Below are 139,406 nucleotides of genomic sequence, written 5' to 3'. Positions count from 1 at the left end.
TATTTTTATATTCACATTTTATTTTCATTTCTCACAAATTTCCCAGCCATAACGTTGTATATTTACATGTACATGTATCGTGATTCATACGTGTATTTTTCACAACTGCTGCAGTATACTCATGAGGGAATGGACATCATTCAGTTTCGCAAAACTTAATGCATTTGTACACACAAGAAACTGGGTGTCATGATTCTTGTTTTTATGTGAAGATGGTTTTCAACCTTTAATGCCATAGGCCTTCAAAGTTCATTACAACAGACATTAGCCTATATACTTGTGGTTTACTACAAAGTTTGTCCTAATATGCAGCAATCGCATTAAATATGACCATATTTCTGTCGTTAATCCACAATGTATTGTATTAACCAATTCAGACTTATTCCCATAATGTTGGAAATCGTTTCTTGCTGACACTGTGGGTTTTTTTATAGAGACGAAAGAAAACCAATGGATTTTCGATTTTTTTCAATTAAGGGAATAAAATGGTATTTTACTACATCGCTGATTTCATCTATTTTGGCATTAAATGTTACAACTGTAATCAAGAAAGAATAACGTTGTTTCACGTCATGAAACATTTAACAATGAAGACAATACCTGTTCTTTCAGTGCATATCGCCTTAATTGTTTGATTAATTACAGGATATCATCATTAAGTCATCTATAAGATGCGGAAAAAAAACCCTCCACAAAATGACGTTATGACAGGCTCCTTATGAATTACTGAGGCCAAAATAATTTTCACTTAACCTATCCTCTCAATCTATTTATTCAGCAATATCTTACAGATTTATCCATAAGATCTATACGTGATCAGCCCTCAAGAAATTTGCTGTCAGAGCTTCGCATTGCATACAATTAGTTTGGTAGGTAACTGCGTCAAATCGCTGAAAGTAATTTGATGGAAGAACTTACTGGTTAAACAATTCAAGTTTGTTTCACTTCAACAAGTTTGCATTTTATATGTTGAATAATAAACCTTCTCACTTTAACTGTTTTACAGAATTATTACAGGTCTTTTTTTTTCATGTTATACCAAATGAAGAACATACATAAGCGGAATCAGGTTTTGTTTGCTTGTTTTTTTTTTGGGGGGGGGGGGGTTGTTCTTAAAACTTTTTTTTTAATTTGACAATATTTTATTATCACACAACAGCAACAATATGAAAGAATAAACATATACGTACAATAATAGCAAACTGATTGTTCTGACATATCATTTGATACATGCAAGGTGAAGATAACGAACAGTGATCAATCTTATAACTCCTACAAACAATACAAAATAGATAGTTGGGCAAACACGGACCCCTGGACACACCAGAGGTGGGATCAGGTGCCTAGGAGGAGTAAGCATCCCCTGTTGACCGGTCACACCCGCCGTGAGCCCCATATCCTGATCAGGTAAACGGAGTTATCCGCAGTCAAATCAGTGTGCCAAGAACGGCTTAACAATCGGTATGAAACACGTCAGATAGCATTTGACCCAATGCGAGGTTGTATTGACGAACTAGATCGTTATAACGACCATAGAATTTGCGAAATGCTGACTTCAATCGAGACTGTTGAAATCCCTGTACCATCAACTTGTTTGTCAGTAGCTTACCTCGATTTAAAAACTGACTATACCCAGAACAAGCTGTTGCATATCGAATCAGTTGAGATATATAAACACCATATGCAGGTGATAATGGAATATTGCTACATAAATGTGGGAAGTTGACGATGGAGAAGCTGAAATCATCCCGTTTGTCATACAGTTGAGTTGTCAGTTTGCCGTTGATGTCTACTTTCAATAAAATATCTAAGTATGAAGCAGAAGTGGACGACTCTGTGGTGTCCTTTATTTCCAGCTCACAGGGATATATCAAATCGACATATGAATGAAAGCTATCATTGTTAATAGACAAAACGTCATCGATATATCTAAAAGTCGAATTGAAGGTCACAGCGAGAGATTTTTTCTTCTCACGTAGAAGTTTTTGAATAAATTCTGCTTTATATGAATATAAAAACAGGTCAGCTAACAAAGGAGCACAATTTGTGCCCATGGGAATTCCAACAGACTGTTGGAAGACCTGATCACCAAAGACCACGAAGATATTGTCAATGAGGAACTCTAGCATGATTTTTATTTCAACTTCAGAGTACTTCTGCGTGGAATCAGAGTGGTGTTTAACAAAGTAAGTTTTTGAATGACTGATCACTAGATATGAATATTTCCGTTTTCAGTTTTTGTTGAAGAAGCAACTGTCTATGATGTCAAAAAGTCTAGTCTTTAATTTATCGTGAGGAATGGTCGTGTATAGTGTTGAAAAGTCATAGGTTTTAATGCTATTGATTTGGGGAAAATTCTGTGATTTCATGTTTACTAAAAGTTCTTTAGAATTTTTTAGAATCCACATTTGATTAACACCACTTCTGGCATATGTAGTCGCACAGTAAGTTTGAAGTGTCTCCTTCACAGCTGTTAACATTTTCGTGAGGAGCAAAGATAGGGGCTTGGTAGAGCACTTACTGGATCCAGCAATGTATTTTTGTTTGTAAGGGCTTTTATGTAGTTTAGGAATCCAGTATAGGTACGGCAACTCATTGTTGCGAATCCGCAATTATATTAACATTTTAAATTATTTCCTTCATTACTAGTTATTCTGGTTTATTATCAGTTTCATTTTATTTGTTATATAGAGAATTTTGATTATTCCGTTTTTGTCTTAGTATGACTTGTCATTAGGTTTTAGTCCGTGTCCGTTTTTATCCGATTGTTTACATTTTAACATTATTAAGATAGGAAGTAAATATAGCAGAAGACAGCTGGACCGACTTGAACGAGTAGAATAGGTAGAGAAGTGAAATAGATTATCTAGCAGGGAGTTTATAGTAAAGTAGAATACAAGTTGAATAGTAAATTACGAATAGAAACAGGTTTGTGTTTGGATCTTGTCTGTTTATATCAATAGATCTAGCATTTATTCATAGTTCATTAATAGTTGAAGATTATTATTCTGTATCCAATGTGGCGATTTTAGATTTGTCTGATTTAGATATATATTGATCTATATTATTTAATTACCTACTCATTTACATATTTCATAATCATTGAATGTGTTATATTTGTTTTATAATGTATCTGTAGACGTGTATCGCAGTATTGTGTTTTAATGTTTATTAAATGTGTGAACTGTGAATTTGTGATCCGTGTGTGAATTCAAGGAACAAAGCAGCCTTCGCCACACTCATATTCACTCGACCCATTGACTGGAATATTAAATGTGTCTAAAACTGAAGCATGGTTTTGAAGAATTTCGTCTTTTGAAAGGGCAGTTGGAGTATAAGTATGATTACCAAAAGTGGAATTAATGCCAAGTTCGTTTAAAATACAGTTGTAATAATGAGCCTTACAAACAAAGACAATGTTGTTACTAGCTTTGTCAGCTGGAACCAAAACATATTCCTCATGTAACCTATCTAATTCTTTTATCATATATTCATAAGAAAATTCGAACTATCATGCATATTATAGATTATCAGTCTTCAAGTTCTTTGGGGGTTGTTTTTCTTTTTTTTTTTTTGGGGGGGGGGGGGTCAACGAAAAGGTTATATATTGATGGACATATACATTATAATATCGATAGGCAAAGCACATACATGTATACAGAATGGAAAATAGATATACACGTATATTTCTTAATGCTGCCATTAGGAGGTAACGCCTCACGTAGAATACAGTCCATTCACAACCCCCATGGCAGTACTGCAAGTGGAATAAGTTAATTATGTCGAGATATTTGTTTAATGGACGAGTTCTCTTCGCTGCCGCTAATGAATTTCCTACACGGCGAGAATGAAAGTTACTTTACGACACTTTTCCTCAGATCAGGCCACTTAAGGAAATTATCCGTTCATCTTGCGCCATAATCATGATAATCAGGATATTATCCAACATTAGAATGGTGAAATGAAAAACAAATACATAAACCTTTAGAACAAAGGCAGTCCCACTTACGTATTGTGACGTCATCAGCAGATGTAGCGTATCCGTGAAAATTCACAGAGAATGTTTCACGCACGATTTCTTTTTAAAATATAGTTGTCTGATCTTTTTTTCCCTTCTAAATAACGTCTTGCTTCTTTAGGATTTTAGTAGTAGAATTTAAACAAAAATAACAAATAACATTTCTAATTATCATAAATATTTTTTATTTAAAAGATTAGAATGTCCGAGTCTCTAAGACATTTTTATTAGGTATTCATATCCATCCATTCACAGCGAAATTTGAATGTTCGAAATGAAAACATTATTCCAGAAAAATATAAAAATGTCAAATACAATAATTGGGAGATTGTGTCACTTTCGATGGCGGAAATGATACCCAGTATTTCATATGAGGTGCTAGCTTTAACGAGCCATTAAATAAAATGTTGTCACAAAGAGCCACCTTAAATTAAATTCAGGAGCACACTGGTATAATGATCTTGCAAATCGTCATCAGGGAGGTGCGTGCTATCATGGTATTTTCAAGTGTCCTCTAGTGATACACGTCACAGGTTGGTGCAATTTACATGTATACTATCCAGTTCATCTAACTCCAAGGTTTTGTACATTTAGCGTCACCTTTCGGGTAGTGGTCTTGAAAACCTACATTTTTGGGAGTGGTCAGATTTCTCACAATGCTGTTGTAGCTGTTGATTGACGGAACCATTTCAGTTATTTCATGATCAAAACAGCCACTTGTCCAGTCATCCAATCATCACAAATGTTTCTCAGTATGTCTTTACAAGCTACACATGGAATCTTTGATTGTGAAGAATTCGAAATGGTGGCTACATGTATTACTTTTGATTGGCTAAAATATACTATGACTGCTTGTACATATGTCACAATTCTGGTAGAAATGTTGTTCTTCGAGACATAAAGTACATATCTAGTAAATATGTGGCTCTTCACCTACATGTACATATGTAGCTGATGACGTTGCAATATGGGTGAATTAGCGTTGCGGAATCACTATACAATAGACAACTTAGAGTCCCAATATGAATCATTCATGATAATTTTGCATAATGGGTATCAATATTGTACTAATTATCGAAGAAATTTATTCATGTATACATTGTAGCCTGTTTGAAAATATTAAGAATATTTCATGGTAGATATGTTAATGTATTAATGCACATTTACGGCGGCATGTAGGAATGCATGATGAGGCAGAAGTCTGTCATTTGCACAAAAATATAATAGTATACATTTAATAAGACCAGCTTTCTTTCGTAAGCATACGAGTATTTTTCCCAAAGGAAAATCGCCATCCTAGAGATAATCATCAATCATATTCACATTGTTATGTAAGTTTACGGTGGCTATGAGAAATGACAACTGAGTGCTCTAGAAAAATAGCCTTTTTAGTCAGATTTTGTTATCAGCTGAATAAAATTACGTTTTTAAAGCTGGCTTATTTGTAGTTTTACTTTCGTTTTCATATTACTGAAAGACCGCCACCTATGAGCAAACTTTGAAAACAAGTATTCTGTCTGTGATCTCCAGATGTGACATCAGTTAGGGAACCAGTCTAGCTTGATAAGAATACCTTAGGACCGTCAATAGACGCTTGCCAGTTTGTGGTCAATGTATCCTTTTTTGTATAGTAAGTACTGATGAGGTCATCGGTATCCAATGGGCTGTAAAGGCGTGCTTCTATTCGGTTTTTAGTGCTTACCTAACTTGATTTAAAAGTTTTTCACTGTATTTGATGAAATTGTATCCCTTTGGTTGGCTATTCCAGCTGTCTATAATCCTGTTGTTGTTTTCTCCTAGCCGTGGGACGTGAACCATGCCTCCTTAACTTTACAAAAGTACTGTTCAATTTTCTAATCTTCATCTCCGACGATTCAACTATTTTCTATTGGAATTTTCCGACTCTGAGTCATTCCTGCTTTTGTCAGTCATCGCCTGTACTAACTCAACGTCTGGATTTTTAAACATTAGACGCGCAATTTGATCAAGCCTCTTTTAGAAACCTGTTGAAATATTCCTCTAGTTACCCATCTACGGCAATGTTTCTCTCTACTTTTCCATGCATGGTACGCAAAACCACATACTGTCACTTTTATCCATCATAATATTCTTCTACTGATTTATTGAGACGATTAACACAGAAATGATCCTTGCACCCTTGGCACTCCAGTAATCTATCATTAGCATCGGCCATACTTTGTTTACAAATAGCACAATACAATATTTCCTCTGATTCTTATTTCTATTTCTAAAGTTACATGAAAGGTGAAGATAACGAACAGTGATCAATCTCATAACTCCTATAAGCAATACAAAATAGAGAGTTGGGCAAACACGGACCCCTGGACATACCAAAGGTGGGATCAGGTGCCTAGGAGGAGTAAGCATCCACTGTCGACCGGTCACACCCGCCGTGAGCCCTATATCTTGATCAGGTAAATGGAGTTATCCGTAGTCATAATTAGTGTTCCAAGAACGGCCTAACAATCGGTATTAAACACATCAGACAGCATTTGACCCAATGATAGGTTGTGCTAGCAAACTAGATTGTTATAACGACCATAGAATTTGCAAAATGTTGACTTTAAACGAGACTGTTGAAACCCCTGCATCATCAATGTGTTGGTCAGTAGCTTGCCTCGATTTAAAAACTGATCATACGCAGAACAAGCTCTTGTGTATCGAATCAGTTGAGAGATATAAACACCATATGCAGATGATAATGGAATATTGCTACATAAATATGCGAAGTTGACGATGGAGAAGCTAAAATCATCCCGTTTATCATAGAGTTGAGTTGTTAGTTTGCTGTTAATATCTATTTTCAATAAAATATCTAAGCATGAAGCAGAATTTGACGCCTCTGTGGTGTCTTTTATTTCGAGCTCACAGGGATATATCGAATCGACATTTGAATGAGAATTAGCATTGTTAATAGATAAAACGTCTTCGATAAATCTAAATGTCAAATTGAAGGCCACAGCAAGACATTTTTTCTTCTCACGTAAAAATTTTGAATACAGTCTGCTTCATAGGAATATAAAAACAGGTCAGTTAACAAAGGAGCACAATTCGTGCACATGGGGATTTCACTAGATAGGAATATTTCCGTTTTCCATTTTTGTTGAAGAAGCAACTGTCTATGATGTCAAAAAGTCTAGTCTTTAATTTATCGTGAGGAATGGTCGTGTATAGTGTTGAAAAGTCATACGTTTTGATGTTGTTGATTTGAGAAAAGTTCTTTTAGAATTCACATTTGATTCACACCACTTCTGGCGTATGTACATGTAGTAGCACAGTACGTACATGTATCTAGTGTTTCTTGAGTTTTTCTGGAGTCTGGATTTGTTTGGAGTGTTTCTCGCTGGTCTTTTCTGCTTGATTTTCCCGCTTCCTTCATCACCGCCATTTTCTTTATTGGCAGTTGCAATTATACCGATAGACGACATTCCCCGGTGAATAGGGGGAAATGTACTCAACAATGACAGGGTTAGAATTCGGTATTTAGTAGACGATATATATATCTTTTTCAATACAGATACTCAAGTTTTCTTTCCTACTAACTTCAGTTCCATCGATATCACCAGAAGTCACCAAACTAATTTGCGTATTTCACAGGTTAAATGTCAATTTAGTCTTGCAGCCATTTCTGTTCGATATTTATATCTATAGAAACCCAACCTTACCGAAAATTGACTCAAAGAAAACTCTTTGTCCGCATAAACGTACACGATCTCGTATCGATTTCTTGTGTTGATGAAGTTTGTGATAGATTGCACATTCAGAATTGCTTGTAAAAATACTAGTATGACATCTTGTTAATGTTGCCAAAGTAAAACCATAGTTCATGTATACGTCAGAATCCACACGCTTAGCGCTATATAGTGCTCTCAGTACTTTCGAGTTTTTAGAGGAGTACACATCGTGAAACCACGGCCTCGTTACGCTATTTCAACAAAGCCTCGTTATACAAAGTCTTTCCTTCGATTTCAATTAATCTTGAAGAATAGAAGACGAAACCTAGTGAAACAAAATATGACAATCAAACTGGATGATGAATTACAACACTTTACGGTTTCTTTCTCTGTGCGATCGGAATACCAAAATGGTTTTCTTGGATTAGACCTTCTTATGATATATCGATTATATATTTATGATGAATTGACTTGTTGTGGAAGTTGATGTTAATTAATCATATGATTTATTACGTAGAGAGTGAGCCTGTAAAATGATTAAGCACAGAAGGACTTCCATGGATGCGTCAGAATTGAACAATGTAACATATGTGATTTGCATTGGCCCACGTAAAGACAATTGAATGAAAGCTTGTGATCAGTAGTTTTTCCTTGTGTGGCTCACCTAATACAGATTGACAATTAAAATGTGCTGATTTTGACAAGTATTTGTATTGCTAAACAATACAAAAGAACAATGAAAACCAGTACATTAGTTTTAGAATACAACTTATCATCGATTCTTTTTTAATTTGACACAAAGAAGTCCCAACTTTTCCTATGAACTGTACCGTACACACACCATCCGATGATCCATGATTTTTTTTCGGGTATAGTCGAACGTTAGGAAAGAAAAAAAGACCCCGCATCTGAGTAGTGTGGACCAATGATCATTAAAATAGTACAAAGGGAGTAGGGGCTGAAATACAAGACATATTGCAATTTAATCTAATTTTTCGACTATGTCTGGGAGACAAAAGACACCTAATGTATAATTGTTATACATGTAACTTTTCATCATTTGCTGACGTTTTCTGGTACAGGGTGTTAGATTTAATTGCAATAATCCCCACTTTCCCTAGCTGCCTTATAAATGATCGTAGTTTCTTTTCAGTCAATTTCTAATGATAAACAACATAGTTTGTGAAAAGTCTAAACTGCTCCAAAGTCCTTGACTTAATGGCAATTAATTCTATATTTCACATGATACAGTTTAGAAGGATATCAGACAAATCATTCCAAAATATATTCGCTCAAGAACACATACACATAATTTTGTCCTCATTAATTTACTTAACGCACAAAGGTGTTTATAACAGAAGTTTTTCCCCCATAAATCATGATGGTATATACACTGCCAATTCCAGACCCCCTTTTAGATCCGAACATGAAGTAAACTTGCAGTTAATCTTAGAAAACATAAATCTTTTGATTATTACATAAACACTTTACTATATAATGTACAATGTACATGTAAGTTTCAGACATGCTGCAGCGGACCACACGCCCACCGAATGTGGGTACGTGTAACCGTGATGTGTATAATAGATATATGTATGTATACTATAGAAAGGCATGAAACTCCTATTTCAAGGTACCCAACTTCGGTGCTTAATTACCGCCGACGTGGTATAGAGGTAGAGCGTTCGCCCCGAATGCCGAAGGTCGGGGTTCGAATCCCGGCTGCGACTGACCTAAGTCGTTAAAATATGTAGTGACAGTTCCATCGCCAAACGCTCGGCATCAGGCGTGAATATCACGGGTCCTCATTGCTCATTGGCCGTTAGAGCCGAGCATAGGCTTAAATTTGAAGCCCTTCACCTGTCTTGGTGACGTCTCCATATGAGTGAAAAATTCTCGACGGGAGGTTAAAAATACAATCAATCGTTGCTTAATTGTGAAATAAATTTCAGTTTTGGAAATACATGAGAGAGTAAATTGCGACTCTTCATATTGACATACTTCATGAAGCGCATGAAATTTAGGGCATCGTGACAAGTTTGCCGGCGTGAAGCGTCGCAGTTCCTATCCTCATGTATTTTCAATGCGAAAATGAGGTTTACTTCTTGTACATTGTAATGGATTCCTGTAGAATTGTCCACAATAAATATTACCGACAGTTAGAAACTGCAGATTTAAACTTCTATATACATGTATGTACACGTAGTGTACCTGTATGTGAAAGGCGAAGATAACGAACAGTGATCAATCTCATAATTTATATGTACTAATTATATCATGTTAATGCAACTTTAACAAGATGTGTTTGTGAAACATAAATGCCCCCGATAATGACCAATTCCAAAGATGGCCAAGGTCAAAAGGACAAATATCTTGGTACCAGTAGAAAGATCTTGTCACAAGAAATGCTCATGTACAATATGGAAGCTCTAATATTTACCATTTAGAAGTTATGACCTACGTAAAAAAAAAAAATAAATAAAAGTAGGTCAAATGTCAAGGTCTAAAGGTTTAGTACCAACAGAAAGGTCTTGCCACAAGGTATACTCATGTGAAATATCAAAGCTCTATCACTTACTGTTAAAAAGTTATAAGCAAGGTTAAAATTTTCAAAAAGTAGATTAAACTCAAATGTCAAGGTCACAGGGTCAATAATGTTGGTACCCACGGAAAGGTCTTGTCACAAGGAATACTCGTGTGAAATATCAAAGCTCTATCACTTATTGTTCAAAAGTTATTAGGAAGGTTAAAGTTTTCAAAAAGTAAGTCAAACTCCAAGGTCAAGGTCACAGGGTCAATAATGTTGGTACCCACGGAAAGTTCTTGTCACAAGGAATACTCATGTGAAATATCAAAGCTCTATCACTTAATGTTCAAAAGTTATTAGCAAGGTTAAAGTTTCAGACAGAATGACAGACAGGACAAAAACAATATGCCCCACGATCTTCGATCTCGGGGGCATAAAAAAGTGATTGCTAGGATTCCCATGTACCTTCGAGAATAATTCACTCATCTAGAGAAGTCACCAGTTTCAAGTAAATTGCAACAAATTTTAATCTATGTTCGGCGATCTTGACCATTTAGCATTGAGTTTTTCCCCTTTATCGTGCCAAAGAAATGTTATACATATAGCAATCTGATTAAAATAAGATCTTTGATCCGCTCCGTTATTGTTATGTCGCTTTGTGTAGCGACATAAAAATAAGATCTTTGATCCGCTCCGTTATTGTTTTGTCGCTTTGTGTAGCGACATAAAAATAAGATCTTTGATCCGCTCCGTTATTGTTTGTCGCTTTGTGTAGCGACATAACAATAAGATCTTTGATCCGCTCCGTTATTGTTTTGTCGCTTTGTGTAGCGACATAAAAATAAGATCTTTGATCCGCTCCGTTATTGTTATGTCGCTTTGTGTAGCGACATAAAAATAAGATCTTTGATCCGCTCCGTTATTGTTATGTCGCTTTGTGTAGCGACATAAAAATAAGATCTTTGATCCGCTCCGTTATTGTTATGTCGCTTTGTGTAGCGACATAAAAATAAGATCTTTGATCCGCTCCGTTGTTGTTTGTCGCTTTGTGTAGCGACATAACAATAACAGAGCGGATCAAAGATCTTATTTTAATCAGATTGTACATATAGTAAAAACCGAGGCGAAGTTGATGTGCCGATATTTGCATTTCTTGATTTCAGCTAATAAATTTGATTATCCTCAGGAGACTATAAAATTCTGGAACTTCGCAATTGTATCACATCGATATCACTTGGCCAATATAATATTAATTACGTGAACATCACAACGGACAATACAACGTCAGAGTGTAAGTCAGACGATCCAGACAGCAGTCATAAAATGGAGAGTGGACATTGGTTATCGCATAGTTTGATGCAGATTGCGCAAATAATGAGCTTAATCTGCTTTTAATTACGTTTTAAGATGAAACGTCGAGCATAAGAAATTATTGTACTATTAACTTTAAATGTTCTTGAAAATAAAGTATATATATATATGTTTTTCAGTCAATCAAACTTGTTAATAACGTTATTGATATATTTAGAGAATGGATTCAATTCAGAAAAAGAGATATCATTTTTTAATGTTGTTGGGATATGACATGAATTTGGTCACGTGATCAAATCCTATAACGCCCAAAAGGCGTCATAGTACATTGTAGATTTGATCACGTACCAACTTCATGTCATATCCCAATAACATTCAAAAATGATATTTTCTTTCTTATATTTATATTTTCTATTTTGATTTGTGTTCTTATCGAGCTTCCATGATTATGTAGCAGATGACCAAAATAACGATCGTAGAACACAAAATATAGTTCGTTAGAGTTTTATTGAATAAAAAATTAGGAACAATATCAAAGAGAATATAAGATATAGGATATTTAATTGAAAATGTTTTTTTAAAAAGACGAAACGTGTAAAATAAAGGTAATTTAGAGCGTAAAGTTAACTAAAATGACGACAAGAAGAGCGGAGTAAACTACATCCGTGATGTGTTTTGGTCGCGATCAGCGATGGAGAAATTGGCGTCGGTATAGCTTACTAAGTTGAAAACGCAATTATTGAACACAGATTTCGACAGGAATTCAAAGGATCTGAGAGAATTGATGGTGGATATGATGGGTCAAGTTAACGTTAAGCTCTTAGTCAGGTTTTTGGAAAGAAACAACGGTATGTTCATCGTTAGGACTCGCAGTTGTAGCCATGCAGGAGACGATTCGAGACTGTAGGGCAGATTTAGACAAAGTGCAGGTAGGTTGCGTCTTTTATTTACCTTCAGTGTGTGTAAAAGAAAATAAAACGAACTGACGGTGTTTGTTCACTTGAGAGATTCTGTTGTAGGATTTTAATGAAGACTCGCACCGGTACCCTGACATGAACATCTAAATTTTTAGAGCCTCGAAACCAGCCTCGCTTATGATCATGCCGAGTCATAGCCGTGATGGAAGTTGCCAGGAAACATGCAACAGGTTAACTTATCATCATAAAGTAAATAGGCTTATAACTCTGCCCATATTTTTTCGCTCCCAGTATCATAGAACTTTATTTTATAAATTCCCCATGCAGAAGTTGCAGACGGTATTTAAAACTGTATAAAATGAAACAACAGAACGGTATGTTTAATGTTTCTTTTTTATAAATTGATGAAATTTTTGTTTGTTTACAAAATAAACTCTGTATAAATATCCTGCTGCGTTTGTTTCTGTTACGATGTCATTGCAGTGACGGATCCAGGGTTTACGAAAGAGTGTGTGTGAAAGTCAAGTATTAGCCAAAATACTCAGCCATTTTGGGTCCCAATCTGGAATTTTACTCACACTATTTCTATTATTTAAATTTGTGGCGAGAGGAGGGGGGTCTAAATCCCCCACTGCATAGCATAAGCAAGAAGCCAGGTGAAAGTACAGGAACTGACTTTTGAAGCGGTGATTGTATTCATACGCAAGAACAAACTGATCACGTGACCAAATTCATGTCACACAAAATTGAACATCGATTTCATTAGTGCTGTCATATAATGAAGTACATTGGCAAATGTAAATATTAGCAATTAAGAATGATGGACCCAATTCGAAATTTTGCGTTATAGCAATAACATAATCGAGTAACGAAGTTATGATGTAATCCAATAACATACTCTGCAATATAAACAAATCCTTATACATGCAATTATAATTATGTTTAAGTTTAGGCTGAATACTATACAAAAATATTAAACGCTAAATGACATCACAATGGAAAATAAAGTTTGTTGCTCAGTCATAATATTGCGTGTTACAAACGCAATCGAAAAATAAACGTATTACACATGTACATGTAAACAAAGATCTGAGATGCTCGCATGCGATCAAGAATTAATTCCATTAAAATGCTCAGGATACAACCCATGAAATTGCAACTGTTCGTGTAATACATCCATTACATAATATCAATGTTTTATAAATTCATTGGGATGTGAAATGCATCGGTACGTCATTATATTTAATAATACGCCCTTGGGCTTAGATCGGATAATCAACTGCATTCATACCCTATTCAGAATCCAACATATGATCATTAATGAAAAAGTGAAGGTAACGAGCGTTAATCAATCTCATAAATCCTATAAAGAATACAAAACTGAAAGTAGGGCAAACACGGATCCCTATCTATGATTGAATGGTTGATAGGAGAGATTGAATATAGTCCTCTTTAATATAGACTGCTGTAATCACATTTTAAAAACTTAGCATTACTTTAGCTTATCAAGATGTAATGAATAAAAATGAATATACTCTCTAATGAGATTGCAAAATCTGCTTCATGGATTTACTACTTCTTACCAATGCGAGAATGTCCGTTTTGCGTATTCATACAATATATAGATTACTGTACATGCATTACTTGTATCTATGGTAAGTGTTTGACATTGAATGGTTTATAAAACTCTTATTATTGGGGCAAAGGGTGACAGTACCATTCCGTTCTGTTCTTTTAGCGTGTACAAAGGAATTAGAGTATCAAACCCCCGGATGCGTAACCCGGACGCAATTTACCCAACATATAAATGTCTAGGTGTTGCGTGATTCGTAACCCGGACGCAATTTACCCAAGATGTAAATGTCTAGGTGTTGCGTGATTCGTAACCCGGACGCAATTTACCCAAGATGTAAATGTCTAGGTGTTGCGTGATTGGCTAATATCAAGAATGAAATTGAAAGAAATATTATAGAAGTTTAAATTAATTGTCAGGATGAAAAATTATCGCACACAATCGGGAAATGACTGAGGAAATTACCATGGTAGGGGTGTGTTTGAAATGAAGGGTGTAATTTACTGCGAATTGCGATGCGTTGTATAAGAGTACAAATATGACCTATAAAAAGAACAGGGCCTATGTAATTTTTGTCGTTTTTTATTGGCACTTGGAATGAACTTTGAAATGTTGGTGGTTATCTATTTGAAATTAATAGAGTTAATTAGTGAGAGGCTCAGAGGTTAGTATTGAGGTCTATGGGAAATGAATTGGTACTCTAGTCAGCTTGCACATGAACATGAACAAGTCTACGTTTTTCTGAATCAAGATCGTGATTCACTAGCTGTTATGAGGAAATCTTTACATATATTTATAATTTGAAACCTAACAGGGTATCACATGACTATACACGTGGGGGAGGGGGATGAGCTGGTGCATGCACAAGAAAGTACATGTTGATCGGGATGGACAATGTTTCATAAGAGAATTTTAAAAAAAAAAGTTTGTGAAAATCTTAATAAAAAACTTAATTTATTCATGTTTTTAGTTAAAGGTCGAAATTACAAATATTCCATTGAATATCTAATGAAACATTAGCATATTTCAAGATTTAAAAAACATCTTTTAAAACACATTGATTTTTTTAAACCTACAATATTAAGTTTCTAAGACACAAGCCTATTGTCCACGTATTGCATTACTTTTTGAAAGGACAGCAAATGCATGTAGGTTTCTAAATAGATCATATATTTGAATTTTGTTCGTGTACAGAGAAGATTCTGTATGACTTGGTCAAACATACGATTGTTTTCAGAACCAATTGCATCGAAAACAATATGATTTGATTGCCTTGAAAGAGAGAGACCAAATTAATGGGGAAATTGATACCAGTGACCTTAAACCCGCAAATGTCACTGTATGGGGCGTATTTATGAACCAGATAATATGAACATTAACGATGATTACTTCTGTCTGGTGACTTTTATACATCTTGGAAATCCTCCAGGGTCTAATTGGAGACCAGAAGAAATCTATCTTAGTTACTGCATATGAAGTACCGTAGAGACCTACTTCCTCCTCATCATTTAACATCTCAATAATTTATAAGAGTCAACGTCAAAATTGATTTGTTGTCTCGAATATGATTAACTTTGTTTATGCCAGTTTACGTGTACGTAATGAATTTAACCTTTTGTGTACCCTTTGAGAGATGAAGTGTTACATCAATCCTGATCGCCTACATTCTTCAATAAAACGTTTGATTTAATACAGGAAAATGGTTAAAATAATTACAGCAAGTTCATCTGTTTTATGTATTACATGAAAGGCATATAAATGTGTCTTTGAAGAACACCTCATTAGTGTTCTTCTATAACCATTATAGTTTCCATGATCACATGAATTAAAAACTCTCCAGAACTTTTCAAAAGTTCCCCCCAGATTTCTGGAACAAAATAATATCCACTGGACAGGGGGCTGTTATAACGTGATACACGTTAATTACTTTACAGTTTCTATTACGAGAGTGAAGATGATAAGGTGCTGCCCCGTGTAAGTTTATTCTATATGTAGAAATGCGGTCTTCATTAGGATATTCGATACGTAATTGGTCAAGCAAATTATCAAAGGAATATTAAAAACGGTGGGTCTACATTTAATTTGTATGATCCGAGATTTTTTATTCCAAATCATTTAATGCAGCTGAATTCGTTTCAAAAGTTACTAGCTTTCCTATTATCATATGCCTTTGCATTTAAAGGAAAGGGCATAATGGAAAGATTATTCATGAAATAAATGTAATGAGAGCTGAATATAACAAACAGTGCATGATCAATCTCATAACCCCTATAAGCGATACAAAATAGAGAGTTGGGCAAACACGGACCCCTGAGAGTGAGGTAATACCCCAAATACGTTTGTTGAAGTTTAGGACTCATGGACATGCGCACCAAAGAGACGTACATGGAGTCAACAATCAAAGGCAATTATCCCTCCTTCTGGGCAACTGTTCCCACCTCTGGTGTGTCCAGGAAGGACTTTAAATCTATATAGGGTACCCAAGTTCACCGATGACAAAACTAACAACTACAACTCTGTATTATATTAATTCATGCATCATCAACCTACATTACTAGCAATGTTCATCCCGAAAATCCGTATACAATACACACACTTCCCAAAATATGCAGAAATACATGTAAATTAGGAAAGATGTATATTGCTTTACTCGACCTGGTTCTTGGTACTGTACCACTAAACAGAATATGTGCGAATTGCAACAGGCCATTATATAGAATGTGTAACATTACAAGTCATTTTTATGTTGAATTTCTTACCCAAATTCATAAGCCGAAGTCCGTAATAGCTCCAAGTGACTGAGAATTGTAAAACCGTCTGCGCTTTTACTTATCACAGTCATTTTGACCGGTACCACGCACTGATTACTCAAAAGAATTTTATTATAAAAGAGATTTATGGGCCACATCGTTCACATGGGTGACTTTGGTCCTGCTGTTGTTCAGTTATTATGATTTTTAAAAGATTTTGCAATCTCTATTTCCATAAAAAATGTTGGCCCCACATTGTGGCCCTAACCTAGCCCAATATGACCACGATAAAACAATGACACAATGCCACAAGATGAAATGTAAAGTCTTACTATAAGTAATCTATATGTATATGCTAAATATGAAAGCCCAACCATAAACAGTTTAGATGATATTGCCAAGGTAAACTTTTCAAAATTAGGTCAAAAGTCAAGATCAAAAACTTTTGTTACCAAAAAGAAAGGTCTTGTCACAAGGAATGCATACATGAAATATGTATGACTCACCATTCAACAGATAGAAATATATACCCCCGAGGGATCGGGGTTAGAATAGGTCCCCAATACCCCTTGCTTGTCGTAAGAGGCGACAAAATGGGACGGTCCTTCGGATGAGACCGCAAAATCCGAGGTCCCGTGTCACAGCAGGTGTGGCACGATAAAGACCCCTCCCTGCTCAAAGCCCGTAAGCGCCGAACATAGGCCTAACTTTTGCAGCCCTTCGCCGGCAATGGTGACGTCTCCATATGAATGAAAAAATTCTCGATTCCGACGTTAAACAATATACAATCAATCAATCGACGCGTACGACGACATTGACAGACAACAGACAATTTTTAATGCCCACTTGGGATTTCGGCTCAGGTAAACTAAAATAATGCACCAGGAATATTTGAAAAGTAACCATGAACTTTAAATGATATTACCCAATTAATTCAGCATTGAATTTTATGGGAAATCCATGTTTTTATCATTGATAAGTATGAAATAAACATCAGAAAAATCATTATAAAAACGGTATAAATAAAAAAGAATTGTTTGGGGGATAATGATGCCGAGGTGAAAGAATTTGATTTGTGAAAAAATCGTTTAATCCAGGAGATATTGCATGTCTGAAAAATGTCAGTTTGTATATAGGTACATGAATTGGTTCCCATGGAAATTGAAATCATGATAGTCTGAATTTCCTCTGTCTTTGCACTTTGAACGTAAATTGCCAAGATAAACGCCGAATATGATTGTACTTAAAAAAAAGAAAGCAATATATACATAGGTTAATATAAATTTGAGATTTAACCAAACTTCGTTAAAAACTCGCATCCTATGCACAATAATGAAATATTTGACTCGAATCTTTTTAATCACAACCTTATTTTATTTTATTTTTAATTGAAATAATAATTTGTGATATTGATACAGCTGCACCTGTATATTAAAGAAAGGGGGCTAATATCCTTTTTCTAAGACAGCTTTGTAGTGTAAATGTAAAATATGATACTAATTAAATTGACATGAAGCAACGTATGATGGACACGTTCTGATTCGGTTAATTAATGAGTTAAATAGATACTCCCGCAAGGAAAATGTAATGCAAATCAACTCCTCTAGACTGCAAATTTGGCTTTAGTTGTGTCAATTATTTGATTGCTATTGATTCCAACTATTCAACTTACCGCTGTATATTTCAAATACGGAAGGGGGTGTAACAAGATGGTACATTTACCGTCCAAAAAAAAAAGACGCAGATTCAACATTTTCATAAGATATTTTCAGTAAAGGGGGGCATTGTCTCTAGATCCGCCATTTATATATATGTAATGTATATCACTATTCTAAAACATTACACATAAACTACATTTTGTACCATAAAATATTGGATTTTTTTTACCCAATCTAGAAGGGGAGTCGGGTCTATTTGAATATGGAATATGGGTAGCAGATGTTAAGGAGAAGGTACTGTAGATTTCAACACTAATTAAGTACCGTCCCTTTGATCAACACTTCTTGTTTTGCAAATGAAAATTAACCGATCTATGCTGGATTGTGCAATATTAGAGTTATCATTTGACGTGAGCTGCTACAGGATGATGAAGTATAAGTTTTAATTTCACATGGCAACCTGTTAATTGTGTTCAGTGGTATCATAAATCAAATAGTATATTTTATCTATTCTGCATTTCCTTCGCTTATGACAAATATGTAAATATGTTTTGACACATATCAGATTACCCAATGTCAAATCCAAACAATTAGCAATATAGAATTATGACTCAAAAAAGCAATTAAACTTACATGTATATTTGATATATCTTGGCGAAAAATACACGCACCAGGGATCGAAAATAACCTTTTTTTTTACTGCTAGCAAAATTTAACTAGTGGGTTCTTTCCCAATTAGCAAAATTGAGGTTTTACTATTATTTTTCTATCGATTGCGTTCTACAGGAATCTTAGAAAATAAACATGCCTCTATATAAAAAAAAAATGAAGATAAAGTCCAATAATAAAAATGATATTGATTGTTATTTTATCTAATATTTAATGTATTATCAGGCAACATATCATAACTATAGGTGAGAATCATAGAGAGCATTTGTGCGACGTTCTCGTTGTCCAGCTGAGATCCACAAACTATTTTCATCATCACGTGGCTTGAAACCCTGGAAGACTGTCAAATGGTATCAAGGCCGTTCTTGGCACACTGATTTTGTCTAAAGATAACTTCGTTTACCTGATCAAGATACAGTGTATAGGGCTCATGGCGGGTGTGACCGCTCGACAGGGGATACCTATTCCTCCTAGGCACCTGATCCCACCTCTGGTATATCCAGGGGTCCGTGTTTGCCCACCTCTCTATTTTATATTGCTTATAGGGGTTATGAGATTGATCACTGTTCGTTATCTTCACCTTTCATACATCCAAACCATATTTCGAGATTTCATTTCAAAAATTCTTGTTGAGAAACGCACTACAAATAACTCATTTCACTATACCTGACAGCAGAACACCGATTGAAGCGGTGATACTAACATATTCTGGTGTTGAGTAAACATGGGCGAGATCATAATGATTGTTATTTAAATCACACGTCTCTAAGACGCCTGAAGTACTTTGTTAGTGCGAGGTATATGTAACGAATCAATAACCCTTGACTTGTGAAGATGAGTATCATTCTTTACCCAGAATTCCGTGCACTACAACCACTACACCTCGGTCAACGACTTTTTACATATCCTGTAAAATATTTTAATACCCAACATTTATGTTTCGGACTACATATCTAGTCGTATTATGAAATGTTTTTGGTGCAATTAAATTGATGCTTACTGTAAATTGTTTAAAATCGATGTTTTCTTATCCAAAACTTGGGTCTACTTCGTAATATGCGTATGAATATAGGACGTTCATGTGGTGGAGATTTAAATGTAATCATGGAATCAAAAGTAAGAAAGGCTGTAAAAAATACGATAAACCTTGTAAAATAAGAGACAAACAGCCGCATCTTGTAAAATAAGAGACAAACAGCTTTAAATGGTAAAAAATGTACTTATCAAAGTGCCAATGGTATATGAAAAGAGCCTGATGTATCACCTGTTGCCAAAACTTTTAAAGGGAGAGAAAAAGAGAATGATTGTTTATATCAAATGTCATGTGATTGCAAGCGTTGACAGAGGTGTAAAAGAAGCTTGCGTAACCCGCCCTCTGGTGAGAGAATGGATGAGTATTTCTATGCACAAGGCGAAATCATATACACATAAAATAATACTGCGAGTACAGTGGTGTACACAACACACATTATACCATACCTATACTAACATAAATACATATATATTGCAGTGGCGTAGCTACACAGTAGCACTGTATGCACGTGCTTACAAATATTTTCGTTAAAGTTTTATTACATGCAAGGTGAAGATAACGAACAGTGATCAACCTCATAACTCCTACAAGCAATACAAAATAGATAGTTGGGCAAACACGGACCCCTGGACACACCAGAGGTGGGATCAGGTGCCTAGGAGGAGTAAGCACCCCCTGTTGACCGGTCATACATATTACGAAAAGTGTCCTCAGCTTCTGGGGGGCGGCACCCCCTGCTGACAAATATTTCAAACCTAGCCACGCCGCTGTATTGAACACTTGATATAATCATGATTTGCAGTTGATTAAATGCGCTATGAACATACATTTTTTTTCTATGGGCAATGGCTTTTTAAAGAAAAATACAAAAATTGTGAATTTGTTTTCTTTTCCCATACATATGCAGAAATATTTTCAGTGTAAAAGTGAAGTTAATTTGTAGCCTGCCACTGTTTTTTCCCAGCTTTTATGATACTTTAAGTTACTTGTATTGTATTCTCATAGAACCAATGTATTGCAATAAATAACTCACAAGACGCAGACAGTATAGGTCTAACATACGTGGGTGGAGCTAAGTACATGTCGACAAAACATTAACCTACATATAATGACCACGGGAACATTTTTGAATTCTTTTCATTTGTATTTTGTAATATTATATTTTCCATCATCTTGGGAATATAATCTGCGTCATACACAATTTATTGATATTCTGGCATTGTGAAATTGTGCAAGAAAATTTTCAATTAGCCCTCAGTTAGTAGTCGTTCAGTTTGGCTTTAAAACAAACGGCACCGCTTTATCTAGAAGAACTCATCAAAGTGTGTATACCACTACGTTCTGAAAACTCGACATGTCTCGTCCAGCCACACGTACGGACCAAAACATTTGGAAGTAGACAGTTTGATGTGTCTGGCACTCATTGCCGGAAACAATAAGATCCAAAAGGGATCTAACTCGATTCAAAAACTTTTCTTTTTAAAAAGCATATCAAGACCGCATTGTACTTTTAGATCTTTTTTAATCTCTATTGACTTATAAAATGTATTTGTTTTTCATGCAAATCTTTAAAAATAAAAATATGCTCACATTTCTTAACTTATTGATAATTCTAATTGTTGTTTTTAATTCATAGGTATTGATTGATATGTTTCATACATTTTTTGAATTTAAGGTATTCCATGTATAATGAAGGGATAACGAACAATTTTGAAAAGGATTTTGATCAACGTAAAAGTTTATTGTTAAATAATGATGAAAGTGAAGCAGATGAAATTCACATGACTGGTAAATGATTAGAAGCTGACCTTTTTGCACTTAAGACTTTTTGGAAGAGTTGTCTGCCCTTTGTAAAAATAAGAAAAATCTAATTTTCTAAAAATGTGTGTGGTCAATGATTGATTTTATTTCATATTTTCATAAAAAGAAAGTGTATGTAACTTTCTACCAAGAGATTAGTATGAAAATATAATTTGTTTTTAAAATATTGTAATAAAACATGCTTTTCACATATACTTCAATGTTAAATTCTAGGTGAAATAAATCAAGCAGTAAATAAAATTTTGAAAATTCCTATGGTGGATTATTTTTATTTGATGAACCCTTCAAAATGATACCATGATTACAAATATTCCACCATCCATTTATTAGATATGAAATATGGTCATTATACATTGAATACCTTAAGTTATTTATCACGTGCTTATGTCTTGCTAAAAACACGTCATAACGGCATTCACACAAAATAAAATCATAAGGCTCCAACCGTTGAGACTTATGGTTCAGTATTTCAAAAATATAACTTTAGTCAAAAATCATAATGTATGCCACGACAACCGTGACCTACGTTAGTTTGAGTTGCGCAGTAACAGTGTTTTCCCTAAGAACCGGCCGCCGGCCAAATTGACCGTTTCAAACGATTTTCTGGCCGGTTCAAATATAAAAAAAATCAAAAAATAATATGTTGTCAATTTCAGTGATGTTGATTTACACGATCGATCTTTGCAAAGAAAGTATGCGGAAGCAATTGGTTGACTATAAATATCTTTCATATTTCTTCCTTGTTTATGTTTTTATCGAGAGCTTTTTGAAACGGCGATTTTGATTGGACGATATTTTAAACTCTCACCTTGCGCGTGAGAAGCACATGGCAGTGAAAAATAACGAAGTGTCGAACGAATACATTAGGGCTGTTCCAGAAATGATCAAATGGGGGGGGGGAGGGGTCGGGCGGCAGGCAAATGAATTTTTTTTTGTGTGGTGGTCATATTTTTTCATATTTTATTTGGTCCGTGGTTGGACTGTTAAAAAAATATTTATTATGGGTAGTGGGTAGTTTCTATTGTTTTATTTTGTGCCACGTGGGTGTTGAGTTTTCAGAATATTTTTATTGTCGCTCTTGTCGTGCTGGTTACAAAACGTCGGAGGGAAAATTGAAAACGTGCTTTCGAAATGCTGCTTTCGAAATCTGAAATCGGAAGTAACAAAGAACTATTAGAGTTGTCGCTCTTTGCAGCGCATAACTTTCCATTACGACACTCTTCAAATTAGAGGCGCGTTTAGTAGGGTCCCTTTGGACGTGATGGCGGCGAACTCTGTTCTGTAGATTATTACAGTTTACAGTGCATCGATTTTGGGAATATTTTGAAACCAATAGGTATTCCGTTTTCTAATAAAAATAGGCAAACCTTAGTTGATTTATACGAGGGTACCGATGCGTTATATTTATCAGTCAGTGTGATGGTGATACAGAGGCCTCCGGGCGCGGGCTCCATTAGAAGACGAACGATTCGTGGATCGTTTGGACTCCCGATCTTTCCAACATTCCCGCCATAGATGCCTTTGATTGTTGATGTGACATCGTTTCTTCAGAACTACTGTGATACAATGTCGCACAGGCATTACCGCGTCATTGACTAGAATGTTTGTCCCGAAAACCTCGCGAGATTTGTACCGTTTTCATTTTTAAAAATATTTTTGTAGTGGGTCTGGTTAGTTTTTTTTTTTTTTAGATGGGTCATTGTAAAATGAGTTTATCAATTTGATGGGTCATGGGGTAATTTTTTATTTTTTTTATGGGTGCTTGGTATATACAAAAGGTGCCTCCCGACCCCCCCCCCCTCCCATGTATTTATTTCTGGAATAGCCCTTACATGATTTCTTCCAGTCAAAACATCGGAAAGGTGTGTATTTAACACCACTGTGACTAACTTGTCCGAGGTAAAAATGTTCAACCCTTTGGTATATATTTAAAAATGTAGGTTAAAAAGTGGCATATGAACAAGGGTCATTTTGCCCCCTGAAATGCCTCAGAATGCAGGACTTTGCGTCTAATTTTCCAAAATTTCATGGGGGGAATCCCCATACCCCCCCCCCCCCCGGCCGGTTACAATTCTAAATGGGCCTGTTCAAATGAAATGAATGGAAAACACTGAGTAACTTCAAAAACGTCACAATCATATCCCTTTAAATAATCATGTTAAAGTTCAGAGTTCAGAGGTGACGTCGTGCGTCACAAGCTTTGACCCTTGTTATGGCGCTCTGCGCCAGTCTCATCTGGGGAATCATCAGTGTTAACACCTACCGTGAGAGTGGACCTCAGTTGTTTTAGAAAAAAAGAGTTTATCCGAAAGAACTGCTACATTCACTTCCAATATTGAGTGCTAGTAAGACTATTTCAATCACTCAGAACTGTCGCGTTTAGGACACGCACCCATGTATCTCTTCATAAACAAAAACTGCTGTTTAGGGTAAGAGAGGTAACTCAATATACATTTCTTGGTAAGATCAGAGTTAAAGTTGCTTATGAAAATGTAATCATGCAGAATACACTCATATGGGTCAAGCAAACAAATGAACAAAATGGGAACAATGAACATTCAGACAGACAGACAGACGGACGGATGGATAGATAGATAGATAGATAGATAGATAGATAGATAGATGGATGGATGGATAGATATACACGTGTATATATATTATGCTAACACACATACACATATATAGATATACATACAAATATACTCGCATATAATTTGCAATAGATGTAAGCAATTTACTCATTTATTACACCGACACGGAACTTTTATTTCTTAATTCTAGTGACTGTTTTATAAAAGTGTGATAGGGTGATATTTTTCTAAAGTAAATATATTATTTCATTATTTAGATTATGAAGATAAGTATATGACAAAAGTTGTCTTTACTATTGATTTATTTTATGTACAGTTGTACAACTTAACAGTATATGCAAATATCTCTTAAGTTATTTATAGATTATGAGATCATAATGGTCAGTAATAGCACCGTGTAAATATTTATAGAATATAGAACTCTCCAATTCCATTGGTTGTCTAAGTTCCCTCTCTTTGCTATTGTTCATATTTTGAATTGAGTTTTTAACATAAGTAAACTCAGGTGACATATTGCAATTGGTTAGCGTCTGCCGTCGTCCGTCGTGCTTTAACAATTGAAAATTTTCAACTTCTTCTTGATAACTCTTATTCCAATTCTTTTCAAATTTGGCATGAAGCATCTTTGGGACAATGGAGACATAAATTGTAAATTTCAAGGCATCCCCGGGGCTTTAGGGGCGGGACAAAAACTGCCAAAAATCGATTAATTTTAAAAAAAAAATCAGCTCTATAACCGAACAATAGTGATGTAGAGCAGGAAGGCATCTACCGAAATTGTAAATTTCATGATCCCGGGGTAGAGGTTCTGACTCCAGGTCAAGGTCAAACTTATATATAGTGTTTATTTGTAAAACATAATCATTTTAGAACATCTTCTTTAATGCTATTGATACTAAATTGAAACTAAATGAATATTCAAGATGAGCAGGTAATCATCCTTTATCAAAATTGAAAAGTTCATGGACCCAAAGTTAAAGGTTTTGGTATCAGGGTGGGGCCAAAGTGGTCAGTGATTAAATGTGTTAATTGAACGTTTCTAACCTCTTGATAACTACCATTCCATTTTGTTTTCAAATTTGGTATAAAGCATCTTTTAGACACGGGTGACATAAGTTGTACATTTCAAGGCTTCTGCCTTCCTGAGGCATTAGGGGCGGGGTAAAAACTACCATACATTGTACATTGATCGATATTTTTAAAAAATCCTCTCCTCTAAAACTACACATCTGTAAGAAAAACTAATTGCATAGTGATGTAGAGCAGGAAAACCACCACCAACATTGTAAATGTTCACTATCCTCGGGGTTGAGGTTCTGAATTCAGGGCGGTACCAAACTAAACTTGGTATATATAGTGTATATGTGTAAAACATTTGAATATTATTTTGTTAATGGTATTGATACTAAATTGAAACTAGATATATATTTAGAAGGACTAGGTAGTCCTTTACCAAAATTGCAAATTCCATAACCCTAGGGATAAGGGTTTTGGTTCGGGGGTGGGGCCAAAATTATTTTAAGGATTATAAATGTCTTTATCTTTAGTTTGCTAATACGGTATAAAAACTAAATGCATATTTAGAAAATATTGTATTAATGTTACATATATCATATTATGGCACACTGATTCATACAGATTGTTAGGCCGTTCTTGGCACACTGATTTGACTACAGAAAACTCCGTTACCTGATCAAGATATAAGGATTACGGCGGGTGTGACCGGTTGACAGGGGATGCTTACTCCTCCTAGGCACCTGATCCCACCTCTGATATATCCGTGGAGTTATGAGATTGATCAATGTACGTTAACGACACCTTTTTCTTTATGTAAAGTGTTTCATCAGTATTTATAGGCACTTCTGGGGGCATTTTTAAAAGTTGTAATTATAGCAAATCTTGTTTTATACTGTTGTTGAAAATTAGAAGTAAGCTAAGATATAAATACTCAGGTGACTGATAAGGCCTGTGGGCCTCTTCATTCTTTTATATTTGTAAACGAGTATCCCAAACTCGGTACCATATGGACAAGTTCATCGCTGATTAGAGGGGTTTGAAGGTTACGACATATTCCATAACATGCCTGTGTCGCTGTATATAGTAAATAAATGAATATACACACATGTACATGTATACGATTTTTTTTAAATCAGAGTTCCTGCATGTAGTTAATAAATGAATATATAAATTCATTAATCCAATGTTAACTGCGACAATTTAGTAAAAATAAATCAATATTCGATTTTCACAACAACAACAAAAAAAAAAGCGGAATTACTTTGTCATAAATTGTACAGCGCATAGAAACTATAGGTAATTTTGCGCTTTATCAATGAATAAAATAATAATAAAGATTTTTTTTAATGTTTTAAAAAGTTCAACTCCCAGGAGTACATGTACATTCGGTACTTTGATTTTCTAACTCAATTGCGGGAAATAAGGAATTAAATGATAAAAAAAATTACTCTAGCATATTTTCAGTGGATTGGGAAATCAACCGAGAAATTGGACGGAAAACTTATGCATCAACGCGCAACTCGACTTGATGCAGTTTTCCGTCCATTTTCTTTTTTATTATCTTGGTTGATACATCGATAGATAGTCGCTAAACAATAATACTGAGGCAAATTTTAACAAAAACGTATTTGTTTTGTTTTGAACATATTTTATTGATGAAATCAAAAGGATTGGGAACAAGTTCTGACAACTTACAAGTCCCTCTCCTAAAATATTACAATATGTCATGCAAGGTAATAATTAACAGGTAAAATGTACAATGATTAAACGAATCTACAAGTTTCTTCTATAAATTTATGAACAACTGAAAAAATAGTTACATTAGTTTGCAGAGGTAAATTGACATCACCGCATAATAACAATTTTGTATCACTATTAACCAAGTCAAGCATGAAAAGGCGATTAAAAAGATTATTTCTAGCCCTGGAGTAATTTTTACAAGCAAAAAAGAGATGGTATACATCTTCATTAATATGTCCACATGTACGAAACGGAGAATTTGTAATATTTCGTTTATAAAGATAATAATTAAGTATACAGTTGTATCTTAGCTTTGTATGAATAATGTTGATATATCGTTTTCCAAAGGAGTAATATGATGGTGGTCTTGTAATGTCTGTTATATTTGCGGAATGAATTGATTGAGATGGCTTCTCTGGCTTCTACATTTAATAAATTCCACTGTTTTACAGAGTCAGGTACAAATAATTTTTTTAATAACTCTAATCTACATTTTGGAATGTAAAACTTATCATTGCTTCTAGTATTATACAGGTAATGATCATTTTAATCTTAAAATCACAATGGCTCATCAACTACATGAAGTCATGAAAAATCTAATTGTGAATTTTGATGACCATTGGACAAAGGGTTTACTATTTATCGACCAGGGCACAGGCAATTGCATCGCTTGGGGTCGAATTTACTATATAAAGAGTAAAGGTAAAGAACTCTAAATATAGGGTATCCAAGTTAGCCGATGTAAAAACAATAAATTAATTGATATAAAATTCTACTTTGTATTTTAATTTATTCATACATAATCAATCTACATTACTACCAAAGTTCATCCCGAAATTCCGTATACTTCCCAAGATATGCAGAAATGAACTCGGAAAAATTTTCATTTAACACAGTCAATTTCATCGGTGCCACTAACTACTCACATTGACATCATTATTATCAATCGTCAAACACCTGTGATAATGTGATTTAGATAAAAATAGACATAAGACATTTGTATATTTATAAGACTTGTTATTAGCATAATTTATGTACTATAATGAATCAATATTGATAAATATTAATATTTGAGTCTCTAAATCGTTATGGGTCCTTCCATCTCTTTTGGGTAATTAGTCATAACTACCGTTCATGGTGGGGATTGTGATAGTACAGACGGTTTAAAAATGTTCAGTCACTTGGAGCTATTACGGACTTCATTTTATGAATTGGGGTAAGAAATTCATTTTAGAAATGATATTTTATGCTGCACATTTTATTTGATAGCTTGTTGCAATGCTCAAACACTCTGCTTAGTCGTATAGTGTCAGAGCCCAGCTAAAAGTCAACCAAAAAATAATAGGCATTTTTCCGAGTTCATTTCTGCATATCTTGGAAAGTATACGGAATTTCGGGATGAACTTTGGTAGTAATGTAGATTGATTATGTATGAATAAATTAAAATACAAAGTAGAACTTTATATCAATTAATTTATTGTTTTTACATCGGCTAACTTGGATACCCTATATTTAGAGTTCTATACCTTTACTCTTTATATAGTAAATTCGACCCCAAGCGATGCAATTGCCTGTGGACCAGGGCCAGCCATCGGTATATACATGTTAGACAAACCCTTCATTAGGGTTCATCTACTAGTCGTGTACAACCTGGCTATGTTTGATTACTATCATAATCACGGCTCTTCACATGTAAGTCGTACAACAACTACCGTATTCGTAATATAAAGCCTGTGACATCTGCTCTTTTTAAAATAAACAAGCATGGTGGAAGTGTTGCATCGATCATGTACTTAAGAAATATGTCTTTATCATCGCATCAAATAACACGTCATTCGCATCCTCAAGTTCTATTGCCGTGGTAGGAACAAACTCATCTCCAGTATTCTGCACATTGAAGCATATAAAGATCTGTATTTTCGATTCAACTTAGCGTCGTCAACATTCACAACGTTTTACCCACGTGATGCCTAGATCTCTTGTGTTTGAATAGACAAATCGAAAAACCTATAATCGGATATTTTTTGGACGATCGGGCGGATATTATCATTTAATACCTGGCAACATCATAATTTCGATCTCTTGTAAATATATGCGGCGGAGCAGACAAACTCGAATACAAACTTAAGTTTGATTTGCCTTAAAGTATAAAGATTTCACATATTGAAAACTAAACAAAGTGCGATAACTGATTTAGTTAACCATGTGACAAAGTTTTACAATTCTTGTTAGAACATTTCAATTGTAACGAAAGTAAAACCTAATGTATATCTACTCATTCCATAACCTTCTGATATCAAAGTTAAGGGAGTACATTCGGCGCAAAGTCCCATAAATCTTAGTGAAAATCACACGACTGTGACGGAAGTTAAACGTGATCTGTAAACATAGAGTCGTAATGCCTGGTTCCCACTGTCATGCGATCCGTTACCAACGCCACCATTAACCACTCGTAGCTGATCGCGGAAGTGTTCTTGAATTTCTAATACATTCTTGTACGAATTATTGCACTTTGATACGGGAAGGTCAAGCAATTTGCATGTTTGATCCCAGATTAGAAAACTACACTGTTAACCATGATCCGACAAGAAAGACAGAACTGCCCATGTATAGATCTCTTCGACATGTTATCTAATATTTTCTAAACTTTAGTTTCAAATTAATTTCTATGAAAAAAAAAATGTTGATACGGATAAATTTTTCAACTTCTGATTGCCGATCACTAAATTCCAGCACATGAAATCCTTGATCATCACTGACACTAGGAAACCTAAATCGCACTGTATCGATCTCTGATGCAAATCATATCTTACATTGTCGATTATACGGATATATTCGTTCTGAAATACTGCAAAAATTTTAATTAAAAAAATAAAAAAACCTGTACTTTTCAATTGATTCTATCCATTGGAAGTAACTGTCACTGGAAGCAAGATACAGTATTCAGACCTGCTATCAATTGGAAAAATTCAAGTAGTTTACTCCGCCGCGGTATAAACGTGGTCTCGCAAAGCCCCGCTATGAAAAACCGCGACGGTGTAATGCGGATAGGATTAATTTTCCGTCGCGGGGACGCGGTAAATAAGGGATCCGCGTTGGCTGTACTGTAGGTATATATAAATACAGGTAAAACGCCAAGAAATCAAAAACTTTGGAAACAAATGAAAGGTTTTGTCACAATAAATGATCATGTAACTCACCCTATCGCTCACCATTTCAAAGTTTTGAGCAAGGTTAAAGTTTTGGACAGTCAGAAAGACAAACACATATGATACCTCGACTTCATCACGGGGGCATTAAATGATTGATTGATTTTATATTGTTTAACGTCCCTCTCGAGAATCTTTCACTCATATGGAGACGTCACCATTGCCGGTGAAGGGCTGCAAATTTAAACCTATGCTCGGCGCTTATGACCATTGAGCAGGGAAGGGTCTTTATCGTGCCACACCTATTGTGACCTCGGTTTTTTGCGGTATCATCCAAAGGACCGCCCCATTACGACAAGCAAGATGCACAGTAACTGAGGACCTATTTTAACCCGGATCCACATGGGATAGCATTAAAAGAAATGTGTACAGTATGTTTGTATAGTTTTATACTAACTTGGTTATGAATGAGACATGAAGGGGCTTCCATTTTGTCGTTAGGAACTCGACTTTCCGTATTGGTCATGCAGCAATGTTCCCTGATTTGTGTACTGGGTGATTTTTTTTGACAGGACAATGCTGCGATTCGGATGCTCCGACACTCTACGTTAATTGACTTTCAATCTCTGCTGCTTTCAGGCGGAAATAACCGCATTTATGGGACACATTTGTATATTTCAAAATTTTAGAGTCCATCTATAACCGGAAATATATAATTATAACTCTATTAAAAGAACCGACTTTGGATAAGTTTATGTACTGATATAATCCCAGTTACTACTGATCGTGGAATTGTTTGATACGAAAACAGTTACAGGAATAATAACTTCGTGGTAATTAATAAAATCATGTGTAGGCAAATACCTTTTTGACTGAATAGTAGCTACAGCATTGTATCACCTGTACGACTTATGAAAGAAAACCTTTCCGTCCAAATCCATATAGTGGCCCTTGGATATGAAAATGAATTAATCTTTAAAACTTGATGACTATTTATACTGTGTTAATCTGAAAACATCATGGGTCATCTCCTATCCATGACTACACATGCCTATGAAGAAGTACTGTCGGACAAATGGTTCTCGAGTTATTGGTCGGAAAAAAAATCTGTCGTATGCATGCTAGAATAAACTTTCATCAGAAATTTACCAAAGGGCATCAATCCGCCTATGAATTTTGATGACCGTTAATGGTGCAATGAATGCAACTTTCAAAGCTGTCGGATATTTTGTGATTGATCATTGCGCATCATTTGGTTATAAGTCACCTCTGTGCCAAGTTTGAGCTTGTAGTTCTCATTACAGCGTTTTTATATACATGTAGATGCAAAATGAGAGGGATGGATAAAACCTGGACATGAAGACAGACATGACGATTCCATTTTCTCTGCAACATCTCAACATTGATATTGCTTACAGGGCTATTGCTATGAACTGAATTTCTTTTTATATATATTCAGGAATAAATGAAAGAAGATACTTCACAATATGATCCATATGGCACTATCCCGGAGCCTGAATTCTCGACTAGCGGACAAAAACGGATGCCTTCCATGCATTAAACCAAAATGTATGCAGTTTATTTCTATGCTAGATGTTCATTTATATGTAGTTGTTTGATGTCCAGGACTTAAGATGAATTTTAAAGAAAAAAGTGCATTTTAGATTGTTTACTTCGTGAACCATACAGCGTTTAACACCAAAATGTCTGACCCTCATTGCTACTAAGTGTGATTGTTTGATGTCCAAGAGTCAATATGATTTTAAAAATAACTAACCAATGCAATTTCACAATATGAACCATTATAAGAGCCCCACCCTACCACCAGAATCCCCTATCCGAAGGAGCCACGAATTTCACAAAGTACGTAAGCACTTCTTCCTTACATTATTCCTATACTCAGTTTCGTATTTTGATGTCCAGGAGATAGGACGATTCATAAAGAAATAACACATCTTTACTATATGTATATGGGCCATAAGGCTAACAATCGTATACGAATCCCTGACCCAGAGACCACATTCACAATTTTAATACAGGCTTTGTTCCATATTTACATTATCATATAATAATTTTTGTTGTTCGATCCACCCTAGTCCTAAGGAGCCATGGATGTCACAAGTTTGGTTTGTTCGTGGCGTCTTTTCATTATCACTACTATGTATTGTGGTTGTCTGGTGTCCAGGAGATGAGAATTTTCTTTATAGAAATAACATTTTCACCATGAGTTATAAATCCCTACCTTGAGCTGAGAACCTCTAAACATGACTATCATAATTTTTGTAAAGGCTTCTTTTTTGCAATGTACCCCGTTTGATTTATTGATGCCTAGAAGTTAGATTTTTAAAGAAACAATCCATTTCCATTATAAAGCTCACTCTCGCACCAAAACCCTGACCCAGCTGCCATGATTTTCACATTTTAGTCGAGACGTCATCATAACTGCACACTCGGCCAGTCTGTCATACTATACGTGTCCCCGTGTAAAGACGACTTTTGTTAAAGACTGTATACTGTTTAAAGGTTTTAACCCCACTTAGGACCCAGGGTTCTGTAACCATGGTTTCGAAATCCACAGGTTTTGTTCCACTTCTCTCATAGATGCTCTAAATCTGATGAAAATTAGCGTACATTTAGAGAACTTGGTTTTGTTCACAAACGTTAACGACGACATACAGCCACTAACACCAATAGATCACTTGAATGGCGGACATAAGAACAATACAATGAAATCAATATTATTTCGGTGCGTACGCTGCGTATATTTTCAAACTGACGGTTTTTACTGTCCCCTGGATATTCTGTTACTGTGCCCGGTATCATTTTATTTTAACTAACTACAAATGAATTTAGATCTGTAAACCAAGAACACGAAAACCTCTCGCGATATCCTAGATCTATCATAGTACCTTCTACACTCACAAAGGTGGAAATCGGAAAAAGAATCAAGACAATTTAAAAAGAAAAAACTACTTAGATTCATTGGCTGTGATGAGAAAGTCACCAAAACTGTCGGGAATTTAACCAAGGACAACGAATCTGAAATTCGAAACCGAATGAAAAAGAGTAAACGTAAAATGATTTCTCCACTGCTCTTGGAAATCAAATGGATGAAAATGTGTTAAAGCGCCTCGTGTAAACAGATTTCAACATACATTTCCTTGCCAATTTTCGTTAACAAGTTTAATTTTCGTCTAGGATGGGTCATTATTCCATCTCTTAGAATAACTTTAATTTCGTTTTCAGAATTTTCTTATAATTTTTAAAGCTTCAATTGGAAGGAGGCTTCATCCATTCATGTTTGAATTAAAAAATACCAATGCTTGAAGTACATATGTAAAAGTTTTTCCATGTCGGCAATTTGAATCATAATGTTTTAAATGTTGTAAGAAAGCAAGAAATGAAATTTACATATACGTACAGTTCAAATGATGATGAATATTTAAAATAAAAAATCTTAATTAATCTTATATTATACAAATCTTTGTTTTCATTTTGTAAATATGTCTAATCTAGAACTTGCGCAGGAGAGAGAGAGAGAGAGAGAGAGAGAGAGAGAGAGAGAGAGAGAGAGAGAAAAGAGTCTATGATGTTACGTCAAAAAATAAATACTCGATAAAGTTTTTGAATATACACGTATAATAGTTTAATAACAATAAAAAAAATAAAAAAAAAATAAAAATAAAAAAAACCACATTAACGATTAAAAAAGGAAAGCCTTCTAAAACAAGTTTCATTCATAGGTATGAATGGAAATGTGTGTAAGTATATATTTATCGCACTTCTTTTTTTTTCCATGGCGTAGGAACACGAACACGCACAGCTGTCGGTAATGACGCTTCGGGAATGAATTAGATCATCTCAAAACTACAGTGATAGAAAGAGCGACAGAAATAAATAGAACAACTATAGTTGTGTAATTTGATATTTTCTCTATCAAACTCGTTAAAATGGTGATTTATTCGCTCGGCATGCCTCGCGTAAAAAAGCACCATTTCAGATCGTTAGATAGAGCCAATGTCGGAGAGAGAGAGAGAGAGAGAGAGAGAGAGAGAGAGAGAGAATCTTTAACCCCATCTAGTCGGGAGTTTTCATTACTGTTGAGAAATTGAGGCTTTTAAAGCATATATTGATTGTCCACCATTGTTGCATATAAAATTTTAAAACATAAATCGATTTGCGTTTTATGTAGCATTATACAATTTTATTTTATTGTATACCATAAAATACTGTGTGAAAAGGACTCGCTATAAACCGATTATTATTTAATATCTTCACACGCCTTCACGGTGCGGGCCAGATATTCTATAACAGATTCTGTTATTTATCAGCGCTCGCTTTTTAGTCCTCTGAAGGTCTCTCGTTCCAAAGAATATTATTTGATGATATTTATTGTTAGAATTCCTCTGGAAAAAGAAATCAATTTCTTGACATCCAAAATCTCATTGCCAACCTTTTGTTCAGACAGAGCCCGATGAAAAAATGGCGCATAGAATTCGAAAAGATGTAGAGTAGACTTAGAATGATTTTCCTTTGAAGAATAGAGAAAATATATGGTTCTAGAGCCCCATCTACACTGGGTGTAAATTCGTTTTGTGCAATCGATGTTCGCAAGGATCCATATACATATATCAACCGTCTGAAGAGCGCCAGATGTTCTTCATGTTTTCCAAATTTCGGCGTTTTTCTCATACATGTACATGTATCTAGAATATGTTTGAATATGACACATCGGAATAAATATTTCAATATTTTATTAGACATAAGTGATACGTTTTTAAAAATAAAAACATGGTAAGTTTGATTTGACAAATGAACTAACGGCACACTTTGACACTATGTCAAACGAGTACTTAATACTAGTACATGTACATTTTAAAACAAGTTACAAGGCATAATAAAGAGAACCAAACACAACACACATTTCCAAATGTTCAGCAGCTAAATCGCAGGAGACGACTCATTTCTACAATTATGTAGAAGGGAGTAAAGAAAACGATTCCCGGACTCATGTGATTATCCCACAACAGATGTCATCATCCACAATCACCTCATCGTTTTCCAAACGTCGTGTAGTCACGCAAATACCCGCCAAATGTTCATAGTTCAGTAAACCACACATGCTATGGACATACACGTGGTTCTCACGAGACCGAGTTGTTGGCAGGAGCTGTACTTGATTTGATTAAACTATCCAAGACGAACTTGATTGTTATTCTATATATTGTATCCATATTGTCACTATAACGATCTCCTAGAGTGATTTTCACGGATTCCAAGAATGGCTTCTCCATCTCCTACAACGATTCAGACAATTAAAGAACTATGTGATGTACCAACAATCCATTTCAGTGAATCTCGGTTCTCCCGCTTCTCAACTTATTTGATTTGTGCTTTTAAAAGAGGAAACATTTTACGAATACTCTTCTTGGAAAAGTTTGATGACTACTACATGCAACATTCAGATATTATTAATTTGTTGTATTAGGTGAATTGCTGACCTTGAACTTTAGGTCTCAAAATGATATTGCGATCCTTTAGTGGTAAACGCCACTTTGACATTTCATTGGTAAAATCATGTGCAATAGCATTTTAGATATCATTCGCAAATTATTTCTTACCATATCAAGTCATGACCTTAACCTGTAGACTTAAAAACATGCTTCTCAGTCAAGATACCCTTCATGTCAATTTCCATTGCTAAAGTTGAATTATTACCTGATATATCACTGAGAAACAATATGAACCACAAAACGAAAAAAAGGGCATCCTTATATACATGTATGTGAACCCTTTATGTAAAGTTTCATGCATTAATCGATTCAAATACTTCTATAACATACTATTAATAGATTTATAGAATTCACAGAATATCATGTAATTCTTGACGTAGTGTTAAGTGGATTCCATAACAATAAACGAGCATATTACATGGTGTAAATGATCAGACAATGACCGTGAGATATTACATATGTACATGTACAAGCTTCAGACAAACCGAGCCCCAAGGCTAAAATTAAAATATCTTTTGTTTCCCCTCACACGACTAACCCAATGAAATTTCGCCGACTGGACTATTGTTGAGACTAAACTAATTTGATGGTTTTTTTAATATTTTTCTGTAAGTTTCAATTTTATCCGATTCCGTTTCCATCAGATTATCCAGTGTTTGTTAGAAACAAAATGGCGGATCTATCAGGTGGAGGATTTGGCTCGATCAAAGTTTGGGATTTAATTTGGACTTTTGTGTTTAACGAGAAATTTTTGCAACTTTGCGCTACCATCTGTGTGTTTCTGTCATAGCAAAATTTGTATTTTACCACATGGGAAGACGTCTTGATGCAGAATGTTAAATAATTGAAGGACACTGGCACTGTATAAGTTCAAATAACCCTAAAGGAAACAAGAAGTCCATGGGCCACATCATTTATTTGAGTCACCTTGACTCCGCTGTTCTTCACACGATAGTTTTGGGGCTCCTGAATTTAGCCCTTCCTAATCCTAGGGTCCATGAACAAGAGGCCCATGGGCCACATCGCTCACCTGAGCAGCAGTTCCTAGCAATAAACAAGCATGAGCAAAACTATCATTATACAAGCAGCTTGGTTCAGAAAAAAAAACTTTTCGAAGATAACGACAAAAACTTCATTTATTATTAAACTTAATTATTAAACTTGGCTACAAATTCATCAATTATCATATGCCCTTGTAGACGGATATGGCTTTTTATATTAACAAATTTCATCTAAGGATGTTTTGTGCTAAGTCTGGTTCCCTATACATTTGCATGTAATTTTTTTTTATCCCTATTAAGGTCCCTTCCTAACCCCAGGGGTCATGGTTTCTACAAACTTGAATCTTCACTTTGTCAGGAAGCTTTCATGTAAATTTCAACTCTTCTGGTCCAGTGGTTCTTGAGAAGGTTTTTAAATGACCCCACCCTATTTTTGCGATTATCTATCCTTCATTTGAACAAACTTGAATCCCCTTCACCTAAGGATGATTTGTTCAAAGTTTGATTGAAATTGGCACAGTGTTTCTGAGGAAGAAGATTTTCTTTTATATCAGCATGAAAGGTGAAGATAACGAACAGTGATCAATCTCATAACTCCTATAAGCAATACAAAATAGATAGTTGGGCAAACACGGACCCCTGGACACACCAGAGGTGGGATCAGGTGCCTAAGAGGAGTAAGCATCCCCAGTCAACCGGTCACACCCGCCGTGAGCCTGAGCATGTAAAACATTGACCCCATATGTGGCCCCATCATACCCTCGGGAACCATGATCTGAACAAATTTGAATCTGCTATAAATTAGGAAGCTTTCACTTAAATCTTTACTCATATGGCCTGGTGGTTCTTGAGAGGATTTTTAAAGATTTTCCATATATATTCGCATGTAAAATTTGATCCCCTATTGTGGTCCCATCCTATTCCTAGGGGTGATGATTTTAACAAACTTGAATCTCCATTATGTAAATATGCTTTCATGTAAATTTCAGCTTTTCTGGCCCAGAGGTTCTTGAGAAGATTTTTAAATGGCCTCACCCTAATTTTGCATTTTTGTGATTATCTCCCCTTTAAAAGGAGCACGGCCCTTCATTTCAATAAACTTGAATCCCCTTCACCCAAGGATGATTTGTTCCAAGTTTGATTGAAATTTGCCCAGTGGTTCTGAAGATTGAAGATGAAAATGTGAAAAGTCTACGACGACAACGATGCCAAAACCAGACAACGGAAAGTTTTGATTTGAAAAGTTTACTTGAGCCTTCTGCTCAGGTGAGCTAAAACCCCTTGTAGTTTCTATTCAGCCAGTGCTTCAAACACGTGACAGATTTTCACATCTATAAATTAAGAGACCGCAAAAAAGCGCTGTTCATATCGATTTTGAATAACCAAAAGATTGTTGGATGTATTGTGTGAAAATGTGCGTATTGATTTATTAGTAGTGCTCCCGAACAACCAATTCGGAAATAAAATATATGAAATTCAGTGATGATTATTTTCATCGAACAATTTGTAAAGCTCTTTGATAGAGTTTTAAGGTTATCAGTAAAATCAAGTGGCGACATTTCTTTTAAACAGGCAATTCGATTGACAGTAAAACTACTTCCGTTGATATGAAAACCTAAATATATGTGACATGCATGTCCAGTCAGAGACTTACCCATATAAGTTCTGCTCGAAATCCAGGAAATTTTTGGTGACTTTGACCCGTGGCTTTGAGAACATCTAACACATAGTCCACATTGTCAATGTTGGATATAAGTTCATCTAGAGTTCCCATCACAGAGATAGCATGTTTCTCCACAAGTTCACTAACACGGATATCATCCTCTGATTTAAGATGTCGAAAGCGTTCAAACATGTTCCGTATATCTGTATTAGCCCTGAACATCCTGCAAAAACAAACGAAAATATTACCGTCAAATTCCACTTATGTTATTCTGATCATTCTACAGGACAAGAGATATAAGGAACTTGTCGACAGGTGCTTCCGGGTAAAAATACATGTATGACTCCACTCAGGTGTTCAGACAGACACGGTAAAACTGATCCCTCAAAGTCCAGTATGCTATATGCAGGCGTCACAATAATCCGTGCATGTACAAAAATGGCAATCAAGTACGGGAATTGTTGCCCCCCCCCCCCCCCCCCCCCCCCCCATGTTGTATCACAGTTTTGTAATTACATGCCGTACACTTGTTTCATCGCATCCTCGTGCCTTGATCAGATGTTTTCCTGGACTATATATACATGTATATGCAGGATTGTACTAGATCTATTAATAATATATAAAATTTGGATTTTAGATTCATATATCATTAAGAATTAAATTTCATGAAGCACAAATGCGCTTCGGTAAAGTATGCTGGTGTGAAACGCCGCAGTTCATACCCCGGTTTATTTTCAAACCTGAATTTTAATTCTTATATTTACAATCAACTTTCATTCCTGTCAGAATTCCCAGCCGTTAAATGAGACGGACTATATACATGTTATATGTATTCATACGCGCATTGTTTAGAATTGCAACGTATCCATGGGGAAGTGGATATCATTACAGTAGGCAGAAACATCAAAGGCAAAATCTTTGGAAATGTAAATATTTACAAATAAGTCTGCTTCATAGTTGATACTTGATAAAGGGCAAAGTAAGATAATTGATAGCATCTATAAATATTTAAAGTAAGGTGTTCCAAGTTTTGTGTTTATTTCAACGTCTTTGATCTCTACTCTAATAGAATTATATGTTTGTTCAAATAAAATATTGTCTACTGGTGTCGTTAGTCAGGGGTATACCCATAAAAAGAGTACCGCAAACGGTACATAATACGCCCGTGAAATGCTTACATAGGGTGTTTTTCTTGTGCTATAATTTGTATAACGTTGCTTCAAGTAGTATCAACCATCATGAGGCTGTGACAAACTTTCATATGAACAAAGGGTCTTAGATTAAAAATCGAGATTTCCTCAAAATGGACCAACTTCAACAACCTGTAATTTTTTCCAAAATGGAAGAAAATCAAAATCCTTCCCCAGATGCACATCTTCAATACCCATGAAAACACTCCACAAAATAAGATGGTCCTCACTTGAAAACTGTGGGAGGATTTGGGTGGACAAATTATGTACCCTCCATAGAATATTAATTTCCAAATAGACTAGGTTCAACAACCTGTAATTTTCTCAAAAATTGTAGAAAATAAAAATCCATCCCGCATGCACATTTTCAGTACCTATACAAACACTCCACAAAATAAGAAGGTCCTCACTTGAAAACTGTGGAAGGAGTAGGGCGGACAAATTATGTACCCTCCATAGAATATTGATTTCCAAATAGACTAAGTTCAACAACCTGTAATTTTCTCAAAAATTGTAGAAAATCACAATCCATCCCACATCCACATCTTCAATACCCATACAAACACTCCACAAAATAAGAAGGCTCTCACTTGAAAACTGTGGGAGGAGTAGGGCGGACAAATTATGTACCCTCCATATAATAATTATTTCCAAATAAAGGGGTAAAACTCCTGGAAAAAAGGTTGAAATGGATCAAAATTGCAGTATGATCTAGTGTGATCCACAAAGAAGCTACACAGCAAGTTTCAGCATGATATGTGAAAGGGAAATGAAATTATAAAGAGAAAACCCCGAACGGACGGACGGATGGACGGACGTACAGACATCGCTGTACCACAAGTCTAAAGACGGGCGTATAAAATTGAATGGGGGATCGAGGATCCGAATACATATACTTCTTCCATTGACACAAACTTTTTCAACCAAAAGAAGGGGGCGTAACCTAGTAATCCAAAGATACACTGCTTTGCGGAGTTTCTGAGAAATGCGCTGGAGTTTTATAATTTCTAAACCATAATGACTAATATCAGGCTTTAAGCAGGGAGGGATCTTTATCGTGCCACACCTGCTGTGACACGGGGCCTCGGTTTTTGCGGTCTCATTCGAAGGACCGCCCCATTTAGTCGCCTTTTACAAGTAAGGAATACTGAGGACCTATTCTGACCCGGATCCCGGGAGTGGGTGGGGGTGGGGGGGGGGGGGGTATTGAGGACCTATCCTAACCCGGATCTTCACGGGAATGTTAAACCGGTTACGGTGACTCAGTGGTGCAAATGTTCGTTTTGATGACCGAGTGACGAGCCCCGCTCGAACACTTAATATGTACCTGGGCCACGTCAAACCTATGATGTAAAAATAGAATGAACAAGTATTGACTGCTTCATCACTAAACGCTCGGCATTTTAAAAGTGAAAGACCCGAGTCTTTCGGATTATAACATAAAAACCGAGGTCCCTTGTTGCAGCAGATGTTGGCACGATAAAGAAATCTCACTGCTACAGTCCCGGGCTTCATGTATACAATGTAGGTATTGCTTTGTGGCGTCTCACTCACAGTTGCTGACGTCTCAATATAACTGAAAAATTCCGGGAATGACAAACGAAATAAACACATACAACTTTTTAAAAAAACCAAACCCACACAATTCAGTGCTCTATTGCACATGTAACTAGAATCGACTAAATTACGAATAGAAACCACAACACAGAAATATATTTTATTCATCGATTTCGAGTTTTTAGAATGTGAAACTTTCCATCCTGTACCTAAATAACCAAACAAAACACCGAGTGGAGCCCCGATAACATACAGATTATATTGCATGTCCTGGACTTAATCCATACAAAATGCTGAATACGGAAATTCATTTCAATGCAAATATTGATTGGTAATCTCTGGTGTGTAATTGATAAATCTGGGTCCTTTTCCTTGTGTGAATTACGGGATCCGCTGTGTTTGGATAATGGAATTCATTTATAGGGTGTTGATTTTTTTGTCCCGAGCAAGATGCTGAAGCGTTTGAATTAAACTAATTATAATTAGATTCGATTAGATATGCCAATTGAAAGGCATTCGTAATCTCGTGTCTCTTAGCTATTCATGGTGATTAGCTTATTGACTTTTCATATGTATGAACCGTATATTGGTCCCTTAAATTACGCCATCTGTCAAAAACGCAATTTGTGATAAACTGTTAGATTACTGTCACCAGAAGTGCGGATCAATATTTCATAAGCATGTCACAAAGCAATGTGAAAAAGTGAATATCCCGCCTGTCAAGAACTTGACTCAGTTAAGTCCCTTCGATTTCTTAAAAACCAGCGTTTTATTGATTGGATTCTACATTCCTAACGGATGTCCTACTTAGTGAATACATAATTTCGATTGGTCCGCGACATGTTACAAGAGAAAGAGCGACAAATTACCAGCCTTGATGATCGTTTTGCATATATGTGTTAAAATTCCCAATTAAAGTCTTGGCAATACATCCCAGTATATTGATGTGTACCTGTCGGGGGGGTGGGGGGGGGGGGGGGGTAAGACAAACCAAAGAGCTACGGATCCAACCCCCCCCCCTTTTTTTTTTTTACGGTTGTGGTCTTACTGCATCGCCGTCTCAATAACTTAATATCAAAACATTCTTAACATATTTTTCCACTACATTTGTGTTCAACCTTCATTAAAGCCCCGTGCAAACCGAAAACTCACAGCTTCTAATAATTTCGTTTATTGACTTCTAGATTTTGGTTGCCAGTGAAAACGAACCCCGTCAATTTCCACACGCGTATTCCTGAAACAATACTGTTTATGCGAACTTATATCCCCACAAATAATTTAATATTTTGGATAAAATCAAAACAGAATTGTGCAAATAGGTTTGAATATTGAATTCACGGCTTTCATTAGTCTGGGCTCCGTCCTTGCTAATCCGTTTTTACACTTCACTATCGAAAACGTAGTGGCGAGAACCACACTAGGCTTTCCTAACATATCAGGATTGATTTTTCAATACTCAATAATTTACGTCTAAAGGAATTATAATGTTTTTCTTTATTTTATAGGAAGCATTCGTATGTCTGATGACTTAAGACCAAATACATACATATTTTTGGAATTATCAATATGTAAATATTCAACGGGATTCGATTTTACTGGTAAACTAATACTGTAAAAGTGATTATTTACGGGGGGGGGGGGGGTGTTGGGGGGGGGGGGGGTTTACACAAATTACGCGGTCACGTAATAAGCGCGTAAATCCCTCCCCCCCCCCCCACGTGTATAGTTATAAATATTTGATATATTATTTTCAGTTACCGCTTATTTTCCCCACGCGTAATGTTGGACAAGGAAAAATGTGTACTTCACCCCCAAAGTAAATAACCACTCTTACAGTATGGCTATGTCAACAAACAAAATTGAGGCTGTGGGTTTTCGGATCGCATGCGGATTTACTGAGTGTTTGAAGGTGTGTTTGAACACAAGTGTAGTGGGAAAATATGCTACGATTTTTTTTTATATCAAGATCTCTACCATACGCAAAAAAAAAAAAAAAAAAAAAAAAAAAAAAAATGCACCGTAAATATGGACGGTTTTTATAATGGGTATATCTGTAGCTCCCTGGTACGCTCAATTCCCCGGAAGAGCTACGGTCCTGCAGCTAATTGATGTGTTAAACTGTGGGTAGTGGTAGTGACCCTAACTTGGTCATACAAGGTTAACCCTTTAACAAAAGTTAACACCTGTAGAAACAATAAAATGTATATAATCTAATGGATACATGTAGTTATATGATATAAAGTTTTTTTATTTATCTATTTCCTGTGTTTGTTCAATTATAGATTCCAAACATAACATATATTATGAAACACCCTGTATATATATAAAATAAATAAATAAACTGGTAAACTACAAATTTGTTTCTAAAACAATATTTTAAAGCATTTTTCTGACATGTGTATATTTCAAAGTATGAGGTAAGTTCGTAACATGAATCTGCACTGTGTATATATAATGATACTTTCGCAGAAATGTTTCGGTGATTCTCTTTGTCACCTTATGGCATGTAACTGATTTCATAATCTTACCCCCAATTTTCATTATTTCTTATCATTTACTTTGGGTGAAAATTAACAAAACGTACACTTCACTAATTCACTTAAGAAGAAAAAAAGTTAATTAACACCAAATCTTGGGTGAAGCTATTGTTCTAGTTGTGAAAAAGCTTTCTTCCAAAGAGATGTTTGATGGTTAGCTTGCTAGCCATACAGCTGCTGCCAAGAAGTGGTTCTAACAGACAATCAAACACCACACCATCCATTCTGATTTTGTGTGTTCTTAGAATATATGTGCCTTTTCTTTTCAATCAGTCACGTGCAATGAGTCCATTCACTGGCTGGTGAAGATGTCAGATAGTTTAAATTTGTATGCATATAGAAATAGGAAACTGTCTTGGAGAGATGTTGAACTGAGCCTTGAGTGTACATCAGGTAAACTCACAATCCATGTCCAAAGTTTTCTACTCGTTATTTTAGCAATATATTGATTACAAGCATTGGCCAAAAATACAGTAGTTCCATTCTCTAAAACATTAAAGTTTCGCAAAAAAGAAAAATCCTACTACATGAGCCATTCCATAATTATTTTTCATTTCAGATAAAAATGAAGATGATCCACATGGCGGGCCAACAGCCACTCAATAATTAAAATGATAACGATTTTCGTTCATCAACGTTTCTCTCATAAGAGATAATGTAACTGGACATTTTACGAATAATATGAGGCTATTTATTGCCGGAGTACTACGAATTTAACAATCAAATTAGCTGCAAACGTATTCTTTTTTGTCAGTATGATGTAACATCAACATTTTAGTATTATTTCACTGGATGCAATAGGAAATAGTCACGCATGGGCCCAGTTCCTCGGTGTGAGTAAGCTGCTCATCTGTTTTCTATCTCACAGTGTCTTTCAAAATCTGTTTATTTTCTTATCAAAAATACTATTATTTACCTTGACTTGTTTTCACTGCCATGCTGTAAATAAAATTTACTGAGTCATGATATAAATTTTATTTTTAAGTTGTAAAATTTTGTATTTACAACTACCCAAACATTAAAATTTACAATATGTCATTACCGCCGATTGTGTTAAGATATGGGGATTATTTCGTTGCATAATTTATTAATGTCGGTTTTGTGTCAATAATAATAAGCCTCCCAACACGCTACCACATCTCTCAATGTTGAAAAATAGAATCTATGTACATGTAGCTATTATGAGCGTCTCTTATCTACCAAAAAAGGCCCAGTTTTCCTCTTGAATATAATCATCAAATATGCATTAAACCTCGCCAATCAATCAAATCTTCAAATTGAATAAAACGGTTTCCTTGTCACCCCACTAAATTTTCTGCCGCCATATCGATATTCACGTTGTGTAATATAAGCGAAACAATCTCTTCCTCACGGAGAGGAAAGCTGTCTGCCAACAACATTACATGGAAACATCTTTAAATTATCATTTGTTCTTATCCGAAGAGGCATTTTTATTCAAACTGCCTCCTCATAGTTGAAATCACTCTACTGCACTTTACCCCCAAAAAAATCTTCTACAACGAAATTTCCATGATTTCAAAAATACGTCGTTCAAGAGATCAAAACTTCGATCAACACCAAATTGGGTGGTTTTTCATCGATAATCGAGCTTCAGTATATGGCATCATATTTATATATATAATGAGAACCACAATGTATTCATAGTTACTACACTCTACAGTACAACAGTCCATTTCAACTAATCACACCGCGCATGTGCAACTCATGACACAGTGTACAGCAGTGCATTTATACTCATCCCACAGTGTACAAGAGTGCATTTATACTTATCACACAGTGTACAACAGTCCATTTCAACTAATCACACCGTGCATGTACAACAGTGCATTTATATTCATCACAGTGTACAACAGTGCATTTATACTTATCACACAATGTACAGCAGTGCATTTATACTCATCACACAGTGTACAACAGTGCATTTATACTCATCACACAGTGTACAACAGTGCATTTATACCAGCGATTTTTTTCCTTATATAACTGGTACCGATAAACGGTACCATTCCCAATGCCAAAAACCATTGATTTTTCCCAATTTTGAGACTAAAAATTCCCAATTTACATGCCGAAAAATAGACCGGCCGCTGGCATCGTAATATTTACTTAGTCTGAAACGTTGTACAAGTTAACTAAAACTTCCGGTATTAAATCGAAAGTACAGATCATGACAGTGAGCGCGTTTTGTAGAGCTACATGTACGACAATTCTAAAACGAGCCTACGACAATTCCTTATGTCTCACAACAGCAAATATTAGCGTAAAAAAGTTTGTAAAGAGATGACTTTTTTCTTTTCTTTTAGTTGAAATCATATGCCGATACTTTGGTAGAAAATTCCCAATTTGTTCGATTTTGATGCTATTTTTCCCAATTGAATGGGTACCGGTACCAGTACCAGTGGGTAGAAAAAAATCGCTGTATACTCATCACACAGTGTACAACAGTGCATTTATACTCATCACACAGTGTACAACAGTGCATTTATACTCATCACACAGTGTACAACAGTGCAATTATACTCATCACACAGTGTACAACAGTGCATTTATATTCATCACAGTGTACAACAGTGCATTTATACTTATCACACAATGTACAGCAGTGCATTTATACTCATCACACAGTGTACAACAGTGCATTTATACACATCACACAGTGTACAACAGTGCATTTATACTCATCACACAGTGTACAACAGTGCATTTATACTCATCACACAGTGTACAACAGTGCATTTATACTCATCACACAGTGTACAACAGTGCATTTATACTCATCACACAGTGTACAACAGTGCAATTATACTCATCACACAGTGTACAACAGTGCATTTATATTCATCACAGTGTACAACAGTGCATTTATACTCATCACACAGTGTATGTACAACAGTACATTTATACTTATCAGTTATCACAGTGTACAACAGTGCATTTATACTCATCACACAGTGTACAACAGTGCATTTATACTCATCACACAGTGTACAACAGTGCATTTATACTCATCACACAGTGTAGAACAGTGCATTTATATTCATCACACAGTGTACAACAGTGCATTTATACTCATCACACAGTGTAAAACTGTGCATTTATATTCATCACAGTGTACAACAGTGCATTTATATTCATCACACAGTGTACAACAGTGCATTTATGTTCATCACAGTGTACAACAGTACATTTATACTTATCAGTTATCACACAGTGTACAACAGTGCATTTATACTCATCACACAAAGTACAACAGTGTAGTCATACTATCCGCACCGTTCATGTACACTAATACCTAAATACTAATCACACCGTATATGTACTACATTGCAGACGCACTCTCCACACCATATATGTATAACACTTAAACAGTGCATTCACACTAATCACGCCGTACACGTATAGTAATGTATTCATACATAATGTATACATACTCTCCATACGGTATAGGTACAATAATGCATTCAAACACTACAATAATGCATTCATACACATCTTACACATGTGCAATTTAATCAACCACGACTCAGTTTCCTTTGAATACCAAATGACATATAGCACAATGGATGTGAATGATAATCATTATTCTGTGCGTACATGTAAGAGTATTCGAATAGGTATTTAGGGTACACTGCAGGTCACGTGATTATTTGGTCTAAATAATGAGACCAGGCTCCGCGCTAAGTTATAGAAGGGGCATTAGTGAAAAAGTGAAGCTTAGATAAAGAGTGAGCTCGTGTAAAGTTTATGGCCCCGGAGTCTGAAGTCACCGCTGACCTCACTATGTGGTAGGTATGCTGTATAGTGTGTGCAAGTGCAATTTTATGGCTGAAGCCATTATTGGTGTTTCTATTTTTTACACGTTGGTAATCAAAATGTATGTTTGTTGTAAAAGTTTATGTGTGTTATATTAGTGTGAACGAAATAAGGAAGCATCTAACTGCATTGAATATCCGGTAACTTTTAAGACTAACATAGTTCACGATCGTTGACTACATTTGTTTGTTTTCCGTCCCTTTGAGAATTTTTTACACACACTGAGACGTCACCAGCTGTAGGTGAAATACCACAAATTTAGACCTATGCTTAGCGCCCATGGCCGTACTAAGCAGTGAGTGTTTTTGTTTTACGTTACAACGCCGGTCGCAGCATGGGACCTCTGTTTTCAAGGTCATATCCGAAAGACCCGTGACTCTCACTTCTGAATGCCGATCATTTGGCGAAGAAGGAATCACTACCTCTGTTTATGTCTTACGCGGCTATGACACGAGCAGGATTCATGACCTCCCGGTTACAAAGCGAACACTCTTCCAATGAGCTACCGGTTCGTTAAATACATGCACGTTTGATATGTATTTAAGATTGTGCACATTTTGTCGTTATATGAGGTTCGGGGGGCACTCTACTGCTCCTCTTCAGCGGGTTAAAGGCATGCGCATCTGTTATAAAACTGACCCACCAGTCCGACACTGAAACCTTCCGATAACGACAACGTACTAGATATGCCGAAATCAGCTACTAAATAAAACAATATTCAGTAACTGTCCATTCACAAGGACTTCTCTCACGCGTAACAATAGATGAATTATATATTAAACTGCAATGCAATTAAGAATATTTTACAACAGGTAATCATTTGCCTGTGTCTGTATGCGAGTCTAACGTTAAAATTTCAGAATGGTATGAACTTGGAATTTTGCCCGCGAGATACATGTAATACTCAAAACGATTAGCTTCGTTTATCTTGATTTTACAGGGTTGGGCAGTGCCTCAGAACCCTCCTAACTTTTGGCACTCAATTTAGGAATGATATCCTGCATGTATAGACTGAGAGATGTTCACCCAAAGCTGAAAGAGGTGCTACATGATTGGATGAATTCAAGAATGAAATAACTTTTAATTGAAATACTGGAAGTGCTTAAATCAATTGTCGAAATGAGAAAGTATTGCACAAAATTATCATAGTTGGGATCATGTGTTGAAAATGAGAGGTGTAATCCACTGCAAATTACTGCATGCTGTTAAGAACCACAAACATAGCCTATAAATACAATGGAACCCTGTATATGTGTGTGGTTTTTAATATCAACGCTTGGAATGCACTTTCAAATAACAGTGGATATTTGTCTAAAACTATTATAGTGAATTAGTGAAAGGCCCAAAGGATGGTATTGAATTCTATGGGAAACGAATTGGTACTCTTTTCCCATTATGCATCCTTTCAAAATCCTTGGACCCGCCACCGGTACACTTACATTAAGGTACATGTACATGCATTAACTTACACAACGATACGCTCAAAACTTCTATATATGTGCATGTGAACTAGATGAATTCATCGATCATTAGTTATTGATACATATGACCTCATTTGATTCAAACGTCTAGAGTATCCATGTGTGTTATGCCCTATTTTGGAAAAGTGTATGATTTTCATATTGCTTGGGAGCATTTAATAGTAACTTTTTATTTACAATTTCTAGAACAGAGCTGGTTAGAATTGTGTTTTAGGATATATAAACTGTGAATTTTGTAGTCAAAACACTTTGCAGAATTACATTGGATATTACATTACTGGGGACTGAACTTAACTGAGTTGTGTATTTCATTCTTCGAAGGCGCTATAAAATGGGGTATCCTTGCATGTAAATTCCACTCAGCAGTGAACAAATAACACACACTATTCTATAAATATTGATTACAGTAAGTTTAAATTGAAGTTTTTCATTGATATATTTTATTGTAATTAAAATGTTAAATTTCTGAATTGTGTTATTGATATCAGCAGGCATTTTGGGTACATGTAATTCTGATGCTTCAAATATAACATGTATGCTATAGTACAGAGTGTATATTTAGCGTGTTTTGTGGGTTTTAATCAAAATCTGACTCTGAGAGTTTGCATAAACGTGTTGCATGTCAGCAAAAACTAAAAAAAAAAAAAAAAAAAAAAAAAAAAAAAATAAACATTAAAAAATTGAAAATTAAAAACAAAAAACTTCGCGCCAGTATGAACCTTTCTTTTTTTTTTTTTTTTTGTTTTTTTTTTTGCTGCACATAGAATACATGTACATGTATATGTATACTAACAAAATTAGAATGGTATATCTGTAATTTCATTCTACCTGTACGTTGGTTAGAGATACAAATTATCGTGAACTTAGGGATGGCAGTCCCTTCCTAAACCCTAGTCATAGCAGGCTTATTCCTTGTCAATCGATTAATTGTAGCCAACTGCCAAAGGAACAACTTCTAATAGAGAAGGTGCCTACTCCCCCGTTTAGCGATTTTCTGCTGCTGTGCAGGTTTCTCGAGAGACCAGAGAATCTGTCACTCGATGGTAACTAAGGAGTAGTCACATATTAAAAGTGCACAATATACGAGGAAATTACATGCATCTGCATACACCGAATAATTCGGTATATTGGCCATTTGTTTGGGGGTGGGGTGTGGGATAGTCGAAATTTTACTTTAAAGGGTTATTAGTTGATTTACATGAAAATCTGAACAGGGAATAAAAAGAGCCTCTAATTATTTATGTGTAACTAAACAACGTACCAAATTTATTTTAGCAGACAGTACCTATTTACTATTCATTATTTATCTCCTTTTTTATTTGCTCTCTACAGGAAATTATTGATTTAATAGTAAGCGACAGGTTTTACACCAGTAAAAAGGTTACTTTCATTTCTACAATCTCTACAAAATGGAACAGTTAATAGAAGAGAGCGTTTAAAACAGGAATCTGTCAAATGAACACGCCCAGGTGTTGGAACGGCATTTTCTACACCTTTAAGACAGCATTGAATATGCTATTTACTATCCGTGCATGCTTCAAAGATCGGCATCTTTATATATTCATCATACAAAACACCCGTTTATCGTACATTCTACTTTGTCAAAATGTCTGCAATTTTTTTTTTAAGAAGACATGAACTACAATTACGCGCATTAGACGCTAATGGGTTTCTGCCAGTGTTCTGCGAGTGTCTGATGACCTTGTTTATACATGTTGTTCAAGGTCTCCCCAGGGAAACAACTAGCCAATGTCTAGCGTTAAGCGAGGGAAAACTCGCTAATGTTCCTATAGGTATATCAGGTTTGAATAGGATCATCAAATGTAATTCTAAATCCCTTTCCGCTATATAAACTATAAAAACAATTGCGATTTCACAAATCTACAATGTACTTTCAGTTTCCTGAGCATTACCAATCTGTACATGTAAGTATATACGTGTGATGGTTTCTCAGGTTTTTACATGTATAATCTGTACATGTAAGTATATACGTGTGATGGTTTCTCGGGTTTTTACGTGTACAATCTGTATACATGTAAGTATATACGTGTGATGGTTTCTCGGGTTTTTACGTGTATAATCTGTACATGTAAGTATATACGTGTGATGGTTTCTCGGGTTTTTACGTGTATTGCATGTTAGAATATGTTGTGCACATACTACAAACGCGAAAATGGTCCTCACCCCCCCCCCCCCCCCTCCCCCTTCTCCCCACATATTTCGTGCAACCCGTATGGAAGTCCTTTGATAATATTCAGTTTGCGTTGAAATTAACACAGTGTGGGTAAACATAAGGAAGCCCCCCCCCCCCCCCCCCCCAATTAAAAGTCTTCAATTCATGATGAAATGTATTGCGTTTAAAAATCTTTTAAAAGTTGATGTCTTAATTCTGCATTATTAAGATTTATTTTCACACACAAATGATACATGATTATATATATATATATATATATATATATATATATATATATATATATATATATACACATGTATATAACTTTTGAATTGAGGCACACAGCTCGATCCATGACGTCAGTACTAGGACTGCACGGAATATGTACTACTCTGATTAAAATCATGTTACAATCAATGATTTTTTTTCTAAGAATTAAATATTAAGTGTAATGACTGATATATGACATGCTTGTCACTGATTTTATTCCAGTCTTCCTTGTGTGATTTTTGTTTTTTGCATGCAATAAAGAGTCACGATATACACATGTAACTCATTACGTTAAAATCTTATTAAAATCACAACCATTCCTCGTCCTTGACTTCTCTATAGTAATATCAGGTTGTCTTTAAAATACCATACCTGATTCAATTATATATTTCTTAATTATCTTTTTTTATCAATATTTTCGATAACATGCAAAGTGTAATAGTTTGATTTTTTTCCCTCTACCCTGAAATTACATGTGTAAATCAACGCCAGCACATTATTTCACGCTGTAGACAAAAATATTTAAAACGGTCAAAATTATAACGGCCATGTATTCAAAGTAGGTGTGGCGATGTAGTCGATCAAGCTACATGTAAGTAAGGTTCCAATGAACCGAACTCTTACTTATACCGAATCAGTATTTCTGACGTCATCTAAAATGTATTTTCTTTTGTGTATCATATTGATAGATTCATGTAGATGGATTCGATACTTGAAAATCAAATTTCGTGTGGATCAACCTACATCATACAGCTCGACATGAATACTGCATGTACGGAGTGGGATATCTCAACATGTAATAGGTTCTTTTAAACCACATTTAGACTTAGGTGCAACATGTGTTTCCTGATGGGATGTGGTATATTCCAAATCATGCCATAAAAAGTGTTAATATGAGAATACATTGATTTGACCATTAGGAATACCCACTACATAGAGTTATTCATTTCTGTAAATTTCGATTAATCTCCGAACATCCTCAATGTAGGTTCAGATGGAAATGAATTTCCGTCGCCTTCACAACCAAATTACAGTAATTACTGCATGTATAGTACTGGGGGTCGACGAATGGTTAATGAACACTGGACCTCACGAACTGAGAATTGATGTCCACATGCAACAGAGGACTTCATAAATATGTATTGGTGACATTAATTAATTAAGAAACATCATTAACAACAGTTGAAGGTGTTCTCAGATAATTCAGCTTTGAAGTGCAAATCAACACGCATTACCTTTCCACGACTTGAGCACATGAGCAATAAAATCAAGTGTGTGCGTGAATATATATATACAAAGGATCTTTCTTTAATATTTAATTGAAATCATTTGTGGTACTAGATCTACACATTTCCCCCCTTTTGTTTTCTGTTTCATAAGCCGCTGTTAACAGGTGCGCACTGCCTTTACCCAACACACAGTACAGTACGTCGTCAGCACATGAATGGAGGAAATACCGCCATCATTCTAGGCTTACCTGATAAACATTTCCACTCCTGTATCTGCCATGCATCTTTTAATTCCTTTCCATGATTTTTTTAGTTTGAACACCTGTCTTGCATCGAGCGGAAGTCGTGAATCTGTTGGTGCGGGGGGCGCTGGGTCGGGAAGCGCATCCGCCATGATTTCATCGATGTTCGTCAGCGATCCAGCCTTCGTGGTTTCATCGCCCTCTGTCGACGATAGTCTACATCCCATAATTATATTTCTCTCAATTCAGTGACGTAGTACACGGGATGATCAATAATCTCCGTACAGAAACTGCTAGGCAATGAAGACTGTTGACATAATCATTTATTCTGCTTTGTCTCTGGAAATAGTTATGTAAAATTTCTTATCATGCAATTTATTTAATAGAAACATCTATGTGCATTCTGAAAATGGAAGATACAAGCATATATTCTCAAAATTATTTATGTACGCAGTGGCGATGTAAACAAATGGGGTCGGAAACAGTAAGATACATGTACGACAATTAAGTACTTGTTGATACAATACGACGGAAGACACAATGAATGCAAACAATGTCGGAGTTCTAAGGAAATAAGCTCACGCCATGCACTGAATCATACACAGATAAATAGCCTATAATCTTGTATAAGTTTCAATTGCGTTTTCTTCTAGATAAAGAAATCGTCTCCGTGGTGGTTCTCGTTGAAAATATTCTTTCCAAAAACAAACGAACAAACAAAAACACCAGCCGTTACACTAGTATTTTCTAACACAATTAAGACTTCAAAATCCACCAGAGATTTATGTAGCAAGCAGTTAATTTTTGTTTGTTTGTATGACAAGTTTTTAACATAAACAGGATTATCGATACATCTATTGTAGATGTGTAACTTTTTGTTTCTGAACGAGTGTTCACTGTAATATTACAATCTATACCAGAAAATCATCAACTTTACTATCTAAGGATCAAGAGGACTATATATATTGCCCTGTCTACTAATACTGCGAGATTTATTCCTCTTTAGCCGTGTACACTTAGAGCGCAGCGCTGTCTTAATGGTTCGTCATACAGGAGTCGTTAAATGGTGACTATTTTCTGCAGCACCCCACACATTTCTCACTCGAATGTACATGTAAACTGTACATCTCCTACATTTTTGTAACTTTCTCACAGAACCAATTTTCACGAAGCGCGTGTGATATTTCCCTACAGTTAAAGATAACGTTGTCACGTAATCGCTGGCTTACTCGCAGAACTACATAAAGTGTAAGTTTGCAGATATCATGCTATTCAAGAAATTACGCAAAGTTTACTGCAATTCTGTTCGTTTCTGGTCCCCTTGAAATAACATGACCAGCGGATTTCACATTAATCATAATACGTACCTGTCTTTGACTTGAAAAAAAAATCCCAAATACTAGTAACTAAGAATACACAATTTTTACACTTACAAATCCTTTTGGAGACGTGCAAATAAAATAGCCTAGGTATGTGAAATATTCAGGCCACTGACTTCCAATTAAACTGACTCTCGTTCAGTTCGACCCATCCTATATTCAACAAAACTTCCTTCTTGAAAGATGTTAACTACCTTTCTGATTTTTTGAGATGATCCAGATAAAATTCATGACTAGGCTGTCACTTCTTTATTGGCATTCAGAAGCAATGTGCCTTAACACTATATAACTGCACAACGAAGAACGAGAAATTAAAGTTTTCCTTTTCATAACAAGTTGACACTATGGATAGTGTCCTTGTCTGAACTGTACTTTGCTAAATACAGGAAATAAAAAAAAAAATACGGACAAATTTCAACTAGAGTATCATCAAAATATTCCCATTGTACAGAAGCTGAATATGGTAATCTGTAAGTAATGGACAATATCCGACACAGAAGTACATATAATTAGTACGCTCAAAGACCATCATTCGGCATCCAAATGAGCTAGATAATGCATTCACCATTACCATATAGACAATTCCGGTGTGTGTAATTTTGCTCGGTTTTGTAACTATCACTGTATGAGAAGACAGTACAGACCACGGCTGTGCCCTGGAGGCTATTTGAATGTTGTGGCACAGGTGCAGCAACTGACAGTGCACAGTATTGAAAATAATGACCTCTGTAACAGACGTAGTGGTATTCTGCACAGATTTCGTTTGAGTGATACGCTACCTGAATACATTGGCGGGTTTATCAGGGGCGTGAAAGTATAATTCCCCATCCTAAAATATGAATAAATGAAACTTAGAACTGCTTCTTTGCCTTTAAGACTCCCACCAGAGTTCCATGGGCTGTTTGCATTTCACCCCCACCCCCACCCCCCGCAAATCTGTGACGATAACACCTAACTTGCATATCGTTCACATTGGCTGAACATTTCCCTATACCCAAGGCATGAGGTATTCTGCATTCCCACTACTATGGTGGCATATTCTGCCACCCCCCCCCCCCCCTTACATGCAGATGAAATTTGTCAACACTCAAGAAAAGTATGCTAACACATCTACATGCGAAATAATCAGTTGGTATAGACTTAGAGAATTTTATTTTAATGCCAGTATCTGACATCATACATGAAAGATGCAACATATATATATCGACAGGCGATCATTAAGCCGACACGCAACAAAATTATGTCGTCATGCGAGTTAATTATGTCGACATGCGATTTAATTATGTCGACATGCGATTTAATTAAGTCAACATACGAATTAATTAAGTCGACATGCGACATAATGATGTCGAAATGCGAGTTATTTATTGTGTGTTATATCAAAATCAGATCAGTATATTAACTATCATCTTGCATGTACACATATTTATCTTGTTTATCTTGCATGTTAGCATACACTTCTTGGATGTTGACATAATTTATCTTGCATGTGGGGTGGGGGGGGGGGGGGGGGGGGGGGGGGGGGGGGGAGAAATGTGCTACCATAGCCCCCTAAAACAAGTTATTTTCTATAGATGAACTTAATTATGCTGACATACAGTTTATTTGTGTTATAACATGCAATCTAATTATGTTGACAATTTGACATGCAATATTTTGTTTATAGGAAGACATTTTTTAAATACAGATATTTAAAGTGTGGAGTGCCTGTGTGTCAACACAAATACTAGTAAGTTGAATGTCACACATTGGCAATACTATTTTTTTCTTTCTTTTCTAATTCATATCCAACCATATTTTTCCTGGATGTCAACAGTCTATAGAAAATAACTTGTTTAAGGGACAGAAGTATGGCATGATAGTAAGCAGTCCATATCCACACATGCCGTACAATTACACTCTCACTACCATATTCAGTAACGTTCCGATCTGGACGAATTTCAAAACATTGAATACATAAAAATTTGTCAATATGCTACTTCTAAAACTATTTTAAAGCAGTATACACTGTATTATTGAACACCATCCTCTCAAATTCATTTAAACCCAATCATTTTATTGTTGATTTTTTTGTTGTTGTTGTTGGGTTTTTTGTGGGGGGTTTTTGTCAAAGATTTATAGATTACATAATTTTTAAAAATACGCTCTTGGTGTATTTGGGGGGTCGATAGCATGCGATAAGACAACAGTATCATACCCCTTTACAAATTCAACTCCTGTCTGTAAAAATCTATTTTGGGGGGTATATCGATTCCTGAAAGATCTGGAGAAGCCTCATTTTTGTGAATGCCAACTGCAGAGAAACCATGATGAAATCTATTCGTTGCTTCTTTTCTGTAGTAACTAATACGCTAGATCAATTCCGTTAAGTCTTCACAATTAATAACAAATGCTAAAATCATTGATGTTCCTCTTCTAAGATTTGCAATCGAGCAAGTGATTTCCTGAATCTACTTTTCTGTGAATATTTCGTGAAAACTGGGTAATTGCAATTGATATTTTATATGCAAGCTATATGTGATGAATTTCCCTCACCACCACATCCAGTACAAATAGCATCATCAGTGACGAGTCTTAATAAACATAGGGAGAATTACTGCAGTATAGTCGCGCAGTGCACGTGATTACGTACGCCTGTTGGGTGGATTTTTAAACAGGAAGACTTCAAATTTCTTCACATTTCTTAGAATTTGAAGCTGGTAGATATATACCGAAATATTCTCGATATTATGCCTTTTGCAAATCTGTAGTAGAATATCTAGGACTGTACTACAAAGTGTATATAAAGATATAATAGACAAAAGCATTATTCAATAATTTGCTGCACATTTACCAGCTTTAACGTAGTTAAAGAAAATCATTGCAAAGCATTTTGCAACCCTAATAATGTTGTTCAAGCTAGGAAACAATGTGAATATCTACACGAGCAATTTGAAATATGTTCTAAAAGTAGAGTAAGAAGTTATACATTACATACCTGTAGCTCAATATTGCAGTGCACCAATGCAGCACCTTAGTGGTATGCTGGAAATTGTTATAACTTTAGTAAACTTGTAAATCTGATTACGCATTTCCTTTTAGTAATATTGTGGTTTATGTGATTTTATGTCAACATGTTTGATGAAATCAAATAAAGAAAAAAGAAAAAGAAATTCATATGAAGTCACTCCCGATGAAATCACATGATGTAGATCAGGCTGTTCACTACATCCATTATGTGTTGTTCTTTTTAAACTTTGAGGCGTCTCCCCCTCATTTATTACACATTGACAATGTAATCTCTGTATGTATTGAACGAGAGGTAAACTTACACGGGCACGAGACAAGACAGGTCACAGTTGTATGCTTTTGAATGACAAAAAATATTAAAAAGAGATACAAAAAATGTAACACGTCACACGAATTCTAATTGAATACTGTAAATGTATTTCTGTTACAACAATCGAATCCTTTGAAATATTTTTTTTTATCAAATACCAACTATTTATTAAAGAACAATTCCTTTGATGGACAGTTAATAGGATCCCCAATCTTTGTACAATACTCAGTAGCGGATCCAGATGGGGTTCCAGGGGTTGGACCCCCTCCCCCCGTCTGAAAATTTTGCCTTAAAAATCTGCTAGGTAGAAGTAACGCTTTTTGAGGGTGGACCTCCCTTTGAAAAACCAAAACTAACGGTAGACCCCCCCCCCCTTTAAAAATATTCCTGGATCCACCCCTGATAATGCATACCTGCATGTGTCCGAATACTACACTGTAATGCACACAAAGGATCACGTCCATAACAGAGTAAGCCTTCCTCCAAGTTTGATAAAAATCATTCTGAGATGTTTAAATGTAGTTTGAATCGGGTCATCCAACCAAAATACAATGGAACGACATTCGAGTTTAAGGTCATCAACAAAACGTAACAGTTTACAGGTGCATATATATGTTTAAAACAGCATAGTCGATGCGTACTAATTAGGGCAATCTCAAAGTACTGGAGTACAGATTCCATGACCTAGTTTTAACCCAATGATTTCTTTAAAAGGAATACAAAGACTCCTCACACCTTCCGTTACACTACCATGTGAGAGAATATATAAACTTAGATCATATCTGTGGTACCAATATTCCCTTAAGATCCCTACCAATGCTTTCAAGTGCTAGATACCATCTTGCCTACACAGCATACACGAAAACGATGCTAGTAATGACCCTTTGCCGGTCTCCAAGGGACAGAACTCGGTTTGCTTAATTCAATTTCTTATCGCTGTCATCGTCACTCCTGTATGATTAATGGGGATGCAAGGTTGTTTAGAATGAATACGAAGAATTGATTTAGGAATACTTTTTTCATTATCTATAAATCATATCATGCCAGATGTGGAAGTCTTTGCTCGTTTGATGTCTCATCGTGCAAAATCAATTCAGGAAGATAACAGATACGAAACTAATCATTATTGTCCGGAAAATGATCTAAATGAATAAACTAAGCATGTCATTTAGTTTAATTAGTGCAAAACACAAACCACTTTTCCAAAAATACCATTGTGACTGTGTCATTTGATATAGAATAGTTTTAGCAAGTTCTTATCTTAATTAAATCCATTTGAAAAGACATGACACACTCTCTTGAAACATGGATGAAGATATATTGAATGTGTACGAAAAACTTAATAATACTTGAAAACTACTCACTGTGCACCCTCACCTGGCTGTTGAATATAGGTAACCTCCCCTTGAGGGCACAAACTTACACCAATCAAGATACATACATGTAATAAATCAAGATACATACATGTAAATACTGATGATCTTGATAAAAGGATTAAAAATACGGAAGGGTTATGATAAATTAAATACAGACCCACAAGATTTTTCATTTCTCGTGTGAACATGTATTAGGTATGTTGTTAAACTTTTCTCTCGCCACTCGATTTGGTCCCTCGCACCAAATCTCTTGGTACTCGAGAAAAGTTTACCAACAGACATATACTACCTGTATTATTTTAACAGGTGCTTGGATATTTGAGCGCCCTGCCTTGGATCTATCGGGGCTAAAAGGTGGCCCCCAGATCCTCTGCCTCTTACACCCCCCCCCCCCCCCCAAACACCGATACTGAAATCATGGATCCGGCTAAGATACCAAAGTTGGCGAGGTGTATTGTTATGCCATCCGACTTCTTATTTTAAAATAATGATTGCGAATCACTATAATGCAATGAAATCTACACGTAATACTTATCATTACATGCGCATAAGGTACAAAATATTTAAGTCGCGTCAGATGTCACTAGTGAATTAGGCCTATTCAAGGCAGATATTTTAATATCACACAGTTAAGATATTGCCATGAAAATGAAATCTACTCGCAATCTAAGCAGCGAAATGGTGATATTTATAATTACAAAGATACTGTCTTCTCCGTAATTTTACTATTAGCTAAATTTTGTAGAGCTATTTCAAAAACTTGGTTATATTTCTCTTCCAAGCCCCCCCCCCCCCCCCCCCCCCCCCCCCCCCCCCCCCCCTGCAATGTACATTAACTACAGCAGTGGAAATGTATTAGGGCCTAATGGAACAGCGTTCATTCTGATCTAGCCTACACTGCATGGATATCAACATTATCAATCCGACCGCCGACAGGATAATCCTCAACATTAATTCATTAAATCCAAAATAAAATCTTTTAACTAGATTTTCCTGTTTACCTCCACAATGCTTCTTACGACCTGTTGTTGTTAGTGTTGTGATGACGTCAGTATTCAAATGACATAAAAGAAGGTCAATGGTTCACCAAAGATAAATTAACCATGACCATATGCGAAACATAAATTAATAAAATCTTATCTTAGATATTTCACATGATTCTTAAAAGACACGTGCGAAAAGTATTGCCTTTGCCTTTGAATATTGTGGTAAGGGGGCCGGGTTCACGTGGAAGTAAAGAATCGTATCTTGTAGGGCTGTAAACATCATTATCCCGGAATGCTTAGAGTCATAATGGCGACCAATATATCGATGCAACAAGTGCCAACCGCGGTGTAAAAAGGTTATTTGAAAAGCCTAATCCATTAATCACGGTAAATTTTGTATGTTATTTATGCACATGTGCGCAGGGCGGATTAAAGGAGGGCGTAGCCGGTGCACGCCCCCCACCCCCCTAATTTTTTAAAATTTAAGATAAATCGTGGTCTCTTGAGAAGAAAAATGTACTAAACAATAAAAGAAGCAATAATTTCTTCCACTCCTGGAGAAATAAATGACAAAATCTTTTGATTTCTTGAATCACTTTATTGGGAGAACTTAATTTGATTATTTTATTAATTTCACCTTATTAAAAATGATAGAAAATAGTACAAATGACTAAATAGGAGACATATTTCAAGCCCTATAAAATCTGTAAAATCCAGGAGCTTCTAAGGGCTTTGCCCTGGGCCCACTGGGGGACTCAAGGCGGCCCCAGACCCCTCTAGCTGCCTCATAAAGTTGCCCCCCCCCCCCGCACCCGAATTTCCTGGATCTGCCCCTAGTGTGCCCCCAAAACACAATATGTTAACTTTTATCAAATTGATCAGAGACTAGGCAGGGGTGGCTCCAGGAATTAAAGTTAGGGGGAAGCTCCTGGATTTTATAGGGCTTGAAATATGTCTCCTATGTATATAGTCATTTTTAATGAAATGACACATTTTTTTTGTTTTTGGAATAAAATACAATATATGAGTTCCCCCATTAAAAGCAACAATAAATCAAAAGATCTTGTCATTTATTTCTATCAGTTATTCCTTTCTAAACAAGAGACCTTTTTACCATTTAAGGGGAGGGGGGGCACCCTTAGATCCGGTACTGCTAGAGGAAATTCATTGTAGAGGTGCTGTTTCATGCATCAGAGAGAGAGAGAGAGAGAGAGTTGATTGATAGGGTTGAACAACCAATACATTTGCTTATTTGCAAAACATTATGCTAGGGGACAAACTTGTCATCATCAACAATTAAGTTATGTATTGAATGCAATTGTTGTGAAATTTATTTCCAAAACTTTTACCCAAATTAACAATCAAAATGATTCTTTAATATTTTGATTTAAACTTAATTTTTTAGGTGACAACAATCTTGATACTCAGGCTGTCCAGGCTATTTTATCATATTTTCCAATGCAAGGTTTAGGCCTGAGAAGTCGAGCAAATCAGTTAGCGTCTCAGCAATTTTAAAAAAATAGAATGTCTACATTGCTGCATGCAATGAATTGCCCAATCAAGTGATTCCCAGCTGACTATTGATCAGGTGAAAATTTTGATTCAGATATTTTATTTTTTTTTAAAAATACAAGTGGAAAAATATCTACACAAAGTTTCACATTTCTTTCACAATATTAAATATTTAAAAGAGCAATTTGAAAATAGTTATATAGTTGCATTTAGTAATATTATTTTTTGAATAAATTTTCAGTATGCTTCTCGGCTTCATTTTCAACTTTTTATATTCAATAAATTGATTGATGAAACTGGGCAGTAGGCTTAGCCTACACGAGCACTTTTACCCTCCCTGCTTCTCAGATTCATAACACCCTCTCTGCTTCTCAGATTCATAACACCCTCCCTGCTTCTCCGATTCATAACTTGATGGTTACTTGCTTGCACAATCTGTCAGTACAGGGGCTTGAACAGGGAGGACATACATGTAACTGCACCAGCTTTTGTATTTGTAAGCCTCTCAAGAACTTAACGATATTTAAATTGAAACAATTAATTGAGGATAAATTGTAATGGTTTTTTCCATTAAACTAAAGATAAATACAAATGTAGCTGAAGAAAATACAACAGAGCAAATTGAGATTTCAATCGGAGACCCATAAATCTATTTTGATGCTCTTCATATACTAACTGTGATCACCTGTGATCTGCCACAGGTGTATATATACAGCTACTTGATCAATACGAATGTTAAAATCATGCAGTACGTACATGTATCATAGTTTAAAGTGGTTTTCAATTCTCTCGACTTTGATATCTCCTATGTTCAGGGATGGATCACCATTACTGCGCCTAATTGTTTGTTTATTTTGTTTTTTTACAATTTGTTTTTCCATTTCGTTATTTAGAAGTGCATGTATTACAATAAGGAAAACATAGTTAAACTACAAAGGTGTTCAATTAGCCATTTTGTGAGTTGGTCATGGTTTATATCAGAGAAATCTTACCTGCACAGGTGAACCATTTTGTAAGAATTGTTCTACATCCAATCTGACTAAAGTACATATACCTATATCTTATCAAAATATTATATATAATAGAGTTTTGTGCTTTAGTCAGATTGGTTCTACATCAACCTCATGAATATAACTTCATCAAAATTGTTTTGTGACATTGCCCTTAATGAACATAATTATTTCCATCATCATCAGAGAAAAATATAATACAATATTTATTTTCATATTCAATATTGAACTTGAAATTCCTATTCGCAGAATAATTGTACACCATCAAGAACCTAGCACTTAAGAAAACTTTTGTTTGAATCATCTCCGATGCTTAGAAGTCCCCATACATGTAGCAATTTAAAAGTGATCCAACTGAATCTGAAGGTAAGCAGCTCTTAAATTAGGTTAGAACCACTAAAATACTTATCTAATTTCAATTTTAGTGACATGACATTATTAAAAAAAGGTGCCTTGAATCATTTATGTACAATATACATGTGTATGTTATGCATATTGAACCTCCACTCTTTAATTATGTTTTTAGTTTAAATCTAGTTACTGCAGCTGATTTTTAGCTACTATATTTTACAGCTATATGTATGCAATTCCTGTTTGTTTTCCTGAAGGAGCTAGGTTCTATACTCGTCATGAAAGAGGTGTACATTAGTTTACAAAATCTCATTTCTCTAAATATGTCTGTCCTGTGGTCTCTCTGTTGTAACAGTTTGATATAAGGAACCAGACCCACCTCAGGGAGAAAGTTAGAAAATAGTAAAAACAGGATATGGTCACTTAATAATGGCAAGCCGTTTGACTATTTATTCGAAAAAGAGATGTCTCTTTAACTTTGAGATATTATACTCTTAATGTTATGGTGATATTTCTTTAAGTTGAATAGATATCTCTCTACCCGTGTAAAAGAGATATATCTTATATTTAAAAGTTAAAGACATAACCTTAATAAATTGACTACAATGGTTACTTCTCATCTATGATCTTCACCTTTTGTATATGAGGTAATAAATGCACAAGATCGAAATGGCTGAACATGTAGAGTGTGTTGTCTCTACCGTGTTGAACAGTAGATCTAGTACATTTGTTTGACAAGGTAAATAAAAAATAGTCTATATGTGTAAAGATGTGTGTATTTTTCATTCATACAATGTGTGCACATCGCGAAAGCAGAAAATGCCTGCATCTCTTCAATTCCAACTTCTGCCATGTAACACAATTTTGTCGCGCTTCAGCTTTGGGTCACTGCAATCCGTGTGTATTTAAGAATAATTTTTAAAAATCAAGAGAGATATCTCTTTCAGTCAGAGAGATATCAATTTTGAACTTGGAAAGAGATTATCTTTTCTGTTTTAAGATATCTTTTATTCAAAATCTTATAAAGATATTTCTTAAAGTGAAAGAGATATCTCTATCTTAAAGCTTTTTTCGTAAATCGAGTTCCATATACACATACAGCATTTTCTTGAAATGTTAACTGTATAAATATGCTTTAATGAGTATACGGGTCACATGCGTGGTTGCATTAAATTTTACATAAATATTTTTTCGGCCTATTACCTGCTCATTGTTCTGTGATCAGCTAGATGGATTATAAAAATTTAACTAATAATGATGTTCCTCTTCATTCATTCAATACTTTATTCCTCCTTGCAGAGAGTACATTAGAAATACATATACTACACTGATGAATCATATAACATATATGAAGATGAGAGAACAAAGAAGAAAGGAAAGAACATTACATAAGTACATGTAAATAAATAAAAAAGAAAGAAAATATGATGTACAAGGGACTCGGTGTAGTACTAACTTTCACTTTAGATTGCAAATGCTTCTTTTGTATTTGGTAAATACTTTTACTAAATAATTCCCACCCAAGTAGTAGCTGTTTTTCCTCCTGCTCTGATAGTGGATAGATTGGGGCTTTACCTAACATATAAGTGGATTAAAAATCAACTTAGAAATTGGAATTTCAATCCAATGTTTTCTAGGGAGTCTGTGCTGAAAATGTTCCCACTCGTGCGCTTTGATAAGGTTAGATCTTTTCCATCAATATCATGTGTGGTTGAATTAGATTTTAAAAAGTTGATCTTGCATAAATATTTTGCACCTAAAGTGGAAGCTAAATGTTGAATGAAATCACAAGAACTGCAGTTTTCGCGGGCTAATTACCCGCTCATTGTTTTATGATCAGCTAGACGGATTAAAGAGATCTCTTTAGATTAGAGAGATATCTCTGAAAGTTAAAGAGATATCTCTTTTTTGAATAAATAGTAAAACAGCTTGCTACAGGTCCCATTTTTGGGGGTCATTTTAACACAGTGCCCAGGGTTTGAACAAACTTTAGTCTTCTATTCATGAGAATGCTTGCATTACAATTTGACTGTATAGTCTTGTTGTCTGGAGAAGAGGATTTACCGAGATATTTTTACAAATTCCAAACTACCTTCATCTTAACTTTTTATTTCTTTTGACCTCATGCACATTCACCCAGGGTCATGGTTTGAAAAATCTGAAATTCGCACAGCAAGAGAAAGCTTGATTATATGCAGCAAATTTTGCCTAACTGATTGAATTTAACTTATATGTTATACTGGTTAACATAAGGCACAACCATTAATATTGGCTACAGTGTATCATTTTGACAGCCTTTGGAAAAGTTTTACATATTGTCTTGTATTTGAACAAACTAGTACTGCGTTTTGTAGTTGCTACATGAACACAACCTGCACAAGCATGTACATGTATATAAGGAAGCCCAATTTTTCTGGATTTCAAGATTTTAAAAGTCCCTTATTTAAATTCCTTCGTTTTGTAGGTGAAATTTAAAGGAAACTTGCTTGTAAAAGTTTTTGTCAACTCAGATCATGGCAGTTAGTCCAGATTGACCATTTTGCACTCATCTTCAGTGACTGGTTGAGGATATTATTTAGTTTTTTCCTAGCTTATCACAAATGATATATCAACAAAGCTTGACCATAGGTATATAAATACATGTACTACCTCATTGCAGTTGGTTAGGTCAATTACCAACTTAGCAATTACCAACAAAATTAGCACAAAGGAGTCTCCATAGAGAGTTTGTCAAAAACAAGGAAAGGGGACTGATATATTATATTTCGGTTTAAGTAACAATTTTGGAATGTGTGATTCTTAGATTTACAATGCAGGATCACATGTTTTGGAAGATGGTTTTCAAATATCACTTTTTTTTTTTAGATGTACCCAGTTTTGGATGTACTCCGAGAGTCCCATTTATAAAACAACTAATTTTTTAAAAATAGAATCGTTTCAAATTCTTAAATTACATATGGTTAATATATAAATGTAATTGATTACCGTAATTCTCAACATAAAAATAATTTACCATGAAACTCCCAATTCTTTATAACAATTCAGCTACCTTAGTTTTACCACAGGGCTTTCATTCTTTGATAACTTACCTAAAATAAGTGGTACATGTAATAAATTTTCTAAAAACTAGTATGTAAAAATAAAACTACAATAAACAGATACCTATAACTAATCGTAAACATGTCATATATCCCATGAATTGGTTCAAATACATGTATTTGAAAAAATGATTACTACTTTCAGGGAGACAGAGGTGGATGTGGGGGCTGTGAATTGTTTCAGTTTTCTTAGAGAAAAAGCAAAGAAACCTAACATTTCCTATCCAATAAACAATGACTTAAGTGTATGAATATTAATATTATTGTATACACGTTGTTTTATCTTCCTCGTTAATTTACAGAGCACAATGATAATTATCAAATAATTCACAATCATTTCATGATATCATGAATTATTCATATTTTTTCTTTATAACTTTAAATGACACCAGAATACATATTTTAATTATCTACTTTTTCGCTAGTGCTCAAATAAATTATTAAGAAATGTGCGGACTTGTACTAATGGAAGAGAATTACAATGAACATCAAAGCGCTATATATTTTGCTAACATTACTATTCACTATACATGAATATAGGATGAAAATGAAAATTTTAAAAACACGTGATGTATCTTTTATAAGCCTAGCTATATTCTGGAAAATCAGATTCAGTTTTCTTGAAAGCATTCAGCTGGGAAGCCCTCAACACCCTGCCTTAATGTGCATGCACATGAATTATCTCCTTGCCTATGCCCCTTGTTTCATGCTAATTCAACTTATTGAATAAGAAAACTTAAATTCAGATACAAATATGTAGATGTAATGGTTATGTCATACTATTAATAGCATATATATGGTCTTCCCAGAAAACATTTTGTCATAAGAATCTTTATACCTCATAGATGAAAGGTGTGACACTTATCTCTTTTTGACTGACAGTGTTTCTTTGTTTGCAACTTTAACCTTTATCAACATATTAAAGAGTTCAAATTCATTGAATTGAAAGGTCAAAGTTAAAGCTTTGTGACCAAAAAGGTTAAGGTATTTCATAAGGTGAACCAAAATTCAGCTTGGAAACTTTCAGTCATTCATAAATAAGGGAACTATAAGGATTAGTACATAGTCACTCATACACACAGCTATACAGATTAGTACCTAGTCACTCATACACAAAGCTACACAGATTAGTACCTAGTCACTCATACACACAGCTATACAGATTAGTACCTAGTCACTCATACACACAGCTCTACAGATTAGTACCTAGTCACTCATACACACAGCTATACAGATTAGTACCTAGTCACTCATACACAAAGCTACACAGATTAGTACCTCGTCACTCATACATACAGCTATACAGATTAGTATCTAGTCACTCATACACACAGCTATACAGATTAGTACCCAGTCACTCATACACACAGCTATACAGATTAGTACCCAGTCACTCATACACACAGCTATACAGATTAGTACCTAGTCACTCATACACACAGCTATACAGATTAGTACCCAGTCACTCATACACACAGCTATACAGATTAGTACCCAGTCACTCATACACACAGCTATACAGATTAGTAGCTAGTCACTCATACACACAGCTATACAGATTAGTACCTAGTCACTCATACACACAGCTCTACAGATTAGTACCTAGTCACTCATACACAAAGCTACACAGATTAGTACCTAGTCACTCATACACACAGCTATTCAGATTAGTACCTAGTCACTCATACACACACAGCTATACAGATTAGTACCTAGTCACTCATACACACAGCTATACAGATTAGTATCTAGTCACTCATACACACAGCTATACATATTAGTACCTAGTCACTCATACACATACAGCTATACAGATTAGTACCTAGTCACTCATACACACAGCTATACTGATTAGTACCTAGTCACTCATACACATATATATACTGATTAGTACCTAGTCACTCACACACACAGCTATACAGATTAGTACCTAGTCACTCATACACAAAGCTACACAGATTAGTACCTAGTCACTCATACACACAGCTATTCAGATTAGTACCTAGTCACTCATACACAGAGCTATACAGATTAGTACCTAGTCACTCATACACACAGCTATACAGATTAGTACCTAGTCACTCATACACAGAGCTATACAGATTAGTACCTAGTCACTCATACACAAAGCTACACAGATTAGTACCTAGTCACTCATACACACAGCTATACAGATTAGTACCTAGTCACTCATACACAGAGCTATAAAGATTAGTACCTAGTCACTCATACACACACAGCTATACAGATTAGTACATAGTAACTCATACACACAGAACTGCCCTGAATTTAAAACTTAAATAAACTTTCAATCAAACTTGGTACAAATTATTCTTGGGTGAAGGGGATTCAAGTTTCTTCAAATGAAGGGTCATGCTTCTTCAAAGGGAGATAATCACAAAAATGTAAAATTAGGGTGGGGTAATCTAGAAACCCTCTGATTGGGCCATAAAAGTTAAAATTTGCCTGAAAGCTTCTTGACATAGTGCATATTAAAGTTTGATAAAATCATGACCCCCCACCCCCCCCCCTTCCTCCCGGGAAGGGTGGGTTACAATAGGGGATGGAATTTTTAAATGCAAATATAAAGGGAAAATCTTTTTCTCAAGAACCCACTGGTGGGCCAGAAAAGTTTGAATTTACATGGAAGCTGTTGCCAAAATGCAAAATCAAGTTTGTTAAAATCATAGCCCCTGAGTGTAGACTGGGGCCACAATAGGGGATCAAAATTTTACATTAAGATATTATTGGGAATTTTTTTTATCAATCTTCTCAAGAACCATTCCGGGTTAGAATAGGTCCTCAATACTTCTTATTTGTTGTAAGAAGCGACTAAATGGGATGATCCTTTGGATGAGACCGTAAAAACAGCAGTCCCCATGTCACAGAAGGTGTGGCACGATAATGATCCCTCCCTGCTCGAAGGCTGTAAGCGCGGACGATAGACCTAAATTTTTCAACCCTTCACCGGCAATGGTGACGTCTCCATTTGTAGCGGTTTGAGGTAATCCAAAGAGAATAATTCGGAAATGCAAATTCAATGGTCTGTTAGAATAAGATATTTGATGAGAAGAATCTTCCATGGTTTGTGGTTGGATATTATTATTATCCAACTCGTTGTGGGTTTTCCTTCCCCAGCCTTGGAGCGGGAACAGAAAACACACAACTCGTTGGATAGAAATCATATCCAACCACAAACCATTGGATATCTTATAAAGTTTATGAGATGATTTATAAAACGTATAAGACATCTTATATGTTTTATAAGATAATTATATTATAAAGAAAAATTATAAGATATCTCAAATCATTTATAAGATAGAAAGGAATAAGATATCTCATAAACTTTAGAAGATATCTTATAGTTTTTATAAGAATATATCTTATAAGATTTATGAGACATTTTTTAAGAGGAATAAATGTATTTTTAAAAAAAAAGAAAAAAAAGGCGTGCCTTAGATTCTATATCTATTTCACAGTCAACGGTCGCTTTTAAGATAAGCGTTTCTCTCTCTAGTATCATATTATAACAGTTTTTGAAAGTTGCCATCTTTTGTAAAACACATGAAACCACGTGTAAATTGAAGCAGCATTTCTTATATAAACGTTTTATTCCACTAATAATTCAGTATTAATCAATATAAAAAAAGACGACAAAATTGACAGCAGATAGATCTAGAGTTTTGTATATGTCGCATTTGCCTCGCATAGTTGGCAAACTCTCCAAGGGGCTTCACTGTTTCACCATGAAAATTGTTGTATTTTGGTGCCTATATCAGAAGCTTTTTTCTCTACTTGACGGAAAAGTCGAACATTATTCCGATTGGCCTTGGCTATGATCAATATTACATTTCGCTAAAGATTAGGCCTGATTTCTAATCAATATGACGCACTGCTTTTTGTATGAAATCATAAGACTAGGATGAAATTGAGATAATCCACATAAGTTCATAATATCAGCTTAACGAGATGCGACTTAACGAGATCAAAAAGATGAGAATTTTTTCTCAACGTCCAGAATCCATTGGACATATATAATAATGTAAACCCGAATTTTCCTTATCCTAATCTGTAGGACTCGCTGCGCTCCTTGTTAAGCATTTGTAGTACATGTAACATGTATTGCAGCAGTAATGTTTTTTTTCTTTCTGTCCGAATGTACTAGTACATGTACATGTAGTATATTACTTGCAATACAGGATTGAAGTCCCTTACATGTTAAAATCAAAGTTTAGTGCATCATCAAAATTTACAATTTACCTGCCCTTTAATAATATAAATGTATTATTCAGAAAATTCAATTAGATATAAAATTTAAAGCATTATTGAAAATTGTAAACCAATATCATTTTCCTTTGTGTATCACCGTAAATCAATAACATGTTTAGTAGGGACAGAAAAATCCGATATGACACACATTTCTGTCGTTTTCATGAAAAGAATCTTTGAAAGTTGTAGCGTGTGTGTGTGTGTGTTTTTTTGTTGTTGTTTTTTTTTGTTTTTTGTTTTTTTTAAATATAAACGAACTTGCGTTACCATGATTGTTTACCTTCAGAATGTGCATACTCTTTGATAAATAGCAGAGACCAAGCAACTGTGGGAAATTTAATTAAACTATATCTTGTGACAAAATCATAAAATTACTGTAAAATCTACTGAAATTACCAACATGAGTCTCCTGGGAGTTGATGATTCGGTTTATACCCGCCTAATACGCATTTTATGAGAGAATGGCATTTACAGTTTAATACTTCGTACAATGGCGAGAGAAATGGTTTATCCATTTATATTGTTTGCGCGCGGCACTACAGTGTACATGTAGATTAGATAGATGCTGCTGCTGAAAGCAATCATAATGACATATTCTTGTTTCAGAAAAAAACACCAGCTGTGGCCTTTAACTCAAATATAATTACATACATCGACGACGTTTGATCTCTCTGCAATACTGTCTTTCATTCATACGTCGATTCGATATATTCCAGTGAACTCAAAAGACATTACAGAGTCTTCCATATACACTGAACATAGTTGGATATTTTATTGAACGTTAACGGTAAGGTAACATCTCAACTTTATGACAAATGGGATAACCTCAGCCTCTGCATCGTCAACTTCCCATGTTTATGTTGGAATATTCCATTATCACCTGCTTATGGCGTTTTTGTTTCTATACTGATTCGATATGCGACGGTGTGTTCTGCATATGATTAATTTTTATACGCCCGTCATTTTATGTTATGGTGCTGTCCGTGCGTCTGTCTGGCTGGCTGGCTGTCCGTCCGTCCGTCCGAGGTCATGCTTTTCGTAACAAAAACATGTACGACTTTGATATTTGGTCAAAAATTCGCCCTCAAGAAGTGTTAGAGTGAGTTTGCATTTCAGCTGGATTGTTCCGTCCTTGACCTACTTTAGGGCTATAAGTAGGTCAAATAGTTTTCCGGAATTTTTTCGTTACAGATACAGATATTGCCCTGAAATTTACACATAAGTTTCCTCTCGGAGAAATACAAGTTCAGTTTGGATTTCAGTTGGATTGGTCCGTCCTTGACCTACTTTTGGGCTAAAAATAGGTCAAACAGTTTTCCGGGCTTTTTTTATATTACAAATACATACATATATATTGCGCTGAATTTTAATCACAGGCTTCCTCTTGGAGCAATACAAGTTCAGTTTGCATTTCAGCTGGATTCGTCCATCCTTGACCTATTTAGTCAAAGGCTTCCTCTCAGAGTAATATAAGTTCGGTTTGAATTTCAGCTGGATTGGTCCATCCTTGACCTACTTTTGGGCTAAAAATATGTCAAGCAGTTTTCCGGGCTTTTTTCATTACGGATACAGATATTGCCCTGATATTCAGTCAGAGGCTTCCTCTTGGAGGACTACAAGTGTAGTTAGCATTTCAGCTGGATTGGTGCACTATGACCTACTTTAGGGGTAGAAGTAGATCAAACAGTTTTCCAGATTTTTTTCGGTATGGTCACAGGTATTGCTCTGAAATTTTGTCACAACCTCCCTCTCGGAAAAATGCATGTACATAACCACTTCACATTTCAAACATTCCAACTTAATTGCTGCACCATGACCTACTTTAGGGCTAAAAGTAGATCAAATGGTTTCCTGGACTTTTTATCATCATAGATATATATTGTACCGATATTTTGTCACAACCTCCTTTTCAGAGAAATACATAATCAGTTCATATGTCAGATGGATTGGTGCACCATGACCCACTTTAAGGCTTTTCTATTCAGAATGTGTGTTGTATCAATTCAGAGTGCATACTATGCTTCAAGGTTGAATTTCATTGTCCGACGGGCGTATATTGTACCATTTGCGGTACTCTTGTTAAATCGAGGCATGTTACCGACAAATAATTATATTTTCCCGCGTTTCGTTAGTAATAGCGGGAAAATGTTGTATTGACGGTACAGTATATTGTATAGGTAGAATGGAATGATCTACCATTAGCCAATAGAATGTGAGTTAGAAAAACAGGTTTTCGAGCTGCAATTCAGGTTTTCACTTCTAGCAGCCGCTCGTCACGAGATAGACAAAACTTAATGTACAATTAAATCTTATGTTTTCATTCATGCCATGCAAAGGTTAAAAATTTACAAATAAGTTGTGAGGTCCGTTCACAAACCCCTGCATCCAGCGGCACTTGGCAACGGACACAGGTTTTCTAGAGTTTTTTGCAATTTTCATCATTTTATTTCTAGTTTTTTCCTGGCCGGCCCTGATGCTATATAGAGGGGATTGGAGGTATATTTAAAAGTATTGTTATTTATGTATTGCTCATATTCTGTATATGGAGTTGGAAGGTTATCTTATTGTTTGTACATGGGAAAACGACTTCTTTTTCTGCGAATTCTGTAATGTGTATTTAAATACAATAAATTACGGGCGTCCAGCAATCATGGCTGGCTGTCAAGTGGTGTATGTTAGTGTTATGTTGTTTGTGTTAAAATGAAGTATAGTTAATCATTTTGCAAATTCTATGGTCTTTATAACGAATATATATATATATATATATATATATATATATATACGGTGTGTCCAGGGGTCTGTGGTTGCCCTACTCTCAATTTTGTGTTCTTTTAAGATTGATGAGAATGTTCACAGTTCTCGTTATATTCACTTTCTTATACATGATTTGTATTTTATTTCTTGCACTTTACTGCTACATAAATATTCAACCATTCTGGGAAATCGTCTATCTTCTTTTATCTTCTGAACTGATGACTTTAAAAAAATCATTTCCATTGAATTATTCATCAGAGCAGTATAAAAATGTTTCCAATTATACGTAAAAATTGATTGTTATTATAACGTGCCGGCCATCAGTAAATTCCCCAAATCCTAGAAAATATCAGGAAGTATTAATAATTTAAACGAGATGATCAATATTCCTTGACCCGGGCACTTCTCTTTATTTGGGTAATAACTCATCAATATACATTTGGTATAAAGGTTTCGGCCCGGTAGACTCTCTTTGATTTCATTTACTTAGAGCCACTGTTTGTCGGTATTGTTACGGAACTAATTTGCTAGAAGAGTTCAGAGGTAGATGACTTTTTACTGTACAGTAGCCTTACATTATGTCTTAACTACGGCATCGTCTCGCTTACATGTATACACGACCGAACTCCGTAGTAAAGTGGCTATATTAGGGCGCTCTCTTTGTCACCGTTAGGTTCTGGGTTTAATTTTCGATGTCGATGCCATAGGGATGTATGGGTAGGGTGGGGGTGGGGGATATCAAAATAATTCTCAAGACACACTGAACCAGAAACGCCAAAACGGTTTCATTATGCGTGTATATATCAATGAGATCATTTCGAAACTGTGATACCCGGGACGTGAGGATAACTAGTCTAATAGCATAAATTCCTGACAAATCTTTCTTCTCAAGAATAACAGGGGATACACTCTGTTAAATGAATATCTAAAGACCCTCATGTATAGTTTTGTTACAATTTATCTACATCAATAGCCCAGGGTTCAGTTGGGGTTTAATTTATTGATGGAATATATTTTTAAACGTCTTTGAAATTCTTTTCAAGAAATGTGTCAGATTAATATGCAAGCATTCTCATGTATGTAGTTTAGATTCAAGCTTAATAACCCAATGACCCCCTGGTCCAGGGCATAACGGTTCAAATTTTACATAGAAATTTATAGGAAACGCCTTCGAAATTCCTTGTTTCTAGAACTACAAAGGGAATTGATAAGCAGGCATCCACGCCGTACCAGATTTATTCACGAATGCATAGAAAACTTTTTTATTTTCAAAACGCTGCCTTTTCAATTCCATACATTACATCAGAAGATAAATTAACATTTGTTCATCCCCGGGGCCAGAGTAGGTCATAATTGGGATTGAGATTGGGATTGGGTGTTCTACGTGGGAAACTACAATTGTTCAGTTGAGCAATGTGGCCCATGGACCTCTTGATAGGATAGGTCTAAAATATTTCAAATATACATTGTGAAAAGGTTCACAACCGGACTTTGCTGGATAGGAATAAGTTAGTGAATTGTCATGAGTCATATATGAAAATTACAGTACACCTTAACCAGGGACGCCAAAGTCACGAAATGTAGGCCTACAGAAACCTGAATTAAAGTGTATAATGAAAATCGGTATTCATGGGGGAAGTTATTGCAATCCTGTCAAATGATAAAACACACCAGCCTGATCAAACTAAATGTCTAAGCGAATTATATTAAGAGATCATTCATAGAATTAATTATCATCATTAAATCTTCAACTTTTGGGATTACCAATATAATCAGTTGGTCGTTGGGTTTTAATGTTGTGAGTGCATCTCTATCGATTCTTATCGATCACCCTCCCAAACGCTAGAAAATACCTTTTACTACCATTAAAGTTTCGTCTGTCCGTCAAATTTTCATTACTTGTTTTTTTAGTATTTGCGAAACATTTTTACCCAAAGAATAAAACCATTAAGATTATCAGCTTGTATCCACATGAGGCTCCCAAAGAAGAAAGTTAAAATCCAATGGGAAAGGTCTTTCGCAGATGCGGCAAGTTATAATTGATTTAAGGACGCTTGTTACAAATAAATCGAAATTCTCTATTTTTCAATATTTCTATACAACATGTGAATAAATATGCAAATTTTGTAAACATAGCAACAGTACAAACTGAATTAAGTCAAGTTAATCAAAACGTTTACTGTGTATTTGTTTTCAGAACTTTCTTGTAGAAAGACACTCTGTAATCGCTTGATTTCTTTCCACACATTGATTAAAGAGTTGCTCTGGTGCATCATGTTTTTAAATACTCAATGAATATTCTACAGTAAGAAAACTTTCAAACACGTCCCAATTTTGTAAAAAAAAAAAAAAAAAAAAAACCAAAAAAAAAACAACTGTAACAATTTGGAACTCTTTAAAAGGAGGTAGAAAACTTTGTATTAGTAAGTTTCTTTAAAAACATTTTTTTCTTCTTGGAAATTGCACCTTTTACCATATCATATTAAAACAATAATCATTTTAATATAGTTATAACATTTTTCCTCGTTGCTGAGGATTTTGAGTAAAATGATAGGCGGACAGAATGTTTTCACCTCTCCTCTGTTCTGACAGTACGTCACACTACAGTGTATTTACATGTCAATTGTTTCTCCCCACTATGAAACCTACACCTACATTGTAGCAGTTGCTACTATGAGACTATAGATGAGAATTACTTTGTCTATGACCGCAATCACCTCATCTTGCTTGAGAAATCAATAAATAATATTAACGATACCTCCGATATATGGGGATCCGGGCTGGAAGAAGTTCTCGCTCAGTACCCCTTGACTTTTCGTAAAACTACGAGGCGACTAAATGGGGCGGTCCTTCGGATGAGACTGCAAAAACGGATGTCCCGTGTCACAGCAGATGTGGTACGATAAAGACCCCTCTCTGCTGAAAGGCCGTAAGCGCCGAGCATGGGCCAAAATTTCGCAGCCCTTCATGGGCAATGATGATGTATCTAAATGAGTGAAAAATTCTCGAGCGGGAGCAATAAACCAACCTCAGATATAAGCATGTACTGTACTAGTACTTGATAACAAACTGTATACATTTCATCTCTTCATACATGGATCTTCATACATGTATATACAAAACTTAAAACATGTTTATTTATTCAGAAAATTTCTAAGAAATACAGAATATAGGAACTATAAGATTTAGAAACACTTCAGTAAAAAGTTACGAAAATTATGCATCTTGTATCAATCGCACGTTCTCGGGACTTTCCGGCAAATGGAAAAACGCTTTTCCTGAGACCCGAGAAGTTGCGATTGCTCTTGTATACAAAGTAGTTATGGTTAGATAAGATTAATTTTTTATACAAAATATTTACCCGATTTAAACATTATCAAGTGAATACCAAAACCAGGATTATAAGATTAAAATTTTGACTTTTGGTAGCGGAAGTCAACGCAAAAAAACCCACAGTACCGACTACCGGGTATTTTGTCAACCGTATGTTGATATTTACTCAATTTGTTAGATTTTTTCAAGTCATTTTAACCGACCGCTATGCAGTGGTATGAAAAATCACATTCAACACTTTTTTGACAATGTACATGTAATTAGCCCGTTATCTATACATGCAAAGTTCGTTATTTCTATACATGTATCCTAAGATCTATATTATCTATAAATATGTACAGTAATAGTCATTAATGGTGGTGGAAATGTAAAATTGAACTCATGTACTCAGTGCACTGGTAGGATGAAGGCTTGCTCCCTCCCCGATTTTGAGGTTTGGGACAGAACTTTTCTTTTCTTTTTAAATGACTATGAAGTCAATTTGAACTAATTTGAATATTACGAAATTACAAAAGAAACGATAACTCTTCCGGAATGCGGAAGGTTGTGTGTTACAGTTGTGATGCATGAGAAAAGTTCCAACATTCTAATTTTGCTTTCATCGCGGAAAAGTAAATAAACCGTTATAAGTAAACAGTCTTTTTAATACATGCAAAACTGATTGATTCAACGTTAATTGAAATAATACACGTAGCAAATATAAAAAAAAAATAAAATGGTTAGAATAGGTCCTAAGTATCCCTTGCTTGTCGTAAGAGGCGGCTAAATGGGGCGGTCCTTCGGATGAGACCGCAAAAACCGAGGTCCCTTGTCTACGACTACATGTTTCGTGAAACGCTCGTATACGGGCACGTCAAAGTGGTCGTAAACGTAATCGTACGTTTACGATCTAAGATCGGTTAGTGAAACGGCCGCCTAAGCGCTAAGCATAGGTCTAAATTTGTGGTACTTCCCTTAAAGCTAATGATGTCTCAATAAGGTTGAAAAAATTTCGACGGAAGGTAAAACAACAAACAATTAATCAATCAATCAACCTTGCTCAAAGGCCGTAAGCGCTGAACATAGGCCTAAATTTTACAGCCCTTCGCTGGCAATGGTGACGTCTCCATACGAGTGAAAGATTCTCGAGAGGGACGTTAAACAATATACAACCAATCAGCGAAATGTCGTTTTGATCGTCCGCCACTGGTACTAAACGTAAACATACGGAATGGTCTGGCCACTGTCGTGGAAGAACTGCTACTAAACATAAACACATGGACTTTCTTGACACTACCATGTAAGTATTGTTACCACACGTTCGTCTACGTAATGCATATATCATGTTTTGTGTTGCGATATACTTATTCAACGTCAAAGACAAACACGGAGGGCCTCAAAGCAAAACCCAAATCTTGCTCTGCTGTCAGTTCATTACGTCATATTCGCTGAAAAAAGTCATTCATTTATTAAATGCATGCATTCTTCGCTCGGGAAAAATAAGACAGCCTACTTCGTTCTTATCTTGTCAGTATGCTATCTGTAGACAGGGAATCTGAATGTTTGTACAAGTACTCATCTACAGTGTTTGCTCTTTGAGGTCGAACGGAATGGAGACGGTGCTGTCATGGATTCTGACCTTCGAGTACATTCTGCATTCCAATACACAACACATTTACTATTCAAGGTTAATTTCTTCCCAGCTCAAATGAAAGTCAAATATTTCTTTGGATGGGAACCGCTGTCAAGACTGACAATACACTTATCAATATTGCATTTACTAATGGTTGCAAGAAGTTTAAAATGTTCCCCCAATTAACTTTAATTGCCTGCATATAACGATTATAGTGGCATCTGTACTCATGTTGTGGATTCACTTATTGGACATCAATGTTTATGATCTGTGGATCATAGTTTACAGTCTCTTAAAAGGGACATTCTATCAGGCTACCTTTTGCAATCAGTACTGTATGATACCTGTAACTCAAAAATCCTCATCCACCGTGCTTCATCCGTCAACATTTTTGCACATTATCAATTTCACAGGAAGCATATGGACAATGTTCACCAAATTGGCCATTAATATCTTTATTAGGTAACAAGTGTTGAATTTCACATTCTCCATCCTCTTACATGTACACGCAGTCTTTACCCCCCTTCCTAATTCAGTCGACATCGTTGATAATAAGCTGTATTAAGCATGGGAACGTCGATTAAAGTTGAGAAATGACTCCTGGATCAGATATTACATCCCTAAAGTAAGGTACATCGAAAACGCTTTGAATTTCCCTTTAAGGTGAGCGCGATTCTTACTGAGCTTTGTACGCCTACAATCATTTGATTTGAATCACTTTCAGAGATAAAATAATCCTCAAAACTTCAAAGCAAATTTATATATTTAATCGAACAAAATATGCCGAAAACAAATCTATTTTATATGATTTCATAATAAAACACTGATAAATTCGATGAGGTCTATAAAAAAAAAAATAAAAAAAATTCGAAAGCGCACAACGATTCAGTGACTTCTGCTGCAACATGAGCGAGCTAAACGGAACGAACCATCAGTAAATAAAGACGATAACTGGAACACAATTTAGTATTTAAAGCATTTACTTATGGCATGGGCACCCTGAAGTATAGCAGTGTTGAATTGTGTGCCATGCTTCAAGATTTTGCCTACAAAAATAATTCGTCGTTGAATATTACACAAGTAATATGCAGATATGTGAAAAACAACGGGTCAACCTTTGATAATATGAGGGAGGATTTCTCACTTGCAAACAGCTGTCTTTCGTCTTTATTGAGAAAAATAAGAGCGGGAGGAAAAGGCACTGTATACACATGCACCGCCTTCTGTCTATCACTGTTCAGGGTTTATCGAACAAAACGATGAAGTCGTATTATACATTTGCAGCTCTAAGAGGTATGAAAATCTTACCAAACCTTAAAACTACGGACTTTGAAACTGTGGGTCAAAATGGTGAAAGGCTCGTGGAAAAATATTAGCTGTGACAGAATTTAATCGAGGCACAAGCAATGAAACAGACGATAAAGGTGCAAAGATGTGCGAAATTCTGTTCAGTCAAATCATTTGCAAAAGTATTTGTTTGAGAGACACTCAGAAAGATTGAACAAACGTTTCTTTCATCCCCGAAAAATCAACATCAGCTTCTGTCAGGATAATTTTATAATAGAAGTAAATCTGCGAGTATCAACTAATCCAAATCACATGTTTACCAATGCAATATACGAACCACCATCTTTTTATCACGTGACAAAGCAACTGTGAGAAGGCACAGGATAACCAGCTGTTGCTTTGATCCTTCAGGTAAACATCAATGTGAATTTAATTCATTAAGTATTTTAATTCAGTTTATGTCAGCCTTGAAATCTTGCACGTTTATTTTTCAAATCAACAGAAAATGGCTTGAGTTTATGTTAGTATTTAAAAAATCTTGCACGTTTATTTTTCAAATCAACAGAAAATGGCTTGAGTTTATGTTAGTATTTAAAAAATCTTGCACATTTACGTTTCAAATCAACAGAAAATGGCTTGATTTTATGTTAGTATTAAAATCTTACACATTTATTTTTCAAATCAACAGAAAACGCTCTTAGTCAACAGAATGTACTCATAGTTTGTATTCAACAGCATTGGTTATTAAATGTAGAACAATAGTGACCAATCAAACAAAAGGTAAACGTGTGACGTATAACTGGTCAACTTATACTAGTATCGGACATTCATTGCCATTGCAACAAAACAGGTCTGGATTTCTAATGTCCCAGGTGTAAATTTAGAGCACGAATGCAAGTCATTATTGGCAGTACAAAACACTGCCTGGAAATTATCAGTTTAACACATATACCTTTATTCGACATAAAACATTGCCAGCAAAGTATCAGGTATATAAATTCAAAAATACCCCCACCCGACATGATACAACTGTATTTTCCTTTTTAACCTGTGACAATGACTTCGTCTAAGTGTGCCTTGAATATGAAAACAACACTATGACACGGTTTACCTTCCAATGTTCACTATATGTTGTGTTGTGTTTGGCAGGCACTATACCGAAATAATAGTCACAATTTTGACACATAATGCATTTATAAAATGCGGACATGTTTTACAAATTTCTTTTAAACTTTCTGTATGTTGAGGCTTTAATCTTCAGTAGAATTTACTAGTTGGTACATAATCTGGAACTGCTATACTAATATTCACACATTCTGAAAGTATGTAATAATTGGGATATATATCAACTACATGTATTAAGATTCCCCTAGTTTGGAACTTATTTATTTTCCTTTTGTCATACTAATGTTGGGAGTCTGTTTTGTCTTACAATTCTTATTCTGCATCATTCGAACAAGCTACAGTGTATACCATATATTTTGGACACATTCGACTTTTTGTTGCCTAGTGATGTGCGACGACGCGATATCAACGATTATTAAAGAATTGAAGTCATTGGAATAGGATAGAATAGGCTTGCATAAAGACTTTTAATAATGCATAGTTTCCAAATTGATTTCCAAAATTAAATTCCACATAGGCCTAAACAATGATGAAGTTTAATCACCCATCTTATGTGAGGACCACTTGTCTAAGTTTAATAGGAAGCCCAGGAAACATAATTACAGAACCTGTTCTGACAACGTAGTAGAAACCGTGTAACGTATTTTTCTTCTACAGTACAGAGTTATTGAATTCGTACGGGAGTAAACTTGCAAACTGTAGTAAATTGTATTTTCCAAAGACATCATCAGGAAAAAGAAAGTGGAAACCGTTCTTCCAATGAAAATATGGATTGAAAAATAAGGATTTGCTTATAGGCACTTAGAACAATCTAACGGTCCTAATGCTAGGGGGAAAAATTGGGTTTTCCCCCCAGAAAGTGAGAAACACTCATTTCACAGCTTTTAAAGATAACCTCGGTACATGTATCAATATAAAAGACAACTTAATTTCTAGTAATGACGGCAATATTAAAATGATGGACCACACCCCTCGAAGTTGACATATTAGGAAATAGAGAAAATTGAGGGTGGGACAATTGGGAAAAATGGAGGCTTCTCTACTCGAGAACCACGATGGTACAGTTTGTCATCAAAAAGCGAACATCCAATCGAATCAAGTTTTTTATTTCCTTATCAGTTTTACATAGGAATACAATGTAATTAGGAAACTTCCTGCAAATGTTAAAGTAACAAAAGGGTATAATTAGTTAAATTGATATGTAAGCACCCTCATGTGTATTCAGATTTGTTTTAAATCTATTCACTCACGTTTATGGGCAGCAACACGGTGGATGGGAGTTTAGTTAACCATGTCTCGAATTGGCCTCTTGTTAGTGTTTCTTGAGGGGAAATAGCAAAAAAAAATCACAAATAATGAAACAGGAAATTTGAACAAATCATAAAAGACAAGATACATGCAATCTATATGATTATACATTGTAAGGCCATTAAACCGTATGACTCGGAGATATGTCGATCTGCATTACTCTCGCTGAGATACATTCCTTCGCAACGTGTATTTAAATGCACCCATCGATTTACGCGTATATATAAATACAAATTTTTGTTGTTAATGTTTTGCTCTTTGATTTAAACAAAACACATTTGAAATTCGTACATGCATTGATGATTAAAACACTAAACATACACCCTTCATACTCACCGTTAGTCGCAGACGTGATGACGTAATCCAAGACTTGGTTAGAAACTTTATAACTAATTATAATCAGCCGATGTTCTTAAACATTGTTAGAGGAATGATCAATCCATTCTTGTATGAACTTGTAAAAGCGACCATCGGGATCAATTGCTGCCAGTGCAGAAGATAATCTTCCATTCACTGCAGTATGACTGGTTCCTGGCCCGTATTGGCATTCTAACGCTCTTGAAAGAGTTTATAGCTTGTTAATGCCCGTAATATGATGTGATCAGTTAATAAACGACGAATTTTTGACAGTAATAAATTTTGAGCGCTGGCAGAGAAACATGTCAAATTTCCTTTTGTCAGTTTAAATGTCGGTTGTGTGTTAAAGGCAGATCTTCGATTGAAAATTGAGTTTTACCGAAAGAAAAGATCACCAGAAATAGATAATAATTTGAAGGTTGAAGGGGCACAAAACAAACTTACAAGGAAATGCCAATTGGTAATTTGTAAAACACTCCCTCAATGATGAAACTGTGAATTGCATTATTAAAGAGAACACCGTTTTCTAGTTTCTATTAGATTTGCAGTATATTTTTATGAAACAACTTAAATGCACTCTGGTACAAGTCGTAAAATCCTATGGTCTAATCTTAATTAATCTCCAGTAAACCCTATTCTCGGTTGATGGAGGTAAAACCGCTTGCTTATTATCGAACACCTAATATCTATGTTTCCTCAAGTTTTCCACACTAGAGAACCTTTTTACGTTGAAGACTTATGACGCGAGGAAATTGTCTATAATAAAGGATCACGAAATCTCGGTTAAATAATTTGAAAAAAAGAGAAAACTGTATTGAAGTATTTATGATAAGAAAAACGCTGACTGATAAAGCAATGAATCTAATTAATGAAGTGCACCGCTAGGGTACATGGAACACCCGTCTACAACTACATGTACACGATACATCTCTGTATGTTTGCATGCTGGAAAACCCACGTTGTGACGCTATCAGATGCAATTCCAAACTGAGGCAACAGGGACACATATCATATTGTAAATCATGAATTTGTGTAAATATGGCAGTAAATACATTTAACAATATGACATCTACTTGCAGTTATCTTATTGTAAATTTTGTATTGACTGCAACATGGTAAACTCAATATTTACAATATGACATATGATTGAACCCCCCCCCCCCCCCTTCCATGCACCAACTGAGCAAGTTTGAAGGTCCTAGACCTCACAATATTCAAGGTATAATCCGGAAACGATTCGTGTATGTATAACCACAAAACTTCAATTAAAATGAGGCCATGTCAGTGACCTAGTTTTCGTTCACGACACCCCCACCCCCAGGATGCATCGTCTGGCCATGTTTGATAGTCCTAAGTCTCGCATTGTTAAATAGATGATCCGGACACAATTCATATATATATATAACCCTAAAATTTCAAAATGAAGCCACAGTCTCGCGACACACCCTCCCCGCATTATGCATCAAGTGCAACTAACCAAGTTACATGTAGATGGTGCTAGGCCTTTAATACGATGTACAACATATGATTTGATCATGTGTAGCCATAAAGTTCCAGAAGGAAATCACAATGACATATATTTGTGTATGTCATATCTTTCCCCCAAGTTGAATCAAATGGCCAAGTTAGATAGTCCTAGGCCTCACAGACATAAATATATGATTGAACGCAAGGCACACTAAAAGACAGATGAATGGGAAATCCTACTACAGTTATAATACGGTGCGTAAAAAGACGGGCGTATAAAAAGCTTTAAGGGGTGTGTAAAACGGAACAGTCCACTATTTCAACGACGAGATAGAGTGTGTTACTATAAGATATATCTGAACGGCTGTTTTATTATATGGAAGATAATTAATCAACATTCTAATAGTTATGAATGATTATATTTAGCGCGGAAGAAAGTGGTTTTTTATGCCCCCCTTTGAAAAAGAGGGGGCATATTGTTTTGCAACTGTCGGTCGGTCGGTCTGTAGACCACATGTTGTCCGCTCAATATCTTGAGAACCATTCACTTGATGATAATGATATTTCATATGTGGGTTGGTTATGAGTGGAAGATGACCCCTATTGTTTTTCAGGTCAAAGGTCAAGGGTCAATCTACTCTGGACCTTGGAATATAATGTCCGCTCAATATCTCGAGAACCCTTTGCTTGAAAGACATCAAACTTGGCACACTGGGGTAGATGACCCCTATTGATTTTGAGGTCATATGGTAAAGGGTCAAACTGGGCATAGGAATATACTGACCATTCAATGTCTAGAGAACCCTTTGCTTGACAGACATCAAACTTGGTACACCAGTACATCAGAAGAAGATGACCCCTATTGATTTTTAGGTCACATGGTCAAAGGTCAAGGGTCAAACTGACATAGGAATATACTGTCCATTCAATATCTTGAGAACCCTTTGCTTGACAGACATCAAACTTGGTACACTAGTACGTCTTCAGGAGAAGATGACCCTATTGATTTTTAGGTCACATGGTCAAGGGTCAAACTGGACATAGGAATATACTGTCCGTTCAATATATTGAGAACCCTTTTCTTGACAGACATCAAACTTGGTACACTGATACATCTTCAGGAGAAGATGACCCCTATTGATTTTGAGGTCACATGGTCAAAGGTCAAGGGTCACACTGGATATAGGAATATAATGTCCGTTCAATATATTGAGAACCCTTTTCTTGACAGACATCAAACTTGGTACACTGATACGTCTTCAGGAGAAGATGACCCCTATTGATTTTGAGGTCACATGGTCAAAGGTCAAGGGTCACACTGGACATAGGAATATATTGTCCGTTCAATATACTGAGAACCCTTTTCTTGACAGACATCAAACTTGGTACACTGGTACGTCTTCAGGAGAAGTTGACCCCTATTGATTTTTAGGTCACATGGTCAAGGGTCAAACTGGACATTGGAATATACTATCCGTTCAATATCTTGAAAACCCTTTGCTTGACAGACATCAAACTTGGTACACCAGTATGTCTTCAGAAGAAGATGACCCTTATTGATTTTGAGGTCACATAGTCAAAGGTCACACTGGATATAGGAATATAATGTCCGTTCAATATATTGAGAACCCTTTTCTTGACAGACATCAAATGTGGTACACTGGTACGTCTTCAGGAGAAGTTGACCCCTATTAATTTTTAGGTCACATGGTCAAAGGTCAAGGGTCAAACTGGATATAGTAATATATACTGTCCACTCAATATATTGATAGCCCTTTTACTTGACAGACATCAAACTTAGTACATTGGTACATCTTCAGGAGAGGATGACCCAGATTGATTTTGAGGTCAAAAGTCAATAGTTGAACTGGACATAGTAATATATTGTCTCCTATATTTTAAGAATTATTTGCTTGATTGACACGTAACAAACTTGGTACACTGGTGCAGCATAAGGAGTAGATTACCCCTATTGAATTTTAGGTCACGTGGTCAATTCACTCTTGACAGATATTGTCTGCTCAATATATTGAATTGATGATACTACTATCAATTAAATGAGGTGTGTGTATAACCCTTTTCAATTTTGCACCGGGGGGGGGGGGGGCATATGTGTTTTACAAACATCTCTTGTTTTTATACATATTCTGTTGATTAAAGAGGACAACATCTTTCTGTCTGATATTTATTACAAACCTACAGATAGGCACAAGTACATGTATTTGTAATACGTGTCATCCTCGACATACGAAAGGAACAATGCCTCAAAGGGTAATACTAGTATCTGTATCCATAATCAAAACAAGGATTTTTATACGTAGTAGTTATTGTATATATATTTTGGACGAAGGGCGGTGACGAGTGCGAAGCACGAGTCTCCGCCCTTCGTCCAAATAAATCAAGATACACCGAAATAAATATTCAATAACTTACTTGTATCATGACCAATTAAAAATATAATATCTGTCATGTGACCAGTGGTTATTGCATGATTTTTTAAGTACCCAAATGAAAAGTAAATTTTTTGTCACATGATCGCTTGGGTATTTTCCTCTTCCCGCCATGCATGCCCATTGCGCACTTATCGCCAGATAGTTGGTGAGAGCGGATATGCAGAATGTGTTTTATCAGAGCACCTCAACTATGATCATTGGCGATTTACACGATTTGGGTGTACAGTTTTCATTCAATGACCATGAGGATTTTCTCACAAGCATGTGAGGATCACACATTTCGTGAAATTAAACTGGGAGATGATGAAATGGATATCGACACGGCAGCAAACCTAGATCTAGTGAATTCTAATTTGAAATTCACCATGTGTTGAAATTGTCAGGTGGTGTTCAATAATTTATTTACACAGCACAGTTTTAAAAAATATGCAAATGATGGTTCCGCCCGCTGGTGTATCTCCAGTTATTGTACACTTTTTATAAAGGGAAAAACACCACAGCCATGATACAATAAATGACACTACGATTTGGATCTACAGAAACAATAGGCATCCACCGCTTGGCATAAGAAGTACATGTATGTGTACCAAGTTTGACGGTCCTAGCCCCAATAGTTCTGTCTGTATTCTGTCTAGAATGGTTTCCTATTAACTGATATTATGACTCTGACCTTGAAAAACAATAGGCATCTTCCTCTCATCATGGTGATCAAAAGCTTACGGTTCATTTTGCATTTATAAAGCAGGACTGTGACTGAGATCCTCAGAACTAAGAGGAAAAATTATCAAAAAACGAAGGAAAACACCTCACCCTACCTGGAAAAATATTAATTTCTGAGACTTTAGATCAAACCCAGAGTGTTTCTTTTTTTCTTCAAAAATTGAGCCAATCAGGATTTCCTCTGAAAAGAGGAAAACCCACACCCCTGAATTAAAAGGTATGGATAGACAGATGAACGACGCCATACCATAATATCTCCCGTCTTTGATGGGCGTCAGTCAAATTTTCTTTCTGATAATGAATTTTAAGCATACTCAACATGAAGACGGAAACCACCTTTGGGTCATATAGATTCTATGCACTATCTTCGCACCTTACAAATGTGTCGCGGAACGTTGCTAATTATTGTACAATCATTTCTTTTAATGCTTTACACCTATGATTTGTAAAAGTTCATGATGGTAAAAATCAATACGAATGTGTGGGAAAAGAATTTTAAAAGTCCCCTCGTCATTAGATTATCTCACAATTCCCCATTAAATAAAACTTTGTAGATCATCCACATGAATAAAGCATGAGATTTAGTCAGCCCAATAACAGGATATTATACAACAAATTTATTTCTTATCAGAAGTGTCCACTATCGGAATTTCGGTATGCAAAATAATATGATTGGTATTCGCAACAAACGCGGTTATATTACTTGCAAATGTGAGTACAATTATATAGGATCAATTAAGGAATAACTGTCTGAGATTGTTTGTATGGTGGGGGTATGTAAGCAGTGGACGAATGGGGTTAATCGTACAGAAATTACCTCTTACATTCACAGGCACTTGGGGGCATGGATCATGATCACACCCCCCACCCCCATTATTATCGGAGACATATTGTTTTTGCTCCGTTTCTTATTAATCTTATTTTCTTCTTATTGATTATTATTCCTCTACTTTCCAGAGAAATTTGTCCGCGCGATTTTATGAAAGTGCTTCGACAGATCCACTTCAAACTTTGTGAGCTGATAGGGGGGGGGGGGGGGGGGGGGGTGTCATTAAGAGGGGTGCAATCAACTTTCCAAATTTTCAAAATGGCCGCCAAAAACGTCAAAAAATCAAGGTTGTCGGATTTCAACCAAATTCTATTTTTAGGGTAATTTAGTGACCCCGAGTCCATTTCCACCATCAAAATTTTTTTGGAGCCGCTATTTTCAAAATGGCCGCCATATACCGAAATATTTGAAAGTGTTAAAATCTCTATAACATTTGGGTTCTGAGGTCAATTGAGGGTCCACAGTTCAATTCTAGCATCAGTATTTCGGTCCAATCAATTTTGAAATGTTTCAAAATGGCCGCCATTGAAAAAAATGGCGGCCAAAAATCAAGTCCCTCGGATTTCAACCTAATTTACTTTCTAGGGTTGATGGAGGCTTCTGAGTCCATTTCTGGCATCAAAAACCATCTTTGACATGGGGAGGTGTTCGGAGACATTTGTGTTGGCATCCCAACACAGTTATAGCTCGTTACTATTAATTTTTTTTTTGGACCAAAATATTTTTTCTTCTTCATATGTTTTGTAGATATGCATTGAGGATCACTTTTCGTCTCTGTTAAGTATTAGTCAAAATCACGTTCTCAGTCACAATCTACAAAACATATGAAGAGAAAAAAATATTCTGGTAAAAAAAAAAATTAATAGTAATAATGGGGTGTGGGTGATCATGATCCATGCCCCAAGCGCCTGTGCTTACACTTCCATTCAAAGGCTGTAAGCGCCGAGCATAGGCCTAAATTTTGCATCCCTTCCCCGCAATGGTGACGTCTCCATAAGAGTGAAAAAATTCTTGAGTGAAACGTTAAACAATATACATGTGCAACCAACAACTATTGTTTTATAGTCTCCCTAGACATTTATAATTGTGATATATACTATACGTATTAGGTTCTCATGTCAGGTTGAAAGGTTAGTACTTTATCGAAAAATAACATGCATTTTAAAATTAAAGAGAGTTGTTGCCGATTTACATTGGTAGATGTTGATATTTTTGTATGTATATTATATCTATAGTTTGGGAACTGTGTTTGTTTATATGTTTTCGTGAGTATTTGTTTTCGCGAGTCAGTAATTTTCGTGTGGATGTGGTATACGTATAACTTGTCATTGAACATGTTTCTCATCCGGCATTGTGAATAAACGTAGTCGTAAAATGTGGTTTGATAGTAGGGATTGGTTTCATTTTCAGAGTAAATGTCATTTGAAAGCGCCAATAAGTGTTACAGTTCACAAAATGTAATAGTGTATATATGTGTGGCCTTATATTTGGCATAGTTTAATTGAAAATGGCGAAACTAATGTACGCATATTTCATCAATCACAATCAAATAACACTTTTTCGCAGTGATTCTAGTTTCCCCGAGAGAATCCATAATCTTTGAGTCAAGAAACCACTGCTAAATTCTTGTAGTGTTCGGGGGTGTTTCTGCCATTCAGTAAATTGAACAATTTCTGTTTTCAAATTAAACTACACTGTAACGAGATCTCTACCATACACAGATTCCCACCGACGCTTAGAAAATATACACACCAAGATACTTTGCGAATTGTTAACTCCAGTGAAATCCAATCACATTTTTATATACCAAATCATCGAAGTGCGTTTTGTACATGAAGTTATGTCAAAATTCATTCGGAATTTCGGCAATGTATTAATTAACACGTGCAATGTTAGTTGAGACTGTGCTGACTGTTAAGAGCACGTGATGGAATGGGTGAAAAAAAGTAGTAGGGAATTTTAGTACGTAATCATAAGCGAGGACTAAGTACTTAGTAACAGGGTGTTTGTATACTATAGGATTAAACACTCTTTTTGAAGAATTTATTGATGTGTAAGGTTTGGACATTTTACTGACAAACTGAATAAAAAGCCGAAGCACTTTTATGTTAAGTTTGTGAGTTAAAATATCCAGAGTTTACACATCGATAAATTCTTCAAAAAGTTGTTTGATTCTTATAATTCCAATCCGTTCTCTGAAATATCAATTTCAAATCTTTAAATAGTTTCCCTGCATTATGTTATTTGTTTTCAGGCGTGTATGTAGGATTTATTGATGTGTAAATTCTTCTTTAGCTTTATTTTTGTCCAATCAAAACAATTGTAATAAATAACATTGGAATTATACCTGGATCAGAAAACAGTGGCGGATACAGAGGGGGATTCTGGTGAACACCCGGCCCCACCCCCTTTGCAAGAATTTTTAAAACCTTATTTACCCTGGACAACGCAAACACTACATTCAACCCACCCAGCGCGGGGTCCGTTTAGATATTTTTTTATTGACTTTTTTAAATGTACGGATTAAAATTGTCTTGCATGTGCAACATACATAATGTATGTTAGGCGACTGAAGACAGGAGATAAATAGTAAAGTGAAATTAATACAATGAAAATATCAGTGATATCTGTTTGAGTCGAACGAACATCTATTATATTCTATATGGGTGGATCCAGGAAATTTTGAAAGGTGGATCACCTTGTTTGGGGACTCACTCACTGTCTCTTGAGTCTCAGAGAGTTGGACACATTTTTCCTTCTGGAAGCTCCTCGTTCAAACCTTAATTAATTTAGTGTCAGTTTTCCAGCCAAAATCCCTCGTACCAACATATTTAAGTGTCATCATGGGATGTGGATTAGATAGAAACCCGAGTAACAAATTCATCATCGTTGCACAGACGCCCGAAGTGTTAATCTGGTAGACATAGGGCAAACATTGCGCGTAGAGCTGTTGGGTCCAGCAAATATATCAGCGGATCAAGCGGGAGTGGGGGTGTTAGGTATGGAATATATGTTTTTGCATAGGTTTTTTTTTTTTAAATCTCGTATAAGCATCCCAGAATCCTTTACATAATTGTAGTACTATATCAGTAACTATTCAAAACCATTATGATAAACATTTCCCAGAGGTTCAATATACACCTTTAAATTAAAGCCTGCAATATTATATCAGTCATTGTCCTTATATTGCACTATCCGCCACAGTTGGTTGCAATGTACATGTAGAACTTGTTAGCTCGGGTAATATGAACTAAAATCATATCGTCGGCCTAGAGGTGTGCTCCCATGAATAATGCACGGAATGCCCCTTTTTTGCCGACATGCATAAGACCAACTTCAGTTTCGACATTGAGGATGATTCCTAGATCTGCTTTTATTAATCATGGGGCTCGCTTCTTTAGTTTCCTGAAGAGTGGCATATCGATATCACTACAAGGAGCCCTGCCTGTAGCTGTTGGGGTGTAAGCGACAACACCCCTGGAGACTCCAAGATCCGGCAATATTCATCGCTTAATAAAAGAGTTGGGGTGCGGACCTCCTCTTGATTCATCGTTGTTTAATTAGATCGTTTCCCGATTTAGTTTCCAAGTCACGTTACTCTTCTCATAAACACAACTCCAAATCATTGGAATCCGAAGGTTTCTGATCCGTTAACCTTCCTATAAACAGTAGCGTACTCTTAGCTAGCAAAATAGTATAATCTAGGTTTCCAATTTTGACTCCAGTGTAATAAATTAATGCGAAACTAAACCCGATCCCAGTCATCCCATCCACTCGGTGAACACATTTCTTCTCAAATGCAATCCGTGGGTTTTCATAAATAATTACAGAAAACGTTTTTAAGATAGGATTTCTTCTTCCAGTATCGAGAAAAACACCATTATAATCTGCATCCTGTGGTAAACATAGAAAAATGTTGGAAGTTGTATAAGACAATACCAGGTGCATCAAATACTAATAAATGTACATTTGTCTATATACATACAACATTTGTCAGTGTCACAGAATACAACATTTATTCAACAATCTATGCTTGCGAAGTTTCTCATGAATCAAGCGATTTTCATGATTACTAGTATATCATTTCTTCAAGAAGGATTGCAAGATTGCTAAGAAGAGTTACGATGCACATCTCATATCCAAACATAAAGAAATAGAATGTTTTTAGTTTTTCGTGGTTTCGGGGCATTCCCTCCCCCAAAAAATCCTCCTCCTAATTTTGTTTTATTGATCACTTATAAATTTCATTTTACCGAAGACAAATGAACTTATCGTCCAATCTGGATTCGAAATATAAAACAAAACTGGTTACATGAATAAAAGATGATAACCAACAGTAATCAGATTCACAAATCCTATAAAGAATAACTGAGAATAGGGCAAACACGCACTCCTGTAAACACCAGATGTGGGATCGGGTGCCTAGGTGGAGTAAGCTTCCCTTGTTAACCGGTCACATCCGCCGTGAGACTATCTGAAACAATCCATCAGTTGAAAGCAGTGTTTAAAGAACGGCCTGTCGATTGGTATGATACGGGACCTCCGTTCATAAGGTCATATCCGAAATAACTTCTAAAGGCCGAGAGTTTGGCGAAGGAGCAATCACTACCTATGATGACGTGTCATGGTACGAACGGGTCTCAAACTTACGACCTCCCGGCTGCGAAGCGAAGAGTCTATCATTGTGCTTATGACAGGTTACATTAGTAAATTAGATCATTTAGTAACGACAAAAGAAGCGACTAAATGGGGCAAGGCGGTCCTTCGGATGCGACCGCAAAAACCGAGGCCCAATGACACAGCAGGCGTGGCATGATAAAGATCGCTCCTTGCTCAAAGGCCGTTAGCGACAAGCATAGGCCTACATTTTGCAGCCCTTCACCGGCAATGGTGACGTCTCCATATGAGTGAAAAATTCCCGTTAAACAATATACTATCAACGGCCATGGAACTTGTGATATGCTGACTTTTAATGAGAAACCCGTGCATGTTGCAGAATGTTATGCACTCTAAATTCCTTGGAATGACTGAGTTCGGTTTCTATATGTATCCCCTCCCTACGACTGCGCCATCTGCCAATGGTTGCTGGGTGGATAATCCTACGATCCCCCACCCCCTTCGATTCCTTCACCGAGTTTTACAATTAGTATTTGATATGTTGCTCTATTTATTTTCAAACAGATTCTTGTATTTTTCATTTCCAGTCGAGTTCTGTTCTGCAGAAGGCAATAAAAAATGCAGGTATATCGATAAAAAGCAATCCAGATATGGTTTTATTGCGCTTTGCATGACCCTCGAAGTTAAACACGAAAATTCCATTAAAATAGATATGTCCTTGAATGGGTTAAGTTATCTTTGTGGAGCAACTCAAAGCCTGTCCCTAACACGGGATAAAGAATTATCAATCGTGATGTCAGTTTAACACATTACAATATCTTTTGGCATATCTTTAATTATTTCTTAGTGTCATCACCTCTTTATTAAGAACTCTAGCCTGAAAATTCAATTAAAGTTTACTTAGTGGAATATTAAATCATCCATTTCCATTTCCAATAGTATTGCACGTTTATTTTACCCTAGACTCACAATTGCTCCCTAACGATAGTGTGTAAGTCTGTAGGAGATGTCTATCTTCCTCCAGAATTGATTCAATATCAACACCTCATTGATCGTTCGGTATTATATTGTTATATTCGCGGAACCTCAGTTGCAATCAGAGTAAACGAGGTTATTCTCAGCAAGTGTAATGATAATAAAAGGCGAGAATATTATCGACAGGTGTAAATGCAGCATTAAGATGTCTACCACAGTTACTACAATAAGTATATGTACATGTATACTGATTGTTGCCATTCAAAAAGAAAATCGTTGTAGCTAACATACAGCAACCTTCTTGATATCGATGCAATCAACAGTTTAAAACAGATCGGCAGTAAGGCAAAGTGACCATAAAAGTAGGAAGTCTTAATTTGATTTTTCGCTAGATTTGATTTCTGTTTTATTTCACCAGATACGAATTTAACTGGAAAATGAACTCCATTGTCATTAATTAAGAGTGGTGACAACGATTTTCTGCTCTCCAATACCTTGACCAACCATCTGTCACTCTATGTAACTATTCAGAATGATTTGGCGCTGAGCATGCCGATAGTTTTTGAGTTATGAACTGAAACTTATTTGCGAATATAAAAGCTGTGGATAGCTAAAACTAAACAAGAGGCCCATGGGCCACATCGCTCACGAGTCACCTTGGCCCATAGTTAAAGATTTTCCTTATATATTTCCTTTCGCATGTAAAACTTTGATCCCTATTGTGGCACCAACCTACCCGGGGGCCATGAATTTTAAAATCCTTAAATCTGCACTATGTGAGGAAGGTTTTATGTAAATTTGTACTTTCCTGGCCCAGTGGTTCTTGAGAGGAAGATTTTTAAAGAGTTTTCCCTAGATATTTGCATGTAAACCTTTGATCCCCTATTGTGGCCCCAACCTACCTCCGGGGTCATGATTTGCACAACCGTGAATCTGCACCATGTCAGGAAGCTTTCCTGTAAATGTTAGCTCTTTTAGCCCAGTGGTTCTTGCGAAGATTTTTAAATAACCCCACTTTTTTTTTTAAAGATTATCTCCCCTTTGAAGGGACACATGGCCCTTCATTTCAACAAACTTAAAAACCCTTCACCAAAGGATGCTTTTTGCAAACTTTTGTTGAAATTGACCCAGTGGTTCTGGAGAGGAAGTCGAAAATGTGAAGTTTACAGACAGACAGGCAAACGGACAACGGGTGATGAGAAAATCACGAGTTAATCATGTCTTTAATAAGATACCATATTTGATAAATATCATTTTGAAGCTATAGAAAGCTCAGGACTTTGCTGCTTAAGGTATATTTTATTAGTAATGAACGGTATGGTATATGTGTACGCGCACTGGTTCACATTGACTTCTATGCACAAGGCATTTCAGATATTCAGAGCTTAATAATGAACATATCGAAAAAGAAAATTACATCATAAAACGTATTCGTATCATTTCACGTTATTCATATAAACATTACCGATATGTACTAACCTTCAGTATTTAATGGGCATGCGCTTCAGGAAATAGTTATTGTCTCTGAGGGTAATACACTTGTATTGTTCGAAAAGATATTAAATAGGTCTTTTGTTGTACAGAATAAAAATTTAAATATACATGAAAAGTGTAAATATTTTCTTTCATTCTTTAGAGTGATGCGGAGGTGATGTAATACAAATTACGGTTAATTGACGCCCCGCGCCACAGGATCACGTGTCAGCTGATTAGCTTTTGTTAAAGCTTGAAACGTTTATTAGCAATTCGGTTACTAATAAACAAATAATAATTCAAAATTATAACACATTATTGTATTGTGGTAGTGTCTGAACCTTGTGTTATAATTCAAAAAGCACTTTGCAATAAAACAGTATCGAAATGATATTATCAAAGTCTTATATTTCATCGCATGAACATAAATAAGACCGATTTAATGGTTCGTGACTCCAGCTTATTGCTTATATTTCCTAAATCAAATATCCCGGCTTCTTCTGGATTCTTTGAATGATAATAATAGCCAGGTTGTATTCATATTTGAATGTGTGTGGACAAAGACTGCAATGTTGCCCAAAACTATTTACTACAAAACATGAATTATGAACTTCAGAAGTTGTCCTTCAATAAGGCTTGTCCTGTCTGGATTAATACTCCCTGCATGACGAATGCAAAATTCAAAATACACCTGCATATTTGAATGTAACCTCATTAAACATTTTCGGACTAAACTATGGTTCTAAATGACCTTGACATAAACCAAGTCCTTGGGTCAGGTTGATGACGGACCTAGCCACAAGGAACAATTGTGCGAAGTACAATAAATGAGCTGTACCAATTGTCCCTCCATACAAAGTTATGACCCTTGACCTTAGCGATATGACACTTGATCAGGTCAGGCCACAAGTGTTCTCCAATACAAAGTTCAGGCACAGACAAAAATACGATAGTTGGTGAAACAGATACTGTACCAGCGATTTCGTACCGGAGTATTACTCTAATGTTCGTTTTTCATTTAAAATTTGTAAAATCATAAGGATTGTTCCTTGGGGTTTAAGGGTTTTGTTGTTTTCAAAAGTGATCTTAATAAACAAGAACGACTCCATGTGGCAAAAATAATCTTAAATTGTAAGTGTATCACTCGCACATTTAATGATACGTCGTGTATAAGAGACTGGCTTTTACATTGATGTTTTAAAAAGCAAAATGCCTGCTTTGTTACAATTACAACTGACTTATGCACATATGCACAAAGAAGAAAAATCACACTAAAGAATACGAAAGATTGAAAATGTATGTATCAAGTGTCAAAACAGATATCTTGTCATTATGGCTCACAATATAGAGGACACAATGTAATAGCAGGACTCCGCTGGAAAACGCTATCAAATAGTTATATATTCTAAAAGTAACATTATATAGCGAAATATTGTTTTCATGATTTTGTCTTCTTCGGGGAAATCAGACTTTTGGGCATTTAGCTTTACGAGCAGTTTTATTACCCCGATAATCTTCAGTTGCAAATATTCTTTCATTTGTTATATAATACATAAAAGTTTTCAATCTCGGTAACTCTTGTGTTTTTGTACTGACATCAGATGACAGCAACAACGAGTTTCGGTAAACAGTGAGTTGGGTCATAATAGCTTGTAAAGATAAAACCTCTTTTCTTTAATTTGAAAGGTATCACCTTGTATTAATCAAAGCAAAAACAAAAAACAAAACAACAAACAAAAACGGATTCTGCAAGTATTGCACATGTCCCCTACCGGTCCCAAGTCAACGAATATTCTCCAAATCCCTAGGATTCCTCAAGATTCATCACGAAGAAACACAATTCGAACTTGATCTGTAACTTGACATTGTAAATCAATGTACGAAATATCAAATGAATATATGCGAGCAGTACAAAAAAAAAAAAAGAAAAAGAGTGCGGAAATCGTTCAGGAATGTTTGCGTTAATTTTCTAAGTCCAAGGACCATGATTCAGCAAAAAAAAATGGACTAGTCTGGAACAAAATTTAAATTTGATATGTAACTTGTCATGGTAAAGCAATGTACCAAAAATCAAGTGAATATCTGCAAGTATGGTGGGAAAAGTGCGGGAAACTGAGTCTAAGTCCATGGGCACAGGCACTTCTTTCATACATGAGTCCCCTTATTAAGGAGGGGGACCCATGTATGAAACAAGTGCCTGTGTCCAAGGGTCATAACTCTGCAAAAAATTTAATGGACCGGAACGAATTTTTAACTTGATCTGTACCTTATCATGGTACATGTAAAGAAATGTACCAAATATTCAAATGATTGTCTGAAAACATGACGAAAAAAGTGCAGAAAGTTGATTTGTTAGAAGAACAGAGTACAAATCTGAAGTCTCCGCCGGTAGGCAACTAATTATTAAAACCATGAAAATTTTAATGGTGAAGATAACGAACAGTGATCAATCTCATAACTCCTATAAGAAATACAAAATAGAGAGCTGGACAAACACGGACCCCTGGATATGCCAGAGGTGGGAACAGGTACCTAGGAGGAGTAAGCATCCTCTGTCGACAAGTCACACCCGCCGTGAGTGCTATATCTTGATTGTTTTTTCAACAAAGGTGACGCCAGGCTTTGTTCAACACAAAGCAATTTTCGGTCACCACGCTTTTATTCAACTTCAACACAAAGAAATTTTCATCGTTTTGCAGTTCACTTCCATTGCCCGCCATCCAACCCTTCATACCACCGCCGTTTTTGTTGGTGGATGCCCACCTTTTTTGTGGGCAGGCAGCTATTGGGTGGCATTTATACTGGGTTTTGCTTGGTGTATTATTATTGTATTTGTCAGTATGGGGTCAGCTTGCACATTATGATGCCAAATTGTTTGACATACAGGGTATAATCTACTGACCCCCTAATAAGCTAAATAGTTTTCTACATTGTGTATAAATGCAGTATTGTTTGTAATTTTTTGGTGCTAGGGGGTCAGCTTACATATTGTGATGATGATGGGTTTTCCATTTCTGTTTTTCGTCATTTACAGAATAAATGACAATTTTTCAATTCAATGATGTGTTCTTGGTTATGCCTGCCTAAGCAAAAAACGGAGCAAAGTTCTCCTTGGCGAGTTCAATTTACGTAGGAACATAAACAATAGAAAAACGGACATTAAACAAACATGCATTAGTAAAATGACCCAAGGTAGGAGAGCGAAACAATCTAAATAGGAGGAGGAAATAACAATGGTGGAAAATGAGAGAAAGAGTGAAATCGAAGTAGGTATGAAGGAGTTTAAGGAAGTATTGGTCTGACATCGGCTATGAAGGGTCAGCTGAGCAAAACACGTTCTATGGATAAGCTGGACTAAAACTTTAAACACTACGTATCAAGTAATGGCATATAATTTCATTTCAATGCGGTTTTGTTAATATGTACACTCTTGTTTCTCAATGACATTGCAGGCACGCACAATCGTAGTTTTACTTTGGGACTACCCAAAAGCTTTTATTTCCACAAACACTACACTGCAAATGAAGCCAACTTTTCACTTTTCCACTGTAACCAAACATAGGTCGGGGCTTTCAAAATAAAGATCTAAAATGAGTTTAAAGAATCGCTGCATACCAGAACTAGGTTGTCATAGTTTAGTGGTACCTAACTCTTCCATTTATCATCTTTGAACTGTACTCAATATACCGGTACTATCGTCTCAAAAAGAGCGTGTCGCTTGATCAAATATTTTTGGGCAAGGCTGCACGTAGTTTTTAATGAAACAGGTTATACTTTTTGTTCTCAGTGACCAATCGCATCTATATTTATAAATTATCAAATTTTGCTAATAAACTCCGAAACACTTGCTCCAGAGTTACTGTGTGCACGTTTAATATTGTTTCATATGTAAGGTGAAGTCCGTAAGCTATAATAGAATCTTTCTTCACTAACAAATATCGTAAAATTAATTCGTTTTTCATAAACTAGCCCGAAATAGCAAAAATGAGAGTAAAGTGGCGGACACGCTTTGACGGATCTAAGCCAGTTTTTTTTTTATGGCAACTTAAGTTAATACGATAAGAAGTTAATCCGTTGTTTATCGATGCTTGATTTTGATCTGACCGAGGAATTAAGTTTTGATAACTGTTGAATCAATAAGATAAGCCTGTTCGTTTCTTCAATCCGTGATTTTAGTCATAGTCTGGATCATTCCGACGTTTGTGTATACGCCGACTCCCCACCAACGTCTGGACGCTTTCTTTTGGAAAAAAATTCTTCCTCGTTGAAAGAATGACATAACGTGATCACCTTAACTCACTTTCATAGAAATCATACGAACAAACAGTCAGTCAATCAGTAATGTGGTAATCGGTGCATGAAAATTTAACCTGCTCGGTCAAGCGAAGTGACGCACTGTTTTTGGAATGATAGTAACTGAACCACAGGGATACCGATGATCATTACATTCCAAATCTGTCGGAGAGAGCGTCACAACCCAAAATGTATAAAGAAGACGGACTTCATTTTGGAAACTGATTCACATCACTGGAGCTTTTATTTGAACATTGCGAAGTACGAGACCAAAGATCACAGCGGCTTGGATCACGATTATTCTAGTGACATGAAATGTCAGGTACATTGGATGTTTTGAAAATGATATAATCATAAATGTCTGTAATATTCATTATTCGCAGAAACCTATCAATAATGATTTCTAAAATATTTCCCAGAAACTTTATAATCCTCAGTTTCAAGCCAGGTGATTTATTTGGTAGAGACGAACGATAAAGATCATGAAAGTTGATAATGTTCCAGTTGGAGAAAACACCCTTGGGATTTTGTGAAGACTATGCTTCTGAAAGCTTTACTATCACGCACCTACACAAACTGCTGAATTCGTGTCACCTGCATTAGATAGTTTGATCGGAAAGGCGTCATATTATGTCCATAAGTGACCATAAAAGTGTAAATTCACGGTCAGTATGATACATTAAGCCAGCCGAGATGACCCTTGCCTCAGTGGTAGATATGCACATTCCGCATACTTCGTAACTATGCATTCTATGCCTGAAAATGCCATAAGAGTTCATCCCGGAGATAGGTGCAATTCAGTTGTAATGTACACTAAACTGATTGTGCTGATGACTGATAAAAATCCACAAAAATATAAATTGTATCCATATATCCTTTAATTATGCACATTTGTTATGAAATATGTCATTAATTGTACCATAAAGATACATTACGAACACAGCCAGCTAGGCCCGGGAATGTTTGTTACCGTAGGCCAAAATGCAAAATACATAAATCAAGATTCGAGAAAGCATTTAAATACGCTTTTTTTGTATGTAATCAACACCCAACACTATCATAGACTAGATGAGTCTAAAACGTGTGTGCAAGTGAAAGTATGTTAAGTGTTTCGTGAATGCAGAATGGCAATGATGACTACATGTATTTACTTTAAAGAGGGATTTAATATTCTAAAATTAGATTCGAAGCATCAGGGTACCTTCTTCAGAATGGAAATGCACTTCTCGGTTGCAATTATTTACATATTAATAAACAAGTGCTTGTAGGTAGGGATATGTTTTTATCCGGGACAATAAACAGCGTAGCTGAGCAGTTCGGTGTGCATTCAACGTACACAGAAAAAGTATATGAACAGTGTGCATCGTCTAATAATACATCAGCAGGTGTAAGTTTGAATACAGGTGTTCAAGGCGCACAGTTACGGGGTATTTATAATTTGAATGATGCATGCCCAACATTGTGGCTGGGGCGGTTTCAGTAGTACATACTCCTTAATATTTTTCTACTATTTAATTAATTAAGAGAAAGTCTTCAGACGCGAAGTGTATTTTTTGGAGTTTTCTAACTCGTAAAAGTGTACTTATCTATAATCTAAAACATTATAAAAGGGAAGTATTGAAGAAGCACACAAAACATATTGGACCAGATTATTCCCAGTCTTGCACTGTATATATCTAGTCAAGTTAAATAACCATCGGTGACAATCGCCTACTCTATCACTTGATTCATACAGAGACATGTTACACAACATCAGTTCCTTCAGAGAAACTGAACGGTGATGAAATATATAGACATATAAAAACTTTTCAAATCAGAAAAATATAGACATGTTACATATCATCAATTCCTTCAGAGAAACTGAACGGTGATGAAATATATAGACATATAAAAACTTTTCAAATCAGAAAAATATAGACATGTTACATATCATCAATTCCTTCAGAGAAACTGAACGGTGATGAAATATATAGACATATAAAAACTTTTCAAATCAGAAAAATATAGACATGTTACATATCATCAATTCCTTCAGAGAAACCGAACGGTGATGGAATATTATATAGACATAAAAAACTTTTGAAATCAGGTCGGTACGGTATCCGTTGTTTTAGATTTGTGTTCGGTTAAATCATTTGTAATCAGTGCAATTGTCATTAAACTTAGTCTTGATAGGAGGACTAACGGAACTAAACTCAGTCAATCAAATTACGCCCCGCCAATTTGCACGAACTAGTAAAATGTTGACTGGATACATGCAGAATGCCCTTCACCGAGGGCGTATTTTTAAAACTGAGGGCTTATTTTAAAACGACCCTCATATGAATGGACTGACAGTACTTTAACTCCGATATTTACATTTACACCTACACAGTACCAAAATCTTTACATGGTCATTAAACTAGTAAATGTCTATTATATTAGCAACCTACCTTGTACGCTGGGGTTTAATGTCCAGAATAAAACATTGCTTTCTCACGATTATGAAGTCTTCAATGTAAACATCGGGCTCACACCTGCTTTATGTTTGTATGCGGGGTTCTTTCAGCCCGGAAACTCGTGGAGTTAGCTCTGCCCTAACCTTCTATCGATCATATTTACGTTTAACTTGCAATTGGACATGTACCGCCTACGTTGAAAACCTGTATTTGTTATATATATTACACATATTTGTGACCCAACATTTTACCATGAAATTAATAATCTGACTATCTCTTTGTATGTATTCCAATCAGAAACGCACGGGGCATGTTTACTTAACCTCTTGCCCAGGTTGTGGAATATGTGATATAGCGTATCCCTGGTAATTAGCCATCTTACAGTGTTCTTGACAATATCTTCAAGTTCCAGACACTTCAACATCATTTCTGCGATCACCCTGATCGATCATTTTCGAATGACTTATCAATTGCAAAGGGCTGCTAACTAGCCGAGACTGTAAACACGCGTTTTCATTAAAATCTCTTCATTTATTCACATCTCGTCTGCTCATTCCGCTTTATTGTATGTAACATTTAATCAAATGTTTTATATCACCCTAAGTAGATACGTTCAACGTCAAACATCAAGGATTCCAAATCTGAGCGATCTCATTAAATGATCGACGCCAGGTGTAAATGCATATAGACAGGTACAGAAAGTGCGAGCCTGCATACAGCATCCACCAAACAAATTCTTAACCACACGCTCCTAGATTTTCTATAAGCACCGTGATATCTATTGTGTTGCTATTTACCTTCCACTTTGTGGAATATAAATGTGGACTTAGTTACTCAATTTTGATATCCTTCTATCAAAAATCATTTCATGACATTTAACGATTGGTTTTCTCAATTTATTTCCAAATTCGGTATTGTTGTTGAAATCAATTTTTCATCTTCTATCGCGCGACGGACAATGCCTCCTGAATATTTCTGTTTATTTTCACTCGGCTACCTTTGTATTCTATAAATATTTCATGTATGAAATGTTAATAATTGCTTTGCCAATCTGGACAATGCAGCGAGGACTTGCGCAATCTTGGGTATTGCATCATAGAATAATGTACATCTCTTAATACACACCACGGCACGATAGTGCGTGTTATTTTGGGTAATTTAAGATGATTAAGTCAACTAGTATCATTTTGAATACTTTTCAGAAAGTACATGACCAAACTTTCGCAAATATTGTGATTTTCGCGGTCACAGTTGGCCGCATGGGGCATTTTAAAAAAAAAATCATCTTTACTCTAAAACGTGTAGCAGACGAACTGAGTGCATATTTATAATGAGCACTGTAGGCCTCTATGGGAAGTGTAGGATTCAAGAACAAGGGTAAATAGTTCCGGCCCCAGGGTTGGGCTAAAATACATGTAGGTCATATAGACAAAATGTTCTCTATCTCTCAAAATATTCTTTACTCCTGAACGGGAAGTAACCAAACTATGACACCGTTGTATTGAATATGGATGCATCTACCAAAATGACCTCAGGATTAGTAGACAGGGCGGGACTGAGGATGGATGTTGACGGCAAATTAACGATTCAACTTTATGACAAACGGGATGATTACAGCTTCTCCATCGTCAACTTCCCATATTTATGTAGCAATATTCTATTATCACCTGCATATGGTGTTTAAACTTGTATCTCTCAATTAATTCGATGCAGAAGAGCTTGTTCTGCGTATGATCAGGTTGTTTTTTTTTTTAAATTGAGGCAGGCTACAGACAAACAAGTTGATATTACAAGGGTTTAAACAGTCTCGTTTAAAATCAGCACTTCATTTGCAAATCATATGGTCGTCATAATGATCTAGTTTGTCAATATGTACAACCTGTCATTGGGACATATGCTGTCTGACTTGTTTCATACCGATTGTTAGACTGTTCTTGGTACACTGATTGTTTTTTACTACGGATTACTCCGTTTTTCTTATCAAGACATAGGCTCATGGCCGGTGTGACAGGCACCTGATCCCACCTATGGTATATCCAGGGATCCGTGTTTGCCCAACTCTCTATTTTGTATTTCTTATAGGAGTTATGAGATTAATCACTGTTCGTTATCTTCACCTTTGCATAGATAAAATACATTCCATCTTTCAAAATCGTCTTCCTCACTTCTGAACATGTAGCAGAGAAACTGACATAGTGATGAAAATAGATGTGAAAATTTACCAGTGGGTAAGGAATTCAGGTCCTAGGAAGGAGCAATATTGATAATGATTATGCTGAACATTGGATTTACATGTTATAATAGGCTCAAGGTTTGATTCTCAATGCCGGCGCCAAGTCTAACTGAAGACGTTAACATTGGTAGTGATTTTTCCTTTGCCAATTAGAATGAAGATATTTTTAAAGTCTTTGTTTGCTCTAACTATGATGAAATTTTACCTCTAGTCATGGAATCTGATAAGGATTCTTTTATAAATATATTTAGTAGCAATTTTTGTTATTGAATTATGATTTGCTTATTAGGTCACCTGAATTCATTCAGGTGACCTATTGCTATCTGTTTTTGTCCGTCGTCGTTCGTCGTGCGTTAACATTTGAACATTTTCAGCTTCTTCTCTGAAACCCCATAACCAATTTTGGCATATAGCATCTGTGGGTGGAGGGGAACAAAAATTGTGAAATTCGTGGTCCCTGCCCCCCTGGGGCCTGAGGGGTGGGGCAAAAACCATCAAAATGAGTGTAATTTTAAAAAATCTTCTTCTTTACTCCTGGACATCAAGAAGTCAAACTGTGGGCATAATTATAATGAGCGTTGAACCCTCTACCAAAATTGTGAAATTCATGGCCCCTGGGGCAGGGGTTCTTGTGTTAGGGTGGGGCTCTATTGGTCATATAGTGAAAATGTAGAAATTCTTTGAAAATCTTCTGTCTCTGGGTATTAAGTAGACAAACTAATAGCATGGTAATGATGAGCAAGGATGCCTCTTTATACCCCCCGTAACAAGTTGTGGGGGGGGGGGTATACTGGAATCGGGTTGTCCGTCCGTCCGTCCGTCTGTAGACGCAATGGTTTCCGGGCTCCAAAGCATTATCCTTTCCACCTACCATCACCATATCATATATATGGACTACCCATGGGATGAAGATGTTCCCTATCGATTTTGGGGTCCAAAGGTCAAGCACACTGGACATCGAAGTAGCAATATGGTTTCCGGGCTCTAAAGTGTTATCCTTTCCACCTACAGTCGTCATATCATATATATGGACTACCCATAGGATGAAGATGTTCCCTATCGATTTTGGGGTCAAAAGGTCAAAGGTCAAGCGCACTGGACATTGAAGTAGCAATATGGTTTCCGGGCTCTAAAGCGTTATCCTTTCCACCTACAGTCACCATATTATATATATATGGACTACCCATGGGATGAAGATGATCCCTATCGATTTTTGGGTCAAAAGGTCAAAGGTCATGCGCGCTGGACATTGAAGTAGCATTATGGTTTCCGGCCTCTAAAGCGTTATCCTTTCCACCTACAGTCACCATATCATACATATGGACTACCCATGGGATGAAGATGTTCCCTATCGATTTTAGGGTCAAAAGGTCAAAGGTCATGCGCACTGGACATCGAAGTAGCAACACTCAGAAAAGAGGTAGTTTATACCTATTACCAACACCCTTTGGGAGATTGGGGTAAGCGGGGGGGGGTATTCTTAGTGAGCATTGCTCACAGTACCTCTTGTTAAAAATTGTGAAATTCATGGCCCCTGGATCGGGGGTTCTGGTGCTAGGGTGGGACTCTATAAGTCATATAGTGAAAATGCATTATTTCTTTGAAAATCTTCTCTGTCCTTGGGTATTAAGTAGACAAACCAATAGCATGGTTATGATGAGCAAGGATGCCTCTTTCAAAATTGTGAAATTCATGGCCCCTGGGTAAGGGGTTCTGGTATTAGGGTGGGGCCCTATTGATCATATAGTGAAAATGCATTTTATTTCTTTGAAAATCTTCTCCTCTGCTGCTGGGTATTAAGTAGACAAACTAATAGTATGATAATGATGATCAAGGATGCTTCTTTCAAAACTGAAATTTATGGCCCCTGGGTCAGGGGTTCTGGTGCAAAGGCGGGGCTGACCACATAGCTATTCAATGTTTCTTCCATCCAAAAGTAAAATTCTTATATTTAAACACAAACCTAATTCAAACATTGGAAGGTTGTTACATGATACTCAGGTGACCTATAAGGCCCCTGGGCCTCTTGTGTACTCTTTCAGATGGCTGTTATGAATCTGGCGTGTTCAATTTAGGAACCTTAAATACCTCAAAGATCGATTTAAAATAAAACCAGCTCTACTGACTTGTGTGGTTTTTAAAATGTTTTTATAGAAACATATGGATATTTTTCTACAAAGGATATAATCTAAATGACGTTATGTTTTTGCCTCTTGTGCAAACATTACTGCAAATATTATTCTATAGATCAGTGTTTTTGTTCCATGCACATTTATATCGCATCAATCATTTGTATGGGGAATGATAATTTTTATGCTTATTTCTAAATGTTATCATCAACATAGGAAAGTTTTAGACATGTATATCGTATCGAAACTATTCATTTGGTAGAAGAAAATATTGTGTCTCTTATTGAGGGCAAGCTTTTTAAATAGTTGTTTACTAAATTCAAATTTCATCAAGTCACAATTTCAGTTCCCTTTTTCGTATTTTTCTTTGAAAATATTAAGCAATTTAAGTTGTTTTCGGGTTCTTTTTTAGCCAAAAGGATATCATCTTTGGAAACAAACCCACATTGAATTTTTTCTGGATCTTTCCCAGTTTTATGAAATACATACTATTATACACGTGTGTATGTACCTGCTTATTCATTGATTGATTTTTATATTGTTTAACATCCCACTTGAGAATGTCTCATATGGAGACGTCACCAAGACCGGTGAAGGGCTGCAAAATTTAGGCCTATGCTCGACACTTACGGCCTTTGAGCAGGGAGGGATCTTTATCGTGCTGTGACAAAGAGCCTCTTACGACAAGTATGGGGTACTGAGGACCTATTCTAAGCCGGGTCCTCACGGGACAAGATGTAAGACGACATATTGCATACCTACAACGCGGTGGAATTAAATTAAAACGTTCGTTATGTTCGTTTGTTATACGTCCCGTCGAGAATTTTTCACTCATGTTGAGACATCACCAGTTTTAGGTAAAGTAACACATGTCTAGACCTATGCTACATCTATGCTTAGTGCCCAGGGTGGTGACAGTGGAGGGTTCACTAACGCGCCAACGCCTGACGCGACCTCTGTTGTTAAGGTCACATTGGAAAGACCCCGTGATTTTCGCTTTAAAATGCCGAGCGTTTGGCGAAGAAGCAATCTGTACCTATATTAAGGTATTCAATGTCTAACGAAAGGAGATTGAACAATTTTGAAGGATTTAAATCAAAATCTATGTATATTGTTAAATATAATGAAAGTGAAGTAGATGAAATTCACATGACTGGTAAATGATTAGAAGCTGACCTTTTTGCACTTAAGACTTTTTTGAAGAGTTATCTGCCCTTTGTAAAACTAAGAAAAATATAATTTTATAAAAATGTGTGTGGTAAATGATTTTTATTTTGCAAACCCTTCAAAATGATACGTAACCATGAATACAAAAAAAAAAAAAACACCATCCATTTACTAGATATGAAATAAGGTCGTTATACATTGAATATCTTAATAAATGTATCTCTTAGGATTGACGCGACCATGGCACGAACGAGGCTCAAACTCGCACCTCCCGGTTACGACGCGAACGCTCTACCACTAAGTCACTGTGACCGCCCACATGCCACGACATAATAACATCGTATTTCCTTTGAAATATAACCATTTAACCTTATACATGTATTAACATCATTTAAATTAAAACTAATAATTTGTATGTGGAGTGTTTACTGTTCCCGCGGATACAGTAGATATTTAGAGGCGATGGATGTGTAACATTCGGCGTAATGTGCTTATTAATTGTAGTGTACACAAATGCAAGATACCTTGACTGTATTTGAATATTTTTACACACAGGTCATAACATACATGTATGGATGGATTTAAGTTAATAAGCAATAAATTGCTCAATAGAAATACTTGTACATAGGTAATGCATGAATAAGTTATTAGACCACATGTTGTAAATACATGTACACATCTGTGAACGATAAATCTGTACAACAGAGCTAGGTTTGTTGTTTCACGTCCATTTGATATTTTCTTCACTAAAATAAAGACGTCACCAGCCTTAAATGCTCATGAAGTGCCATGTATTGTTACCTATGCATGGTGCAGACGGTCGTAGCAGTGACGTAATCTATCTATAATCAGATAACTGTTACACCGTCTTCGTTGTAGCAGTGAAGACCTGATTTTAATTACATTAAGCAGTGAAGGTTCTTTATCATGCTAACACCTACATGTACCGTGACCTCTATTTTCAAGGTCACATCCGAATGACCTATGACGTTAAAGATAACCCCTGACCTCGGGGTTCCTCATTTATAACAAACAATAAACTCTTGTTATACTTAGTATGTATTGAAATCTAATAAAAAAAATTCCGACCATTCAATATATATTAATAGTTTGAAGTATGGGGAAACATTTTGAAAGTTTAGAGTGAATAACTAAACCGAGTACTGCAAAGACAACCCCATCCTCTCCCAAAGAAAACACGAACAAAACCACAAAAAGCAAATTTAAAAGAACAAAACAATCGTTAGAGTGTGAAATAATGAAAGATAATGTTCTTGATTAAGTAAAGGGCTTCTTTACACGAATGTATAGGCGTAAGATGCGAACTAACAGGTTTACTAAACATTTGTGAGTTCTACGCGTTTACCAGCAACATGTAGTCCTTGTGGCTTGATGGCACGCACACAAAAAAGACTTGACCTCGGATAATATTAACCCTAGATAAACAAATCAAACACAAGCCAAAGAAATGAATGAGCTAATTCCTATATTACTCTATAACTCTGTTACAAGGCGAAGGAATCATTTGCTAGCATCACATGGAGAAATAAATCCGACTTATTCTTCCTTACCTGTGTATCGAACAACACTTTAATGAAAATTTTAAAAGTTGCTACAGATTTTTCTTCATCAGTGTAGACAGTAATTTAACTCAGTTGTGAGCGTGACGTTAGACGTAAACGATGAGTATGAAGTGTTCGAAGTCCTCCAGCACGCGGACATAAAATGGGGAAAGCCACAGTAATGGCCCACGCTGGAGATTATCTGATCGGAGGCTACCATCTCGATATCAGAATTCACGTATAAACTGATGAAACAGTTGTAAGAAGATCCAAACTGCAAACAATTTCAACTTTCTCGTTGTGGATATTTGATGGCAGTGCTCCAGCGGTTCCGGTATCTGACGGTACATTTATCTCCATTAATACGATACTCCCGAGTCTGCAGCTCGTGATTAGAGCTTCTTAATAGTGGACTAATGCTGATTAATATGCTTCTCAAACTGGATTTGGAATCAGATAAATCATTTTATGGAGGTTATGATGACCTGTTTGAATTGTTTCACCGACACGCTTAACGTGTGGCCGTTTTCTCCATCTGTTGAATACAAACTCCACTCTTTGGGTTTAAGCTCAATTCGGTGAATTTAAATTCAAGAAAACAAAATTTAGAATAAGGCCTCAAAAATTCTTGTTCGGATTGTGTATTTTTCCTGTAATGGTGAGCTCTCAATACAACGAAATCAGTATATTTGATAGAGATGAACAGTGGCGGATTTTATGAAAGGGGATTTCAAACATAGTGACAAACAAAAAAAAGCTAAAAATAATTAAATCATTATGGAAAATTAATGGAATGAACTTTAGAGTTAAATGTATTATACTGGGGGTCCAGACGTAAGAGAATTTCGCGAGCTGTGAAAGTGATGGCAACCATTTTTTTTTTCTCTCCTCAAAATCTTTCAATGGCATAGGAATAGGGGTCCGTGTTTGCCCAACTATCTATTTTGTATTGCTTGTAGGAGTTATGAGATTGATCACTGTTCGTTATCTTCACCTTGCATTAATGACTAATAAAAACATTTATTTCATACAAAAGCAAGAAAACCCTAATAAAACTACATTAGATAACCGCTTTTAGTGTAAAGAAATATATAAGGAAGAATTATTGTCTTGCAAGACAATAATTATTTACTCACCAAATGCATACATTCATGTGCCTGCTTTGGGGTTAAAAAGTGTTTGAAATGATTTTAAAATACTAGTGTTATTACTGAAATATATAATATCGATCAATTTTCATTGAATTGAATTATTGGTGAAAAAATGACAGCTAATGCCAAAGGCGTGGGACGGGCCCTCTACTTCCGGTTGACAGGAGATGCTTACTCCTCCTAGGCACCTGATCCCACCTCTAGTATATCCAGGGGTCCGTGTTGGTCCAACTCTCTATTTTGTATTGCTTATAGGAGTTATAAGATTGATCACTGTTCGTTATCTTGGCCTTCTAAACCCGTCTATGGACAAGACAGTATTAATGAGCGATAATATTATTCAAAAAACCTGACACTTATCAAGCGAAAGTGTTTCAATAAAAAAATGGCATACAATGAAAAGTAAGATAACGGTGAACTCCAGTCATACAAGTAATGTGATAAATATACATCTTGCGACATTGTGTAAATGGTATCTTACATACATGTATGAATAAAAATTCCATTGATGAATCACTTTCCGATTTTCATTTGTAATCATTTCTACCAACCTCCAAAGAAATAATCCGCTGAAAACCAATTTCCCCAAAGAACTTTCATGATAGAGTTAGCTCTGTCTCTAGGGCCGTATTCTCTGTTCGTAGTACGCGTACTATTCATCGGATGATCGAATTGTCCCGATCTTTCAAGATGACGACAACTTCGGAAAAATGAAGAAGCTCAATTGTGTTGAACCTCGATTGTTTAATAGCAGTCGAAACTTTTCCTTCGAATCCCCATAATTCTTAATAACCAAAACATTGTTAAAATCCGATATTTCATCTTAAAATATCCCATTAAACCTCGCTGTCTTCATTCATAACTTGCAAATTTTAAAATCCTATACAAAGTAGGCAGATAAAATTTGATTGTGTGTCTAAGATTTTTGTTAAAGAGAATTACGATTATTTTCTAAGTTGTTGGCAAAATAATTCGTTCAAGTTGATTTCTTGTAGTTCAAAATTGCGAGTGTGTCATTATAAAAATAAGTTTCCATTGAGTGAACCGTCACCAGGAATTCAAAATAAAATTTTGAATTTCATATGCTTATAATATGTTTTGTCTGTTGGCAAATTTCAAATACTAATAAAGATTATAACCCCTGAGCCAGGGATTCAGGTCCTAGTGAATGAATATTACAGTGAAAACAACATCAACTTTTTATAATATATTTCATGCAGAACAGCGCTAGCGACTGGCTGCATAGGAGGTATGAACATTGTACTTAAATGTAAAATCCTGATTCCTTGAACTATTATGATTTCAGGCTACAGGGTGGGGCTATATACATATATAGATCATACAGACGGAGAGAAAAAACAATCTTTATAAATCTTTTGCTTTGCTCCTGAGAATCTGTAAACAAATAAATTTGGTGCATGCTATGTGTACAATTAAAACTCTTCTAACTAGAGGTTAGGTTGTATATTTATAGATTACTTATCGAACGCCTTTCATTACACACTACAGATATTAAGAATCTAGACCATAACTTTGTGATAAAGAAATATTAGAGGCTCATACTTGGCACGAAGGTGACTTACATGTATGACCAGAAGTCATTTGACCATGGTCAAGAACAAAAAACTTTAAAAATTGTATTGTTTACAGAAGGAGATACACGAGGAATTCATACTTTTTTTTATTTTTTATTTTTTTTTAATATAATTTATTCTTTTTCCATATTCACATAATCATCAGTAATAGTAATGAAGATACATATTAATCATTTTACACATTCTCACACTCTTTCACACTACTAGTTCAGCATTATTGGTTGAATACTTCTAATTCTAGGTTACTGATCAAAAATAATTTTCCAGTATTCCCAAAGTCTGTCAAATTTCAAAACTTCACATGATTTAATTGCTATAAATTTTTTAACTTTGTATTTGAAAGAAAGATAATGTATCAGCGCAGTAATATGAGGAATTTTGTTTTGTTTTGAACAATTGAAAACATTGTTTGGTATACAGAATTATGAAATTAACAACTTTATTACACAAACTGAGAGGCGTTTCACCAAAAATAACATTACTGACATTGAAACCAATTCTTTTTGATGTTTTTTTTCTGAATTCATACTTGATAGAAGTATATTTTATAAAGACACAATGCCATCACCCTAATTATAAATCTCAGGAAAAAGGTCAAGTTACCAATTAAAAGAATTTAGAAGTATTTTGTCAGGGTTGAACATTACATTATGAAATAAACATCACACGCGCCATATTGATGGGCGTATGGTTCGTCATGGAATTTTTGAAAGACGTCGTTTGAGCGTTTGAAATAGACGCGGTCTGGAGTATGTTACAGCGATATGTTGAATGAAAGCGATTATGAAAGTGGGCAGCCTGGCAGATATATTGGTGCATACATGTATCGTAAATACCACAGATAGTGATGTTTCGAACTTGTTAACTTTGAATTAATTTTACCATTTTGATATTAATCTTGTCACATGTCTACCATCTTCGCTAGCCAAGAGTTTACGATCCGCTTCTCTAAACCCGTGGCAGATTTAGTGCGATTTTCATAGCCTCAACTTTCACTATATGACTGGACGCAGGGAAAGTCCACAGCTCAATCAGAGAACGTGTTACGTTAGATCACGTGCAAAACAAAGGAATTTAAATACCTACAACTGTCACTTGGCCGTGTATCAAATACATATCCAAACCAATGATGCCACGTGCGCAGTTCAGACTCGTATCTGCGTAAAGAAGAGCATTTATTTACTACAGTACCGTGCCATAAGTTTAATATCAAACATTTCCCAGATTTAGACAGTTGTGTCAGAGCTATTTTCGTCAATTTGGAATTCACCTCACACACGTGGGGTTATTTTTAGACGTAGACTCAACGACTGCATGTATTTCATGGGTTCACACATGTTTATTTTCTAAATAATATTCTCCCTGATTTCTTTTTCAAGTATGCAATTAAGCAATAGTTAAATTTATTATTGATATTTTGAATGATTTGCATACCACGTTACTCTCTGAGCGCAGCCATTACTAAACATCGAGCGTTCTGAACAACTTTTAAACAGTAGCTGAAACACGCATTTTCATTGAATAAGCATGATGTAATCCAAACAGGGTTGTTTTCTCCATCCGCTAGAGGGTGCCACTCAAAGCTACGAAAATTGCACTAAATCTGCCAAGGGTTTGTAGAGAAGCGGAGCGGATCGTAAACCCTTGGCTAGCGAAGATGCATGTCTACTGCAACTAATATTTTTAAAAATCATTTGAATTTTTGTGCAGACTTGCTTTTTGATATACGTAACAAATATATGACATTCAGCTTTATGAAAAAGAGATGATAACAAACAATGATCAAATCCTATAAAGAATGCAGAATTGATAATACGTGTAGGTCAACATGGATCCTTGGAAACACCAGAGGTGGGATTAAGAGCCTTGGAGGAGTAAGTATCCCTTGTTGACCGGTCACACCATCGTGTCTTGATTAGTTAAACGGAGTAATCCGTATTAAAAATTAGTTTGGAAAGAACTGTTTAAGAATTACTCTCAGTTACATACCTTATTTATATAACAGAAGGATTTTTCCGGACTTTAATGCAGAAACATTTTGTAATGGAGAAAACAAATGAATGAACGTTACTTTTTATTACCTAAAACTAAAGCCATTCAGTTTGACAAATGCACTCATTGCATCAACACACAACTCCACCGTTTTTGGTATTGCACTCAGTACTCTGGTTTTGTTGTTGTATTCTACATCCCATTCAATGATAATTCAGTCATATAGTCACTAGCTAGCTGTCTGAATTGTAGCTTCCTGGGGGTAAATAAATGCCTGGTCAAGGCATAGGGCTCACGGCAGGTGTGACCGGTAGACAGGGGATGTTTACTCCTCCTAGGCGCCTGATCCCACCTCTGGTATATGCAGGGGTCCGTGTTTGCCCAACTCTGTACTTTGTATTCCTTATAGGAGTTATGAGATTCATCATTGTTCCTTATCTTCACCTTTCATGAACCAGAGAGCTACTTCACCACTTTCTAAAACTATCGATTTACTGCGCATGAGTGTGGTATTATATCGCCGTATTCTTGCTTGACCACCACAAAAATTTTATATAAAAATCCCAGACAATGGCAACACAATTTCCACTACACTTGTGAGCAAACGTGCCTTCAAACATTCAACAGAACCACAATCGAACCAAAAGCTATGACTTCATATGTTTGTTTTTTTTTATTATATTAATGTTATTATAAGACTTTTATTCCAATTCTTGATATGTTATAGCAGGGAAAATTCTACTGTGTTCCAGATTTCTCTGTATCTACACTTATGTACATTGTATAATTATTCCATCACGTAACATATACCATAACGATTTAGTAACGTACAATAGGAAAGGTAACGTCAAGTAATCTGAGACAACAAGAAGGTCACGTGCGTTAGAACCAGCGAATCAGAAACAGCGTACGGGCCATGAGTTGGAAGATTCCTTTCAAGAGGAGTCATATGGGCAAAGTTGCTTTGAATTCAAATTGTGTTAAGGTGTCAAGAGATAGAAACACTGTCCTTAACTGTGAACCTCTATATATTCGAACGAAAGGACGGATGTAGCGATTCCAGTATCCCTACCGATGTAAATACCTCCCCCATTATAAATTTCGTTTAGGGGAGGGATATGATAAGGAAAACCGGAAATATAAAATTAATGAATTGCTGATTGATTTACAAAATTATTCCGTTTACTTGTTGAAAACCGTTTAATGTCGCCCTACTAGTGAATACAAGCACACGTGTCCTTTACAACATGTAGCTGATAGCATTGTACAGGTGTACATGATAAGTGTTACAACATGTAGCTGATAGCATTGTACAGGTGTACATGATAAGTGTTACAACATGTAGCTGATAGCATTGTACAGGTGTACATGATAAGTGTTACAACATGTAGCTGATAGCATTGTACAGGTGTACATGATAAGTGTTACAACATGTAGCTGATAGCATTGTACAGGTGTACATGATAAGTGTTACAACATGCAGCTGATAGCATTGTACAGGTGTACATGATAAGTGTTACAACATGTAGCTGATAGCATTGTACAGGTGTACATGATAAGTGTTACAACATGTAGCTGATAGCATTGTACAGGTGTACATGATAAGTGTTACAACATGCAGCTGATAGCATTGTACAGGTGTACATGATAAGTGTTACAACATGTAGCTGATAGCATTGTACAGGTGTACATGATAAGTGTTACAACATGTAGCTGATAGCATTGTACAGGTGTACATGATAAGTCTTACAACATGTAGCTGATAGCATTGTACAGGTGTACATGATAAGTGTTACCTTTTACATCATTTATGTAAAACTTATACGGTACCAATTTTGATGCACCAGATGCGCATTTCGACAAATGTCTCTTCAGTTATGCTCAACCGAAATTATAGCCCAACCAAGTGATGCTCAACCGATAATATATATCATATATGTGTACATGCACACACTTAAACAAAGATGATTGCAGAAAAATAAATCATGAAGATGGAAGGCTTCATGAATCCCTTAGATTACAATTACAGTTCACCATTCCCAATTTTACATATCCTGCGCCTTCAAAGTACTGGCAACTCATGCTTGAAATAGCTTCAAACTGTACTCAAGTGATCAATAAAATGCACATGCATCCTTTTGTTATAATTTGAAAGTCAGTGCAGCCACAGTGTACGAAATCATTGACAACGAAGGCTCGAAGTGAACACTACATTATTGTCTTCAGATTTCAGACAGGATTGTATCGCAATGTGTCAAGAAGATAACATTTCCGCTGCGGTTAGGGAATTAGAGTATAGTGCGATAATATCTGGATATTGTAAATACAAACGCGCCTCTTGTCAATGATGCTCGATATGTTTTGTCGAGGTTGGTGTTAGACATTTCTTTCTTCCTCTAGATTTGTCATTCGTTATGCAAATTTGACAAATCGTGATTGAAAAACATTTGCAAATTGTAATTTACAAGTTATTTTAATCCCAATTGAGACCTTATGGAAAAAAACCTGGTTGTATAGACAAGACGTGAATTAATAATGTACAATTCTCCAAGATCACCCGAAAGTTAAAAACGTGAATACGCCTATGACAAAATGTAACGTAAATATGAATAGGTGAAGATAATGATTGATTGATTGAATATTCTTTTACGTCCCTCTCGAGAATATTTCACTCATATGGAGACGTCACCACTGTCGGTGAAGGGCTGCAAAATTTCGGCCTATGTTCGGCGATTACGGCCTTTGAGCAGGGAGGGATCTTTATCGTTCCACACCTGCTGTGACACGGGACCTCTATTTTTGCGGTCTTGTCCAAAGGACCGCCCCATTTAGTCGCCTAATACGACAAGCAAGGGGTACTGAGGACCAATTCTAACCCGGATCCCCACGGGATGTGACGATAATGAACAGTAATCAATCTCATAACTCATACAAAATTAAAACTAGGGCACCCACAGTGGAGATCGGGAGGGGTAAGCATCCCCTGTTGACCGATCTACCCGCCGTAAGCCCTATATCTTGATCAGGTGAATGGGGTATACAGGGGACTAGCCCCTTTCGCCCTTTCCACCCCTCCCTCCCCCTCAATAATGGTAAATTGCATTTCATTTGGACACTGGGGTGTATTGTATGCCGGTTTAACTTGCTTGCGCAACATTTATTATTTACTCAGGTGACCTATTGCAGTTGATTGTCGTCTGTCATTGTTCGTTAACAATTGAACATTTTTAACGCCTTCTTGATAACTACTATTCCAATTCTTTTCAAATATGGTATGAAGCATCTTTGGGACAAGGTGGAGATAAATTGTAACTTTGAGGACTCCTGCACCCATAGAGGTGGGGCAGAAACTTTCAAACACCAATTTTTAAACATCTTCTCTACAACCACACAAGTGTAAGAAAAACAAAATGCATTGTGATATAGAACAGGAAGGCCTCTGCCAAAATTATAAATTTCATGATCCCTGGGGTAGAGGTTCTGACTCCAGGGCGGGGCCAAACTTGATATATACAGTGTATATGTGCAAATATGTAAATAATGCTTTTGAAACTAAATGGATATTTAGAATGAGTATGTAGTCCTTTACCAAAATTGTAAATTTCATGATTCTAGGGAGTACGGGTTTGGTTTGAGGATGGAGCCAAATTATCATAGTGATTATTGTCTTTATCATTTGAAGGAGTTCTTTCAATTTACTGAAACAGTATGAAAACTAAATGCATATTTAGGTAAAGCAGAAAAGAATGTACAAAACATGGTGAATTTCGCAACCCCAGGGTTTTCACTTTAGGGTGGATTCAAATTTGTGATATCGTTTAATGATAATGCATATATATTATATTACTCTATGTAAAGCCTTTCATCGATGCTTACTCCTCCTAGGCACCTGATCCCACCTTTGGTGTGTCCAGGCCCCAGGATCATGTAACAAACTCAGACTTAAGTCAAAATTTCAATCACATGTAAAACATTCATTACTTTTGAAATGAAACTCTTAATTTGCATACACCAGAAATTCAATGAAACAATATTGAATAGCAATTTTATTTTGGAATGATCGACTTCTCAATCATTTCATCACAATATTCAGATTTTGACTTAAGCTTAAGATGTTTCATGATCCTGGGGCCTGGGGTCCGTGTTTGCCCAACTATCTGTTTTGTATTGCTTATAAGAGTTACGAGATTGATCACTGTTCGTTATCTTCACCTTTCATCAATATATGACTTTTGAGGGCATTGAAGTTTTAAGAACACATCTTGTTTTATACTAGCTTTTGCTGAATGCTAGAATTGAGCTTAGGTATTTTCAGAACAGGAAATTGTTTCTAGATTCCACAGCCCTTGGGACTAGTGATACTTTTAACTAGTACCCAGGTGACCCATAAGGCCTGTAGGCCTATCGTTTTATTCACACTCTTAAAATGGTTCAATGTTTTTGTATTTATTGAGTAGATTTTTTTTCAGATAATCATTAAAGCCGCAGTATGACCCGGTATGAAAAGTTCCATTGTCTACATGTACGACACATAAAATAGAACAAGGATCACATCACATGGTCACCGTTCAAGCGAGTAGAAATTCGGAGGATGAAACGCCCTAGCAAATTTTTAATACATTCTTCAAGATGTGTGAAATTTGTGTCGCCGAGAATATCTGCTGTCAATACACAGTTGATACATATAACTTTGTACAAGGACGTGCACACGTTCTGTAGTTGGTATTCGATTGGAATACAGGTTGCAAAAATTGGAAGGAAATAAAATATTGTAATAAAAATTGTAATTTAATGGGGATTTTTTCTGATCGGAAATTACTTTCTCTCTGTTAGTGTTAATTACATGCACAAATCATTGTTTATAGACAACTAACATGAACTTCAAATGAAGGGGTTTCAATTTCACTGCTGTCAGATTCACTCTCCTCTGTTTGCTCAACAAACTTCTGTCTACTTTCCAGATTACAAAGAATGACACTTTGATCAATGTTCACACTCTCTAGACGGACAAGTATATGTCCCTGTACCTAAACGGAGCTGTCTTTCTTCAATTCCGAAAAATAGCTATTTGAGACAAAAGGAATAAAGCTTTTGGAAAGCATCGTACTTTTCCATAAAATAAAACTTATAATCCCTGTAGAAGTTACACGATCCAAGATAGACGGAAAGCCTGATAAACGCAAAACACAACACGATAGGACGCTCGATAAAATAGGGCACATGTACGATACAATAGGATACATGCACGATACAATAGGATACATGCAGAATACAATAGGATACACGCACGATACAATAGGATACATGCACGATACAATAGAACACACGAAAGATACAATACGATACACGCACGATACAATAGGATACATGTACATGAACCATATAATAGGATACACGCATGATACAATAGGATGCACGCACGATACATTAGGATACACGCACGATACAATAGGATACATGCACAATACATTAGGATACATGTACATGAACCATATAATAGGATACACGCATGATACAATAGGATACACGCATGATACAATAGGATACACGCACGATGCAATAGGATACACGCACGATGCAATAGGATACATGCTCGATACAATAGGATACACGCACGATACAATAGGATTCATGCACAATACATTAGGATACATGCACGATGCAATAGGATACATGCACGATACATTAGGATACATGCACGATGCAATAGGATACACGCACGATACAATAGGATACATGCACGATGCAATAGGATATATGTACGATGCAATAGGATACATGTACGATGCAATAGGATACATGCACGATGCAATAGGATACATGCTCGATACAATAGGATACACGCACGATACAATAGGATTCATGCACAATACATTAGGATACATGCACGATGCAATAGGATACATGCACGATACATTAGGATACATGCACGATTCAATAGGATACACGCACGATACAATAGGATACATGCACGATGCAATAGGATACATGTACGATGCAATAGGATACATGCACGATACATTAGGATACATGCACGATGCAATAGGATACATGCACGATACATTAGGATACATGCACGATGCAATAGGATACATGCACGATACATTAGGATACATGCACGATGCAATAGGATACATGCACGATACAATAGGACGCACGCACTATACAAAAGTATACAAACACGATAGATATGTAAAGAAAACTGTTGCGGGTACTGTATGGTATCATTGCCCAGAGTATATCTTAAAATCAATGAGTAAAGCATTCAATGTGCTCCATTAGGTCAGGTCTAGTCTTGACCACACCCCGCTACGACCTGAACGCCCTCGGGTTACTACGCCCCCGCCTCCTAATGTGTAGGCGTTTAACTTTGAAACTCTTTAGCTCCTTGGCCTTTTAACATGGAAATCGCCGGGAGGACGATGATAGTCAATTTTTTGTCTAAGATAAATTCATGTCGTCTGTTGAAGAAGATGAAGAGAAAGGAAGTTACTGCCGCGCATGCTCTGAAATGGTAGAAAAGTTAAATGCTGTTGAGTTTGCTATAGTAGAGTTATCTTTCTTTTCCTCAATTACTAAAAGTATGAAATAACATGGTTTATTTGTATTTGATAAACCCGAATACAAGTACTGTTAGTATTAAAGGGACTGGTTCACGATTTTTTAACAAAATATTTTTTATATTTGAAGTGAAACACTAAAAATATAACTCATTTAATGTTGTCAGACAATATTTTGACCTACTGAATGCAAGAATAAAAGCAATATTTTAGCCTTAAATCTGTGTTATGAAAACAAAGACTCGAGTCTTTTTATGTAAACAAACAAACCAGTGAAATATAAATTTTGTAGTATAAAGCATGTTAATTTTGCATAATCACAAATTTTAACTTTTAGATGACACATTTTACCCGGAGAATGTTTGAAATGTAATAGATATAATAAACTTAGATCGATATCCATTTCTTCTGAAAATTTCGTAAACAATAACATACCGCAATCTTTGTTTACAAAACAAATAATGAACTCTCTAAAATGAGCTTCTGTGATAATGTATAACCTTAATTTTTATATGAAATTATTTGAACACATTAGACAGTAGACTTTGGTCATTAAAAGTGAAAAACAAAATTTTGGGAAAAATCGTGAGTCAGTCCCTTTAACGTTCCAAGATAATCGTATCATCTGATATGTACAAAGTTGTCCAATATTAAAATACAAATATCTTTTGATGTTGACACATTGTCTGTTCATAACAACCTTTCTTCCAAGTATGAGCTCTACATTGCAAATATTTTACTTACATAAATTTGTCAATAACTAAAACATACGAGTGACCTTGAGCAAGGTAAAGACATCTGACCTTTATGACCCAGAAACAAAACAGGATTATAACACGGGCGAAAATATTTGTTGCTTCCTCTATCAGAGTTATGCAGAGGGTGCTCTAGTGATGAAAAAGCTTAATTTGATATTTTGTTCCCAAATGTTCAAATATCACAAATTTACTTTATACGTAATTACTTACATTAAAGGCCAAAATGCAGGTAACTCTGTCTTTTCAAATACAAAGTTTGCATTTAAAAGATTAATTGGACATCATCATCGAAATATCTTTGATACAAAGGCAGTGTATACAAATCATAAATTGTATTATCTCCATAATGTTCACCCATAGCACCAAAAATATTTTTAAAAGTATTCATTTGTAGACTCTTTGAGGAAATACTTATTTTTTATACAAGTAGACTGCTACTTCACACAATTTCACTGTAAGATTCATATAAACACATACATACATTGTACATGTATAAACACACCCTGGGGTTTAAACCAACAACTGAACCAGAATGGCTGTAAACACAATTTTCGCAGAAGCCTCCAGGTTTATTATATCTATGCATCTACTAGTAGTTTATTTTTTTTTTTTTTTTTTTTTTTTTTTTTTTTTTTTTTGCTGTTCGCAAATAATAGTTTGTTTTAAAGAGTCAATGTTCATTTCATTATCATGTGATCCCCCAGACATGAACCCCCGACACTAAGTTTTACGATTTTGAGTGGAAAGCTCACGTGAGAATATTTCTAGTCACCATTTTGTCTGTCTTCTGCCTGTCCTTACGTCCGTAACCTTTTCACATTTGCGGCTTCTTCTGAACCACTGAGCCAGTTGCAATTAAAATTGGTACAAATCATCATGGGATAAAGGAGGAACGAAGACTCGTGTCCCTTTCACAGGGGAAATACTCACGAAAAGGTAAAAATAGGGCGGAGTTATTTAACAATCTTCTTAAGAATCACTAAACCAGAAAAGTTGAAACTTAAGTTACATGAAAGTTTCCTGACATAGTGCCAATTCATGTTTGTTAAAATCATACCCCGGGGTTAAGGTGCGGCCACAATAGAGGATCAAAGTTTTATATGCAAATATATAGAGAAAATCTTTAAAAATCGTCTCAAACACTGGGCAAGACAAATTTAACCAGGAAAATTGAAATTTAAATGAAAGCTTCCTGAGATAGTGCAAAGTCAGTTTTTGTTAAAAGCATGGCTCACGGGGATAGGGTGGGGCATAATTCGGGATCAAAATTTTGCATGCAAATATATAGGGAAATCTTTGAAAATCTTTTCCTCAAGAACTACTGTGCCAGAAAAGTTTAAACTTTCTGACATAGTGCAGATTCAAATTTGTAAATATCATGGCCCCTGGAGGTAGGGTGGAACCACAATAGAGGATCAAAGTTTTATATGAGAATATATAGGGAAAATCTTCTAAAACCCACTGGGCCAGAAAAGTTGAAATTTACATGAAAGCTTCATGGCATAGAGAAGATTAATATTTCGTTCAAATCATGGTCCCTGGGCGTATGATGAGGCCGCATTAAGAGGTAAATTTTTCATATGCTTATAAATAGGAATAATCTTTCAGAAATTCTTCTACTCAAGAACCACTGGGCCAGAAATATCTGACCTATTCAATATCTCCTGAACTATTTAAAATAGTTCTTTCATATTTTTGTCCCATGCGGAAGGGAACATAGAAATACCGCTTTCCGTCCGTCTGTCCCACATCACTCTGTGGACGCAACTCCCCAGAAAACGCTCAAAGGATTTTCTTCAAATTATGTAGGATTGTTAGTCAATATATATCTAGTTGATCATATTGCGCCGCCATTTTGATTCGACACATTTTACAGGAGTTATGGGTCTTTGTTGAATTTGTACATGTTACGTCATAGGAACACTCCTCAGAGACCTCTGTACGGATTTTCTTAAAATTCTGTAGTATTGTTAGTCACAATATGTAGTTGATCTTATTCCACCGTAATTTTGATTCTACAGATTTTACAGGAGTTATAGGACTTTTGTGCTTCAACTTCTCTGCTTCTTTGGGGGGTCGGGGACATGGCTACGCGTAGCAATCTTTTGTATGTAGATTTCTTATGGCAAGACCTTTTATTTCATTCCATGACTTTGGACCTTATAGTTTGACCTACTTGTAAGATAACGTAACCTGATAAATATCTTCGGAACTATTGTATTGTATATAGATTCTTTATGACAAAACCATGTTAAACAATCATGTTTGACCTTGACCTACTTTTTCAAAACCTGGCCTAATCAATATCTTATGGACTATTTCAGGTAGAGCTTTCATAATTTTATGGCAATACCTTGGTGTTTGACCTTGTGATCTTGGAGATTGACCTAGTTTTTAAAATGTGACATAATCAAAATATCCTGAACTATTTAAGAGGGACCTTTCATATTTTGTATATAGATTTCTTATGGCAAAAGCTTTCATATCATACCATATGTGACCAAAACAGCAAGGTCATGTTAGTCATTTTGTTGTTGAGGCATATTCGTGTTATGTGAATTCATATCCAGTCATTCCGTGATCCTCTCGTGCTAGATTGGGGTAAAAAAAAAATGCATGGGAATAAAGATCAATAAAACGAAATCTTTTAAAAATCACAACAGCTGAACATCGCCAGGGCCAAGATGACTCAGGTGAGCGATATGGCACATGAGCCTATTTGTTTAATTGTGTAGTTTAAGTGCTAGGTATAATGTTTCTTTTTTCATTGTATTACATTGTACTAGGCTCATGTAATAATTCATTCCCCGACCCAAGGGAGGAGCAGGTTGTTCAAACTTTTATACAAGTAATGTTGTCCGTGTTGTTGGTCATGCATGTATTCTTCATAATTATACATACTGACTTCCCATCGTGATCCGACGCTTTTGGACAAAGAAGTGTTTTTATGTGAGCTTGAAATACACACACACACACACACACACATACACACACACACACACCAAACACACACAAGAGAGAGGTTTTTAGAAATTATAAACTAAAAGGTTGAGGTGAGTCTGTGTATTTGAGTTTAGCATTTTACTCCGGTAAGATAAGCGGAAAGTTAATTCCTACAGTAATTAAATTTTAGTATTTTTCCTTATCAACATATTTTCTACAATGTACATATTCTTTATGTCCTGCGTTGGACAATAAAACTATACCTCCAGAATGCATTTGAACTTGTAAAAATGTTTTATTGAGGTCATGAACAAGAGGACGTAAATTAATAACTTCTAATAAAATATTTAATGTACAGCGAGGAAAAAAAACCATACGGAAATTGGATTTTTCCCGAGAAACAGCATTATGGTGAGAGCTTATTATTACACTCAGGGGAATACATCTTCATGAAATAATGACACCAGAGAGAATTTTCATTCACTCCGCAATGATACTCATATATCTCATTCCCATTTTATTAAGTATGAAATTTAAATCCAATCCATTCTCTTATTTGACCTTGGATATTAAAAAAAAAATGAGCATAACGCGATTGACGACAAGAGTTTGCACTGAGGTACTCTTTAATCAGATGGCACTAGTTATCTCTCCTCCGATGTAAACTGTCGACAGAATCAGCAGACATGGTGACTTAAACACACTTTGATTTTTGTTGTTATTTTGTGTCCCATTTTGAGATATTTCATTCATTTAGAGAATTTAAACCTATGTATGACGCTTAGGACCGTAGCAGTGAGGGATCTTTAACGCGCCAACGCCTGCCGTGACACAGAACCTCCGTTTTTAAGTTATTTAAAAACAAAACACGTGATATCCACTTCCGGTCGCACGTCGGAGGAACACGTTAAACGTCTTTGATTTGACAAAGCGTCGAGATCGAGAATCCCACCCGTGACCTTCCGGTAGTTTAACTCATTGTTCAGTGCTGTATGATTAATATTATTTAAAAAGTCTGTCATGTCATTTGTAAGATGAACAAGTGATGATATCGAACAGTTATCAATCTCATGAATTCTATTAAGATAAAGGATGCAAAATTAAGAGGAGGGCAAACACGGACTCCTGAACACTAAAATTCCCATGAGAATTCTTACAAGCCGAGATGAAATTTATTTTTCTGCTTTATCAAAAAAAAAAAAAAAAGCTTTTGAGTCCCATTTTCGTCTTATGTCCGTAAAAAATGTAAAGAAATGAGAGCACCAATATCCTGGGTGGTTAAAATGGAGACTGTTGTCTAAAGTGTGTGTAGTGGTCGAATTCAAGAATTACATTATTTCCAATTGATAGCTTTAGAAATTGTATAAAATTAAAAAAAACCAAATGTCTGGAAAAAATTGTGAAACTAAGAGTGTTTTCAAACACTGAAAAGTATAATGCACTGCGTAAAGCTGTATGCTGTAAAGAAGTACAATTACATGCATGAACTCTATAGTTTGTAGTTTTGCGAAGGTGCTTGGAATGAACTTTGAGATGTCTCAAAATCAAGCAAAACGAGTGCCCTCACCACTAGGCTACCGCTACCTGTTTATGGAAAGAGTACCAAATGATTCATTTCCCACAGAACTGAATTCAATCTTAAGTTTCCCTCACTATTTTACTAGGAGTCGTGTCATTTCTAACTTAAAGGGGCATGGACACGATTTGAGCTGAAAATTTTCAAATTTTATTTTTGTTCATTTTTATTGTTTACAATGCTTAACTGAAGTATTTCTAATCGTGAACCAAAATTTTAATTATATTATTTACTAATTAATTAGTTATTAATAAGAATATTAATTAGTTATTAATAATAATATCAATTAGTAATTGATACTGATATATTAATGAATATCAGTTGTTGAGTTACAAGTGAGATACAGCACTCACAAGTCCTTGTTACATGTATGTAAACAAAGCTCGTGTCATGTTTTTGTTTACATATAGATTGCTCAATTGAAAATAGCATGTTTAAAACAAAATGAGATGTTAAACACTAAAAACTGTCTAATTGTGTTCAAAACTGAATTGCAATTTGAAAAATATGCTTTAAACGAAACTTTGACTAGTATATTTAACCTATGTAAACAAAAGCATGACACGATCCTTGTTTACATAACAAAGAATTTTGAGCTCTGCATCTCCAGTGTACCTTGACAACTCACATTCAAATTTTTGCTGACCATTAGAAATACCTTATTGAAGCATTCGAAACATTAAAAATGGAAAAATAAGATTTGAAACTTTTCATCTCAAATCGTGTCCATGCCCCTCATTTAACATGTTTCGCAAGTGGAGAACTAAAAGTTCAAGGTCTTGTTCAATGTACAGGAAGTGAGCTATACACCGTTCACATACAATTGATGCACGGAAGGGGATGCATTCATGCTATTGACCCCAAGTGTATTGCTATCTGAAACATGGTGAAAACGAAAATGTTTTGCATAGAATGTGCGTAAGAATGCGACATTTAATTCCAGACACGAATAAGTCCAGATTTTTTTTCTCTCCTTTTTTATAGTGATACTGGAAAAATGAAAATATATGTATGATATGGAATGTTTTTGAAATGTAATTAGATAGGTTGTATGAGGGATATGTTTTGGTTCCAGCTGTGATAAAACTTGTAACATTGTCTTTGCAATGATCATTATTACAACTCCACATTTCCATATCTGGTAATCCTACCAATAGTTTCCTTTCAAAAGATGAAATTCTTCAAATTCGCACTTCAGTTTTAAACATATTTAATATCCCAGTCAAAGAGACGAAAACATACGAGTTATCGTACCTATGCTGGATCCCTAAACTTCACAAAAACCCTTAGAGACACATTACCTGATCCAGTAAATGTTCTACCAAGCTCCTATATCTGCTCCTCACGAAAATACTATATGGATTCTAAACAATTCTAAAGAAGCTTTAGTAAATTTGAAATCACAAATAAACTTTTCTCAAATTAACAACATCAAAACGTAAGACTTTAACATTTTGCACGACCATTCCCCGCCTAGTAGGCTTTCTAACATCATATACAGCTGCTTCGTCAATAAAAATTCAAAAAAAAGAAATATTTATATCTTGTGATCAATCATCCAAATAATTACTTCGTTAAACATCATTCTCGATTCCAAGCACTAGTACTCTGAAGTTGATAAAGATGCCCCACATTGACGATATATTCGTAGTCTTTGGTAATCAGGTCTCCTAACAGTATGTCGGAATTCTCAAGGGCACGAATTCTGTTCCTTTATTAACTGACCTGTTTTTATATTCTCACAAGACAGAATTTATTCAAAAGCGTCTATATAAGAAGAAAAAATTATCTTGCTGTGGCCTTCAACTAGACATTTAATATATTGACGACGTTTTATCTATCAACAATAATCATTTTAATTCACATGTCCATTCGATATATCCCAGAAACACCAAAGAGTCTTCCACATCTGCTTCATACCTTAATATTTTATGGAACGTAGTTATCAAAGGTAAACCAACAATCCAACTTTATGATAAACGGGGATGACTACAGCTTCTCCATCGTCAACTTTGCATATTTATGTACAAAATATTCCACTACCAAGTGCATATGGTGTTTAAGTATTCCATTATCAACTGTATATGGCGTATAAGTCTCTCAACTGATTCAATACGAAAGAGCATGTTCTGCGTATGATCAGTTTTTAAATCAGGACAGACTACTAACAAGTAAGTTGGATGTTACAAGGGTTTTCAACAGTCTCGTTTAAAGTCAGCATTTCAAGTTCAATGGTCGTTATAACGAGTACCGTGGAGATCCGGGTTAGAATAGGTCCTCAGTACTCCTTGCTTGTCGTGAGAGGCGACTAAATTGGGCGGTCCTTCGGACGAGACCGCAAAAACAAAGGCCCCGTGTCACAACAGGTGTGGCACGATAAAGATTCCTCCTTGCTTAAAGGCCGTAAGCGCCGAGGATAGGCCTACATTTGCAGCCCTTCACCGGCTGTGGTGACGTCTCCATATGAGTGAAATATTCTCGAGAGGAACGTTAAACAATATTCAATCAATCAATCGTTATAACGATATAAGTTCCAATACAACCTGTCATTGGGTCGAATACTCTCTGACGTTTTACATATCAATTGTTAGGCCGTTATTTACATAATGCCTTTTACTACGGATTGTCCCATTTAATTGATCAAGATATGGGGCTAATGGCGGGTGTGACTGGACGACAGGGGATGCTCACTCCTCCTAGGCACTTGATTCAGACGACAGCGGATGATACCCCTCCTAGGCACCTTATTCAGCCGACAGCGGGTGATTACTCCTCCTAGGCACCTGATTCAGACGACAGCGGGTGATTATTCCTCCTTGGCACCTGATTCAGACGACAGCGGACGATTACTCCTCCTAGGCACCTGATTCAGACGACAGCGGGTGATTATTCCTCCTAGGCGCCTGATTCAGACGACAGCGGGTGATTATTCCTCCTAGGCACCTGATTCAGACGACAGCGGATGATACTCCTCCTAGGCACCTGATTCAGACGACAGCGGACGATTACTCCTCCTAGGCACCTGATTCAGACGACAGCGGACGATTACTCCTCCTAGGCACCTGATTCAGCCTCTGGTGTGTTTAAGGAACCGTGTTCACCCTATTCTTAATTTTGTATTCTTTACAGGAATTATAAGATTATTCACTGTTCGTAATTTTCACCTTTTCATGCATACACTGAACTTGTCACACATACATATAGAAGTAATGTAGTAAATAGCATTATTTAATTAGATCTAGTTCGAGATACCAAATGGTATGGTCAGCTGAGCTGGTTACTTGGGAAAACTAAATATAGATCAGTTGTGTATAACTGCATTTGTACCCTTGACATGTAGCTCCACCTAGTAGTGAGTAACTTATTACCGTCACTGACAGGGCACCTTGCATAATAAAAATACCACGATTCACAACATTGATGTCGGGAGTGGGAATATGTAATGTACCATCTGGAATCTCAAACCCAGTGTAATTACATGAAACTATTCTCTACATTCCTTTCATTTTAATCGATTGATTGTATATTGTTAACGTTCCACTCGAGAATTTTTCACTCATTTTGGAGACAATTGGTGACAATTGCCGGTGAAGGGCTGCAAAATTTAGGCCTATGCTCGGCGCTTACAGCCTTTGGGCAGGGAGGAATCTTTATTGTGCCACATCTGCTGTGACACGGGGCATCGGTCTATGCGGTGTCATCAGAAGGGCCATCCCATTTAATCGTCTCTTACGACAAGCAACGGGTACTGAGGGCCTATTGTAACCTGGATCCCCATGGGATCAATTTTAATTGAATAAATGCTTATCAAAACTGGTTAAATCCATTTTTGAGTTCAAAGTATTCCTTCAATACATGCCAATATCATTTGATAAAAAAAACCTACTTGTATAAAACTGCAAAGAATCAGACAATCCGAATGTAAATTATAGCACTTCGTACAAATGTGACTAGAGAATATAGTATGTACAAAACAACTGTCCAGTATATCGTACTAGATTCTGAACCTGAAGTCCTCAAATAAAGCAAAAGAATTCTATATAAGATAAATGAACCCCACCATCTCCAAACGAGTAAGACTTCCTTCTAATAATTCTAGGATGTAAGATACAGTTATCACTCCAAATATTTACCAAGTTTGTTTCCTTTTTTCCCTCATCCCAGTTTAAACGTTTTATAAATTTGATATGGAATGTTTGTTACGATCACCGTAAGATATATAATATCTCTGACTGTACAGTACGTATATTCAGTGTTAATGATACACATTTATAAAAACATATGCTAACACTATACAGATTATGTATTCTAAACAGATCATACTAGCTGTTATTACTCCCCTACTTACCTACCTACATGTATCCTCTTCGCTCCAGTCGGAGCATAAGGTCAATACAAGACTTCGCCACTCAGCTCTGTTTTTTGCTTTTGCCTCTGCTTCTCCCCAAGTTAAGTTAAGACTCTTTAGCTCATTTACTCCCCTACCGGTTTGAAAAACCAAAGGGGGCTATAGCTTTCTTCTCCATTTGTGACTGTCAGTCTGTCCCATATTGGTTTTCCAGACTTTTTTCCATTATGCTTGCGTGGATTTGATTGAAACTTTCAGTGTAGTTTCAAAGTGGCAAACTACAGATCAAGTTCGTTTTTTTGAAGCGTTTGATGGGCAAGTTTTAAAGAAATAAATTTTTATATTTTACGTTTTTTATTCATCGGGATCGGGATTGTGTTCCGATGGAAATGCTGTAGGATGTCTGAATAGAAGCAGTCGACGAGCCTCGATCGCCACTTTTGTGGAAAAAAATACTTAATACTTAATTCGACATTTCAAGCTCATTAATCACAAAAGGAACATATCAGTAAGAATATCAAATCTGTTAAGCACGTGAGTATTTTTGTGTAGTCGGTGAGCGAAGTCTGATGTGTTGGCAGTTTTCAATTTACTGCAGTCGCGGGTATTCGAAATTGGCCTTCAAACAGTTTATAGCAAGTAGTATTTCTTTCACGACTCTGAGGAGTTCTACTAATGCACTGGATGATGAATGCATCAGACATTCCGACGCATTATCACCTGCATCTTGTGATCTGCGATATTTTTTTTTTTCAAATGTATGAATTTTACATGTGACTAAGGCCTTTGTGTATTGCAGTTAGCTTAGGAATTACCTACTTCTTCAGCTGTGGAAAGTTTAAAGAACGTTTCGGTGACAGATGTGGTGTTGGTGAAGGTACGTGACTTGGATCTTGTGCAGTTCCTTGCCTAGTGGGACACATTTGTAGCATTCGCTCTGTAACTCAGATTTTGAAGGCGATGGAGATCTATATCTAGTGTTCTTTTAGTATCATATTTCTTGATTGTGTTGACTCTTTATAATTTCATTGAGAAGTCTTGCGCATGCATGTTCCTTGTGTTGGCCTTTTAAGTTCGTGATTCGAATTTCTGAAGTATTACTTGGTTTTAGAGGCTGTGTTCGATTAGCCATGAACATTTGGTTCCTTTGATGTAGATTCTGAGGCCTCATCAAAGAAAACTCTTATCCTTCTTTTTTTTTTTTTTCAACAATCAATTATATTGCATAGCTTCAATCAAGGTCGTCGGTCTTTTTCCAGTGTTACCAGAACACGTGGGGATCCGGGTTAGAATAGGTCCTCAGTACCCCTTACATGTCGTAAGAGGCGATTAAATGGGCCTGCTCTTTGGATGAGATCGCAAAAAATGAGGCTCCGTGTCATAGCAGGTGTGGCACAATAAAAATCACTCCCTGCTCAAAGGCTGTAAGCGCCGAACATAGGCCTAAATTTTACAGCTTTTACCGGTAATGGTGACGTCTCCATATGAGTGAAAGATTCTCGAGAGGGATTTTAAATAATATACAAGCAACGAACCAGTGCCGCTCTTTTTTTTTCAGTACAACCCTACAGAAATGCGTCGATGGTGATCGTGTTTTTAAATTAATCAGATATGTTCTGATAACCCCCTATCGCCAGATTGTCAATCCTTTCTGTGAATTCTATCATCACATCGGGATTCTGTTTCATTTCTTTAAACTGTACCCTTATGATGTGAGGTTGCTCGTTCTCTTAATTGTTGGCGTAACATGTTGAAGCTACTTTGAATTACCTCCAACCGGGAACTAAACTATTTTAAAGTTCTATCCCTTAAACATTTGATTGACCTACCTAGTTTTTAATTTCTGATTCAGACCACTTTTATTTCTTGGGGATGTGGTTAAATTGAATGATATATGAATTCCATTCAGTCTTTCCATCATGTGTAGATAGTTTTGGTAGAGCTGAACTATGTGAGTGTACATCATGTATCTTGTTAGATCTGTGTGATTGGCTCTCGATGTTCGTGTAAATATGTGGTGTCAATGTGTAAGGTGGTCTATGTTCGAATTCCTTCTGTCTCAGACTTAACTCTGTATCTCTATTTCTATTTCTCTTGCTTCTATTTCTCTCATTTTTTTCCTTGCGGTATTTTCTCGTCATGCTCAGATCTTTCTTTCTCATCTAACAATCTGATTTTCTATTTCTCATCAACAAATTTCTGAATTAACTCATCCTCTCTCACTTTAATTTCTAAATCCATTTTCTCTTTCTGACGGAGCTTTCTGTGATCTTATCTAAACTCTTTATTAACACAGCACATTCTCTTTCTACCGCTTCTACAATCCTGTTGTCTCTCTTCTGAATTCCACTCTCCATATTTTTATTATTCCTTTTCTTTTTCTTATCTATTCACTCTGTACTTCTAACACCTGACCTTTCACTCTGTTTGATCTTGTAGTTTGTGATTTGATCTTCAAGTGCAGTTTTACTGCTATCATCGAAAGAACTGGTAGGGATAGACATGAATTTAACCTTATTTCGCCTTCTATGCATAAACACAAAGAAAACTGAATAGATTTTAATCTTAATTCCTCCTTAACCTACACTAAAGTGGGGAAATTATCTTAGCAAAAATTGTTCCAAAGTTGCCCTTTCTCGCATAGGCGTAATTATAAATGATATCCACTTCTGACACCCATGTTGTTAATCGTGGTGTTCACATTATGCAAAGTCTCCAATTAGTGACGTTAATAAATTACTCGCCACTAGGCTGAGACACGTGTATAGAAACGCCTCAGATCGCAGGATGAGGATCTGTCTGTGTCATGCTGATCGCAGGATGAGGATCTGTCTGTGTCATGCTGATCGCAGGATGAGGATCTGTCTGTGTCACGCTGGTATCTCGAACACGATGTAATTACTATTCACTACCTTACAGTATAGATCGCCAAAAACAACCAAAATTCTGCCAGAGAATGGTACTTCTATCAAAACTCTAGCATGATCTTATGGGAGAAATGTACCTCAGACTAGGGGGGGGGGGGGCACAAAACTAGTTAATGCTCTTTATTCAGCATATTTTTATATTGATTCAGAATAAAAAATGTTACTTATTGGCAGAGACATATTTGAAATGAAGAATTATTTCACCGCAGATCGCTATATGTTGTAAAGTAATACAAATAGGACCTATAATCAATAAGGCGCTATTTGTTTTGTATTTTTAACAGCACTTGGAATAAACTTCAAAATATTATTTGACATTTGTCTTAAACCAATATAGTAGTAAAATAGTGAGGTGGCCAGCGGTTAGTATTGAGGTTTACTGAAAAAATAAATGAATTGATATTATTTCCCCATGTCGGATGTTTCAGTGACAAGAGCTACTGTTACCAATATTCATTCAGTGTAACAAGTATATTACAAGAACGACAACTCTATTCATGTTAGCTGAACTAGGAGACGTTATGACTTATCATTGGATCCATCACATATGTATCATTCGCTTGATGGGATTAAATAAATTATTTAATGGTAGGAACAAATCATTTTATCATCAGTTCCCATATTTTCATTTCAAGAATAAAAGACTAGACTAATTATACATGCTTTTGTTTCAACTATGCAGATGATCAAGACTCATTTATTTCAAATTGCTTCATGAAGTAAAATGACTAATAAAAGAAAGTCTGACTTATGATATTTACGAGAAAATGTCATAATGGATATAATGATGATTGGGGGCTTTATTTTTCGTTTACGCCGTAGGGATTTTTCCGTACATAAGGTACGTCTAAGGCAGGATAGAGAGTTGTAGTATAATGGTATTAGAACTGTGAACCAGCAATAGATGTCATTACACACAACCTTTATCCAAGCTACACATACCACGCATTTTCAGAGTTATTTCCTGCACATTTACTATTTAATATCAAATATCTTAAAAAACAAGAGTCGAAAATTTATCAGTTTCTGGTAAAGTACTAATCTTTATTCCATGGAACTGTTCGTTATAAAATTCATATTAATTTAAGATGAACAGAAAGTCATTTGAAATTTAATTAAAATATTTACATGAACTTCGCGTGGAAAGGGATTCGCGTTATTTGTACATATGCATGTAACTCTCTCTCAATCCTCTACCGGACTTTGTACCGAGTGAATAAAATATTGACCATCAGTATGCATAAAGATTGTTATTTGAAATGTAAATTTAATGATACAGATCATGGATTTCTTTGGTAAGAAAGGAATGTCTTGGCAAAAGGTTAAAGTTTCCTCGTTTACAAACTGTGGCCATGTGGTATCATGTGTTAATTATGTCTGAATTATGGTCATGCATAAAAAGGGAAATTCTATACTGCCATTTTCGAAAATTACATGTATCACCATTACCTCTTGCTCGCGAGCAAAATCAATCATCACGCATACCCAGTAGCATTCCCATCGACCGTCTTATTGGTGTACGCATACTGAAAAGTGATACACGTTTGTACAAAATTGAGCCTTTCTTATGATATTTAAAGTTCATAAATGCGACCGGGTATTTCATACTGATGAGAATTAGACGGGGTAAGCCATAGAATAAGCACGATAGTGAAGGTACCAAGGAAGCAACTGGTCATTAAGCCTAATGACAGTGATCGCCTGGACGGATCTGGTATGTGTTACAGAATCACCGAGTTTTCAAATGAAGACCCTCTTATTTCACAGTGTTTTATGCCTAATGAAGATGTGTATGTGACAGGAATTTTGATTTATTTTTTTTTCATTTTTGAGAAATTACAGGTTGTTGAACATTGTCAATTTTGAGAAAATGTTGTACATACAGGTCATATGATTTGTCTGTCCAACTCCTCTCCAGTTTTCAAGTGAGAACCTTCTTATTTTACAGAGTGTTTGTATGGGTATTGAAGATGCGCACGTAGCAGAGATTTTAATTTTCTTCCTGACAAAATTACAGATTGTTGAACTGAGCGACTTTTGAGGAACTAATGAACCAAAGCAGCGGTGATTTTATTTCCATCTCAGTTTTGAGAATCTTGCTGTACTTAAACACTGATACACAAAAGGTGTACAAAAGTGCTAATGATAAACCCAAGACGTAACACATCATTTGCATTAATTCCCAAATTTAATAATCGTTTACGAAGTTGCAGTTTACATTGTGGTTTCTTAGTAGAAGACCACACGCCCGGTGTGATTAGTTCTGTTATTCGCGCTCTAAGAGTCTTCCAGAATTCGTAAAATTGGGAATTTTTTCCATCAAGAAAATTAAAATGCAAGTCGTTTTCTTGCCAAATTCTTAAAAGTCCAATACAAAGCTTGTAAAGTGTTTTGGAAGGGTATGCCTCGACGTCATTGCGTTGTGTTTCAAAAACAAATCCTGACATCCAAACATTTAGTTCCTTTCCCGAGAACGAAAGAATATCCGGAATTTGATCTCCTGTTGTTGACATCTGATCTGAATGGAGTGACAGTCGTTAAACGTAGTTATCGACTAATTTGTGTTTTACGGATGTTTTTGTTGTAATTCTTTCACATCACTGTCCTTCACAAAATGGTCGACCCACCTGCAGTTTAGATCCTTCCTCCTTATTTACGAGCTCAAATTTCGCCGTGTTGTCAAATTCAATGTCAGTGGATTCGGAATTGTGCATCTGGATTGCTCACGGCAAACTAAGTTCTCGAACAAATGTTCGTATCCAACATCCCTCACTTGCCTGCTGAAGAGTAATGTTATTAATCGTAGTGCCCCATAATGCACCGCAACTCAAACTAACCCTCCCTTGCGTCGTCCACTTCCAGTTTTTATCAGTCGCCCGCCACACACAACTGATTTTAATTAGTTATGTACAGAGGGACAAAGTGACATATTTGATCGCGTTCGCCCTTCTGTACGTAAGCAATTAAAAAAAAAACATATTGTGTAACTACGAGACTACTTAATAATAATAATAATAATAATAAGACCTTTATTTAACCAGGATTACATATTTAGCGATAACGCTAGTTTTCAATATGGTCCTGCATATAACATACATACAGACAGATATTAGTAAAATAAACACAGATTAAAAGAAGTAGAATACATATAAACTTAAGAAATAATTATGAATGTAAGATAAATAGAATACAAAATGAAGCTTAAAAAGTATGGTGATAATCTCTAAGATAATTTCTCTTAAAACACGCAACACTCGTTGAGTTTCTTATGTTTTGACTCAAGGCATTCCACACTGTGCTCCCTGAAATGCTGAAAGATCTTCTATAATATTCTGTTTTTGCCCTGGGTATATACAAAATATTTGAATAAGAATTTCTAGTTTGCCTCTGACTGACTTCTGATACATATTTAAAAACATTTAAATAATCTGGCATTAAACCATGTAAAACTTTATACACTAAAATGACTTTTCTATAGACAAAGTAATCTGATAGAGGCAACCAGTTAAGTTCTGTAAACATGACATTAGATGGTGTTTCAAAATTTCTGATGTTAAGAATTACATATGTACAGCGTACACGGTTTGTCCGTTTCATTCCTCGCACGGTTTTCAAGCTAAGTTTTGTGAACAACAAGATTTGCATATTGTAAAGTTTTGTATATTCAACAATTTCCTTTTTTCTTTGATCTTTGAGAAAAATACCAGGTTGTTAAACACAGTTTTTGTAAAGCTATCCTCAGGATATATCATTCATACTATGCAAACGAAAGTATGTCGCAGTAATACTTCTAAAACACAGGGTTTAAGAAAAAATACCCTGTGTTGGCTTTTGACGGGTGTATTAGGTAGTCTTGCATCGTTTACTTCAGAGAATAATTTTTCAAGCAGACATAGATATTTGATATCGTTTAATATTTAAATATTTATGTTCAACATATTATGATCTGGATAAATGTTTCTTTTCATCAATATCCGCCTAGTGAATGTGCTACGGCGGAGAATGGATGAAAGCGAGATAAATGAAACAAACACATTTCATGTTTTAGCAATTTTTTCCGTTTCCCTAAGGCAAGTAGTTCAATTCAAGATTCTTTTATGATATTTGGATGCAAGTCGTTTGCTGTCATGTTCAGCTGTCTGGAACATAATTATTGCTTAGAAGGCTCTCAGAAGTCTTGTTGCCAGTACGAACTTGCTAGCTACAGCTATAATTTTTTATAGGCCCGTCAGGGTGGTTTCATGGCATGGACTTTCCCGTCCGTCTGTTTGTCTGTTTATTAGATTTTGGGTTCGGGCCATACCTTTCACACTCGGGTTAGTTGTGTATTGTTTAATGTCCCGCTCGAGAAATGTTTTATTCCTATGGAGACGTCACCATTGCCGGTGAAGCCTGAGACAATCAAACTTGATCAGCTGATGCCTTATAGGAAAAGGGGGTGTCGCGACCCCAAAACGCATTGTAGGTTACTGTGGCCTTGTTCTGGAGTTTTATAGTTACGGATACTTAAATGATTTCCTGATCATATCTTACACATTGTGAAGCCTAAGTCCATCAAACATAGTCAGTTGATGCGTATTGGGGGTGGGGGGGAGGTGTCGCTAACTAAAAGTAGGTCACTCCGTCCTCATTTTAGAATTTTATGGCTGTGCATAATCAAATTGTGTCCGCATCATATCCTGCACACTGCAAGACATGTGATTTCTTTCGTTTGGGGAACGAATTAGACAGAAATCAATTTCTACTTGGTAATTATGATGAATGGATTATTCCGGAATTTGAAAGTTTTCATTTCGAATACCTGTATAGGTATGTTCAGTCATGCGGTTCAATAGAATCGGTTTTAATCGAGTAACGATGTAAAATCAGTTTAGGACGACACGTAGAGCAGACGACACGTTTAAATTTTATACTGATACTAATTTGTATTTACATTTATGTAATTATAGTACGTTATATTGTTACAACATTAAAGCTGCTGCGTGTCGTTGCTAGTCCATTTAGTGTGTTATGTTGTTTTTATTACTGATCTTATATCAGAAATGAATGGGTTTTAAAGGAGAACTGGCTCCATCAAATCTGGTCAGCTGAAAGATAATGAGATGTGTTATAGTAATTTTATTCCAATGTAGTTGCAAAGGGCGTTTTCATAGCTTGTTACTTCGAGTTTGCAAACATAGATCCATGTGCGCATCTGTCGATTCAGACGGTCGTATTGTGTACTTTAGTGATTCATTTTATTTTACTCCGCCATGTGATTCAGACATTGATCCCGATACCTAAAGAACATTGAAATGATTCGATAGTTTTCTCTGTTCAAAGGTTGCTTTCTTTTCCGAAGAGATGTCATATTTGGGTAATTAATGTCAATGTTATGGTAAGATTGAATTCAAAGTATATAACTTGGTATGGTGTAATCACAGGAACCGGTAATTTTGTCTGTAAAATGGGTATATACCATACAACCCCTTATTAAAAAAAACACTAGGTATTTACTCAAAACTTCGATTCAAATTAGCTCTAAAATTCTGCTTTTATCGTCATCCACCCCAGCGTTCTTACTGATCCAGTAATTCCAATATTTGTGCCATTGATCTACCATAAGAATAATCCTCATCGACACGTATAACTCGCAATATTCTTGAGCATTGAAAAGTAATCGTGGTATGTTATGAAAGCCTAATCTGGCCTCAAGAACATAAACGGAGAATAGCCTTACACTGTAAGTCAAAACATTAATTTCTTATATATTCTAAGATTTATTTAACACCGATGTTTAAAAAACTGCTGGTTTATAAAAAATGCAAACATATTATGAAAATCTTATTTGTTTATAAAAAAAATTATTTCAAACGTAAGCTGGATTTGAGGCCTGGTCCCCGCCCTAAATAATAGAGATGTGTAGTACATGTAAGTGGTTGGGATGGGAACTAATGAACAACGTTCGTTTAATTAGATATTTAAACTTATTTAAATAATTATTATTTCACCGAACTGGATGAGTTCACACAAAATATTTAACTAAACATTAGTTTACATAGCCATTATTGTTTTAAAAAGAGTATGGGTATGGAAATAAACTGATATCGATTTGACTGGCTACCTATTACCTAACATGGCTACGTCTCAACAAGTGAAATCATTTGAAGCTGTGAATTTTTGGGTGGTAAGCTAAGAATATTTGAAGGTAGTGTTTGGACAAAAGTATTGTTGGAAAATTTGTTAAGATTTTTTATATAATTGTTTTGAGACAGCGATGCAAAAATTTACAATCATGTAGCAATATAAAGCCTCAACCGTGCGGGGTTTTTTTCTGCGCCGTAAATTGCAGTTTTTATGAGGAGTGGATCTGTAGCTCTCTGGTTTGTCCCAATATTTCCCAGAGAGTTACAGATTTGCAGCTACTCTCGATCACGGGTTCAAATGCTGAAGTGAACTCTCTTTTAAATGCAATAGAATTGAACGGTTTACAAAAACAGATGTAATTTTCATAGTTGTGACATACGGAATAAATGTTTGCTTCACCAATTATATGTTATCATTCATTTGTATTATGTAACAGAATTAGATCTTTATGTTCCGACTACTTTCAATCTTTGTGACGTAAGCATGAGTTTCTATACACATGTAAGGATACAAATATTAAACTAACGAAGGACTATTAGTAAGAATATTTTTATATTATAAAACAATCAGCCTTTGTCAAATGTAAATTGATATTTATAATTCTTTCTTCATTAGCCATTTTGGTTGCATTTGTAAACACTTATCATAGAAAATCTTAGTGCAATTTCCAATGGTCGTGTCAATCTACATTTGTCACAATTATGCCGGGAACTTTGTAATGTATATACACGTAGAAATGAAACTTTAGAAAAATATATCTTTATCGGGTCTAACAAACGTTGAAACATACTTTTGAAAAAGAATTGAGATTCTATGCACAGACCGATGAAATCACGCTG

At 35.8% G+C, this 139,406-nt stretch overlaps 1 protein-coding gene and 2 long non-coding RNA genes across 8 annotated transcripts; 2 read left to right on the top strand and 1 right to left on the bottom strand.

Moving 5' to 3' along the window:
• Window positions 1-35,205: 35,205 nt before the first annotated feature.
• Window positions 35,206-102,268, bottom strand: LOC125652162 (myoglobin-like). Of its 6 annotated transcripts, none has more exons than XM_048881156.2 (4): window positions 101,495-102,268; window positions 53,166-53,498; window positions 38,638-38,869; window positions 35,206-35,766 (listed from the first exon to the last, which is right to left on the bottom strand). In XM_048881156.2, exons 2-4 carry the CDS (start codon window positions 53,384-53,386, stop codon window positions 35,614-35,616), a joined length of 606 nt encoding a protein of 201 aa, XP_048737113.1. In that variant the 5' UTR covers window positions 53,387-53,498; window positions 101,495-102,268; the 3' UTR covers window positions 35,206-35,613. The 6 variants fall into 6 exon arrangements, with proteins under 6 accessions (XP_048737113.1, XP_048737114.1, XP_056020391.1 ...); XM_048881157.2 differs by lacking the exon at window positions 101,495-102,268 and adding an exon at window positions 82,215-82,666; XM_056164416.1 differs by lacking the exon at window positions 101,495-102,268 and adding an exon at window positions 81,821-81,886.
• LOC130054481 (uncharacterized) lies at window positions 47,271-49,946 on the top strand. The gene is made up of 2 exons (XR_008802789.1): window positions 47,271-47,736; window positions 48,705-49,946. It is a non-coding gene; the product is annotated as an uncharacterized LOC130054481 (long non-coding RNA).
• On the top strand, window positions 79,154-118,110 carry LOC130054480 (uncharacterized). Its single transcript, XR_008802788.1, has 2 exons — window positions 79,154-79,856; window positions 117,799-118,110. It is a non-coding gene; the product is annotated as an uncharacterized LOC130054480 (long non-coding RNA).
• Window positions 118,111-139,406: the final 21,296 nt, after the last annotated feature.

Source organism: Ostrea edulis, chromosome 5, assembly GCF_947568905.1.
Source record: "Ostrea edulis chromosome 5, xbOstEdul1.1, whole genome shotgun sequence".
NCBI lineage: Eukaryota > Metazoa > Mollusca > Bivalvia > Ostreida > Ostreidae > Ostrea > Ostrea edulis.
Note: the sequence above shows the minus strand (reverse complement) of the source record. Positions and strands in the feature narration are given on the sequence as shown.

Coding starts and splice junctions, on each gene's coding strand:
- LOC125652162 (XM_048881156.2), bottom strand. CDS start 53,386: ATGGGATGTAGACTATCGTCGACAGAGGGCGATGAAACCACGAAGGCT. Junction 38,870..53,165: donor GGAGTGGAAATGTTTATCAG/GTAAGCCTAGAA, acceptor TTGTTTTTGCAG/GATGTTCAGGGCTAATACAG. Junction 35,767..38,637: donor TTCGAGCAGAACTTATATGG/GTAAGTCTCTGA, acceptor GAATCGTTGTAG/GAGATGGAGAAGCCATTCTT.